The sequence below is a fragment of the Diospyros lotus genome, chromosome 6 (genome assembly GCF_014633365.1).
Source record: "Diospyros lotus cultivar Yz01 chromosome 6, ASM1463336v1, whole genome shotgun sequence".
NCBI lineage: Eukaryota > Viridiplantae > Streptophyta > Magnoliopsida > Ericales > Ebenaceae > Diospyros > Diospyros lotus.
This window is the reverse complement of record NC_068343.1, coordinates 31,836,007-31,965,633: the sequence shown is the minus strand read 5'-3', so window position 1 is coordinate 31,965,633 and position 129,627 is coordinate 31,836,007. Positions and strand designations below refer to the sequence as shown.

At 38.3% G+C, this 129,627-nt stretch overlaps 3 protein-coding genes across 3 annotated transcripts; all 3 read left to right on the top strand.

Moving 5' to 3' along the window:
• Positions 1-22,817: 22,817 nt before the first annotated feature.
• On the top strand, positions 22,818-71,191 carry LOC127804267 (uncharacterized). The gene is made up of 4 exons (XM_052341099.1): positions 22,818-24,801; positions 27,214-27,431; positions 35,966-36,189; positions 70,272-71,191. The coding sequence occupies exons 1-4, from the start codon at positions 22,833-22,835 to the stop codon at positions 71,065-71,067; spliced, it is 3,207 nt and encodes a 1,068-aa protein (XP_052197059.1). The 5' UTR covers positions 22,818-22,832; the 3' UTR covers positions 71,068-71,191.
• Positions 71,192-78,961: 7,770 nt separating this feature from the next.
• On the top strand, positions 78,962-79,462 carry LOC127804471 (uncharacterized). Its single transcript, XM_052341337.1, has one exon. It carries the CDS (start codon positions 78,962-78,964, stop codon positions 79,460-79,462), a length of 501 nt encoding a protein of 166 aa, XP_052197297.1.
• Positions 79,463-80,880: 1,418 nt separating this feature from the next.
• LOC127804470 (uncharacterized mitochondrial protein AtMg00860-like) lies at positions 80,881-81,381 on the top strand. Its single transcript, XM_052341336.1, has one exon. It carries the CDS (start codon positions 80,881-80,883, stop codon positions 81,379-81,381), a length of 501 nt encoding a protein of 166 aa, XP_052197296.1.
• Positions 81,382-129,627: the final 48,246 nt, after the last annotated feature.

The following is a 129,627-nucleotide window of genomic DNA, read 5'->3' as shown; positions in this document are numbered from 1 at the left end:
CTGTAACTTAGTTAATACTTTAAGTGTCTATTCATATTTCTCATAAATAGTATTTATTTTTGATTGATTAACAGATTAATTGATGAGAAGATTTTACAGAAAATATTTATTTTTGATTAATTAATAGCATTGAAAAATTCATGCAAGTTTAATACAAATTTTAGATGTAAAAAATAGTTTGACAGATTTTTTGAGAGAAGAAATTATTGCATACTATTCTACTATATATTATATATTATATATAATATTTATATTATATTATATAAAGATAGAATTTTATATAAATGAATAATTTTCTGTGACTTAATTAATAGTTTAAGTGTCTATTCATATTACTCACAAATAGCATTTATTTTTAATTGATTGACGGATTAATTAAATATTTAATATTCACATAATAATGTATTGGAAAACCTATGATTAGCATTGAAAAACTCGTATATTTAAAATTTATTATTAATTTTACAATAATAGTACGTATTGTTTCAAAACAAGTGAAAGATTTAAATTATTAATGAAAATAAAATGTAAATTATTAATGCAATAAGTACTAAATGCAAATCATTGATACAAGTTTTTGGAGAAAATTTTATTACTACTTATTATTTCCAAGCAATTGAAAGATTTAAATTATTAATGTAAATTATAAAATACAAATTATTAATGCAATAAGTATTAATTGCAAGCAAGTTTTGAGGGAAAATTTCTTTTTTCAAGATTATCCTACTTTTATATATATAAAGATTATATATAATACATAGTATTTATATTATATTATATAAAGATAAAAATTTTATATAAATGAACAATTTTCTTTGAGTTAATTAATAGTTTAAGTGTCTATTCATATTTGTTAAGAACGGGAGATGCTATGGCACACATCAAGAGGGGGGGTGAATTGGTATAATTAAAAAACTTGGTTGAAACTTGAAAACTTTTTGACCCAATTGAGGTTTTAGTGACTTAAAACATAGAACATATGAGATGATAAATGTAAAGCAAGAAGAATAAAGACACAAAGGATTTATAGTGGTTCGGCTTAAACCAAGCCTAATCCACTACCTTAGCTCCCACTAAGATTTTAAACCAATTCACTCAAACCTCCTACTTTCACAAGTAGGTCCTCTAGCTACACAAGCTAGGAAATACAACCTCCCAATTTAATGGGCCCTCTAGCTACTGCTAGGAAAAATACAACCTCCCAATTTAATGGGCCCTCTAGCTACACAAGCTAGGAAAATAGAAACGATACAAATGAAATAGATAAGCTAAGAGTTAACACTCTTAGTTACAAGTTCTCTCACAATGAAAAACAAGGCTTAACAATAAATTTACAATGATAGAACAGCCAAGCCTTGGAGAGAAAATAAAACAATGAAAGCCCAAACACTGTAAGCTCGAATAAAATTATTTGCAATTGCTAGATCATCTCGTTTCTGTCCATTAGCCTTCTCTTGATCATCTATGACATGTATATATAAGTGTCCCACGAAGTTGAAGAGAAATATAACCATTTGGAGCCTTTGGGATTTGAAAAAATAGCCGTTGGAGCTTTCTGCAAAAAGAAATAGTCGACAGAAGAAATATATAGTTGACTATTTTTACAACTAAAGCAAGAAATAGTCGACAGACAAAACGAATAGTCGACTATTTTATAACACAAAATTTCAATAGTCGACAGACACATTCCAATAGTCGACAGATGCTGAGATATGAAGAAATTTTTGAATTTCATGAACAAAAATAGTCGACAGACCAAAAGGCATAGTCGACTATTTTTACTCGATAGTCGACAGATGTTAAAAATAGTCAACAGATGCTTGAATAGTCGACAGAACAATCAAAATAGTCGACTATTTCAAGGCATAGTCAACAGAATGAACCTGATAGTCGACTATTCTTTAGAAAAACTTGAATTTTCAATACATCCTTATTCGATTATTTAAAAACTCATTTTGATTATCTTTAAAACAAGTTGAGATTATCAAAAGTATGATTTGAAACAAATTATTCTTAACAAATCAATCTTTCCCATACTCAATATTTCATATCTTGCTTTAAGATTTTATACTAAAAATGCATTTTCTCATTCATATAATCCATATAGTAGAAATTGATTTTCATATAGACATTCATCAAAACCATTTCATTACTAAGAGATATTAGATATCAAAATACTAGGAGATAGTTTTCTAAAATGAACATACTTTCAAAAACATGTTCTAGTTGGTCTTTTGCCTTAGAATTATTTTGACCAACGATTTCAAGGAGATTCTTTTTAGATCTTAAAACTTGTTTATACTAATCTCCAACTAATATAAAAGATCATAGATCATTTTAACAAAGCACTTTGAAATTGATTTTAGTTTCCAAACCATATGCTTTGATTGAGAGAAAATAAAAAGACATTTGAAATTTTTCATCATCAAAACTAAACACAAGAGTAAAATATCAATATTCCTCGTAAATAGTATTTGTAATACCCCATATTCATATAAAGTTGCCACATATTTTCGATGAATTTAGAACACCAAAAAATTAATTTTATAGCAATTTCAGGTATCGAATCAACTGCAGGGAATGCCTCGGAGTGAAATTGTCTAAAAGAAAATTATATGGTCTCGACGAGCGTTCCGAGATAAGATTTATGATGGCGAAAGAAATCAGATCAGAAACAGTTTTCGGTACAGCTAAAATACAACTGTCATTTAGGCTGAAAAACTGAATCGTTGTAGGAGGTTCCTGAAAAATCAACGGAACCCTAGGGGGCTCCAGTTTTACATAATGAGCAACCCTTCAGTGGTTTCGGGATGAAACAACAACCCAGTGAGGACATTAGGGCAGAATCGTCTTTATCGAGTAAATCTTGGATTATTAATTTTGCCTTTTTAGTACTAAAATGCAATTTAATTCAGTGTTCGAGGGTATAATTGAAATTACGAAGTTGCCCGAGTGATATAAGATGAAAATTGAAATTTAATGGTATAATTTCTTATAAATATTAGTGTAATATATAATTATACATATATATATATATATATATGAAATGTTCATAGCAGCAGGGCGTGAAGCCATCTTCTTGGCCGAAATTTCTCTGCAAATTGGAAAGAGAGTGGCAGCGATATTTAAGGGAGTAGCAGCTAGATTTGAGGAGAAGTTAGCTGAATTTGAGGGATTACAATTAATATGATGTGTAATACATATATATGTGTACGCGCAGGGCAGTAAATGCAACCCATGCCTCTGTAAATGCAACCCCTGCCACACAAATCTCGCGCCTCTGCAAGCTTGGAAGATTTTGCACACCAAGTTGCTAGAGTAAGGCCAAGCTTCATTTGGCTATAAATAGAAGGCTTTGGAGAAGAAAATGGCAGGGAAATGGGAGAAGAAGGAAATGGTAATGAGCCATGGGAGCTTCGACCGAGATGAAGGCAGTGAGGGAGAGAGAGAGAGATAGAAAGCAAATGAGGGTCGAGGGCAATACGAGTTGAAGAGAGAGAAGGGGGCCGAATTAGGCCATGGTAATGAGTTGGAACAGCCATGGTCGTGGCCATGGAAGCATCGCGAAGAACAGATGGGGCATCGGAGCAGCAGTGCGGTGGCGCGGTGATGGCTGCAAATGCACGGAAAATGAAGGCAAGTGAGCAAGGGAGCTCGTGGAGGCCGGCCGGTGAGGCCGAAGGCGGCCAAAATGGACGCAAGCTTGCGGCGGCTGGGCAGCGAACCGGCGGCGGCCGCAGGCACTGGGCGCGGGAAGTTGCAGGTCGCGGGTAGGAAGGAGAAGGGAGGAAGGAGAAGGGAAGAAAGAAAAACAAAAAAAAAAGAAAAAAGAAAAGAAGAAAGAAATAGGAAAAAATTTCAGAAAATTCCCAAAAAATAGGATTTTGATATTTATTAATATCCCAAAGATTTTGGCGACGAAAATGGCTCGGGCACGCATTTCAAGGAGATGACACGCATACCGAGAAAGTCAGAAAGACTAAGTCAAGGTAAGTAAAATTTCTTAGAAAATTTCAGAAATTTAAGAATATTATTTTATGAATTGTCGTAGAAGAATATTTGAGAAAATATTTTAGAAATATTTAGTTTGGATTTATTGAGGAAAATTAGGAAGAAATAGAAAGAAAATTAAAGAAAATGCCAAAAATTATGAAAAAATAGGTTTTGATATTTATTTAAATAATTATGATGATTATGATACTTTGAGGCTGAAGTTGAAGAGACTTGTGCAAATTTTGAAGTTGGCACACAAATCGAGGCAATGCACGAATATCGAAGTAGCCCGATAAGTTTGAGAAGGTAAGTGGTACTCCCCAATTAAAGTTAGTTTTATGGAAAATGGTTGGGTTGTAAGTGATTTATGTTCCTCAAAAATATTTTCATCATATTGACATGCCTTGATATGTATCCATCACGTAGACTGCATACATGACGTGACTATGAAATGCATAAATACACGTTGATATCATTGATCACTCGCATTTGAGGCCGTAGGGAGTACGAACTGGCACCGCTACTTTACCAAGGGTGCACCCATATACCTCGGTTTCGAAAAAGGGGGCCGCAAAAATGGTAGGTAGCATGAGGGGTGCAGTTGACACCTACGAGGTAAGACATTGCATACACACATGATATAGCATTATACCCTTACTTAGATGATTAATCATCTAACTTGGGTTTTGCCCCTAGAATATTCAAACGTTCCAGGTAGAGATTGTAGCAGATTCGAGGATAAACGAGACATGAAATGGCACTTAGCATGGTGCATGAAGAATGAAATGTATGTTATGTAACCTATGTATTTAAGTTCTGTTACTTTAGATTCTGAAAGTTTTGAGAAATGTTAAAGATATAAAAATTTATTTATGATTAATGTTAAGATATCAGGTTTCGATCATTACTTCCGCATTTGATGTGTATAGTGATTCTCTTTCGAGAAAAAATGATTGAAAGTTCTGGGACCGATTCGAGGTATGATGTGGTTTAGCTTTAGTGTTTAAAAGAAAACATTTATTGTCTCAGAATTGTCCTAAATTATAACGCGCCCAGAAAGAGAGGGCGTTATAGTATTTATTTTTGATTGATTTGATGGATTAATTAAATATTTAATATTCACATAATAATGTATTAGGAAATCCATGATTAGCATTGAAAAGGTCGTGTATTTAAAATTTATGATTAATTTTACAATAATTAGTACATATTATTTCAAAACAATTGAAAGATTTAAATTATTAATGCAAATTACAAAATATAAATTATTAATGCAATAAGTACTAAATGCAAATCATTAATGCAAGTTTTGGGGGAAATTTTATTTCTATTTATTATTTCAAAGTAATTGAAAGATTTAAATTATTAATGTAAATTACAAAATGATTAATGCAATAAGTATTAATTGCAAATCATTAATACAAGTTTTAGGGGGAAATTTCTTTTTTCAAGACTATCCTACTTTTATATATATAAAGATTGGTACATATTATTTCAAAACAATTGAAAGATTTAAATTATTAATGCAAATTACAAAATGTAAATTATTAATGCAAAAAATACTAAATGCAAATCATTAATGCAAGTTTTGGGGGGAAATTTTATTTCTATTTATTACTAGTTCTTTACCCGTGCGATGCACGAAAAATAAATTCACAAACGGAGACATAAAAAATATATGAACTTTCAATAAATATTGAAAACACCACAATTCAGTTTTATTAAATTATACATATCATAAGAAATGAAATTTATAATAAGATTAAATATTATAAATTTTTAAAAACTTATTTGAATAGAACGTTTGTAGTTGAGTTTGTTTGTTCTCATTCCTTATCACATATTAGTATCCTTAAACCAGTTGTAATACCCCATGTTTAGATAAGACTGCCATGTAATTTTAATAAGTTTAGAGTATCGAAAAATAGATTTTATAGCAATTTCAAGTACCGAATCAACTACAGGAAATGTCTCGGAGTGAAATTGCCTAAAGAAAATTATATGGTCTCGACGAACGTTCCGAGTTAAGATTTATGGTGGCAAAAGAAATTGGAGTAGGAACAGTTTTCGGTACAGCTAAAATACAGCTGCCATTTAGGCTGAAAAATCGAATCGTTGTAGGAGACTCCCGAAAAATCAACGGAACCCTAGAGGAGCTCCGGTTTTGCATAACAAACAACCCTTCAGTGGTTTTAGGAGGAAACGACAGCCCGGTAAGGACACTGGAGCGAAATCATCATTTTCAGCTAAAAATTGGATTATTAATTGTGGATTTTCAGTATTGTAATGCAAATTAATTTGAGGTTTAAAGACCGTAGTTGCAATTAGGGAATTGCACTAGTGTAATAGGGATACAATTTGGAGTTTAATGTATAAATTTTTAAAGTAATGATGCAATTTTTATATAATTTAAAGCAATATATAATTATATATATACAAGTATGCGCATTCTCTGTAAATCCCACCCGACCTTCCCCCATGCCCTGTAAATCAGCCATCCGCGATTTGTGTAAATTGGAAGAGATTAGCAGCGAGATTTGCGAAAGCAGCAGCTAGATTTGTGGAGATTTTTCTAGCAAGCGTGGTGGGCAAGTATACAGCAGTAATATATATATGTATATATAAATGGGTCTTGCGTGGAGCCACTGCCTATAAATTGGCAGCAATCTTGGCCAATTGAGAAGCATCAAGAAGAAATGAAATGTGTGTTGCAGAAAGTGGGGGTTGAGAGAGAGAGAAAGATGGCGAGAGAGAGAGAGATGGCCTGAAGCAATGGCCATTTTCCAGTAGCCGAAGTCGGCCATAGCAGACGAAACAGGTAGCAGCGACTGCAAGCGATGCAATCAGGGGGGGTCGAGGCAGCAAGGTGCGGTGCGGAGGGGACCGGTGACGGCAATGAGGCCGAGAGGCGACTGGAAGAGGCAAACTCGCGGCCATGGCAGCCATGGCCGCGAGCTCACCAAGCTGGGCCGCGAGCAGGGGCTGGACGCGGGGCTGCAGGTGGCCGCGAGGAAGACCACCGGTGGTGGCCGCGATGTGCGGCGAGGGCAGTCGCGACGGGCGATGGCGAGGGTGACGGCAAACCGGGAGCACGCGGGCAGCGGTGGGCATGGCGGTTCGAGTGTGCAAGGCTGAAACAGAAAAAGGAAGGAGAAGAAGAAGAAGAAGAAGAAGGTAGGAAGAAGGGAAAGAGAAGAAGAAGAAGAAGAAGAAGAAGAGAAGAAAAAAAATAAAATAAAATAAAAAAGAAGAGAAAGAAGGCTGGTTCGCGCGCAGACAGAGGAAGGAGATGATGAATAGTAGAAGAGGAAAAAAAAAAAAAAGAAAAAGAAAAGAAAAGAAGAAAAAAGAAAGAAAAGAAAAGAAAATAGGAAAATGATGGGAAAAATTATAGAAAAATCCTGAAAAATAGGATTTGGTGATTTATTATTATTCTGAAGATTTTGGTAAAGAAAATTGTCTGAGCACGCGTTTCAAGGATAGGGCACGCATATCGAGGAAATCGGAGATGCTGAGTTAAGGTAAGTAAAATTTCCTAGAAAATTTCAAAAATTTCAGAATATTATTTTATGAATTATCGTAGTGAAGTATTTGAGAAAATATTTTTAGAAATATTTAATTTGGAATTATTGAGGAAAATATGAAGAAATAGAGAGAAAATTATAGAAAATGCCAGAAATTATGGAAAAATAGGTTTTAATGTTTATTTAAATAATTATGGTGAATAGGATACTTTGAGGCTTAAGTTGAAGTGACTCGTGCAAATTTTGAGGTTGGCACGCAAATCGAGGCGGGGCGCGGATATCGAGGTAGCTCGATAAGCTTGAGAAGGTAAGTGGTAGTCCCCAATTAAAATTAGTTTTACAGAAAATGCTTGGTTAGTAAGTGGTTTATGTTTCCTCGAAAATGTTTTCTTCATATTGACATGTCTTGATATGAATCCATCACGTAGACTGCATACATGACATGACTATGAAATGCATAAATACACGTTGATATCATTGATCACTCGCATATGAGGTCGTAGAGAGTACGAACTGGCACCGCTGCCTTACCAAGGGTGCACCCATACACCTCGACTTCGAAAGAAGGGGGCTGCTAAAATGGTAGGTAGCATGAGGAGTGCAGTTGACACCTACGATGAAAGACATTACATTCATACACAAAATATGTTTTCTATACCCTTACTTAGATGATTCATCATCTAACTTGGGATTTGCCCCTGGAATATTCAAATGTTCTAGGTGGAGATTGTAGCAAATACGAAGATAAATGAGGCATGAAATGACACTTAGCTAAGTGCATGAGAAATGAAATGTATGTAACGTAGCCCTTGTATTTTAGTTCTGCTACTTTAGATCTTGAACGTTTTGAGGAATGTTGAAAATGTAAGAATTTATTTATGATTAATGTTAAGATATCAGGTTTCGATCTTTGCTTCCGCATTTGATGTGTATAGTGATTCTCTTACGAGAAAAATGATTGGGAATTCTGGGACGGATTCGAGGTATGATGTGGTTTAGCTTTAGCATTTGAAAGAAAAAAAATTTATTGTCCCGGAATTGTCCCAATTTATAACGCGCCTGAGAAAATGGGGCGTTACACCAGTTCGGCTTGTAACTCTTGATACAAGTACATATAACTGACCATGACTGAACACTGGTTTTTTAAATGAATCATGCTAGATGTACATCACTTTTGTACATCTTGGGGTACATAAAGGGGTATTATGACCAAAATATCATTCGCCTCACATGCGCCTCACACGCCTCATGAGAGACTTTTTTGTCATTGGTACACCTTTATGTAGCCCAAGGTGTACACAAAGGTGTACCAATAGCATTTTCCTTTTCAAATAAAATCCTACACGCAATAATGATTGTCCCTGACTTTTGTTGATGGTCATAGCATAGAATACAATAAAAAAAAAATTGTCTTCTCTGAAACTTGAACGACAATCTTGAATTCGATAAAGCCAATGATATCTTTGGAATGAAGACCTTGTGTCCTGATACACACTTTTCAATTTTTAACATCAGATAATAGAGCAATCTATGTGCGAAAATCGAATAATCTAGAATCTGAAAATTGCATAATACGTTTTCAGAGGGATTCAATATATAACACATTTTTAACTAGAAGGAATATTACTTCTTAAAAAAAAAAAAAAACTAAAGGCAATTTTTTGGCGTGTGCAATAATATTGAAAATATAGATTTTGATTTATACTATTGAAATTTAATTTATGCAATTATAACAAAACATTGAAAATAATGAAAACATTAAAAAATATGGACGATTTTTTATGACTTAATTAATACTTTAAGTTTGTTAGAACGGGAGGTGCTATGGCACACACAAAGAGGGGAGTGAATTGGATATTTTAAAAATTTGATAGAATTTAAAAACTTTTTGACCCAATTGAGGTTTTAGTGATTTAAAACATAGAACATATAAAATGAAAAATGTAAAGTAAGAAGAATAAATGAGACAAAGGATTTATAGTGGTTCGGCTTAAATCAAGCCTAATCCACTACCTTAACTCCTATTAAGGATTTTAAACCAATTCACTAAGATCTCCTACTTACACAAGTAGGCCCTCTAGCTACACAAGTTATGAAAAACAAGAATGATACAAATGTAAAGAGAGAAGCTAAGAGTTAACACTCTTAGCTATAAATTCTCTCACAATGAAAACAAGACTTAATAATAAATTTACAATGATAAAACAACGAAGCCTTGGAGAAAAAAATACAACAATGAAAGCGCAAATATTATAAGCTCGAGTAAAAATGATTTGAACTCTTTAGATCAACTCGTTCCCATCCACTAGTCTTCTTTTGATCATCCATGACTTGTATTTATAGGCTTCCCAAAAGATTGAAGAGAAATGTAGCCGTTTGTGACCGTTGGAGTTGAAAAACTAGCCGTTGGAAGCTTTCTGTAAAAGATATAGTCGACAGAAAAAATGCATAGTTGACTATTTTTACAAATAAAATAAGACATAGTTGACAGACAAAAAGGCATAGTCGACTATCTTCTAACACAAAAATCTCATAGTCGACAGATACATATGCACAGTCGACTATTGCAAAAAAGTGAAGAGAATTTTGAATTTTATGAACAAAAATAGTCGACAGATGAAAAGCCATAGTCGACTATCCTTACTTGATAGTCGATAGATGAAAAAATAGTTGACAGAAGTCTTAAATAGTCGACAGATCAAATCAGCATAGTCGACTATCCTTATACATAGTCGACTATTCTAAGGTATAGTCAACAAAATGAAACACATAGTCGACTATCCTTTTGAAAATATAGAAAACTTTAACAAATCCTCATTTTGATCTTTTTGAAAGTAAGTTGAGATTATCAAAAGTGATGATACTGGACCGATCACCGAGGTCTGCCTCGAACCAAGTACCTGCAGGGGAGGGGCTGTAATCCCCCGGGAGAACTCCGACGCTCAAGTCAGTAGAAGAAATATGCCCAAAATGGAAAAATCACACAGTAGTCAGATGATCCATACCTGTAGAAGTCGATATCTATTTAAAGATGGGTAAAGCACACATTGAAGAGATAAGATAAGTCTTGAACCGGACGTTGGAGAGAATCTCGGTTGACTGGGTCAACTTTGATCAAAATCAAATATGAGATGAATGATGAAGATATAGGTGACACGCGGCACTTCTCGGGGCCGGCACGTGGCGGCACCACATTGGAGATCTCCAAGGGTAGTATAGTATTTTTGCCCTTAGTAAAATATTCCCTCATCACTTGCCCCCCCAACTCCTTGAGCTGCGAGGGAGAGGAGCTCGGGCAGCTGAAGGAGTAGTCTTCTCAATTTTCCTGAAAAAAGAGATTTTACAAAAAAGATAAATGAATAAGATTAAAGAGCTCTATTATTGGTTTTGTTGGCTCGCTTCCCAACTAAACATCCCGTCCCCACTCCCCATGGCCCTCCAAGAATTCTATAAAAAGGGGGTGGGGATGGTCCCCTCCTCACAAACACTATTGGAGTGGAAACATACTTGGAGGTGTAGTGAGAAGGTAAGAGATCTTTCATCCTCCTCTTCTTTTTATTTTTTATTTATTTTTATTTTATTTATTTATCTGCTTTTTCATTTCAGTTTTTTTTTTCTTTTAAAAAAAAACTTTCTCATTTGCGTGGCCGAGACCAGAGGTCTCGGCCACGTTTGGAGTAGGTTGCGCGGGTTGAGGCCGCGCGGCTTGCCCGCGGGCGCCGGTTGAGCTCGTGCGCCTCGACCGCGCGGGCGCAACGCGGCCTCGGCCCCCCGCGGGCGCGCGGCTTGCCAGCGCGCGGGCCGAGGCCGCGCGGGCCGAGGCCGCGCTGGCCGAGTTCTCGCGCCTCGGCCGCGCGAGGGACTCCCTGTCCCTTTTTTTTTTTTTTGAGAGGCCCTTGGTCTCGACTTTGAGACCTCTTTTTCTCTTATCCCTTTTTTTTTTTTTTGTGTGCAGGATTCTCACGGGGCTCGAGAGATTCTAAGTGGTGCCTTCAAGTTCATCAAGGGACGGACCGGCTCCCTCTTAAGGGTTCTCTCGTGTGCTTTTCTTCCATCTTTGGAAATCTTCTCGTCAGCCGGTATTCCTTTGCCTCTCTTCTCTTATTTTTTGTGGCTTTTTCTTGTCTCTCTTCCCATGTCACGTTGCTTTGGTAAGTCAATCTCCATGGCTTCTTCTAGCAACTCAGATGGGAATAGTTCGGACTCTTCCAGCTCCTCTAGCTCCTCTTCCTAGTCTGGTAGGCAAATAGGAGACGCTGGGACCTCTCGACCTCGTCCTCATGCCCTATCTTTTGATAATGATACCGACACAGAGTTAGAGCTCCACCATAACGGTCTCCCTGATGACCTAACCCCTGCCTATTCTTCCTTGTCCGAGGATGAGGTCTTCGGACTCGCCCGAAAATATCATCTCCCCATTACAGGCTATTGGTATTCTACTCCCTCCAACCTTAGAGCCCATCAATCCCCTCCGGGGGCTTTAACCATCTATGAAACCTCTCTTGAAGCAGGGTGTCGGTTCCCTTTCGAAAGCACCCTTGCCGAGATCTTTCGACTCGTAGGATTATCTCCTTCTCAACTAGTGCCCAACGGGTGGAGGAACTTAGTATCTTTCGTTATATGTTGTCGAGGGAGAGGTATTGTCCCCAAAGCTAAACTCTTTTTAAAATTATTTCACCTTGTATGTGTTGATAAGTCCGAGTTTCGCTATTCTTTCATGGCATACCCTGGCTGTAAGTTTCTCGTAGACACCCCGTCCTCCTTAAAAGGTTGGAAAAATCGATATTTTTTTATGGGATCCGGCTCCGCTACTATGGGTGTGCCCACTGCCTGGCGTCGGCCTTCCCGTAAGAATTTCCCTCGTGAAATGACCCCTTTAGAGAGGAGGGACGCCGAGCTTTTGATGGGTTTGGAGCACGTCAGTACCGCCAGGTTGATTAACGAACAAACCCTGTTTCTTGGGGGTCTATGTCGATACCCCTACCCAGCAGCCGACACTCCCTTAGGTTGATTTTTTTCGTTCTCTCGCTCCGCTTCTTGTTTCTAATTTCTGCTTGCTTCCTTATTCTGACATTTGATCTTATTTTGCTTTGCAGCCAAGATGATCGATGATGCGGAGCTGTGGGGGACCGACAAACAGGCTGCTGAAGAGGCCAAACGGGCCCGGAAGAATGCCAAGAGGCATACTCGAGACTCCAGGCTCCCACCTCGGCACAAGAAATCAAAAGCATCCGGGTCCTGCTCTTCTCTGCCCCACACCGAGACAGGAGGCTCTCAGGGCACCGAGCCCCTCTCTGACCTGCTTGAAGAAGAGGCGCCTATTCCCGCCAGGGCTCTTCACCGACCCAACTGGAATGTCCATGAAACAGACCACAGCAGCGAGGCTTGGGTGGCGACTCAGCTTATTCAGGGCCTTCCCACTCGGGCAGACATGGAGGGGGCCGCCGACCTGACTTCGGAGACCTTGGAGTCTTGCTACGGCCAGGGCTTGGTTCAGGTTAGCCCTTCGGACTTTTAATATAGAGAACTCTCGTCCCCTATATTCTAACTTTGTGCTATTTGAACAGAGTATTGTCGCTCATAACGAGCTCCAAAGGCGAATGACGAGAAATTCACAAAAGATGTTGGAGATGGATAATGCCCTTGCCGACTGCCATAGAACCATCGAGCAGCGGGACGAGGATCTGAGGGCTCAACATCAACGAAACGAGGAGCTTGAGGGACGCTTTCAGGGGCTCGAGATTAGCCACCATGCCCTGGAGGAAGAGTTAGGACGGACTCGGGAGCACAACCGGGAGATTGAAGAGAAGTATGCCAACCCCACCCAACTCCCTGAGGTGAGAGGATTTATTAGGCATGAGCTGCAAGGGGTATGGAAGAGAGGTTTCACTCGCTGCACGGAAGAGGTGCAAAGAGCCTATCCCGACCTCAGTTTTGCTCCTATCAGGTCCATGGAGGATGTGATCGCCGAGCTCAGCCGAGCATCATCCTCCCAAGCCCCAGCAAACGAATCAGAGGAGTCCGAAGAAAAAGAAACCTAGTTGTTCGTTGCATGTATCTTCTTTCCCCAAGTTTGGGTTATATTGGACTTCTGATCTTTCATTGAAAAAATGCTTCGTAGTTATGCCTTTTTTGTAATAGTTTGAGCCAAGTGATCTCTGTTACCTGATTTCTCGCTCCTCCATTTTGCTTTTATTTTAGGGGTGGCCCCATTGGGGCCATATCTGACCCTTGACTCTTCCTTTTCATTAGGGGTGGTCCTCCCAAGCCATATTTGACCCGTGACTTTTCTTTTTTATTAGGGGTGGTCCCCCGAGGCCATATCTGACCCGTGACTTTTCCTTGTTATTAGGGGTGGTCCCTTGAGGCCATATTTGACCCGTGACTCTTCCTTGTTATTAGGGGTGGTCCCCTGAGGCCATATTTGACCCTTTTTTCTTGCTAACTCCAGTGGGGATGAAAAGACTCAAAAATTTGGAGGCCACTGAGTTCGGGGAAGGGAAAACCTTTCCTTCCTTTTTGCCTCTTGCCCCCTCTTCTTATTATTTTTTATATTCCGTAGGACAGTCTGCACATATAAAAAGAACAATAATGAGGTTTTATTGAGAAACATACATAACTTCAAGAACCTTGGGGGTAACCCATTATTGATAAAATTTCCTCAAGTTTTGAATATTCCACGCATTCTTTATTGGAGTGCCGTCCATAGTTCCAAGCCGGTATGCCCCAGGGCTGAGGGTCTCGGTAACCCGGTAGGGGCCTTCCCAAGTCGGCGACAACTTGTTGGAGTCTCGGGGGTTGCTCACACTCGCTCGTCGAAGGACCAATTCGCCAGGTAGAAAACTCCGAGCTTTCACCCTTCGATTATAGTACCTCTCAATTCTCTGATTATAAACCGCTTGGCGGACCCTTGCCTCATCCCGAAGCTCCTCCACTGTATCTAAATTACTCCTCAAGGCTTGTTCATTGGATTCTGGATCAAAATGCTCCACCCTAAAAGTTGGGATCTCGATCTCTACCGGAATAAGGGCCTCTGAGCCGTAACATAAGTTAAATGGGGTCTCTCCGGTGGACCCCCTCCTCGTGGTCCGGTAGGACCAGAGGATGCTCGGTAACTCGTCCACCCAACTTCCATCTGCCTTGTCCACCCGGGCTTTTAATCCATGGAGCATAGTCCTATTGGCAAGCTCAATCTGTTCGTTAGCCTGTGGATGAGCTACTGAGGTGAAGTGCTGCTTGATCCCCAATTCTTGACACCATTCATTGATCGTCCGATCTGTGAATTGGGTCCCATTATCTGAAACAATCACCCGCGGGATCCCGAACCGACAAACCAGGTTCTTCCATAAAAATTGCTTCACTTTTCGCGCAGTGATGGAGGCCAGGGGCTCGGCCTCTATCCATTTAGAGAAGTAATCTATCGCTGCGATCAAGAATTTTACTTGACCTGCGGCAGGCGGGAACGGACCCAGAATATCAATCCCCCATTGGGCGAAGGGGCACGACTGAACTAGGTGGGTGAGCATGGCGCTAGGAACATGAATTAGGTTGGAGACCCGTTGGCATCTTTCACATTTCTTGACCAGCTGCTCTGCATCAGACACCATAGTCGGCCAGTAGTACCCTTGTCGAAGGGCTTTTTGATAAAGAGTTCGGGCTCCTATGTGACTCCCACATATTCCCTCATGGATCTCTCTTAAAACATAATCAGCCTCACGTGGCTTTACACACTTCAAGAGTGGTTGAGTGAAGGATCTCTTGTACAACTCTTCGTTGATTAGTATAAATTTTTGGGCCCTCCTTTTTAGCTCCCGGGCCTCTAAGTCACTCTCTAATAGCTTTCCATCCTTCAAATAACTAACAAAAGGGTCCATCCAACTTGGCTCTAGATCGAGACATAGCTGCTCCACCATCTCATCAATGCTTCTTTGAGGTAATGTCTCAATAAGAATCTGTCTAGAATTGGTTGGAAAAGAGGCCGATGCGATCCGGGACAAAGTGTCTGCTTCCATATTCTGGGATCGAGGCACATGCTCAATCTTTACAGATTGAAACCGACTCATCAGTTCCTGAACGAAAACCAAATATTTGGACATGTGGTCCTCCCTAGCCTCGTATTCTCCCTTCACCTGCTGAACAACAAGGTTAGAATCAGATTGTATGTTGAGATGCTTCGCCCCAAGCTGTGCTACGAGCCTCAACCCAGCTATGAGGGCCTCGTACTCTGCCTCATTGTTAGACCACCCGAAACTCAAAATGCAGAGCGTATAACCAGGACTGACCCTCAGGGCTCTTTATCATTAGCCCAGCTCCTTCGCCCCCAGAGTTTGAGCTGCCATCCACTGCCAACATCCATGGTCCTAGGCTGTCTTCTGGAGGTCCGCCAAGCCTAAATCCTTCAGCGATGAAATCAGCTAAGGCCTGGGCCTTAATAGCTGACCGAGGTCGATACTCTATGTCGAATGCTGTTAACTCCATTGACCACTTCAACATTCTCCCTGAGAGCTCTGGCTTCCCCAAAATCTGCCTTAGAGGCTGGTCAGTAAGCACGATGATAGAATGCGCCTGGAAGTAGGGTCGTAACTTTCTCGCTGAGACGACCAGGGCAAACGCTAATTTCTCCATGGGGGAATACCGAGCCTCTGCCACCGATAATCGTTTGCTCGTGTAGTATACTGGCCTCTGCCTCTTATTCTCTTCATGCACCAGTACCGAGCTCACTACCTCTTCTGCCACGGCCAAGTAGAGGTATAACGGCTCACCCATCTTTGGCTTAGTAAGGACTGGCGGTGAGGCTAGACATTCTTTGAGCTCGTTGAAAGCCTCCTGGCACCCAACGTCCCAGACAAAATCTTTGGTCTTGATAGGGCTTTGAAAAAAAGGAGGCCCTTTTCTGCCGATCGGGAGAGAAATCTCCCCAGAGCCGCTATCCTTCCGGTGAGTTGCTGGACCTCCTTAATACTTCTCGGGGTCGGCATGTCTAGTATCGCCTTAATCTTCTCGGGATTCACCTCTATCCCACGATGATGCACGATATAGCCAAGGAACTTTCCTGCAGAGACACCAAAAGCTCATTTAGAAGGATTAAGTTTCAATTGGAACCTGCGCAAGGTTTTGAAGCACTCTTCTAAATCTGTCGGATGCTCCTCTGCCAGCAGGCTCTTCACTAGCATATCATCCACGTAGGCTTCCATGTTGCGACCCAATTGGTCCTGAAAGAGCCTATTCACGAGCCGTTGGTATGTAGCCCCTGCATTTTTTAAGCCAAAAGGCATAACAGTATAGCAATAAGTACCCCGATCAGTGACGAATGCTGTCTTCTCCTGATCTTCTTTATGCAACGGGATTTGATGGTATCCCCGAAAAGCATCTAGGAAACTCATGAGGTGGCATCCGGCCGTGCCATCGATTAGGGCATCGATCCGGGGAAGTGGGTAACTATCTTTTGGACAAGCCTTGTTCAGGTCAGTGAAATCAATACACAACCTCTACTTACCTTCCCCCTTAGGAACCAAAACCACATTGGCGAGCCATTCGGGATAATCGACCTCCCGAATATATCGTGCCGCCATTAGTTTTTCCACCTCAGCCTCTATGGCCCTTGCCCTATCTGGGGCGAAATTTCTTTTCTTCTGTATGACAGGTCGGTACCCCCGCTTCACTCCCAAACGGTGCGTCATTACTGCCGAGTCTATGCCTGGAATGTCGTGGACTGACCATGCAAAAATATCTACATATTGGTGAAGAAGGGATACAATCTGGGTCCGAATAGGGTCTTTCAATTGGGCGCTCACCCTTACGCATCTATCGACTCTGTCCGGGTCCAATGGTACCTCTACAAGCTCATCTACTGGCTCAGCAGTCTTTGGGTCTTCTGGTCCTTCTAGTAAAAAACTGACAGTGGCGGGAGGGGAAATCCCGACCTCCCCCACAGTAGGGCTCCGTCTCTGTCTTGAATCCTCTTGCAGCTCTAACTGCTCCTGCACAACACCCTTAGCTGTGCTGATGGATGCCATGTAACATTCCCGGGCAGACCTTAGGTCTCCTCTGACTTCTCCAACCCTCGCCGCAGTGGGGAACTTAAGCACCATGTGATAAGTACTCGGCACAGCCCGCAGAGCATTTAGCCCCAATCTTCCGAGGATCATATTGTAGGCCGAGGGGACATCCGCTACCAAAATGTCTAACATGACCTGGGCAAACCGAGAACCCTTTCCAAGAGTCAACAAGAGCTGGAAGACACCATCCGCATATACCACTTCCCCGTCGAATCCAATCAAGGGGACACGAGCGGGCTTCAACTGTTCCATTTCATATCCCATACCTAAAAAGGCTCGCCGATATAAAACTTTAGAAGAGCTCCCAGGGTCCACGAGAATCCGCCGAAGCTCCCATTTTTCCAATTTTGCTGTGATGACTAGCGGATCATTAGAAACTGGATATCTGGGCAAGTCGTCATTGGTAAAGGAGATAACATCCCCTGGTCGAGCCCTTTTGACTCCCGGACGTCGATGCAGATCAGAACTCTCCCCCGACTCCTTGCCTGGCACCACCCCAGCCGCTAGAGTATGAAAAATCAACTATTGCGGAGGACTCCCACCCCCTGGCGATTCTGTCTCCGGGGCGGGGTTCTGGTTCTGCGTCGTTCCTGAGATCTACCGCGCCTGCGAGGGGGGCTCCTCGATCCCCTTCGTTCACCCCTTGGTGGTTCTGTATCCTTAGCTACAAACCTCCTCAGGAAACCTCGATTGATGAGCTCCTGGATCTCTTCTTTAAGTTGATGGCACTCCTCCGTGTCATGTCCATGATCTCGATGGAATCGACAATACTTGTCTTTACTCTGCTTGTTACCCGGGGCTTTCATGGGTCTCGATTTTTTCAAGTAATCCTTGTTCTCGATTGTGGCCAGGATCTCAGCCCGAGGAGTATTAAGCAGGGTGAACCTGACTGGACTCCATCGAGAGCCCGACCTCTCCCCCCGTCGGCCCGATTTATCTTCAGGCCTTTGCTCTCGATTCTGACTTCTCTTCTCTTTCTTATCTGAGTATTCACTTCTCTTGACCTGCATCACCTCCTCGGCATTAATGTACTTGGTGGCTTGGCTCAGGATCTCTGTGAATGTTTGGGGAGGCCTCTTAGCTAGTGACTGGGTAAAAGGGCTAACCCTCAAGGCATTCTGAAAGGCCACCATAGCGATACTCTGATCAAGATTCTCAATGCTCAATGCCTCCATATTAAACCTGGCCACAAAATCTGTTAACGACTTCCCTTGGTTCTGCTTGAGATTCACGAGGGTCATGGTAGACCTCCGGTGCCTCCTTAGGGGAGCGAAGTGAGCCAAGAACCTATTCCGAAGCTGTCCGAAGTTAGCGATCGACCGATGTGCCAGACTTGAATACCAGGACCGTGCATGTCCTTCCAAAGTGGCTGGGAAGACTCTGCACCACATAGCATCAGGTGCCGCCTGGACCATCATGTGAGAGGCGAAGAGATTTAAGTGATTAGCGGGGTCAGTTGTGCCTCCATATGGCTTAATAGCTGGGATTCGAAGGCGCTCGGATGGGGTAATTGCCATGATCTCCCGACTTAATGGCTGATTAGAAACAATGTCGTGTGGCTCTTCTTCCCTCCGTCTCAACTCTGCAACCTCCCTCTCCAAATGCCGCAAACGTCTTTCTCGCTGAGCCCCTCCAGCTTGGGCATAATCGGGACCAGAGGACTCCTCCTCCTCCTCCAAGCCTAGCTTCCCGTACTCGCTTCGCCTAGAGGGTCCGCTCTGTCTCTCGTCCCGATGGGACTCCTTCCCAGCGTGGGGGGATTCGCCTCCTCGGAATTCTCTATGACTAGAGTGGCGATCCTCCTGATGTCGACTATCATGATTAGAGTGCTCCACCGGTCTCATCTCCGGGGGCTGCTGTTGGGCCAAAAAGGTGTTGAGCAATTCTGTCAGATGTTGGACCTGTCCCTCTAGCTGGGCGACACGATCCTGAGGTGGCGAGGGATTCGGGGGGTGACCTGCTACGGGGCCGCTCTCAGGTGGGTGGTTTTGACTCTGATCTGGGACGGGCTGGGTCCCGGCAGCTCGTGATGGATTTCTTCTTGTCGCCATAACGGGAGGAAACTTGAGCTCGACTGAGGTACTCGACGAATAAGGGCAGATAAAGTAACCGGCCCCACGGTGGGCGCCAAATGATGATACTAGACCGATCACCGAGGTCTGACTCGAACCAAGTACCTGCAGGGGCGGGGCTGTAATCCCCCGGGAGAACTTCGACACTCAAGTCAGTAGAAGAAATATGCCCAAAATGGAAAAATCACACAGTAGTCAAATGATCCGTACCTGTAGAAGTCGATATCTATTTAAAGATGGGTAAAGCACACATTGAAGAGATAAGATAAGTCTTGAACCGGACGTTGGAGAGAATCTCGATTGACTGGGTCAACTTTGTTCAAAATCAAATATGAGATGAATGATGAAGATATAGGTGACACGCAGCACTTCTCGGGGCCGGCACATGGCGGCACCACATTGGAGATCTCCAAGGGTAGTATAGTATTTTTGCCCTTAGTAAAATATTCCCTAATCAAAAAGTATATTTTGAAACAAACCACACTCAACCATACTCAACATATCTCCTATATAAATTTTCATAACTTTGCTTCAAGGAGATTTAAAGATTGTTTTTCACATTCATATAAATTGATTAAAAACAAACTTATCCATAAATATATACTCATAAAGATTTAGAGATTGATTTTCATATAGTTATTATCAAAACCATTTTATAACCAAAAGTAAAATATCAAAATTGTCTATTCATATTTCACATAAATAATATTTATTTTTGATTGATTGAGAGATTAATTGATGAGAATATATGATAGAAAATATTTATTTTTGATTAATTAATTACATTGGAAAATTCATTGGTTATTGCTGATGCACGTTTTTTAATTTTTAATATTAAATAATAGAGTAGTCTATACGCAAAAATCGAATAGTCCATGATCTGAATATTGTATAACACGTTTTAAGAGAGATTCAATAACACATTTTTAACTGGAAGGAATATTATTTCCTAAAAAAAAGAAAAACTAATGGTAACTTTTTGGCAAAAAACTGCATGCAATAAAATTGAAAATATGGATTTTGATTTATACTATTGTAATATAATTTATGCAATAATAACAAATCATTGAAAATATTGAAGACATTAAAAAATATGAATGATTTTTTATGACTTAATTAATAGTTTAAGTTGTCTATTTATATTTTTAAAAAATAATATTTATTTTTGATTGATTGAGGGATTAATTGATAAGAAAATATGATAGAAAATATTTATTTTTGATTAATTAATAACATTGAAAAACCTATTGGTTATTGCTGATACACACTTTTCAATTTTCAATATCAGATAATAGAGCAGTCTATGTGCGGAAATCGAATAGTTCAAAATTTGAATGTTGCATAACATGTTTTCAGAGAGATTCAATAACACATTTTTAACTCAAAAAGAATATTACTTCTTGAAAAAAAAAAACTAAAGATAACTTTTTTTATAGGAAATTGTGTGCAATAATATTGAAAATATGGATTTTGATTTATACTATTGAAATTTAATTTATGCAATAATAATATAACATTAAAAATATTAAAAAATATGGACAATTTTTTATCACTTAATTAATAGTTTAAGTTATCTATTCATATTTTTTAGAAATAATATTTATTTTTAATTAATTGAGGGATTAATTGATGAGAAGATATGATAGAAAATATTTATTTTTAATTAATTAATAACATTGAAAAACTAATGCAAATTTCATTCAAATTTTAGAGATAGTTTTTGGGTGGGAAACTGTTTGCAACAACTCTGTTACTTTAATATATATTAAGATTTCAAAACAATTGAAAGATTTAAATTATTAATGTAAATTACAAAATGTAAATTATTAATGCAGTAAGTATTAATTGCAAATCATTAATGCAAATTTTAGGGAAAAATTTCTTTTTTCAAGACTATCATACTTTTATATATAATAAATATTTTATTTTTTTAATCTATTAAAAATTAATTTTTACCTTTTAAAATAGCACAAATAATACACTGCACACCTTAGGATGATTCTTTGATAATTTACATCTATTCAAGGAGCTAAGTATCAAGTTTCGATTCGTGACTTATTTGTCTTACTTGCCTAGGCTAGGGCGTGATTGACCGTAGATTTTTTGGAGGATGAAATAGTTCTAATAAAAAATTATACGATGATTAGAGATTATTATATTTTTTTATGTTAAAAAAATAATTTTAAAAATCAAAAAATCCAATTTGATAAAAAGCTGAGCTGGCAGCGTGGGCCCATCGCATTCTCTGGGTTGTAGCAATATTTCAAATTAATTATGTGCTGCAAGTTAATAATAAAAATAACTTTATAAATTATATTAAATATTTATAAATTCACTTCACTCTTATACCCACTTCAATTATTTTATGTAATTGATTTGGAGCCTCGCGTACCCACCACGCGCTATTAGCGCGAGTTCGGTTGATTGCCAGCATAGAGAGAGAAATTGTAACGGCAAAACTAAGAGAGAAGAGAGAGAGAGAGAGAGAGGGAGAGAGAAAGAGAGAGGGAGAGAGCGCTCGTGGATTCAAAAATGGCGCAAACTATCCGAAACCCCGACTCAACCGGAAGGGCCAAAACCTCTACCCGGAATCGAACACTCTGGACGTTCGAGGGTCACCGGAAGTTCAAGTTCAAGTTCAAGTTCAAATTCAAGTTCAAGTTCGGACTCGAAAATCAAAATTCGATAAACGACATGGCGATGAGAGAAAAGTTGAGAGAGATTCGTGTAACGCATGTCTTGGATCGCATGGAGACAAATCAAGAGATGTATTTGCACGCTTCGAAGGTCGGATTTCAAAATTATCCTTCATTTATCCACATTCATCACGTATGCATATGGAATCTTTGCAACAATGTGGCTTTCATGTGGTTTCCGTGTATGTTTGCGCGATGGCTAGATGGATTTAGCCAGGTTTTCCGTCACAAAGTTTTTCCTATGGGTGCTCTGCCCGTGGATTCCGCTGAATTTATTCAGTGTCCCGCTTGCTTTCTTTTGGCATTTTGCACTTTCAGTAACTCTTCTTTACTCGTGTACGTAGATCGTTTGTTCTCATCCTCCGAGCACTCGCCTTTGCTATTCTGTCCTTAGTCTGTTCGACTTTCGTGTTCTCCCCCTTAGACGGTGCAGGAGCTTCATGTTCCTGAAATTTGAGGGTTGGGGTTGGGATTGTTATTTCTTCCGATATGGGTTGCTGGTTTTCAGTGATGGTGAAGACAGAGTTAGTAACTCTATGTAAAGAGAGGAAGCAGATGATCAAGGCAGCCAGGGATTGGCATTGTGCCCTAGCTTTGGCTCATATTTCTTGCTTTCAGTCTCTTTTTGATGTAGGCAATTCACTGTATCAGATGGTTGAGGAAGACATGGTCATCAGTGTTGACCCGGCTTCCAATTCTGAGTCTGATCATCAGTTGGCTGCTAGGGAAGGTTGTCAATTGGAATCTGATACAGATATAACTTCATTTACTGATCATGTCCATGGAAGGTCAAAAGGATCATACTCATCTTTTCCTCAAGTTCAGAGCCAACCAAGGGGTACTGTGAATGTGTATCAGGTGAAGAAGTCTTCTGAGGAGGTGCTTTCTGTGATCTATGAGCCGCCACCAGTTGTGAATGCAACTGTTCAGTGGTATGATACATCAAACTTGGTTGCTGAGAATCCTCAATTTACAAATGGGGTTTCCTCTGCTGCTCCTATGAAGTTTCAGCCTAATCATCCAAGGGCTCTTCATTATCAAAATGAAGCAGGTAATATTCATCTTGTTAATCCTCAAGATACAACTGCTCAGTGGTATGACATATCAAACTTGGGGGCACGATATCCTCAACATTCAAATGCGGTTTCCTCTGATGCTCCTATAAATTTTCAGCCTAATGATCCAAGGTCTCTTCAGTATGAAAATCAAGCAGGTGCCAAGATGACTAGATCACTAGTTAATCCTAGGTTTTCTACATATGGAGATGTCCTATCTTTTAGTGGCTCAATGAATTTTGTTGAAAGCAATCAGGTGTCTTCTAGTGGTCCTATGAATTTTCCACCTATTAATCGTATTTTTCCTTTTGGTGGAGATCGAGATTCTTTGGGTAGTTCAATGAACTTGCCACCAAATAATCATTACTTTCCTCAGCATGAAAATTCTACAATTTCTGATGGTCCAATGATTTTTACAGATAATAATCTTCAAGGAACGGAGTCAGATTTGACATATACTGCTTTTAGATTCCCTCATTATGTTGGGGTACCCAATGGTGATTCGATGAATCCTCTTTCTACTGATCCTTATAGCAATTCATGGCAAAGTCCCATTGCTTCACCAAGTCCACCTGACGAGGTCTCTACTTGGGATTATCCCAATCCATTTAGTGAAATTGATGATACTATCTCCAGGTATTACTTTGAGGGAAGATATCGAACCAGTTTCAGTAACATTAATCCTAACTTGCAAGAAGTGAGGGAAAGGGAGGGAATTCCTGATTTAGAAGAAGAAACAGAAGAAGAACTAATGGAAGAAGAGCCTAAGGAAATAAATTCAGAGGTAAAAAATAAGAGGAATGCAGATGAAGGCCCATCCAGGACAGCTCAACTAAAGGAACATTCATTTCAAGGCTCCCCTGAGGTAGCACCATTGAAGGGGAACTCTGGCAAAGGTTCTACTGAGGCAGCACCAGCAGAGAATAGTGAGGATAATCTGTTAACTAAGGACAAAGGTAATGGGAGAAATTCTGATGAATCAAATTGTTCAAGAAAAGAGAAAAGCAATAGTGGTGAGACTATAGGGGTACAAGGAGCACAAAAACAGAATTGTGTATCTTCAGAGAAGATCAGCTCAACAACTAACTATGCCCGGGAAAAGGATCCTGAACCCTTTGAGAAGGGTATTGAGAGAAAATCTGATGAATTAAACTGTTTAAAAGGGAAGGAGGCAAGTAATAAGGGAGGGTCTATTCAGGTACCAGAAGAATTAAAACAGGACGATGTATCTTCAGTACATATTGCCTCAACCACTGCTAATACCCAGGGATCAAGGGATCTTAAGGAAGTACTGAAGGAAATCAGAGATGCATCTGAGACTGCTTTTGATCATGGCAAGGAAGTCTCAGTGGCACTTGAGACAGAAAAGCTTCAGTATCAGTCTACATCTGTCATATTGAAGGGTAGGAGCTCTAGTTTGGCTTTCCTTATTTTCGTCATGGAACCACTCTTGAATTTCTCTATTTAGGTCCATCAACCTGGTTAATATGGTGAAAAGAAACTTCAAATAGTAATCTACTTCAGAAGGATTCTTGACCTTTCAATATATAGTATCATTTCTGTTGCATAAAATTTAACACCTATTAAGGGATACTTGACTCCCCAGGAATCATAAAACTTTTACTGTGAGTTCCATACACGCATCTGACACATTAAGATAGATACGCCTCAAACACTACAATATGTGTTGGTCAGACCAAATCGCTTATTCCTTAATTTTCATCATTATTTCGTTTTTAAACACATCCAGGACAGGTCTGAACATGGGTCAACAGATAAGATACACCCTAGGTCACAATGGGGTTGTTATTAGACTCTTTAGGACATTTTTAAGGGTAAAGTTTACAGATATAAAATGTTCGTGGGTAAGGAATAAAAAACAAAAGAATTATTACAACATATTTTGTCATTATTATGGATTTATTGGTATCTACTTGTAAGATTAGTGGTATTTCCTAATATATTTATACAATATCATTATTATGGACCTACATGTTAGATTAGTGTTTTTGGTTTATTGTGTCTTATTCCTGCTGTATTGGTATCCTTGATAACTTCTTCTTCTTCTTCCCAAAATTGCCATATCCTATGTTCATTGTATCCAATCTATTTCCATGCCATATATATGCATCTTAATTGACTCCTATAGTAAGCTATTAAATAGCTATGCCACTCAATTTTAGTTTGCTTTGGAAGTGAATATTATGTGGGCAAGATAAAGGATGGGTGGAGTTAACTGCGAAACACATCCCTGTTTTACATTGTACATAAATTATCACATAAATAGTCAATGTGCAAGATATGTTAAGAGCAGAAGTATTCTTTTTTTTTCCTTTTTTCCTCCTGCTATGTCAGGCCTTAATATTTTTGGAATTGATTTGCATGATTAGATATATGATAGGGAAAATCACAAGGAAATACATCAGATTCTTTGTTGACTTATTCTATTGCCTCTCCTGATTTTTTTTTCTGGAATTTTCTCTTTTATTTCTTTGTTTATAATCTTGATGTTATGGTGGGTATTCATGTTTCACTCACATCCATTTTCCCACTATTTTAGTTGAATTCTACAAGAGCATCTGTGATCATTCTAGTAATACTGTATCTAGTCATGTGCTTCTCTTTTTTCAATAGATAATCATAACCTAAGTGGTTTGAATTTTCATTCAAGAGAAAAATCTCTAATGTCTGCATTATAAGAAGTGCGCAAAGAAAATGATTCAGCTTGTCATAAAGGAATTTTACCTCAAGGAGTATGCTTTTTTTTATTAAGTCAGGGAGTATGCTTTTGACAATCAGCTTATTCTTAACTATTTTAGAAGTTATTATAAAGTGCACTTGTGAACCTTGGGAAGCCTTATTTTCCACTATAGACCTCAAGTAGCTGTTTTGTTCTTAGAGTGCTTGTAATTCTTGGCTTTCTCTAAACATTTCACACATAGCTCACAGAAATGAGTTGAAATGAGTTCCCTGATGGACCTTGGATATTTCTTCAGATAGAGTTTTGTGCTTTAATATAAAATGGTTTACTTGAGCTTTTTGTTGGGTTGGATCTGGAATGTGATTGGCATAGCATTCTTTCATGTTGGTCAGACACGCTTGCCTACAATCTAACACATTCACACAGGTGACAGAGAAAGGCTTGCAATTATTATATGATTAACATATTTTCATGCAGATGAAGCTTTAATCATAATCTTTTAAATGTTTATAAGTTAATTTCTTGTTTATTTGTCTTGTTTAAGAGTAAAGAGCATGAAGCTGAATTCAATGAGCCGGTCATCTTGACCTTTGATCACTTTCTAACTAAACATTGCTCCATGGAAAACAGAGTTTTCAAGTCTTGACAATTTCACAGAGCAGTAGTCTAACTATAAGTTGTTGGACAGTACCGTAGGGATGTAAGTGGACCCCAATTAACCCCATTTAAAATCCCCCCCCCCCCCCCCCCCCCCCCCAACCAACAATTAAAACAATTATAAAAATTTATTATTGGGGGATATAGGCATATGGTTTTTGAAAGTTTATTAAAACAAGCATGTAAATGGGGTTAATTGGGGAACCCATTTACATCCCTAGATCGTGTGTTAATTTCAACACATTTCTGTATTTATTTGAATATTCTGCAGTTGGATAGAACTGTGGAGAGAAAACTTCATGAGTATTTTTGGATTTAACTATGAAATCTTGCATAGAAGGTTAATTCTTCCTCCTTCACTACCTGCACTATTTTTTTATTCTACTAATTAAATGAAATTCTGAGGGATATAAAGTTGATTCCCTTTTTAAGCTGTTAATTGCCTGTTCTACTGCAGTGTTCTCTTCTTGGATTCTGAGTTTCTTAGGCACTTCCCTGGCAACACCTTCCTCTTCCACATACATGAAGTTGAAACGATCAGCTTTTGGAGCAGGACGAAAGGCCAAATCTAACAGAGGGAGTATTGAACAGGATATCTTCATGAATTCTACAAACCTTTCATCAACCTTAGAGAAGCTTTATTTATGGGAAAAGAAACTTTATAAGGAGGTTAAGGTAATTGGCATATATTGTAAAGGTGGACTTTAGGATTATTGTCTATTTGCTGAAAGAATAGTTGTTGTGATTTTATATGTGAATTGTTAATTACAAGTTTGTAATCATCTTTAGCTGAAGCTTTACCCATTAGTGAGCCATCTTCTTGAAAAAGGTGACGTCAAGCTAATTTGTTATATGACATGCTTTGGAAAGGTTCTTAGAAATGGAATTTCTGTAACCATAAACTAGTTCATATATTTAGTCTGAAATTTTCTTGTAATGAACTTAGACTAAGGCCTTTTCCAAATGAATTTATGATGCTTTTGCGTGTGGACTTGCAATAAACTAAAATCAATTTTGAACTGCACTGTTAGAATCACGTTGAAGTGTTCCACTGTTATATCCATTATTTACTTCATTACTGTTTTCTTTTTTGAATGATCTTTGACTAGAGTGTCTTGCTGCATATTTTAAAATCTTCACATTCATATGGAATTGTTTTGAAAGTTTCACTCTTTCCCATCCTGAACTGCTTACACTTAAATTTTGGATAGCTACTAAAGGAAGATGATATTGGAATCCCATTAGTTTAATTATTAGGACACCATTGTTAATATTTAGCACTTTGTTAAAGGCAATAATGGTATGTGTAAATAGAAAAGGACTCCAATTAGCCAGTGCCCACCCCTTAACATCTTTGGTCTCTTTCTTGACCAATTTTTCAACATTTTTATGCATGGTTCTATTGGACATTTGATGAGGAATTAGGATTATTAAATTTTAATGTTTGAAATTAGGTTTAGGTTTTATTTGATTTCTGGAACTTAGATTTTAGATTTACATATTATATCTTAGCTTTTATTTATTTTGTTGGGATAACTGTAATTTAGGGTAATAATATTTTGGTTGGGATTTCAACCTATAAATATGACATAATTAGAGATTAAGCTTGATATTGGATTTATATTGACTCTCTGTCTCTGTCTCTCTCTCACGCACACACACAGAAACAAATTTCTAGCTATTCCACATCAACTGTTGTCATTGTGATGCTTCAAGAATCTGCACCAATAAATTTGTAACACCTGGACTGCGGCGGGATCCTAGCTTGCTGAGTTGGCTTTATCATTGATGGATTGCTTCAATGAACCTGCTATGGTAATTGCAAAACAAAGTGTCAAGAGTACCCAAGGGCTCACTTGGAAAGGCCCTCTAATTCTTAAGTTAGAGATTGAGAAGCTGAAAAACAATGTATGTGGGATTGAGAACACCCAACTATAAGTGAGGAATTGTTGCAAAGAGATTGGGGTTTTCCAAGGGTTGCGAGTTACTAAGATTGAAGAAGATCACTCTACAACATGCCTCTTCTTGTATTTATATGTGCTTGTGACTTCATCTCTTTTGTGATGTCTTGATCTCATGCTTTCCGCATGTTGCGACACGTGGTGAGAGAGCATATAGCTTTGACGCATACATGGTAACACTAACATGATAGGTCATGGAGGATCATTTCGTTTGTTAAGTGTATAACTTGTTGGTCCCTAGTTGTTGGGGACATCTTCATTAGTGGCCTTGGTTTGTTAGAGATGTCATTATCAATGGGACATGTTGGTTGAAGGTCAGTTAGTTATGAGGGGAACATTCTTGCAACTGGATATAGAGTAATGATTGGGAACCAATTGGGTCTTGAATATTTGTTGCTTGAGGAACTCTCAATGGGGTAAGCATGTTACACCTAGGGTTCAGTGCTTGAGCATCTCCCAATGGGGTTAGCATATTAGGAGTCATAGTGGTCTTGCAACCGTTGACTTTCTATAGTGATGTAACCAGTGTTGTGCCCCTTTATATGTGTGTTAGGTGTGTTAGGCTAACATGGACCTATAACCTCTTTGCATTATTATCAAGATAGGACTCATGCTTATGAAGTAGCAAAGCATCATTTCTTTCTTGTCATAAGTTTCAAATTTTCCATTGCTATGGAGTTAGCCAATAGAGAACTTGATGTCGTTATATCTATAACGTAACTTGACTACTACTCTACAAAAGTTCGTTTCTAGTTCATGCTTCTATTTATGCATATCTAAACTAAAACTATTTACTTGCATCATGAAAGTGAGCACCAACAAATTTTTGATTATTTAGTGTGAATCTAATTTATTTGCTAGTTTTTATATCTTTATTTTTAATTTTTCTATTCAATTTTTGGGTTGATTCTTTGTTTTTTATAAAAAAAATAGAACCTTTTTTGTTGTTATTATGGTTGTCAAAAAATAGAAATTGAACATTGTTCTTGATAGTGTTGCTTTTTTACAAAATTATAAAAAATACAAAGAGAAAATGCCATGTAAAAAATTTGTTTAGTATATCAAGTGATTAAATGAGTGTAAAAAAATATTTGATGTTGACAAATATACAACAATAGCATATCAAGCCTTTATCCCACCACTAGATGTAGTTGGCTAAATGAATTTTACCTCAACAGTCATTTCTATCTATAGCCTTAATTTCTATTAGGCCCTTATAACACATATAATACTTAAGAGTGTCTCATCAAGTTCTTCTTATTCTTTCTCTTCTCTTTTTACTAGATAATCCATTCCATCCACTCTCCTAACATAAGCCTCTATTAGTCTTCTTCTATCTTCAATAGGAGCTAGTAAGACCTTATTACAAATACCCACATTTTTTATTTTATCTTTTCTTGTATGGTCTCACATCCATCATAACATTTTCACATTCGTGCTTTACTACCCAACATTTTGTGTCATACAATAAAATTGGTCTTACAACTTTCTTATAAAATTTTCCTTTTAGCTTTGATGGAATCTTACTATCACATAAAATGTTGTATGCACATTTTCATTTTAGCTATCCTGCCTTATCCTTATTATTCTCCCAAACTTTTAGGATGAGTGATTGAATAATTTGAAGCGACCTTTTCTTGGTATGGCTTGATCTTCTAGTTTTGCCATATTCACAATTTTACCGTTCTAAAAATATACCAACTTTATTCTCCTCCTTGAGTGTAAGCTTTGGTAGCAATGTTAAGGTTGCTCCTTTGCGATTGGAACGTCATGAGTTTACCCTTATGGAGAACCTTTTTCTTAATCTTCCTCCTCCTTTTTCTCCACTATTCGTGATAAAAAAATTATTTATTTTATCAAGTGATTAAATAATTTTTTTATATTAACAAATATACCCTTGCTTAAAAATATCTTGACTTTATTCTTATTCTTCTCCTCGACAACGAGCTTTGGTAGCAATGTTAAGGTTTCTATTTTGTGAGTGGAATGTAACAAGTTCAAGTTGTGGAAATAGCTTTTATGCCAAAAATGAGGGAAAGGCCATGTACAAAAATGATCCTCCCCAACTCTCACATTAAAGCTAGTTTTTCTTGTTCTTCTCCTCCTCCTAGATTTGGCCAACCTCACTCTAGCGAGGGTTTGGAATCCTTGCTAGTAGTGAAGAAGAATGGGATACTAGGTTTACCAATAGAAAAAACAAAAGACAGAAAGAAGAAGAAGAAGAAGAAGAAGAATAACTACAACTCATGACCAAAAAATAGAAGTAGAAACTAAAGAGGAGAACCAGAGATTAATTGCAAAAAAATGAAAATTGGAAACAAAAACACGCACTAAATGATATTTTTTGTTTTTTGGCCAAAATTTTGAAAACAAAAACTAAAAATGGATGTGAAAACAAAATTAAACGAGGACTTAGGCGTCTGGTGATTATAGATGTTCTTTTCTTCTATACTAATACTAAAGGAAAATTTTGAAAAGCCACCTTTTTAGGGTTCTTTCTTTGAATAGAGAAAGTGATATCTTGCTTTATATCAAAATGAGGATTGATTCTTTTAGAAAGAAAACTTTGTTATCTCTTTATATCATTACTACCATTTATTTCTAATTGGCTATTAACTCCAAAACATCACTAAACTTCTATTTTTGGTGGATGCGTTGAACTTAGTGTCACGATCTAGCTTAGTAATTTTTAATTTTTTTTTTAAATTGTATTAGTCTGTGTAATAGGTTAGTTATTGCTTAATTTATAGTTGTGGGCTAGTTTAGGAGCAATTACTCTAGTGGAGGAAGTGGAAACTGCTTTGTTAAGTAGTGGAATAGCCTCTATATAAGGTCGTACCACTCTTGACCATTTTTAGGCTTGATTAATTGAAAAGTTAATTTACTCTCTCTCAAAATATCCCTTTGTCTCTCTTGGATCTCTCTATTTCTCCCTACTCCCAGGCTAAATTCTCATTTCTCTCTCTTAGTTCTTAGTTCTCGCTCTTAATTAATCTGATTTTTTCCCTTTATCTCTCTATTCCTCCCTCTCTTCCAATTCTCTCATTAAAGGAATTACAGTCGGGCTCGAGTTCCTGACAAATTGGTATCAGAGTAGTCCAGTTCTTAGCTGGAGCTAGGCGTTTTCTATCAAGACTTGGAAGGCAAGAAGAACAAGGCGGTTTTTGGAAGCAGTTACTGATTATTAGAAGCAATTACAATTGTTGTTCAGGGTGAATTTGGAAGAAATCGACTTAGAATAAACTTTTAATTTAGAGCCATGAAAAGGTTAATTTGGAGTTCGATGAATATAAATGAGACAAGCTCAAGCCCGAGCCTAGAAAATTTCTAAACAGACAAGTTTGAGCCTCAATCTTGAGTTTGGATCTAAATAACAACAACAACAACATATCCAGCCTTTATCCCACTATGTGGGGTCAGTTACATGAATTCTAGACTTCCATGTATTTCTGTCTTTTGTTATATCTTCATTTAGGTCCATACACTTCATATCAAACTTTAATGTCTCTCCCAAAGTCTTCTTGGGTCTGCCTCTACCTCTTTTTTTGACTAATTGTTCCATTTCATCAACTCTCCTTACATAAGCGTCTCTTGGTCTCCTTCTCACATGACCAAACCATCTTAGTCTAGTCTTTCTCATCTTCTCCTCGATTAGCACTACTCCTACCTTATTACGAATAACTTCATTTATAATTTTATCTTTTCTTGTATGGCCGCACATCCATCTTAACATCCTCATCTCTGCTACGCTCGTCTTTTGCTCATGCTGGTATTTAACTGCCCAACATTCTGAGCCATACAACAAGACTGGTCTTATAGTTGTCCTATAGAATTTTCCTTTTAGTTTTAATGGGATTTTACCATCACATAACACCCCCGATGCATTTTTCCATTTTAGCCAACATTCTGAGTTTGGATCCAAGATAAGTAAAATTCTAAATAAACAAGCTTGAGCCTTTATGGGCTTAGCTCAGCTTGGCTAGGCTCATATGCAGCCCTAGCCCATTACCCCATCCTTTAAATTTTAATCCTTTATAATCCCTATTCTCTTCCTTGGAGGAACCTTCTCTAAGAACTAAAGTTTATATGCAAACAACACTTTAGCTTTCTAGTCAACTTGTCTTATCCCTTGGAGGCAAATAATGTTAATTATTTACCTGATCATCACATCAACACTTCAATTATTGAAGAATGCTAGTTTTGTATGTATCGTTGTTAACGGAATTATAATTAATTAGCAATGGGATGCTCCCAAGCATTATTTTCTTTTGAATTGTTAATAAATTGGGAATTGGGACGCAACTACTCAATTGTGTTCACTTAGAAAACTAACTAGAGATGAATATAAATGTATCTCTAATGGAAGAAAACCTATCGATAAAATTCCTTTATCAAGAATCACAAGAAAATTTGCAATTCTGAAGAAAGTAATAAAATTTCAAGAAGGAAATATAGTTATGCAAGACTTGATCCCATTTAACTTAAATGGAATTTGTTTCTCAAGTTTATAAGTACCTAGGCATCCCTAGTGAAAGAGTCTCTCCACTTTGTGAGGGTCATATTTGCATAGAACCTTCCCCTTGTTGTTTTCCGAAGAGACTGTTTCCATAACTTGAATCCATGCCCTTCCTGATAAAGGAGTAGCCTCATAGTTGGTACAAGTGCACACCCTCGAGCTTATGGAAGTACCTATTTAATTAAAAGATTGTTATTGTTTGAGTGTTGTAAGCATAAACCTTAACAATACCAAGATATCTAGAAGGATAAATCTCCTAGTTGATATCTATAAGGATAAATCTCCTAGCAACCAAATGAAACATATGAAGAGTGGTAGAAACAACCTAAAGATTAACTGCTCAATGTGGTGATTCCATTTGCATTCTATGGTGTCCATTGTGGCATGTACATTGAGTAGTTACTTATGCATTCTATTGTGTCCATTGTGGCATGTGCATTGAGTAGTTAATCTTTAGGTTGTTTCTACCTCTCTTCATATGTTTCATTCAGTTGCTAGGAGATTTATCCTTTTAGATATCAAAATGGTAATATAGATTCCTATATCAAATATTCTATGCAATTTACTTGTTTGTCTTTTTTCTTTTTGCTCAATAGGAAATAATCTAAGAATCCCACTTCACTATAAATGGATGTTTGGATGGTGAATTGATATATTGCCATTCTTGTGTTAAATTACTAGTCAAGGAATTTGAAGAGATCAAGAATAGAAAATATTTTAGTCTTTTAAATAATAGTTTAACTATCAACTGCATTCTTTTGGCGTTTTTAATTAAAAGTTACAAAGTTGTAAATTCCAAAGAAGCTCTATTTCTTTTGATATTATCTTGGAATTGTTATTAATTATTTTGGCTAGATCTACATAAAGTGTTTCATGGACACTTATACCCTCTGTGGACTAAAAGGGCAGCCCGGTGCTACAAAGCTCCCGCTATGTGCGGGGTTCGGGGAAGGGTCGGACCACTTGGGTCTTGCTTTGCAAGAGGCTGTTTCCACGACTTGAACTCGTGACCTCCAAGTCACACGGCGACAACTTTACCGCTGTGCCAAGGATGTAACAAAAAACAAATTTACAATAACATTTAAGAGGTAGTGGTATTGCAATAAGTTGGAGTAGCTCCTTTTGAAGATAAGATGTGTGAGAGATGATTACCATGGTTTATTCATGTGAGAAGAAGACCAATAAAGTCTCCCATGTGAAGAGTGGATGGAATGGAACAGACTTTTGCAAAAGAGGTAGAGGAAGACCAAGAAAAACTTGATGGGAGACTCTTAGGAGTGATATAAGTTGTAAGGGTCTTAAAAAGAATATGGCTATAGATAGAAATGATTGGCGAGCTAGAATTCATGTACTCAATCTCACCTAATAGGATTAAAGCTTGATATATTGTTGGTGCATTTAAGAGGCAGCCATTATCATTACTTTGAATTAAGTTAAATTGAATAACTATTTTTGTTTGTCTTTGAATTTCTTTTGTAAATGTTGAAACCATAGAAGCTAGGGTCATGGTACCCCCTGGTACACTATCAATTCGCAGGTTATAAGTGACCTAGGTATTGAATTGGATTACCAAAAAAGGCGAACCAAATTTTCAAGTTGATTCTCGAAGGGTTTATGATTTGTCATCCAAGGTGATCTTTTTTTGTCAACATGAAAGCATGCTCACATAAATCGGCGAGAGACGAGCCTTTTGGTTGTGGTTGGAAGTTCATCGAAGATGTCACACATGGGCAACATTATGTGCATGACTCTCACATACCATTAAAGAGGTTGTGCATGTGGGCTTGACCTCTGACTACTTACTTTTAGTGATAATGTCACCAGAGGCAAGTGACCCACCTCCGACGACTTTTGTTAATCTTGCAATTTCATTAGTTTTTATTTTGCAATGACTTTTTCTGCAATTAATTGTTGTGTGGGTTGTGTGCATGCAATGTTTTGTTGTTTTCCGATGATTTTTTTTTTATTCTTACTATTTGTATTTTTGTTCTTTAATTATTATTGTTATTACATTGAAGAACTCTACGATCACAACATAACATATCATTTAAAATATTAATAGAAGTACTAATTTTTATTTAAAAATAACAAGATATATAATTTAGTTGGTATAAATTTAATATCGACCCTAGTTAATATTCAAAATGTATGACAATCCCAAATAGCGTACCGATTAAGCCTACCCTCAACGTACCCCTATTATACTAAGTTATGTACCTCGTCCCCGATCCCGTACTATAGTCCTGACAACTATGATTGAAAACCTATCAAGTCTTTGCAAGCCATACAGATTGTAACATAGCATGCGTGCATTCTTTATTGATATTCAAAAATGAGTCTATCATGAAATGAAGTGTATTGTAATTTTTGTTAATTCTTGAGAGTCTAGGGGGCCTCCCCCCTCCCCAGTGCATGAGGCTCCCTGCTTTGTGATGATTGATTATGTGTGCAACCTTTCTTTGCAGAGAGTTTGTTTCTACAACTTGAACTTGTGACTTTCAATCACAAAGGAATTACCTTGGCACTGGTAACAAGGCTTGCTCAATATGACTTGGGCATAATTATCTGCCAATCCACTATCAACTCTAAGGACTTTAACTTGATGTTGGAAATTTAATTGATTTTGGCTTCAAGGGAAATTGCTTACATGTTTATGCATTGTATGTTGAAGTCTTTATACTCTAGTCTAGCTTTTGGTAAACTCCTTGTCTAATTAAATTATGTGGTTCTAGGATGAAGAGAGACTTCGAGTAGTTTATGCCAAGGAGTGGAAAAAGTTAAAGAAATTAGATGACAAGGGTGTTGATTCCCACAAGATTGATGCCACGCAAGATTCTATAAGGAGGTTGCAACCAAAAATGAATGTTGTTGTCTTAACAATTGATGCAATATCAAGGAGGATACACAAGTTGAGAGATGAAGAGTTGCAGCTCCAACTGAATGAATTAGTTCAGAGGTATGCAAAGTGTGAAATTATCTTTTATGTTTGCCTTGTCATTTTGTACTATCCATTGCTAAATTGTCAATATCTAATGTGGTAATTTTTTCCTTCTTTTATGTAGTTTTCAATGGTTTGCAGATAATATTACAGCCTTTAGTTAGTTTGGTTGCCCTCATGACTAATAGATGACACATATATATATAGCAAAAGTACTTACCAATACAAAAAAAAATCAATGAGTAGATAATTGCATTTGTTCATTGAAGGTGTTGATGTGGTTCATATGAGACTTGATAGAGAGCACAAGGTTGATAAGGCAGTTTAAGAAGTCAATGCACTTTCCCTTGGTGGTGCCATTTGAGACCCCTAATAGCTTTTTCCTGTTGGAGCCTCCCAATATTTGATCCAAGCTATGGCAAAGTTATGTCACTGAGTATTTAGTTTTAGCCAGTTCAGATGATTGTAACAGGATAACTTTAAGTTTCACTATTTGAGTAACAACAACAACATATCCAGCCTTTATCCCACTATGTGGGGTCGGCTACATGAATTCTAGACTTTTCATGTATTTTTGTCTTTTGTCATATCCTTATTTAAGCCCATTCACTTCATATCAAACTTTAATATCTTTCCCAAAGCCTTCTTGGGTCTGCCTCTACCTCTTTTTTTGACTAATTGTTCCATTTCATCAACTCTCCTCATAAGAGTGTCTCTTGGTCTCACATGACCAAACCATCTTAGTCTAGTCTCTCTCATCTTCTCCTCGATTGGTACTACTCCTACCTTATTACGAATAACCTTATTTCTAATTTTATCTTTTCTTGTATGGCCGCACATCCATCTTAGCATCCTCATCTCCGCTACGCTCGTCTTTTGCTCATGCTGGTATTTGACCGCCCAACATTCTAAGTCATATAACGAAATTGGTCTTATAGCTGTCCTATAGAAATTTCCTTTTAGTTTTAATGGGAGTTTACCATCACATAACACCCTCGATGCATTTCTCCATTTTAGCCAATTTGCCTTAATTTTATGCATGACATCCTCGTGAATTTCTCCATCTTTTTGAATCACTGATCCCAAATATCGAAAATGGTATTTTCTTTGTATGATTTGGTCTTTCAAGTTTATTATAACATCCTCCACTCTTGCATTCTTACTAAATTTACATTCCATATATTTAAATCCCTTAGATTCTAAATTGTTTCTCCACAACTCAAGCTTAGTGTTTACTCCCTCTTTTGTTTCATCCACCAACACTATGTCATCTGCAAATAGAATACACCATGACACCTTTGTCTGAATGTGTTTAGTGAGTTCATCCATTACTAAAGCAAATAAGTATGGACTTAGTGTAGAACCTTGATACAGTCCCATTGTAATTTTAAATAGTTTAGTATCTCCTCCGCATGTTTTGACCTTTGTCTCTGTACCGTGATACATGTCTTTAAGGGCTTGTATATAGGCTATTTGGACTCCGTTCTTCTCTAAAACCCTCCATAATACTTCTCTAGGGACCATATCATAGGCCTTTTCTAGATCTATAAACACCATATGCAGGTCCTTCTGATGATCTCAATACCTTTCCATTAGGCGCCTTAGTAGGTATATAGCTTCCATTGTTGACCTATCAGGCATGAAACCAAACTGATTTTTCGAGACGTCTGTTTCGTTTCTGAGCCTTTGCTCTATTACTCTCTCCCAGAGTTTCATGGTATGGCTCATTAACTTAATTCCTCTGTAATTTTCACAGTTTCGAACATCTCTTTTGTTCTTGTATATAGGAACCAAAGTACTCTTCCTCCACTCATCTGAGATCTTTCTTGATTTAAGGATCGCGTTAAATAATTTTGTTAGCTAGGAGATGCCCTCTTCTTCCATGCATTTCCATGCTTCTATTGGTATATTATCCGATCCCACTGCCTTATGATTTTTCATCTTTTTGAATACTTGCCTTATTTCTTTTGAACTTATGAGTCGAAAAAAATGTATAGCTCACGTTCCCTTCGGAGTTACTAAGATGGTCCAACCTAACTCTTGTGTCCCCACCATCATTGAATAATTTTGTGAAATACTCCTTCTATCTCTCCTTAATCGCTCCCTCATTCGCTAATACATTTTAGTTTTCATCTTTTATGCATTTCACTTGGCTTAGATCCCTTGTTTTTCTTTCTCTTGCCTTAGCTAATTTATATATATCTCTTTCTCCATCTTTTGTATCAAGTCGTTTATATAGATTCTCATATGCTTTTGGCCTTGCTTCACTAACAGCTCTTTTTGTTGACTTTTTCGCTTCTTTATAATTTTTTAGGTTTTCCTTATTGTTGCACTGATATACAGCCTTATAGCAAGTTTTCTTATTTCTAATTTTCAATTGTACCTCTTCATTTCACCACTAAGATTCCTTAAGGTTTGGGGCTCTACCATTTGTCTCTCCAAGGACTACCTTTGCCGTGCTTCTCAAGGCAGTAGTATTTCCCTCCACATTTGGTTTGCCTATCCTTCTCTATTCCATTCCCTTCTACGCCTTAATTTTTCTTTGAAGATTAATTGTTTCTCCCCTTTTAAATCCCACCACCTAATTCTTGGATTTTGTTTTATGTGATTTTTTCTCTTCCAATTTCTTACTTGGATGTCAAGTACCAAAAGTCTATGTTGAGTAGTCAAGCACTCCCCCAGTATCACCTTACAATCCTTACAACATAACCAATCCTCTTGTCTCATGAGGAAGTAATCTATTTGGGTGTTTGATGTGACATTTTTATATGTGATTAAGTGTTCGTCCCGTTTTTTGAACCTAGTATTGGTTATGATGAGCCCATATGCCATAGCAAAATCTAGAATAGACTTACCTAATTATTAATTTCCCCGAATCCATACCCTCCAAGTTCCTTTCTATAGCCGTTTTCGTCTCTACCCACGTGACCATTTAAGTCACCTCCTATAATCACTTTCTCTTCTTTTGGTTTCATTTGTATGAGTCCCTCTAGGTTCTCCCAGAATTTTGTTTTTATCTCCTCACCTAACCTTGCTTGTGGTGCATATGTACTAAAGATATTTATAGTCATTCTTTCTAGACCAACCTTCACCACAATAATCCTATCCTCTATTCTCTTTACATCCACTACCTCATCTACTAAGATTTTATCTATAATAATCTCCACTTCATTTTTTGCTTGATCATTTCCTGTGTACCATATTTTATATCCAATTTCTAATAAAGTTTTTGCTTTTTTCCCTACCCATCTTGTCTCTTGAAGGCACATAATATTAATCTTTCTCCTAATCATCACATCTACCACTTCCATAGCTTTGCCTGTTAATGTTCCTCTGTTCCATGACCCAATCCTTAATCTATGATTTTGATTTTAGCTTTGACTTTGACTTTGATTTTGTTTTTGTTTTTGTTTTTGATTTTGATTTTGATTTTGAACTAGCTTCTTTACCCGCATCCATCCAAGCAAATGCGACGACCCTTGCTTATTTGTCACTACGTCTGGGCGCTGATGCAGTGGCCCTAGCTCACTTGACACTACACGCGGGCAGTGTTGCGCGTCACTATGAAGGGTTACGCCCCAACGGTTTTTCATAGTTTGTCTAGAGTTCATGTTTTGGATCCGACTAAGTTTTACGTTAGTTGTCGGCTACCTAACACAACCCTCCTCCTTTATCTGGGCTTGGGACCGGCAATGGATAACATCCCCAGACGGAGTTAAGTTCCACTATTTGAGTCATAGGATCTATTAACAATTGGAATTCCTGGGAAGCTATAACAATAGAACAAATAGAACATGTTGCTCATGAAAGTTTTCTAGGTCTTTGCAGCCTTTTCTAGGACTAGACACATGATTGAACACTAGCTATGATGCTTAAAAATCCTAGCAGTGATTTGAAAGCTCTTTTTTCTGACCTTTTCTGTTTCCCTACCTCAAGCTTCCTATCTAAGAAGACCAACCTTTTTACCTTCCTAAATTATTAGATTGTAGCACTTCAATTAGCTTTAAATAAGAGTAATATTAATGGGTAAATCTAGTTGAACCTTTGAAGAATTTAATTTACCACAAAAACTAGAATGTTGGATGCCAATTACTACAATTAGGTTGCATGGGTTTAACTTTTGGTTGTTGGGTCAAGTTTAATGGCTTTAGGGATTAAAGTATTTCCATAGCTTATTTTGTCTAACCCTCAGAGGATTTGGGTTTTAGTGAGTGGTGTAAGATAACTCCATTGGCACAACATTGTTGCAGAAGAGCAAGGAAATTAGATCCACGAGATAGTCTTGGACAAAAATTAGGAGATTTACATTATTGTGAAGCAGACATTTCTAATAAGACTAATGTTTTGCCAGTTTCTTGAGTATTTGAGAAATCTTTCTTATTCCATACTAATGTCTTACCAGTTTCTTGAGTTACATGAGAAATCTTTCTCGGTACACAGAAAACATTAGTGATATAATGAATTTTATGTTTGATTAGAAAAAAGAAAGGAACTAGTTGAATATTTTTTTTTGTGATCGAGAAAGGTAGGCTTTCTTTTTTCTGAGTCTCCTTTTGTCACTGGCTATCTCCTGGACTTAAACATCTCTTTTCTCTTCTTTGAGATAAGAAGTCAAACTATCCAAATTTGTTGGAACCTTTGAGCTTTTTGAAGGTGATATTGGTTCTGTTCTTTGGGTTTAGAGGAGGGTTGGGGATAAGGAAGTCAGTGATTCTTTGCCATCAGGAAAGTGGGTTGGTTTTTCAAAACTTGACAACCTTTCAGTGTTGAAATTAAGTGCTCTAGAGAATTGATTGTGAGGTATATTGGCTTATGGTAGAAGCATTCTTTGAGTTAGGGTTTTGAATGACGTTCATCACGGGGATTATTTAGTTCCAGAACTTCCTAGAAGATGGTGGAAACAAAGTTAATGCTTGATGAGCAGTATCTGTGTTACCTTTTCACTGTCATACCAAAATTTTGGTGAGAATTGTGTGTTTGACCTTGAAAGTAATGATGAGAAGAGAAAGACCTTGGGGAAAGGTATAAAGGTATTTTTTCTAGAATTCAAGATGTGGAGGTTAAATGGAGTTTTAGTTCTTGGTGGTAGGGCATCGTTCGTTCTTTCACTTGCAGCAATGAGGCTCGGGCAGTGGCCATGGAAGGGGTTAAAATCTGTCTGGGTAGGGGTGATTTGACTCAGTTTTGGGAAGATATTTGGGTGGGTATCTCTTCTCTTTTAGCCTTGTTCCCATGGCTTTATGTGGTGTCTTTGGACAAAGGAAAGCGGGTGGCAAAGTTGGGATTCTAGTTGAATAACAGGTGGTTTGGGTGTCTTAACTGGAGGCCGCTTCTTGAAAAGGAAGTCTATTTGGGCTGAGTTGCTGAGAGCTATTTCCCAAGTCCATCTAGTAAGAGAAAGGAGGGGGGATTGGGTTTTTTGGTCATTTGAGGGGGTTGGTTCTTTTTTGACACACTCTTTCCAGGATAAACTTTGTTCATTGATGTTTGGATCCAATGTTCCCTCAATCAATTTTGCGGCTGCTCGTGTTTGGGGCAGTTTGGCTCCTCCAAAGGTGGAGTTGTTTGTGTTTTTGGTCATTTGGGGGAAAATTAACACCAAGGATAATTTGGGTAGGAAAGGGATTCTACAGGGGGATGATTTGCTTTGTGCATTTTGCGGCTCTGATCTGGAGTCTGTGGACCACCTCTTCGTTCACTGTGAGAGAGTCTTGCATTTATGGCGGTAGATTTTTATCGCCATAGATTTTTATGTGGTGGCGATATGTGTGGGTCTATCCGAGCTTAGTTGGGGATCTATTTGATCAGTGGGATTTTTTTGCTTGGGGCAAAGTGCAGAGAAAGATTTGGAAGTCTCTTTTGTATGCGACACTATGGACGGTGTGGCTGGAGCGGAACAAGTTAGTCTTCAAGGATTGGGGATCTGGTGGGATTGATATCTTTAACTTGGTGCTAGTCGGGTTAGTGGCTTGGGTTAAATCAGTGGAGCCATCTTTCCCTTACTCAGCGGACCAGGTCATCATGTCTGCTTCAGCTCTTGGCCAATAAGTTCCTCTCTATCTTCTAGGCTGGTTGGTTATGAAGTCGGATTGGGTTGATCAGGCTTCCCTAATGGCTGGTTGAAAGGGGGGGGCAGGGGGGGGGGGGGAGTTGGTTTTTTATGGGTTTCTGTTTTTTCTGGTTTGTTGGTGGGTGGGGCCAGTGTTTTTCTAAGGATTGCCATATTACTCTTTTGGTTTCATTAATATCATATAGGTCCTCACTTATTTCAAAAAAAAAAAAAAAAAAAAAAAAAAGAATATGGATTTTTACAAAACCCAGAAAAATATCTATGACAAGCACAGGTCTGGTTGCGCTATATTAGTGTCCTTCCAGATAGGTTTTAGATTAAGATTGGAATTCTGTCATTCATCAAGTGTTTTAGTTGCAAACTTTATTACTTATTCAATTTGTAGCTAGTAAATCTAAGCTCAAAATATAGTAGTTAATGTCTTTTGCCATTTCTGTATAACAGATTAACTAGTAGATTTTATGACAGAAGATAGAAAGGTTGAATGTTATTTGAATTAGTAAATTCTAAATTATTAACTAGAAATTAAGAATGTAACTGTTATTAAGCCAGTAATCAATGGGTAGCAAAAACTATGCTTGCAAAATTTATTTGTTACAGCATAATAAATTCTGTCTTCAGTGAATTATAAATAATTATCAGAAAACATACTTCTAAAAACAATAAATGGATAAAAAAGAGCAAACAATTGATTAAGGGCTAGAAAAAGAACATGGTTAGGTTTTCAACCAATCCTAGTGATTAGAAGTCTTATGTTACCCAAAAGTGATACAAAGGTATAACCTTTAGGTATGTATTATTTAACAAATCAAAAGGGAAACCTAAAAGGTAATTTTATTTCATATTCAACCACTTACCTTGACAAATAATTGATGGTTTGTAGATTGAGTGAGTTCAGAACAAAAATCTTGACATTATAGATTAAATTAGACAACTACATTGATAAATGCTTTGATAAATGTAACCTACATGTCCAAAGAATGCGTAAACAAAATCAATGGAACATACCTAGAATGGAAGTCTTTAGATTCTTGATTGAAGGTTGGCACCCAAATCTCTTAGCTTTCCGAGTTGAGAGGGTAGGATCTGGTTTACAAATGCTGTTTTGAAGGTCTTGTATATAGAAATCAAGAAAGGGGCAGGGCCAAGGTTTGTGCTGATGATGGTGAGGATGGGAGAATGGGAAGGGATCGGTGTGTTAAGAGGCAAGGGCCTCACTCACCTAGGCGCTCAAGCTCCATGGAAGCACCTCATCTACCTCTAGGTGAGGTGACTTCAATTAGGCAACACCTAGGTGAGCACATCAAATGAGGCGACAGGCATCAAAGGCCCTAGGTGTAAAAAGAAGGTAAAGAGGAAGTGACCCTATAAATCGAAAGATGAGTACAAAGAGGCACTTACAAGCTGAAAACAAGGAAAATAGAAGCAAGACAAAGGCACTGTAGAGTTGTTTTTGTAAAATCCCAAAGCTGTTAGTTTGAGGATTAATATCCAATTTTTGCAAGACCTCCAAGTTATTTGTTTGAACATTATTAAAAGAATTTGTATTTGGGAGTATTTTCTGAAGTCTTATCTACATTATTATTTTTTATGTTAAATATGTTTGTTAGTTTTTTGACAATTTAGCTCCTTGTTTTGCTCAGGCGAGTGTTTTTTTAGGAGCCTAGCACCTCAGGCAATATAATGTCTTAATGCCTTAAGGGCAGCTTTTGCCTATGACTACCTTGGAAATGATGCAGGGATGACCTGTCTTATAGATCTGAGACTTTAGAAATGGTTATGATAATGTATAGAAATTAATGAAAATCTAGAATCATGTAGCTGACCCAACATAATGGGATAAAGGCTTGATATGCTATTTTTTTTTTCTTTTTGATGATAATGTATTGGTCCATGACAGCTGTATAATAAGTTGTTTTATCCAGTGTTTAGTAGTAGGTTGTTACCACACATTTTGGCTGTATCATTTTTTTAACGGTAGATGCAGTCATTCATCTTGCAGCTTCTAACCTATATAAAACAATTGTATAATCCCTCCATGTTGATTCGTAAGCTATAATTCTAGACTATCGGAATTCCAATTTTTGTGGCCAAAGACTGTCTTGATTTTGCTTGTGTCATGCTTCAGTTATCATTAATTTGCTTTATTTTCTTTTTTTCTTTTGTTGTTTAGATCGTATGTTCTGACCTTTTTATTGTTTATTTTTATATTATATTCTTGATCCATTATCTTGAGTTTTAGCAGTGTAGACTGCTATATTTGGCATGTGTCAAATGTCCCTATACTTTTTGGCATGTCATAGAAGTAGTTCTTGGTAAGGTTACTTGTCAGTAAAGGGCATCCCCAATGCACATGATTCTCCTCTTTTCAAGGGTTGGGGAGGGTTGTTTTTGTTCACAGTTTACCCTTAGCTTGCAAAGAGACTATTTTCATAACCCTAAGGCCTTCTAGTCACAAAGGTGTTACTTACGTTGCTACCCATGCTCTCCCTTAGTAAGGATACTTGTCAGTATTGAAAAATTTTGAAGACTTTATTTTAAAGAATTCTTCCTGGATATAAATGAATGATTAGTATTAGCCTATGTCAAATCAAACCAACAAATTGTTCTCTCAATCAATCAGCACGAATCAAAATGCAGAAATATAAATCAGGACAGAGGCTTTTTATAAGGGAAGCTCAACTGCAAACTGAGCTAAAAACCTCAGGTACTCTATAGGAAACAGCCAAATGCAGTGACAGTTAACAAGTATAGCTTCAAACAAAAGCAAACTGTTTCATCCACAATCTTTGAAAACATGAGTCATCATCAATTGCCTTATTGTTACTTGAACCCATGACTCACTGTTTCTTTATGCGTGTTCACCTCTTATTGAATATATGAGGCAGAATAAGACAATCTCTAAATCCACTAAGATCAATATTGAATCCATGGCACATATTTCTATCTTAAATTTCACCAAGACTTCCCATGCCAAGTTCTCGGTACTCCGCAACCCACTTATAATTGACCAAGACTTCTACCAGTCCTTTTAAATCCACAAAGAATCACTCTCCAATGATTGAAAATTGATCTTTTCTAAGAATGTAATTTATCCCCTAGAGAATGCCAAAAGCATTCCCAAATCTCTAGAGTTCTCAAAGGTTACATTTTATTTGAAAAGGATTGCAAATCTCAAGAAATCAAGCTTTAAAATTCAGTAACTTAATCAAGGCACCATGGCCATGATTATCCCATAGGGTCCTTTGGTTTTCTTAATTGTGGCAATTGTTACAATGATCCCACAGTGTTCTGATGGTGGCTTTTCAAAAATTTCATTGCTGAAGATAATGGTACAAGGTCAAAAGCTTATGAAAATTTTTTACAACCAACTTGAACAAAAGATGGATATATATAAATTGGATGAAAAAAGAGAAAAAAGAAGAAGAGATTTGAGCCAAGTGTATAGATGACAAAGGTCAAAAGGTATTGGTAAATAAGGGGGTGGTTAAGGACAGGCGGAAGGAGTATTTTTTGAAACTATTCAATGAATTTGGAGAAACAATATTACATTTTGGCATCTTAGTAACATTGAAAAAGAAAGAAATTATATGTTTTATAAAATTATTTGTCCAAAATAAGTGAAACAAGCCAAAAGAAGGATGGGGAATGGTAAAACAGTTGGATCAGTAAATATCTATAGAAACATGGAAATGCATAGAAGAAAAAGCCATTTTATGGTCTATCAAAATATTCAATTTGATCCTTAAAGTAAAGAGGATGCCTGAACAATGGAGGAGCTCTCTAGTGCCTATTCATAAACGAAAGAGATATTCTAGTTGTGAAAATTACAGATGGATAAAACTAATAGCTACACCATGAAACTTTGGGAGGAGGTGTTTGAGTTAAGGTTAAGAGGAGAAATCAAGTCATCAGGAAATCAAATTTGGTTTCATACCTGGTAGCTATAAACTTGCTAAGGTGCCTGATAAAAAATGTAGACAAATATATAACTATCCAGTTTTGTATATTTTATTTGAGTGTACAGTTTTTACATTTTTGTCCCTAGGAGATTTCTTTTTTCCACTGCCTTATCCAGCAGTTTCTAAGACATAACTGACTCCTACAGAGCGGTTACACCTGGCTGTATCATATTTATTTCCTTGTCAGATTCAAATGAAGATTATGCTGTTTTTCTGTCAAAATCTACATGGTTTTAGAGCAGTCCTAACTCCAATTTGTTCATCCCAAATCTGCAACTGATAACTTCGACTTGTTCTTCTCAAATCTGTAACTGATTCTGTTTACTGATCCACCAAAATTTGGTCCTGCTTCCTTCGAGTCTTTCATCTGAAATGGCATCACCGTCGAAGTTTCTTCTTCCTTCCAAATTCCCTCAGTTCCAACCCCTATAGGAGGATCCGATTCCTCTGCTCTTCTTATTACTGGACAAAAACTGAATGGCCACAATTATTTGCAGTGGTCTCATTTAGTCATTATGTTCATTTTTGATCAAGGAAAGGATGATTATCTCACTGGTGCAGCCCCTAAACTGAAGACAGATGACCCAAAGTACAAGGGGTGGAAGACAGAACAATATGGTCATGCCATGGCTTATCAAAACTTTATTCTCTACGAGACAGCCCAAGAAATCTGGACAGCCGCCAAGGAGACATACTCCCACACAGAAGATGCAGCAGAAGCCTTTGAAATTGAAAGAATTCTCCATGATTTCCATCAAGGGAATCTCATCGTCACCCAATATTTTAGTCAACTGACAAGATATTGGCAACAGCTTGATATGTATGAGACAACATGGGAATTTCAAACTGATGCTGGAAAGTATAAGAAGATTGTTGAGAAGAAACGAATTTATAAGTTTCTGCTGGGTCTCAACAAGAATTTAGATGAAGTTTGGGGGAAGATATTGGCCATCACCTCTACCAAATCTGTGTGAAGTTGCCTCAGTAGTGCAACGTGAAGAAAGTCGAAAGAAGGTTATGATGGGCACTGCAATTCAGCCACCAACTACAAAAGTTTCCGCCATGCTTTCTTGAGGAATGGATGATCATCGCACCAAGAAAGGAACACCTTGGTGCGATCACTGCAAAAAGGCAGGTCACACTCGAGATACTTGGTAGAATATCCATGGTAAACCCACTGATTGGAAACCAAGAAGTAAGAAAGAAAGTCATGGACACCACATTGCAATCGAGGAGAGTTCTATTGCTGTTCAAAATGGTCAATTCAGCAAAAAACAACTAGAAATTCTTTAGCAATTAACCTCCCAAGCTCAACAGACATCAGTCGCTCTGACCATTGCCCCCTCGGTGACAACCACAGTGGCCTAGAAAGGTAAGTTTTTGATTGCACTGAAAGCTAAAAAAGGTGGACAGTAATGGTAGTTGGATAGTCGATTCTGAAGTCTCAAATCATATGACTGGTGGTATATCTCTCATCCAAGATTTTCAGCCTTGGTCTAAAAATTACACTATGTGTATTGCTGATGGTTCCATATCAAAGTGTTCGGTACAAGTTCTGTTATCCTTTCCAAGAACCTCACACTTGAATCACTTTTATTGGTTCCAAAGTTGGATTGTAATCTATTATCTATTATAGTTAGCTTGCTTGGGAAAAGAATTGGGTTACTAAATTTTTCCCAAGCCATTGTGTTTTTCAGGATTTGAATTTGGGACAAATGATTGGCAGTGTTGAGTTGCATTCTGTTAGGACCCCCATTAAACAAACTTACTAGAGAAGAAGGAAGGAAGGGAAAAGTGGTGGGGACCATAGGGGTAACCAAGTAAAATGATTCAAGGGTAGAAGAGTCTCAAGTTAGTTAGAAGGGAATAATTGGGCATGGGCTGGAGTGAGCAGGGGAGAAGGTATAAAAGGGAGGAGAGAAGGAGAGAGAAGGGCTGGAAAAATCTGTTGGAGAAGTTGTGGGAGAGAGAGGCCCTCTCGAATAGGCCTGTTTTTGTCTTCTTTCATTGTATTGGTTGTCATTCATTGCTGAAGCTATTGAAAGTGAGGAATTCTTACTGTTTTGGGAACAAAAATTCAATCAATTGTTTAGAGGTATTATCACATTCAAGACTCTATACGTTCAAAGTGATCTAGTCCTTTAGAAGATATACTTAGAAGACAGTTAACGAGAAATGTTTTTTTTTTTTTTCAACTCTTAGGTCAAGTAATGATAGTGAAATTATGTTATGCCACCATCGTTTGGGTCATCCTAGTCTTTTGTATCTCAAAGAACTCTTTCCATCCTTATTTAATAAAAAATTAGTTGATATTCAATGTGAAGTTTGTTAATTATCTAAGCATGTTCACAATTCTTATCTACATCAAACTTACGAAGAATCTCATCATTTCTCATTAATTCATAGTGATGTTTGGGGACCTTCTAAATTAAACGGGGGGTAAGATGGTTTGTTTTGTTCATTGAAGACCACACTCATCTCTCTTGGGTATTTCTCATGAAAGAAAAATCCAAGGTTGGTCAATTATTAAAAAATTTCCATAAAATGGTTCAAACTCATTTCAATGCCAAAATTCAAATTCTCCATACTGATAATGCCAAAGATTATTTTAATTTTATTCTTAGGGCATACCTAATTCAAGAAGGTATTGTCCATCAAAGTTCTTGTCCTAATATCCCTTAACAAAATGAGATTGATGAAAGGAAAACTAGGCATTTGTTAGATGTTACTTGAGCTCTTATGATATCCTCTCATGTTCCTAAAATTTTTAGGGGGATGCTGTTCTTACGGCTACATATCTTATTAATCGCATGCCTTCTCAAGTTCTTAAATTTCAAACTCCATGTCAAGTCTTTCTCAAGGCATATCCTACCAATCGTCTCATCTCATCTATTCCTCTTAAAGTGTTTGGTTGTACTTCTTTTGTCCATATTCCTCATCAACACAGAGATAAATTTAACCCTAGAGCCATCAAATGTATCTTCCTCAGTTATACTCCAAATGAGAAGGGATATAAGTGTTATTCTTCTCTCACAAAGAAATTCTATCATTCTATGGATGTTTCTTAGAAAAAAAACCATATTATTTCAAAACCAACATTCATGGGGAGAGTGAGAATTTAGAAGAATTTCGGTTTTGGGACTTTGAACCATCTCTTACTACTATCCTTCCTTCTACTCCTAGTTTGATGTCTCATATCACTGAAAATCAACCAAAGTTATAGCAGTTACAACCTTTGAGTGTTCCTTCAACTGTTAACAACAAAGAGTTAATTGTCTATTCTAGAAGGAAGAAAGATTAAGGATATGTAGAAGAAAAAGGGCAACTCACTACTAAGTACTAACCATGAAGCTGAACCAAATTCAATTCCAAAGGAGACACAACAAGGTAACGCTGTTTCTAATTCTAAAGAGGTGAATCTAGATGATCTTGATCTACCAATTGCCCAAAGAAAAGGTGTAAGGTCTGATAGGTTTGAAATCCTATGGCACACACCCAAGAGGGAGGCGGGTGAATTGGGTAATTTAAAACTTGATAGAAAACTTGAAATCTTTTTCAAAACAAATAAGAATATAATGCAAGTGTCTTGGGTATGAATTGGATAATTTAAAACTTGAAATCTTTTTCAAAACAAATAAGAATATAATGAAAGTGAGGATTAATGAAATGCTTGGAAAGATAAAGATCAAAGAACACAAGCACAAGAGAACACAAAGATTTATAGTGGTTTGACTTAACCAAGCCTAGTCCACTACCTTAGTTCCTCACTAAGGATTTTTCAACCAATTCACTAAAAATCCTCCTATCACTCCAGATAGGCCCTCTAGCAACAAGCTAGGAAATATACAAACCTCCTACTTAGACAAGTAGGCCCTCTAGCTACCAAAGCTAGGAAAATAAGAATGATACAAATGTAAGAGAGAAGCTAAGAGTTAATACTCTTAGTTACAAGTTCTCTCAAAATGAAAACAAGGTTTAAGAATAAATTTACAATGATAGAACAAAGCCTTGGAGAGAAAAATACATCAATGAAAGCACAAACTCTTGTAACCTCGAATAAAATGATTTGTAATCTTTAGATCAACTTGTTCCCATCCATTAGTCTTCTCAAGTTCATCCATGACTTGTATTTATAGGCATCCCAAAAGATTCAAGAGAAATATATCCTTTTGTGACCGTTGAGATTTGAAAAACTAGTTGTTATGGGTTTCTGCGAAAAGAGTTAGTCGATAGAATAAATAGATAGTCAACAAAATCAAGTAACAAACACAAGACATAGTCGATAGATTAAAATACTTAGTCGACAAAATGAATTTATTAATTCTGTTAGTCGATAAAATGGAAAGCTTAGTCGACAGATTGAGGCCAATGAATGAAGCATCATATAAAAGCATACTCACTGTTAGTCGACAAAATAAAAGAGTTAGTTGACAGAGTAAGGGACTTAGTCAACAGATGCAATGACTTTAGTCGACAATTTGAAGGGTTAGTCGACAGATGAATTTGATACATAAATGTCCACATTACAATATATTTACATTTCTTTAGTTTAAGTAAATGTCCTCATTTTCTTTAATTTATATTTTATCCTTCATTTACTTTAATACATAAATGTAAATAGAAAGTACCCCTCATTTGGTTTCAATAAAAATATCTAAAAAATTAAAATCCATAATAATAAGAAAATAAAATTTTGGTTTTAGTACAAACTCGGGATTTAACAATTTTACCACCCCTAAAATACATACCTTCTATTTTTTGAAAAATTCATTAAAAATTATTTTAGCAACAATAAATATTAGCTATCAAAATACCGGGAGATAGTTTTTTAAAATGAAAACATTTTCTTATGTGTCTCCTTATAATGCGTTAATTTTTTAGACTTAGAAAAATAACATTTCTTGGTTCATTTGGATACACAAAATACTATAATACACATATGTTTATCCAATGATTCAAAACCAATTCGTAAAAATCATTTAGGAGATTCTTTTAAATCTTAAAACTTGTTTTTTTTTTTTTTTTTTTATTGTTGCTAATCTCCAACTAATATAAAAAATCATAGATCATTTGGTTTTCATTTTAACAAAGCACCTGAAATTGATTTTTGTTTCCAAATCATATACTTTGATTTAAAGTATAAAACCATTTGATATTTTTCATCATCAAAACTAAACATAAGAGTAAAACATTAAGGTCCTACACAAAAGTATCCCATCTATAACTTCCTATCTTACAAGAGGTTGTCCTTGGAATATCGTGCATTTACCACTAATCTCACATACATTCAGGTACCTAATAATATACAAGAAGCTCTCCAAATACCTAAAAGGAAACAAGTTGTAAATGAAGAAATTAGAGCGCTTGAAAAGCATAGAACTTGGGATGTGGTCAATTTGCCTCCTGGAAAGAATCCAGTTGGATGCAAATGGATTTTTACCATTAAGCGCAAAGAATATGGAAGTGTTGAAAGGTTCAAGGCCCAATTAGTTGCTAAAGGTTTCACACAGGCTTATGGTATTGACTATCAAGAGACCTTTACTCTTGTTGCCAAATTAAACACAATTCGAGTACTTTTATCTCTTGTAGTGAATCATGACTAGGAATTGCATCAATTAGATATCGAAAATGCTTTTCTCAGTGGAGATCTAGAAGATGAGGTGTACGTGGAGATACCTGCAGGTCTTGAGGATCAGAAAAACTTGAACAAAGTCTATAAGTTGAAGAAATCTCTTCACTGTCTCAAACAGTTTCCTAGAGCCTGGTTTAATAGATTTACTAAGGCAGCAAGGAAGTTTGGTTATTCATAATGTCAGTCTGATCATACTTTGTTTGTAAACAATTCTCCTAGTGGAAGAATATCCATTATTATTATGTATGTGGATGATATAATCCTAATAGGAGATCATGAAGAGGAGATTGGCAAACTCAAGAGGTTTCTTGCAAATGAATTTGAAGTTAGAGACTTGGGGAATCTAAAATATTTTATTGGGATGGAAATTGCAAGATCCAAGACAGGTATTGTGATTTCTCAATGCAAGTATGTTCTTGATCTACTTAAAGAAACCGGAATGCTTGGATGCAAACCTTCAGATACTCTAATGGAGATTGTCACGAAAGATAGAGGAGAAGGGAAAAGTGCTCTTGCTGACAAAGGAACATATCAAAGACTGGTTGGAAGACTTATTTATCTATTACATACACGATCTAATATTGGATTTGTAATAAGTGTAGCCTAGTCAATTAATGAACAATCCCACTAAAGAGCATATGAACCGATATCAAATATTGGATTTGCAATAAGTGTAGCTAGTCAATTTATGAACAATCCCACTGAAGAGCATATAAACCTATTGTATCACATTTTGAGATACCTAAAGAAAACTCCTGGGAAAGGTCTATACTTTAAGAAGACTAAGAAGAGGAATATTGAGGTATTCACTGATGCAGATTGGGTTAGTTATATTATTGACCGTAGGTCAACTTTTGGATATTATACTCATGTATGGGGGAACTTGGTTACTTAGCGCAGTAAGAAGCAAACAATTGTGGCCTGAAGTAGTGCTGAAGCTGAATTTCAAGCATTGACTCATGGAATATGCGAAGGAATGTGGTTAAAGTGATTACTTCTTGAGCTCAAAAATGCAGTAGGTGATCCAATTAACATATTGTGTGATAATCAAGCTGCTATAAGCATAGCTAAAAATCCAATTCATCTTGATCGAACTAAACATGTGGAGATAGATAGGCACTTTATAAAAGAAAAGGTTGAAGGTGGAACCACCAATATTTCCTACATACCTGCTGCCTTATAGATTGCAGACATTCTAACCAACGCTCTACCAAAGACCAAATTTGAGGATATGAGATCCAAGTTGGGTTTACTTAATATTTACAATCCAACTTGAGGGGGAGTGTAAAAAAATATGTAATTATTCAGTTTTGTATATTTTATTTGAGTGTACAGTTTGTTACATTTTTGTCCCTAGGAGATTTCTTTTTTCCATTGACTTATCTAGCGGTTTCTAAGACATAACCAACTCTTATGTAGCAGTTACACTTTGCGGTATCATATTTATTTCCTTGTTAGATTCGAATGAAGATTATGTTCCTTTTCTGTCAAAATCTACAAAAAAAAAAAAAAAAAGACATAAACAAAAGGAATACATATATGTGTACAGATTTACAGAAAACTTATGACAAAGTTCTTAGAGAATTCTTATGGAGGGTTTTAGGAAAGACATGAATTTGAATCGCTTATGTGTAAGTTATTAAAGACATTTATAATGAAGAAAAGACGTGTTTGAACTTGTTGAGTAGATCATGAGGCTTTTAGAAGTAAAAGTGGATTATATCAAGGATCTGCATTGAGCCCATGCCTCTTTTCCAGATGATGAATGAACTAACTAAACACATCCAAGAAGAGGTGCCTTAGTTTATGGCATTTTTAGGTGATATTATCTTGGTGGATGAGGCAAAACAATGCATGAATAGTGAGCTTGAGATATGGATAGAGCTTAGTGTCCAAATTCTTCACATTGAGAAGGTAAAAAACGAGTATATGGAATGCAAGTTTGGGTTAAAAATAGGATTGTAAATGAGACCTAAAGATCAAGTCATTCCATGAAAAAATCGGTTCAAATATCTTGGACCAATTGTCCAAAAAATAGTGTGATTACTGAGGACTTTTTTTTTCATAAAATTAGGATAGATGGCTAAAATGGAGAAGTGTGTTTGACTCTTTATGCAATAGAAAAATCCAATAAAGCTAAAAGATGTTGTCCCTAGTGCATGACATCCCCCACTCTGTGATGTTAGGGGAGTTTCTTTTCCCCCCTTTTTCTGTATATAGTCTTACCCTTATTTTTTGCCAAATGGTTGTTTCCATAACTTGAACCAATGAGCCCAGTCCAAAAGGAGCAAGCTGACCATTGATACCAATGCTTACCTTACATCTGCTGGCAAATGACCACATAAACTCAATCAAAACCTGATTTAGGCCAAGACTTCCATGTAGGCTCATTCACAAACCAGGTTGAGCTAGGCTATGTAAACAAGAAAGAAATAATCTGGATAATGGAAAGCTTACTGAAGTAATGAGGAAACTTACGAGTAATTGGGAAGACTTACTTGAGTAATTAGAAGACTTAATTAATTAGGAAAACTTTCTCGAATCATCATTTTATTCAAGTATGGAATATGTATACAAGAAATTATCTACAATATCTCCTAAAATACAGGAACAAATTTGAATTAGGTTTTAGAGGATAAAGTTCATCAGCTGAACTTTAAATTTCTAGAATTATCTTTTGCAACCTGTCTTATCCCTTTAATCTTGGAATCTTATCACCCTATCCTTTTTCTCTTATCTCCTAACAACCTTAGCACCTCATCCCTTTAATTTTGTAAACTCTTAACCACCTTATTTTTTAGTTCTCGGCCATGAGAAAAAGAACTAGGTTTTGAATATAATTTTTCCAACACTACATACAAACCTGATATCCAAGCTAAAGTCTAGCCGGGCAACCTTGTAGGCTTCAGGCCAAGCCTTTAGGATGTTTTCTTGTACAACAAAATGGACATTGTAGAATCCCATCCTTTTGATTTGTTTCCTAATTTGGTTTTCTGATCCTATGGAATTATTGATTCTTTTTTGGAAGTCTCCTAAGCTATATAGTTTCCTAATTTGTATTTAGTAATTTCCTAATCTGTATTAGTAGTTTCCTAAGTTGTGTAGTTTCCTAAGCTGTTTTTGGAAGTTCTTACTTCTATATAATTGCACGTCTCAATCAAAGGAATGCAGAGAAAGTCATTATTCTCCAAATTCTTCATGGTATAAGAGCAGTTTAATCTAAACCATTGATCTTGTTTGAATAAGTCACCATGGTTAGTGGTGGCAAGACCTCGGTCTCTAAAGTCTCATCTGGATCTAGAGGAGCAGCAACACCAATTTTCGGTCTTCCTGAAGGCCTTATTGTTTATATTACTGGACACAAGTTGAATGGCTAAAACTTTATCCAATGGTCGCAATCTGTCATACTGTTCGTCTGTGGGAGAAGCAAGGAGGATTACCTCACTAGACTTGTTGTACAACCTCAAGAAATTGATCTTACCTTCAAGATCTGGAAGGTAGAAAATAGTATGGTCATGTCATGGTTGATAAATTCCATAACAAATGAAACAGGTGAGAATTTTATGTATTACAAAACAACAAAGGAAATATGGGATGCAGTTAAGGAGACTTATTCCAATGTTAACAACACCTCGGAGATCTTTGGAATAAAAAGCATCCATCATGAGTTAACAAAGAGAGTTGTCCTTGACAGACTACTTTAATGCCCTAACTCGACAATGGCAGCAGTTGGATATCCTTGAAGAGAAGGTTTGGAAGTGCCCGGAAGATGGTCAATAATACAAGAAAATTGTTGAAAAAGACCAGGTTTACCAGTTCCTTCTCGGGCTCAACAAGGATTTAGATGATGTGAGAGGAAGAATCCTAAGTATCAAACCCCTTTCCAACGTCCGGGAAGCCTTCTTAGAAGTTCATCGGGAAGAAAGCCGAAAGAAAGTAATACTAGGCACACAATATTCTTTCTCTCCCGCTAAAAACTCTGCACTGGTAGTTCAATGAGCTCAATCTAATTGTGACAAGCAGCAAAGGAATAAACCAGTATGCGAGCACTGTCAGAAAATTGGGCACACACAGGACACATATTGGAAGATACATGGAAAACAAACAAATTGGAAGCCAGCACGAGAAAGAGAGGGTTATGGAAACATAGTTGAGTCTCAAAATACTTTAGAGACTAACCCATTCAACAAATAACAACTTGAAGTCCTCCAAAAGATGCTACAACAAACCCTCCAGAGCACTTTTGCCCCCATGGGAACTGGTTCACTTGTCCTAAAAGGTAACTCCTTGCATGCACTAAGTGTCTAATGAGAAAATCCAAAATCTTGGATAGTTGACTCTGGGGAAACAAACCATATGACAGGATATCTATCTTTGTTTAGCAATTATAACCCTTGTCATGGTAACTATGTTGTTCGTATAGCTGATGGATCTCTCTCTCTCGAGTAAAAGGCATACGTTCTGTTATGATTTCTAGAAAAATTAACCTTGAATCTGTTCTTTATGTCCCTAACCTCAATTGTAACTTGCTTTCAGTGAGCAAATTTACAAAAAGAGAGAAACTGCATCACTAAATTCTCTTCCAACCTGTGTGAATTTCAAGAATCAAGCTCAAAGAAGATGATTGGCTGTCTGTAGGACTCTACCTTTTTCTAGTTGAAGATGTCAGTAAGCCCCAACCATCACAGAGACCATGTATGGCCCTAAACTCTAGCATTAATATTGATAGTCCAGCTATATTGTGGCACTATCGATTAAGACATCCAAGCTTTATGTATCTCAGAAAATTGTTTCCTTCTTTATTCAATGAAAAAGTAGAAACCTTTCAATGTGAGGTTTGTCAACTTTCCAAGCACACTCGTGCCTCATATTCTTACCTTCCTTACAAGTCTTCTCACCCTTTTTCCATGATGCACAGTGATATTTGGGGACCCTCTAGAATTCACAATATCACTGGTCTAAATAGTTTGTCGCATTCATTGATGACCATACAAGACTCTCATGGGTGTTCTTAATGAAAGAAAAATCAGAAGTTCGAAAAATCTTTGAATTCTTCCACAACATGATTATTACTCAATTTCAAGCAAAAATCCAAGTCCTCAAAACAGATAATGGAGGAGAATATTTCCATTCTACCCTTAGTGCCTATTTATCCAAACATGGTATTATCCACCAAACCTCTTGTGTTGACACTCCACATATGTCGAAAGGAAAAACAGACACCTCTTGGAAGTTACTCGATCTTTTATGTTGGTATCCAATGTCCTAAACATTTTTGGGGTGAAGCTGTCTTTACTGCCACTATCTTGTAAACAGAATGCCTTCATGAATTCTAAATTTCAAGACTCCATATCAAACCTTTCATGAAATTTATCCACAAACTAGAATTTTCTCCTCTATTTCCCTGAAAGTTTTCGGTTGTACTGCATTTGTTCACATCAGTCAGCCACACCAAAGCAAGGTTGATCCCAAATCTCTTAAATGTGTTTTCCTTGGCTGCTCACCAAATCAAAAGGGACACCGATACTATTCACCAGCTACCAAGAAATTTTATAGCACCATGGATGTCACTTTTTTCGAAAACCAGCCCTTATACACCAAAAATGATATTCAGGGGTAGAGTAATACTCACGAAGAATATCATTTTTTGGTCCTTCAACCAACTACTACAGTCTCTCAAAATCAACCAACTGATCCTAAGGAGTTACTTGTGTCAGAAAACTCAAAAGGAAGTAGAGGACTGCACACCTCCGAACAATGACCAAGAATCGGATCCAAATCACGAGGAACATGAAATTGATACAGGTAAGACCTCTCTTGAACCTGAAACTTATGAACCTGAACCTGAAGCCAAAATATATGAGCCTCTTTTTGATCTAGACGAATTGCCCTAAGGAAAGGAATAAGGTCCTATACCCGATATCCAATTGCTAAATTTTTCTCCTATGAAAAGTTGTCACCAAACTTTCGTGCATTTGCTACTCAACTTGACAATGTGCAGATTCCAAAAAATATTTACGAAGCCCTCAAGGAACTTAAGTGGAAATTAGAAATGTCAGATGAAATTACAACACTTGAAAAGAATGGAACTTGGGTAATCACTGATCTTCGCAAACGAAAATATCCAGTTGGGTGCAAGTGGATTTTTACAGTAAAATACAACGTAGATGGAAGCTTAAACAGGTTCAAAGCCCGCTTGGTTGAGAAGGATTCTCCCAATCCTATGGCATAGACTATGAGGAGACATTTGCACTTGTAGCCAAACTGAATTCAGTGCGAGTCCTACTGACTTTGGTAGCAAACTTGGGCTGGCCTCTTCACCAACTCGACATCAAGAATGCTTTTTTGAATGGTGACTTGGAAGAGGGCGTTTATATGGAAATCCCTCTAGGATTTGAAAATCAAGGTAGTAGTGGGAAAGTTTGCAAGCTTAAAAAAATCTCTACATGGACTCAAACAATCTCCTAGAGCATGGTTCAATCGTCTCACCAAAGTTCTAAAAAGGTTTGAATTTCTGCAGTGTCAATCTGATCATACCTTATTTGTGAAATTTTCAAAAGAGGGGAAAAGGGCTATCATCATTGTGTATGTGGATGATATCATCATCACAGGAGGTTATAGTGAAGAAATTAGTAATGCAAAGAAGCTCCTAGCCAACAAGTTTGAAGTAAAGGATTTGGGATTCCTCAGGTACTTCCTTGGGATGGAAGTAGCTCGCTCAAGAAAGGGAATTTTTGTTTCTTAATGGAAGTATATTCTGGACTTACTAAAAGAAACAGGAATGATTGGGTGCAAACCGGCAGATACTGCAATGGACTTAGCAAACAAATTTGGTGAAATCGAAGGAGACTCACTCACAGACAAAGGCAGATACCAGTGGCTTGTGGGGAAACTCATCTACCTTTCCCACACCCGATCTGATATCAGATTTGTAGTAAGTATGGTAAGCAGAAATATGAATAATCCTACAAAAATTCACCTTAAAGCTGTCCATCACATCGTCTAGTATCTAAAAAAGAACCCAGGAGAGGGCCTCTACTTTAAGAAAACTACAAATAGAGATGTAGAAGCGTACACTAATGTAGACTGGGTCGGGTCTATAACAGATCGACAATCAACCATAGGGTATTGTTCCTATGTTTGGGGAAATCTTGTTACATGGAGGAGTAAAACAAACAGTGGTCACTAAAAGTAGCGTAGAAGCAGAGTTTTTTGCTATGTCCCATGGAATTTGTGAAGGTATATGGCTTATGGGGTTACTTGGGGAATTGAAGGTTCAATCCAACACCTCTATGAGACTGCTCTGTGACATCAAGGCCACCATAAACATTGCTAAGAATCTGGTTCATCATGACCGAACCAAGCACATAGAATTGGATCGGCACTCAATAAAAGAAAAGGTGGAAGGAGGGATTGTCAAACTGATCTATACTCCAACTATTTTTTAGATTGTTGACATCCTAACAAAGGCTCTCTTGAGAAATAAATTCAAAAATTTGAAGTCCAAGCTGGGTATACAAACATAACCCAGCTTGAGAGCGAGTGTAGAATCCCATCTTTCTGATTTGTTTCCTAATTCAGGAACCCTGATTTTTTTGATCCTATGGAATTAATGATTCTTTTTTGGCAGTCTCCTAATCTGTATTTAGTAGTTTCCTAAGTTGTATTTAATAGTTTCCTAAGCTGTTTTTGGAAGTTCCTACTTCTATATAATTGTATGTCTCAATCAGAGGAATGCAGAGAAATTCATTATTCTCCAAATTCTTCAGACATCCCACACTTCCATCCCTCAATGAGGTTTTTGCTATGGTTAGAAGTGAAGAAAATCGGGGAGCTGCTATGCTTAATGAAACTAGCTCAGAAAGATCAGCCATGGTGTTAAATAAAGGGGAAGGATTAAGGTTTAGGGCTAGAAAAGCAGAGGGTCGGTTTAGAACTGCCAATAGAGAAGGACTATGGTGCACATTCTGTAAGGCACACCCAGGAGACTTGTTTTAAGCTCCATGGAAAGGAGACTGTTCTAAGTCGAATGGGAAGTTTAAGAAATCTGACAACCAAGAACCAAGCCTATTTATGCAGCAAGGGCCAGGAAGAAGAAGCATCAATTGATCTAATAGAACCTCTCTCAAGTTCTGATCTTTCTTAGTTGAACTCTGATGAGATCAATAAATTGAAGTCTTTTCTGAAGACTCTTCAAGATAGGGCCTGCTCTCTTTCTCATCAAGGTAACACAGGTAATTATCTACACTTAGCATCCTTCTCTTCCTCAAAAACTGATAAAAGGGATATATGGATCCTAGATACTAGAGGCATTGATACCTATCAACCTCTTTTAACCTTTAAACAAATCACAATAGCCAATGGAACATCTGTTCCAATCTCTGGCCAGGGTAAGGTCACCCTTAACCCTAATTTTTCTATTAAACAAGTACTTCATGTACCAAATCTATCAGCTAATCTTGTGTCCATTCACTAACTAACCAAAGACTTGAATTGTCATACTATTTTCTCCCCTCATTTGTGTTAGTTTCAGGCCATGGCAATAGGGAAGATGATTGGTGCTACTAGAGAACATAATGGGCTATACTACCTGATGAGGGAGGGGAATTATCCTACAAGAGATCAACTGCAGGTTACTTGCTCGTCTCAGATTACCTCAGATCATAAGGATATCTAGCTACAACATTACAGATTGGGTCATCCTCCTTTCACTCTTTTAAAAAACATGTTCCCTACATTATTTAGTTCTCTAGATCCTAGTTTATTTTACTGAGATGTATGTGTCATGTCTAAACATCATTGTGTGTCTTACCCACTTAGTAATAAAATCTCTTCTAAACCATTTGCTTTGATTCACTCGGATGTGTAGGGCCCTTCTAAAATACCTATCTGTTTTGGGGCTCGCTAGTTTATATCCTTCATTGATGATTGTACTCGAATGACTTGGATTTTTTTTATTAAAAGATAAAGCTGCCATTAGTACTGTCCTACCAAATTTTTGTAAACTGATTACAACTCAATTTGGTTCTCCTATTAAGAAATTAAGGACTGACAAGGCAAGAGACTATTTTAATCACCACTTGCATTAATTCTTTCAACAAGAAGGAATTGTCCATGAATCCTCCTGTGTAGATACTCTACAACAAAATGGAGTAGCTGAAAGGAAGATGAGACATCTCCTTAATGTGGCTAGATCTCTCCTCCATCACCATAGTGATCCTAGTGATCTCTTCTTTCCTCCTATCCACTTTACCTCATCTCCTCAGCCTCCTAACCAATCTTCAAGAGGCAGTCATGAACTGGATCATGATCAAGGTACCCCTGAGCAAGAGCAATCAGTCGCACAAGAGCTGCTATCTCTAGTTAGGTATAAGGGATCTCCTTATGTATTCAAACGTAGGTAGCTCTAGCATGCACCAACATCAGTCCCTAGTCAAGGTATGGGCTTCATTCAACCTTCACCCTTAGTCCAAACTGATACCATTAATGATGATTTAAACCTTCCTATAGCTATTCGAAAGGGGTTTAGAAGCTGCACCCAATATCCCTTTAACTAATTTCTTATCCTACCATCGTCTTTCTCAAAACCATAGGGGTTTCCTAGTATCTTTGGACTCCATTGAGATCCCTAAGTTTGTTGATAAGGCTTAAAAGGATCTAAACTGGAGGCAAGCTATGTTGGAAGAGATGAGAGCTCTAACGAAGAATCATACATGGGAATTAGTGCCTAAACCATGGGGTGTTACACCAGTTGGTTGTAGGTGGAATTTTAATATCAAATACAAGGCTGATGGAACCCTAGAAAGGTATAAAGATAAGTTAGTAGCCAAGGGCTACACTTAATAATATGGTATAGATTACCTTGAGACATTTTCCCCCATGGCAAAGATGTCTACTATGAGAATTCTCCTATCCCTAGCAGCCTATTATGGATGGAGCCTATAGCAGTTGGATGTAAAGAATGCATTTCTACATGGAGACTTGGAGGAAGAAGTCTTTATGGAATTGCCTCCCAAATTTCAAGAAGGACATGCAAGGCAAGTGTGCAGGCTCAAGAAGGCTCTTTATGGGCTCAAGCAGTTCCCAAGGGCTTGGTTTGGCACGTTCTCCAAGGCCATGACAGCTATGGGATATAGCTAAAGCAAGGGTGATCATACCTTCTTCATCAAGCATTCAAGAGGTGAGAAGGTTACTACACTATTGGTATATGTAGATGACATAATAGTCACTGGGAATGATGCAGAAGAATAGAAGACTCTCAAGGACAAGTTAGCCAAGGAGTTTGAGATTAAAGACCTTGGTCCTCTCAAATATTTTATGGGAATTGAAGTTACCTATTCTAAGGCTAGAATATTTCTCTCCCAAAGGAAATATGTGCTGGACTTATTGGTTGAAACGGGAGTATCAAGTGGACTAGGATCGAATGTACCAGTATAGCCTAATAGCAAGTTGTGGATTAATCCTAACAGTCAACCGGTGGACAAGGGCAAGCACCAAAGGCTGGTGGGTCAGCTGATCTATCTCTCCCACACTAGGTCATACATTGCCTTTGGTGTCAACATAGTGAGCCAATTCATGCATAGCCCAACAAAGGAGCAAATGCAGGTAGTGAGGAAAATTTTAAGCTATCTAAAGGCTACTCCAAGTAAGGGAATCTTGTTCAAATCAAGAGGAGAATTGGACTTTAAAGGATTCACAAATGCTGACTATGCCGGATCTCTTATTGACAAAAGATCAACAAGTGGGAGTTGTGTGTTTCTAGGTGGAAACCTTATGTCTTGGAGGAGCAAGAAACAAAGTGTTGTGGCAAGATCAAGTGCAGAGACAGAATTTAGAGCAATGGCTCTCGGCCTATGTGAGGTATTGTGGCTAAGAATCATCCTAGAGGATTTGAATATCAAGGTTCAAGACTCAATTAAGTTGTTTTGTGACAACCAATCAGCCATCAACATTGCCCACAATCTTGTCCAACATGACAGGACAAAACATGTTGAAATAGACCTACATTGTATTAAAGAAAAGTTGGATTCAAGCCTGATTCATATACCTTATGTTCCATCCGAGGAACAAGTGGCAGATGTGTTAACCAAAGGGCTGGCAGTTAAGAGGTTTGAGGATCTAACATGCAAGCTGGGAATGATTGATATACACTTTCCAGCTTGAGGGGGAGTGTTGGATCTCGTGAATATTTGAAAGAAGTAAATGCATGAGAGGTGCTGATCTGTGTGGTTGTATTTAGAAGTTTCCTTCTAGGTGTTTCCAAATCTGTTTAGGATACTTGCCTAAATCAGGCTTAGGAAATTTACCTAAAAGGGAGGAACATATTTCTTTCCTTTCTTGTTTGATAGAGTTTCCAATGTTGTATTTTTCTCTCTCTATAAGAGGGCTGATCGTGTACATATTTTGATACGAATGAAATCATTCTACTCTCAATTTTTTCAATTCTTATTTATACTGATCTCCCCACAATCAAATGGGAGTATTCTCGCCAAAAACATAGCAAAGAAGCCTAACTGATTCACGCCACTTGCATCAAGCATGTGCGTGTTTGGTTACTCCTTTTCCCCCTAATTTCCTCGAATTACAATTCAATTATTAGGCGGTACATGACAGTTAACTTTTTATTTTAGTTTTTTGGTAGTTTCCTAAATCCTAAGCCTCCTATTCTTGTATAGCCTGAGATAGGAAGATCTCTTGTATATATGTATTGTACAACTGATTGCTGGAGGTAAGAAATCAAATAATTTCTTTCAAAATTATATGTTCATGGTATCAAAGCCAAGCTCGACGTTGTTCTGACATTCAACTCATCAGTCCTTTTTTTCGAACTATAATATTAGTTCTTTATGGCAGAAACTAACTTTTCTTTGGCAGCCTCTTCCATTGCTCCTGTCATTTCTACTACTTCAGCTAATCCCATATCAACCCTTGATTTTCATTCTCTTCAAATCACCCTACACAAACTCAATGGAACCAACTTTCGTGAATGGTTCCAATCTGTGTTGCTTGTTATGAAAGGTAAGGGCAAAGTTGGACATCTGACGAGTGTTATTCCTATGCCACCTTCAACTGCTGTTAACTATTCAACTTGGGAAGATGAAAACTTTATAGTCATGGCATGGTTCATCAATTCTATGGAGCCTAAGATAGGATGGACCTACCTCTTCTACAAAACTGCAAAGGAGATTTAGGATGTTGTGTAAGAAATCTACTCAAATCTCAAAAACACAGCCCAGTGTTTTGAAATCCGTTCTGCCCTTTGAACTACTAGACAAGGTAACATGTCAGTCACCGAATACTATAATGTTTTAACTGAACTTTGGCAAGAGATGGATCTTTTCTATGACATTAGTTGGCATTATATTGAGGATAGTACTAAGTACACTAAAATGTTGGAGAAGGAAAGGGTATTCTATTTCCTACATGGCTTTAACAAAGATCTAGATGAAGTTCATGGTTGTCTCCTTTGTTGAGATTAGACGTGAGGAAAGCCGCGAAAGAGTAATGCTCAGCAACTTTTCAAACCAGCCCTCTGATTTGGGATCCCAAAATTCTGCCGTAACAGTCCATCGTAGTACATCTCATTCAAAGGATCAAAAACTTAAAGATAAACTCTGGTGTGATCATTGCAATAAACCTCATCATTCGAGGGACATATGCTGGAAACTTCATGGCAAACCTGCAAATTGGAAGCCAAGAAGCCAAAGAGAATAGAAGAAGTCAGCATATACAACTGACTCAACCATCATCTTTGAAAAATCAGATGCTTCGTTTGCAATGGAGCAGATGAAAATTTTACAAGAGTTATTGAACCAGTCCAAAGTGCCTAAGGAAACTGAACCTGTCCCTCAAACTAGTATAGCCATAGTTGCTCATCAAGGTAACACTCAATCCACTTTATTATCTCAATCACATTCTAGCAACTATTGGACTGTAGACACTGGGGCTTCAGATCATATGATCGGCTTATCAAAATTATTTTCCACTTATGAAGATTGTGTTGAGAATATTAAGGTTGCAATTGCTGATGGGAATGAAACTAGTGTGGCTGGTAGAGGCTCTATTTTTCTACCTGGATTAACATTGTCTGCTCTTCATGTCCCACGTCTTAAATGCAATCTCCTTTCTATTAGTAAATTGACTAAAGATCTCAATTTTATAGTCGCATTCCATCCTACCTATTTTGTATTTCAGGACCTGTCTTTAGGGAGGATGACTGGTAGTGCTGAGGAGAAAAACGACCTATACTACTTCTCAAGCGTGGTTCCTCCATCGACTTATAAGTCATTTAATCCTATTTCATTGTCTTTCATTTCTCATTGTGATGTTTCGTTATGGTATAAACAACTAGGCCACCCGAGTTTCATTTATCTAAGAACTTTGTATCCAAAATTATTCATCAATAAAGATCCTATTTCCTTTCAATGTGAACATCGTGTTTATGCTAAACATCCACGCTCTCATCATCCTACTCATCCCTACAAATCCTCACAACATTTCATATTATTCATAGTGACATTCGGGGGCCAGCTCGTGTCTCAACTTTAACTGATACTAGCTGGTTTTTCATGTTTATTGATGATCACACCCATGTTTGTTGGGTTTACCTCATGAAGGACAAATCTAAGACCTGTTCCATATTTAAACAGTTTAATAAACTTGTTACCAATCTGTTTCAGTCTTCTGTTCATATCCTTCAAAATGATAATGGTGGGGAATGCTTTGCACAAGAACTAAACCAATACCTTATTGATCAGGGTATCTTACACCAAAGTTCATATCCTTCTACTCTCCAACAAAATGGGATAGAAGAAATGAAAAATAGACATCTTGAGGTGGCCCGATCCCTAATGTTTGCTAGCCATGTTCCAAATACTTGTTGGGGTGAAGCTATTCTAACAATCGCCTATCTCATAAATAGGTTACCTTCCAAACCACTTAACTATCGAACCCCATTGAGCTGTTTACTTGTTGTGTTCCCCAAAATTTGCATTCTAAACTCACTATCTCCCAAAGTGTTTGGATGTACTGTTTTTGTTCTTAATCAACACCCTCACCACGACAAACTTGATCCTAAAGTACTCAAATGTATTTTTGTTTGGTACTATCCCACCCAAAAAGGTTACAAGTGCTACTCTCCTTCCACTCACTGATTTTCTGTCTCCTGTGATGCATGTTTCTTTGAACACCAACCTTACTATCCCAATACTTCTCTTCAAGGGGAGACCTCTCATGAAGATAATCAATAGGACCCATCTATTTCACGTCTTATTTCCTTTCCTATTTATCCATCAAATGTTCCCTCACTTGAGCTATCCTCACATCCTTCATTAGACCAACTTGAACTTGTACAAGAAATAAGTCAAGGGGGAAAACCTATGACTGAACCACAACTGATTAAGGTTTACTCAAGAAGGCCAAAAGCTCCTCCACACAAGCATTCATCTGAACTGGAGCCAAGTCCTAGTTTGGAAGAGGCTGCCATAGTTGATGATCTTGATGTTCCAATTGCTATAAGAAAAGGGGGAAGATTTTGTACCAATCATTCTATCTCCAACTATCTGACCTATTCTAAGTTGTCTCTTAATTACATGGTCTTTACCACTATGATTAACAATGTGGAAATCCCTAAAGATATTCAAAATGCCCTTCATGAGCCTAAATGGAAAGAGGTTGTTTTGGAGGAAATGAATGCATTGATTGATAGCAAGACTTGGGATATTGTGGAGTTACCTGAAGGAAAGAGACTTGTCGGATGTAAATGGATATTCACAGTCAAATATGGCCCCGGATGGAAAAATTGAGAGATGCAAGGCAAGGTTAGTTTCCCAAGGATTCACACAAACTTATGGCAATGACTATGAAGAAACATTTGCTTCTGTAGCGAAGTTAAATTTAATAAGGGTTCTTTTGTCTCTTATTGCCAACTTAGATTGGGAACTTCGCCAGATGGACGTGAAGAATGCTTTTTTAATGGGAAGCTGGAAGAGGAAGTTTATATGAGGTTTCCATCTAGTTTTGAATCCACTAAGCCTCAGGTAATGTCTGTAAATTAAAGAAGTCTCTCAATGGTCTCAAGCAAACACCTAGGACATGGTTCACAAGGTTTAGTGTTGCTATGACTCAATTTGGATATCAGCAAGGATAAGCTTACCACACTATCTTCATTAAATAGGCTGAAAATGGAAAAAAGATCAATTTTGATAATGTATGTGGATGATATGGTTATAATAGGCGATGACACTGGAGAGATAAAGGGACTTAAAATCAACCTGTAGGCTGAATTTAAGGTTAAAGATCTCGGTACACTAAAATACTTCCTTGGCATGGAGATAGCAAGGAGTAAACAAGGTATTTTCATAATTCAACTTGATCTCTTGAATGAAATTGGAAAACTTAGTTGTAGACCTGTAGGTACTCCATTGGAACGAAATTGGAAGCAAAAAGTCACAGAAAATGACTCTACTATTGATAAGGAAAGGTATCTCGGTGCCTAGTAGGAAAGTTGATATACCTTTCCCTTACTAGACCTAATATTGCCTATAGTGTGAGTGTTGTGAGTCAATTTATGCACTCACCTGCACATAAACACCTAGAGGTAGTAAACTAGATTCTTCAATACCTAAAAGGGACCCTTGAAAAATGGCTTTTGTTTCAAAAGAATGATCATAGGGGAGTTGAATGTTTTGTAGATGCAGATTGGGCAGGTTCAATTGAGGATAGCAAGTCCACAATTGGCTATTACACTAAAATATGGGGTAACATGGGCACTTGGCAGAGTAAAAACCAGACAATCATGGCAAAGGAGCAATGCTGAGGTTGAGTATAGAGCAATTGCTCAAGGGATTTGTGAGTTGATATGGCTAGGAAGTTTGTTACCGGATCTGAAAGTTACATGGACAAGACCTATGAAGTTGTATAGTGACAGTAAATCAACTATCAAGATATGTCATAATCCAATCCAGCATGACAATATGAAATATGTGAGAATTGATCGAAACTTCATCAAAATGGAGATAGAGAGTGGAGCTATTAACCTATCCTACATCCCAACTAAAGCTGAAGAACAGATGTTCTAACTAAGGCACTGTTGAAACCAAGTTTTAAAGCATTTGTAAGCAAATTGAGAATGATGGACATCTATTCACCAACTTGAGGGGGAGTGTTGGAATCTAGAAATCAATCCCTGATTTAGAGGGAATGATTGAAAAGATTAAATCCCCAAATTAAAGAAGTAATCAAAGGAATTATCTTAGGTCAACTTTTGTTTTAGTTTTTTGGTAGTTTCCTAAATCCTAAGTTTCCTATTCTTGTATTTGGTAGTTTCCTATTCTTGTATAGCCTAAGATAGGAAGATCTCTTGTTTATATGTATTGTACAGCTGATTGCTGGAGGTAAGAAATCAAGTAATTTCTTCCAGAATTACTTGTTCAAGTACTTGTCTACTTCCCATTATTTTTGTTCATTATCTGTGACAATTCCTAAGGTTGTGTTTGAGGTCATGTCTCACTCAAGTTCGAGAGTTGTAGAAAAGAGATGTATGCTCTAGTTGAGACTATAATTGATGGGCTTATATAGTAAAATTAATCTAATATCAAAACTAATAGGTTGAAAGGTCCATTAGTTGTGGAGGGATATAATTACATATATTGTTTAGACTATGTTCAGAAGCCTTCTCACTGGTGGCTAAATTTGCATCTTCCATTAATGAGTCTGTTATTGGATATAAATGGGTCTTATATATATTGAAATCATCCAATGGTACAACTCACAAGCTGAAAGCCCCTTTAGTTGCTGTAAGATATCGAAGGCCTTCTCACTAGTGGTTAGATTTGCATCTCTTCTGTTTTGGAAAAGTAGAAAAGCAAAGTTGGTGGAAGGTCTATTTCTTTGATCCCATACCATCCATTTGTTTATTTGGTGAAGATCAAATTATAACTTGGGTTTCAACACTTCTCACATTTGGATTTAATATATGTGACAAATAACCAGTTGCCATTTTCTTCTCGAAAAGCTTTGACAGCAAATAATAAAGACAATAAAGGTGAAGTCAGTATCAATTTCTAGATTTGTTACTAAGTCTTTGGTTGGTATTGAAGTTCAGTTTGTTTACAGAAAAGCTGAGAATATGCTTTAGATTGAACAGCTGTATTTGTGCATGCTGATTGGAGGAGGCCATCCCAATGGGTTATCTTTTCTTTTATATCTTAGCAGTTCCAACAGAAACTATATACTCACTAATAAACTAAATCCTTTAAAAGGCCACAACATATAACAAAACATAAAAGTATGATGTACGAGAGATCTGAATGTTTATGGTGCATTAATCAAAGACATTCAGAAGAAAATGACGTGGCCTGCAGGGAAAGGTAGAATGATTGTTTCAGGAGCTTCATTCATGGTGCATGGGATCTTAAGCTTAATAACTAGATGATAGACAAACATTTGAATAGTGCAGCAGGGAGCAAGAATACTGTTGGAGAAGATACTTCATACTGGGTGGTTTTGGGTCAGAACCTGAGATTTAAGGCAACTATGCTAAGTCATTATTTGTAACTCTAAAACTGTATATATTATATTAATTGGATATTTCTTGATTCTGAGTCTCACACAAAAAAAGGGGGCCATACAGTCCCTTATTTCTTGAAAAGAAGCCATGCTAGTGCATGGTGCAAAACTGTATTTAAGCAAAATAACTATGGTCAGTTGCTATTTCTAGAGGCAACCGATGGATTAAACTGCAAAATTATGAAACAAATAGTTGCTGCAATCTTTTGAATATCAGAAGTTTGGGCATCATTGTTGTTTCACTGGAACAATAGATAGCACCACAAGAATTAGTTAATCTGCATTTTCAAGGTGCATATATATAGGAGGCAGTTTTTTTTTTTTTCCCGATGTTAGGAGGATTCAGAATCAAGATTTGAGCTACTAATTGTATTTCAATGCAATGAAAAATGAATACTAGATTCTCCTTATTTCTATCTGTTGCTTATTTACTTGTGGTATGATGCCTTCAGCTGTCAGTTTCTGTAGCATCCTTGTGTTGTACCTAAAGGCATCTCCAATTTTTTCAGTGTTTCTTTTGGTATTCTTCTTTGGTTCCCCTGATTATCATTCTAGAAATAGTGTTCTTCGGTAATTATGCACGAAGATGGCTAGCAATATGACTCCAAACCTTTTATGGTCTCACGTTTGGACATCCATGGTTGTATAAAGAGCCACACTGTTGATGTTCCCCATTAGTAAATTTTTTCATTAAAGCAATACATAGTTAATTTTTTCATCTGTTTTGACTGTTTTCACAATGATATTATTTACATCTGACCCACTTTGAACCTTGCAATGCAGGAGCAATACCTGCTGGTTGCCTTAATGTTTTCAGATTTCTTTTCAGTTTCTTTTTGTTTACCTGTCTTTATGAATTTGTATACAGATTGACAGGGATGTGGAAGTTTATGGTTGAGTTCCATCAGAAGCAATTCAGGGTGATGGTGGAATGCAGAACTCATGTGCAAATATCAGAAGAAGGCCTTGAGAGAAATAAAATTGTCAAGGTTATTCAGAAACTAGAAACTGGCATAGTCAAATGGGCTAAAGACTTCATTTATTGGATTTATGCTCAGAAAGCATTTGTGAAATTCTTAAATGGGTGTCTTATGAAGCACCTTCCCCAAAAACCAGAGGACACTACAGATGGAATTGCTACCTACTCTCCTAGAAAGCTTGGGGCGCCTCCTGTATTTATCACATGTAAACATTGGTACAATGCCATTGAGAATATCTCAGAAACTGAAGTATCAAAAGCCATGTACGATTTTGCCTCCATGTTGCACCAGTTAGTGCGTATGTTGAATAAGGAAAGGCGTCACAGGCTCAAAATCAAGTCCCTGGGCAATGATCTTGATAAACAGGTGAAATACTATTACAAGCTAAGTGGGATGAAGTGGGAAGAATATGTATTGTCAGGCGATGCAGCTTGCTTTTGGGTTACTACCGAAAGTGGATTACTAATTCCTGATGCAATATCTGTTGATGTGGAGCCTGTGAGGATCAGACTCAGTGAAGAAAAGACGAGGCATGAGGAATCAATTCGAGAACTAAACGATGCTGCTTCACAAGGCTTACGGGAAGGTTTGATTCGAATTTTCGAGGCTCTGTCTACCTTCAGCATTGACATGTACAAAGCTTATGAGGAAGTCAGCAATCTGGGTAAGGGAGGAAAGGAGTGAGTTTTCAAAGAAGTCTCATGTTTAATTAAGTTGTACTCCTTTGAAACTTTTAGGAACTTCATCTCAACTGTTAACATTAGGTGGTGGGAAATGCCATAACTTTGAATATTTTCAGTGTGGTATTTAGGAATAACAGATACAGTTTAAAATGTTGAGATTGATGTTTATGCCCCACAGGGCCCCTCCTTGAATATTGCTTTGTTAGGCAGGTGAAGGATATTGTGGAGTTCAATTTTTGCTTATTTTGTTGGCTAATATGACCCAAATGATACCTGCCTTGGATCCTCCTCTAGATTAAAGTTTTTCCCCTTAATATGATAATTAACCCCTAGAGCATGTGATCCGAGATTTGATAATTAACCCCTGGAGTATGTGATTGCGAGATTTGAGATAGTTTTCAGTTTTGTCCATAATAAAATGTGTGTTAGGAGAGTCTATAGTTTGTTTTTGTTTTTTTTTTAATTTCTTAAACTTTTTGTATAGAAATTATTTTAAAAAACTAAAACTTGTGGTGTAAAAGGATATATGCATATTATTTGCCAATAAAAAAATTAGCCATATACTGCATGCAATAAAATAAGATTGCTTAGGGAAAAAAAGGTATAAATTATATGTTAAATGTAAAATTATTTCTTAAAAGGAATGAGGAGGAAAAAAAGGTACATTATTAGAGATTATATTTATGTTTTTAGAAACAATTGAATAGAATTAACTTGAAAAAAACAATAGATTAGATTTAGTCAATGCATTATAAAGAAACAATACTATATCAATCTTTCATCCCATTTACATGACCGATCACTTTTATTATTATGATTTTATCTTCAATGCGTAATAAGAAATAGTTTTTTTCTTTTTTAAGTATAAATTTAGAAGGAGAAAATTTAAGAGGATATTTTAGGAAACATAAATAGGATTCATTCACAAATCGCTCCAATCCAAATGAATTCCTATAGGATTATCTAGCAAAAAAAATTCCATAAGATTATTATTGTTATTCATATATAATAATAAATTTATAATTGTAGGAGAGTGTTCGTCTTGAGTTTTTAGTCTCCAAAAGACCTATAAAACAAAAGATAATTAGGGGCGTGGGGTATCTCCTTTACAGGCCTTCCAATGCTTAAGTTAGTTCAACAAAAAAAATATGCAAAAATAATAAAAATGTAATCTGATTAGAGTTCTAGTCATATTTCAATCAAAAAGATCACTTCTTATTTATAAAAATTGAATGTTGACAAATGGAAGAATATCTATATCTTTGGGATTGTCCGTTTTGGATTTCCAAGCGAATACTTCATATGTGAGTTGACACATTTTTCACAACACATAATCCAAAATGTCCCCTAAAAACTATATCTTTGGGATTTGGGAAGGTCTCTCGAGGGTACCTTGGAGAGACCCCACGAGAGTCTCCCAATGACTACTCTATCAAGAAAGTCTCTTGAACTTCCCTCTTTGAATTTATTTCTCTTGGACCTATCTTGGTCTTGGGGGCTCACTTTCTTAGACACATCAATTATAATTATGATTTTGTAGTTTTAATCATTTCGATAGAATTAGAATTCTAATTATTTTATTTAGAAGTGAATTTCAAATCTTATGTTTTGAATTAAGATGGAAATGGAACTAAAAAAAATAGTTTAACTATATTATTTTTAACAACTCAAACAAAGTAAAAAGATAATAGGAGTTGATTTTAATATTTAAATATTATCCTCAAATAAATAATACTTAATTACATATTCTTATATTGGAGAAGAAATTTAACTAAAATATTGAAGTACCAAAAATGAGATGGAGAAGGAAAAGAAGAGAAAATCCTAAGAATATAAATAGATTAGGGAGGATTATTTTTAGAAATAAAATAAATACATTACAAAGTTTGAGGAATATAAATAAAATTTATTTTTTATTTTTTTCTTAATTCAAAAACACAAGAATTCACCAAAACAGTGAATCGAAATTTTAATCCCAAAGTTTTTAAGTTTTTCCAAAGCAACTGAGTGATTTATTCGAATTCCAATAAATAATCGTATAAGCATTATTAATTACTATTATACACTTCAAATAAATTTATTAAATGCATGAAGAAATTTATATTTCAACATACTTTCCTAACCTCAAGATTCAATTATCTATTAATTATGATATTAAATACCGTTTATCAAATTGCATGGAAGCTTTTTAAAATTCAAATTCCTATTAATTCCCCAATTTTTATCATTAATTTTTCTTTGATTATCTTTACTATAGAGATGAGTTGTTATTCAGTCAAATATTAAAAAAGATATTGGTTCTACCAATGATAAAATAATGTTGTATAATAGTTTAATTAAAATTATTATTTTTTTTTTTGCTAGGCATTTGATGAGTTTGTATGTAACGCCCCATTTTTTTGATTTCACTATGATACAATGATACTAAATACAAACTATTATCTTGTATGGGTATTATGAAAATTCTCAATCAACAGAAGCAAGGGATCAAACCTAATAGCTAGCTAAAGCTAGATAATAAGGATTTTCTCTATACAATCTTTAATACAAGTATAATCATAACATACGTCCCTCAAAAAATAACAAAGAAACTCTTATCATCATGGCAGCTTCTTTATACAACATCTACAATGCATAATTTGAGATATATACATACTGATACAAGTATAACCATGGTACTCAACCTCAAAGTAACGAAACCTGTAAAGGTAGCCCTTTTGTTACAACATCTAATTCCTAGAAACAACAAAAAAATCCAACAATTTTCAATAGTTTTTTTTTATACAAAAATATGTAGTACAAGAACAACAGAAAATCGAATTAAGTTTTGGCTGCTTCCTTGCCTTCCCTCTTACTTGTCCTCGAGTACTTGGCATACTTGATATACCTAGAATGTTGAATATTCCAGGAATATGAAACATCTAAGTTAGACAATCACATCTAAGTAGGGTTATTCAAGAAGGGATATATGAGTGCAAATGCAATAAATGCAAAAAAGAAGTCTCCCTCTTTGTGGAAGCCATGCCAGGATGTTGCAATCATCCCCGCACACATCATGTCCAACATCTTAGCCCCATCACATGGGCACGTGACCCCACAAGATCATACATGATGGCCACTAGCTTGCCACAACCACATGAAGCATGATGTATGGAAAATGGAAAGATATGCCTTACACAAGAAAACATGAAGGTGAAAGCCACAACCAAGCACAAATGATTCAACAAATGGTCAATATGAGACAAGGAGGATGCAAGAAATACCTCACCTTTACTGTTTACCTTCGGAGGTTATTGTTCACAGGGTATTGGGATTGAATCTTCTGCAAAACACGAATTTTTATCACACAAATACAAAATATCTTTACATAATGTTGTATAAAATATTTAAATAATTATTTCTAAAAAATTTCAAGGGAAGAGGGTTCCACACGCGCTGTTGGGAAAGTGGCCACGCGCACAATCTCTTATTTCCTCATCTTAACCATGCCTAGTGACACAAGGGGATTTACAATTCATTGTGATTGAGGTGTGTCCTCATGGGAAGGGTAATAGCACACGAATTTTAAACCATTACACCCATGATTTGGAAAAAAATATAGCAGTCATGTCTACCTTATAACTTGACAGCACTACTCTTCTAGAAAAGCATTTGAGGCATTCACAACCATAAAAGCTTGGGGTGTCTGTCCTCTCAGAAGGATCTGTAATATAAGGTAGTGGCAATGGATGGAAATTTTGAGGGATTACATCGGTATAATTTGGTATCGCCCCAGGAGAGCACGTGTGGTGGTTAATGCATTAAGTAGGAACGATCCTATGCTAGTAGCCAATTTAATGGCCCAGGGGTGGGGATTAACAGAGGCTTGGTGCCATATGATAGTAATCCTGAGGAAATGACTATATACGTCGCTAGCCTGACAATTCACTCCTATATGATAAAGTAAACCTAACAAGCTATTCTAGAAGACTCAAGGATGAGGTCATGGGAAAATGACTAGGGACATGGGATACTTGAGTCTTAGGATCAAAATTTTGTGCCCAAGGCCAAAGATTTGAGGCAAACAATACTAGGTGAGGCACAACAAGCCAAATACACTATTTACCCTAGTACTACCAAAAGGTGTAAAAGACTACCCTATTGAAGGTAATGAATAAGGCAAAGAAATGCTCATTATGTAACTCAAACTGTAATGGACATGGGAACATATTATTATGATTTGGGGGTAGGATTACTCTAGGGAATAGTGCAATACACTATTCAAGGATGTGACGCCTCGTTCCCACTTACGGGTGCCACTCGTGAACAATTACCCGAATCGTCCACCTGCCCAGGCCTTTGGTGAAGGGCGGACCACGTTTCAAGACGAAACGTCTTAGGTGGGACTAGGCTCGTCCTTCCCTTCCCTCAACCCCAGGATTCACTAGTAGAATTGGGCTTAACCACACCGCACTTGATTAAAAGAAATCTCATTAAGATGCCCAATCGCCATTTTCTTATTTATTTTTAATTCTTTTTCTTTCCATCCAAGAATTTTACTGAGCTCCATAAATTCACCATTTCAATCCTTACATTGATTGATTGCCAATTTTTGGAGGAAAAACTCAAAAATTCCATTTTTTAAAATTCGGCATTCATCTCAAAAAATGCCCAAAAAATCATTTTATTTTGAAAATTCCTCCGAGGCCCAAAATCAATTAAAAAATGCCCCCAAATCCCCCCAAAAATTCCAACTTTTTGAAAAAAATAGCTGGCGGGGCCTGCTGGCGCGTCCGCGCGTGCGGCTGCCCACGGGGCCCTGCCTACGTGCAGTCGCCCACGCGGCCCTGCCTGCGCGCGTGGCTGCTGCCACCTGCTGCAACTTTTTTTTTTTTTTTTCTCTTGGGACTTTAAACCCATATTTTTCCAAAAAATTGCACACCTCTAAATTGCATCCAAACCTCCACATTTCCAACATAAAGCATATGATTCAACTTCTTGGTGCTTCCCACAACACACCAAAAATGAGACTTTCACCCAACCTAGGTTTCAACATGCCATAAGCCACTATCTCATTTTAATTTAAAATCAACACTTCAAAAGAAAATACACTCATAGTCTTAGGCTTTAACAAGCCATTTCCAATCAAATAAATTTACATCTCTTAGATCAACACAACAACATAGGCTTCTATAAGCCATAAATTTACAACAAAAATAAATAAACACCATGAGCTTCCCACCACAAACTTGCAACTTTTCCTTTTTCTCTTTGGACATAAGAACAACCTACAAGGGGAGGATAAACCTCATGAGCCACAAAGCTCAATAAGGGTGCAATTAACATAAGTATGAACAAAAATATAATATGTGATGCCAAATGCATGTATGCAACATGGTTAGGGCTTTCACATCCTCACAACCACCTTGGTTTAAGGATTTAAACTACCCTACCCCACACAACCTCATGGCCATAGGTCCTTGATCACACACAACATGCCAATGCAGACATCCAAAGTTTAAATACATACTTACAACTTGCAAAGCCACCATCCCATGGGGCAATCCCTTACCTCATTCTTTTCTTTGAAGCTTTTTAAACGCTCTCTAGCTTCCTTCCAACTCTTCTCCTTAAGAGATTTCTTGAAACAAAATTTTAAAGAAGCTAAGCTACCATTAAAAGAAATGGAAGAAACTTACACACTAGCCTAAGGAAGAATACTTCCATTCTTTGCTTCTTCTTTCCTTTCCTTCTTCTCTTCATTATCTCCTTTCTTCTTCATTTCTTTCTCCAAATGGCCAAAGGAAGACAAGACTTCCTGTAACGCCCAAGATTTTTAAACTGAAATATAATGTAATACTCGAGATTTTTAGCTTCTAATACTTGAGGAAATATGTCATTTCAAGGGATTATAGAAGCCTTGAGACAAATGTTCAGTTTTTGAGCCAGTGGCAAAATCGTAAATATTGAAGTTTGGGTAAAAGTGTAATTTACCTAAAATCTTGGGGTATTAGCATAATTTATCCTTTCTTCAGGGGCTAAAATGCAATTAAAAAAAAAGCCTGGGGACTAAGTTGAAAGGGCCAAAGTTCAAATTATCCGAAAAGTTCGGGCTAAGATGTAGTTCTTGAAACCTTAAAATATCTCATCAAAATATCTCAAACTAAGTAGTTAAAGTAACCAAATATAGCTAACTAGTTAAAGGTGTAATGATGGGAAATGTAGAAAAATCAATTAACCATGTGGGAGTAATGATGGGAAATGTAGAAAATCAATTAACCATGTGGCAGTAATGATTGGAAATGTAGAAAAATGAATTAAGGTAAGTACACTATGAACTATTTACGATGTTTAGGCACGCTCATGAATCATGTTTATGTGGTCCCTCATGTTATGTTTCAAGCAAGTTTCATGTTCTCAAGCAAGTTACGAGACAGGGGTTTAGTAGCTCTATGCACGGAGGTTCTTACCCCTGCAAGTTGGTAGAACCTATCGTGTCCCCTTATGTTATATGTTCATGTTGCAAGTTCATGTCATGTTTAAATACGTTTGATAGTTCTCTTGTACTTACTGAGATTTACGTAATCTCACCCTTTATGTTTCCCCCCCCCCCCCAGGTGATTATGAATGAGAAGATCGGGACGTGGACGTGGAGCATGGTGGCTCGATGAAAAAGAATTTTCAAGAATTTAAGTTTTAGTTTCCTTTTGAAACAAAGTTCTTGGGGTTGAACTCAGACCTTTTCCTATATGTTTGCCATAAAGCATGTCTTGGATTTTTATCTAATTTAAAGGAAGTATGAGTTTGGCTCTGAGCTCTGGATATTTTTATTTATGCTATTGCTATAAAGAATCTTCACAAAGTCTTCATTTCTTCTGTTGAAACCATGTTTCCACATTAAACTTTATATTTACACAAAACATGTTTTGAATTTTATTATGTTCGAAACTTTACTTAAGTTTATAAAAGTCTTGTTTCTCAAGTTTTTCTGCGTTAAACCTCAAAGTTCATATGAATATTATTATTATTAAGCATGTAAGTAAATTACGGGTGTCAAATAGTGGTATCAGAGCAAAGTTTACTTTCCTGTAGACTCAAATTGTTTTAAAAGAAAGTTTTGTGCTTTTAGTAAAATTTGTAAGGAAATGCTTTTAAGGAAACATGAAAATCCACCACGTCCCGTTCAAGCTTCTGATCTCCGGGTAAGTTATAAGAATTGCTATACTTATTCTTGATGGATACTATGCTCATTCAAGCCATATTCCCCTTAACTATGCAGTTATTCTCTCAAGCTATATTTATGAGCATATGTTGTTATATGTATGCACACGTATGAAGCTCATGTTGGAATAAGCATGTGAGAGATATGATTCTTATTTGCCATTAATTAGTATGCGTTTTTCGCTAGTGATATTGCTCCAAACTCAAGAATTCATGATTATAGCAGAAATACTTGTTTAGGAAGGGCTTATTAGAATGAAAACAATTAAGAATCAAGTCCATCAAGAAGAGCTTGCATAATGAATTGTAATTAAACACGAATCTATTATTGAGTTTATTGATATGTGTGACCGCGCTAAGGGCTTTGTCACAAAGACCTAAACTATCTAAGGTGAGCTTGGGACTTAAGTGGTCCACGTGACCCCCCTCCTTACCTGGAAGCTCTTTAGTTGCGTGTTATACATATTGGTAGATGAAACGATGGACTAACAAATCATAGTTAACACGTAGTTCCACAATAGTACTCTTTATCCTTATGGACTCTATATTCAGGAATTAATTATTCTTTTTCACATAAGATTATGGAAACCCGTGCAAGAAGTGCCAATAGTAGGGGCAGACAACCACAAAATGAGGCTAATGAAACCAACAATTTTAATGAGCAATTCATGTAGTTCATTGATGCCATTCGCAACATGACGCCACCTGCCATACCACCAGTTACACCTCCCCAAGGAAACTTAGGAAACAATGCTACCCTGGTTGAGCAGTTTTGGAAGCTTCAACCTCCAACTTTTGAGGGTGGGTTGAACCCGCTAGTAGTTGAAGATTGTATAGCAGCAATTGAACGGATCTTTAACCTTATAGATTGTCCAGACCCTAGGAAGGTAACTTCCGCTACGTATATGTTACAACATGGAGCAAGGCATTGGTGGGATTCTACTGCCAGATCCAGGCCCCAAGGACATGTGTGGACCTGGGATCAGTTCAAGGAACTTTTTCTTAAGAAGTATTACCCCGCTAACATCCGTAACCAGAAGGAAGCGGAGTTCCTCATGTTAAAACAATGTAGCATGACCTTGATTGAATATGAAAGGAAGTTTGATGAGCTATCACATTTTTCCCCAGCCTTAGTGGATACAGAACAAAAGCGGGTAAGGCGCTTTGAACAAGGGTTGAGAGATGATTTACGATAGGCAATCGTAACTTTTGAGTTAGGCACGTATCATGAGGTGCTAGCTAAGGCCCAACTGGCAAACTTTAAAGAAAGCTCCAGCAACAATAGCAATCTATCGTAGTCTGGACCACTAGAAAAGCGTAAGTGGGAGGATAAAGGTAAAGGGAAGTAGGATTATTTAAAGAAGAATAAAGGAGGAGGTCCAACATCGGGAAATTATCAACTGAATCTAGTGTGTGGCAAATGTCAGAAGCGTCATACTGGACTGTGTCTCATGGGAACCGACACTTGTTACAATTGTGGTGAAATGGGTCATGTGGCCAAATTCTGTCCCAAGGGTCATCTAAAGAAATAGCAGCAACAACCATATCAACAGAGGCCAGGAAATCCCCCAAAGGGTCAAGCTAGGGTTTATGCTCTCTCAAGGTAAGAGAAGGATCAGGATCATAACGTATTGGAAGGTAACATCCTCATTTCTAGAATACCTGCTTATACTTTGTTTGATTCTGGTTCCACCCATTCTTTTATATCCCCTAAGTTTGCAAGCAAACTCAATGCATATGTGGAACATATAAGTACTCCCTTAGGAGTAGCGATACCCTCAGGAGGTATAATAAGCACGAATCATGTAGTAAGAACAGCTAAGGTGGAGGTCGAGGGAAAGTTTTTAGAAACAACCTTATATGTCTTAGATATGCAAGAATTCGATGTGATTTTGGGAATGAACTGGCTTTCCAAGCACCATGCGACCATTCTATGCTTCGAAAAGGAAATAGTTTGTAAGTATCCTGAAAGGATAGAACTTTGCCTTTCAGTGGCTGAGACAAAATACCTTCCCCGTGTCATTTCAGCATTAAAAGCCAAGAAACTATTACACTCAGAAGGATGTATTGGATTCTTAATGTCAGTGGTGGTTAAGGGAGGAAAAGAATTAACAGTGGATGACGTTAAAGTAGTAAAGGACTTTCCAGAGGTTTTCCCTAATGACTTGACTGAAATGCCACCAGAACGAGAAGTAGAGTTCACTATTGATCTAGTGCCCGGTTCCTGCACCTATTTCTAAAGCTCCTTATAGGATGGCACCAAAGGAGCTACACGAGTTGAAAACCCAGTTAGAGGAACTGTTGGGGAAAGGATTTATTCGACCAAGTGTATCCCCCTGGGGAACACCGGTATTATTCGTCAAGAAGAAAGACGGATCAATGAGGATGTGCATCGATTACCGGGAATTGAATAAGATTACTATTAAGAACAAGTATCCTCTTCCCAGGATCAAGGACTTGTTTGATCAGTTACAAGGTGCACGAGTATTCTTAAAGATTGATCTAAGGTCAGGATATCACCAGTTGAGGATCAAATCTAGTGGCATCTCGAAGACAGCTTTCAGAACTCGATATGTTTATTATGAGTTTTTAGTCATGCCCTTTGGCTTAACTAATGGCTCCTGGAGTTTTTATGGACCTAATGAATCGAGTTTTCTACGAGTACTTGGATAAATTTTTCATTGTCTTTATCGATGATATATTGGTGTATTCTCGAAGTAAAGAAGAGCATGAAAAACATTTGAGGGTTGTTTTAGGGATCTTGAAGGAAAAGAAGCTATTTGCAAAGTTCAAGAAGTGCGAGTTTTGGTTGGAGCGGGTGGTATTCCTTGGGCTTATTGTCATAGCTCAAGGAATAGAAGTGGACCCCAGCAAGGTAGAAGCGGTATTGAATTGGTCAAGACCAACCAATGTAAATGAGGTTCTCAGCTTTTTGGGTTTAGCTGGATATTACAGGAGGTTCATCGAAGGGTTCTCCAAATTGGCAGGGCCTTTAACGCAGCTGACCCGCAAAGGTACTAAGTTTGAATGGACAGAGAAATGTGAAACTAGTTTTGAAGAATTAAAGAAGAGGCTGGTCAACGCGCCGGTATTAACTATTCCTGAAGGGTCATAAGGTTTTTTTATTTATAGTGATGCGTCCAAACAAGGAATTGGATGCGTACTGATGCAAAAAGGTAAGGTAGTTGCGTATGCATCAAGGCAGTTGAAGCCTTATGAGCAAAACTATCCTACACATGACCTAGAACTTGCTGCAGTAGTGCATGCCTTGAAAATTTGGAGACACTATCTATACGAAGGTAAATGAGATATCTATACCGATCATAAGAGCCTTAAGTACATCTTCACACAAAAAGAGTTGAATATGAGGCAAAGGAGATGGCTGGAACTGGTAAAGGATTATGATTGTGAAATCCACTACCACCCCGGCAAAGCAAACGTGGTGGCGGATGCCTTGAGTAGAAAGAAAATGAGCCAAGTAGCAGCTTTAACAGCACAAAAGCCTTTGTGAAAGGAGTTCGAGAGGTTAAGCCTCGAGATTGTTGCTACGCCATCTAATTCTAATGCTCGTATGGTAGCACTCTCTATTCGACTGACTCTCCGTGATCGGATTAAGAGCCATCAGAAGGGAGACCAATTCTTTGAATACATCAAAGCTGAGGTTAACACTAAGAAGTGGAAGGACTTCATAATAGCTAGTGATGACACGCTCTACTACCAAGGGAGATTAGGTGTGCCAAACTTTGAGGAACTAAGGCAAGAAATTCTAGAAGAAGCCCACTCCACTCCTTATTCTGTACATCCTGGAAGTAAAAAGATGTATCGTGACCTAAAGGCAATGTTTTGGTGGAGGAATATGAAAGAAGACATAGCTAAATTTATCAAGAAGTGTTTGATATGTCAGCAGGTGAAAGCTGAGCAGCAACGACCAACAGGGTTACTGCAACCATTGGAGGTTCCAGAGTGGAAATGGGAACATGTGACGATGGACTTTGTTGTAGGATTTCCAAAATCAATAGCGGGACATGAGGCTATTTGGGTGATCATGGATCGACTTACCAAATTAGCTAACTTCTTACCTGTTCGGATGACATTTGCAATGGATTAGCTTGCACGACTATATGTTAAGGAAATAGTAAGACTACATGGTGTTCTAGTTTCCATTGTATCGGATAGGGACCCGAGGTTCACATCTAACTTTTGGAAGAGCTTACACAGAGCCATGGGAACTAAATTGAGTTTTAGTACAGCTTTTCATCCTCAGATAGATGGACAATTTGAAAGGACAATACAAACCTTAGAGGATATGCTTCGTATTTGTACCCTATAATTTGGTGGACATTGGGAGAAACATCTACCATTAATTGAATTCGCATACAACAATAGTCACCATGCATCTATTGGCATGGCACCCTATGAGGCGCTATATGGAAGGAAATGCAGATCACCTGTTCATTGGAATGAAGTTGGCGAGTGGAAGATAAAAGAATAAGGGATTTGGAGTTTTCCATTGGTGATAAGGTATTCTTAAAAGTTACACCCATAAAAGGAGTTTTACGATTTGGGAAGAAAGAAAAGCTTAGACCTCAATTTATAGGCTCGTTTGAGATCTTAAAGCGGGCTGGGAACGTTGCTTATCAGCTAGCCTTACCACCAGATCTCTCAGCAGTACATGACATTTTCCACGTATCAATACTCAGAAAGTATGTCCCCGACCCAACCCATGTAATAAAGCATCAACCATTAGAGATTCAGCAAGACTTGAAATATGAGGAGGCACCAATAAGCATTGTTACTCGGGAGGTGCGAAGGCTTCGCAATAAAGATATACCGTTGGTCAAGGTGTTATGGCAACATCATTCAGTTGAAGAAGCAACATGGGAGCGCGAGGACGAGATGCGATCCAAATATCCCCAGCTGTTTGATGATGAGAAGTAAGGTAAATTTTCGAGGACGAAAATTTTTTTAGGAGGGTAGATTGTAACGCCCAAGATTTTTAAACTGAAAAATAATGTAATACTTGGGATTTTTAGCTTCCAATACTTAAGGAAATACGTCCTTTCAAGGGATTATAGAAGCCTTGAGACAAAGATTCAGTTTTTGAGCCAGTGGCAAAATCATAAATATTGAAGTTCGGGTAAAAGTGTAATTTATCTAAAATATTGGGGTATTAACGTAATTTATCCTTTCTTCAGGGGCTAAAATGCAATTAAAAAAAAGCCTGGGGACTAAGTTGCAAGGGCCTAAGTTCAAATTATCCGAAAAGTTCGAGCTAAGGTGTAGTTCTTGAAACCTTAAAATATCTCATCAAAATATCTCAAACTAAGTAGTTAAAGTAACCAAATATAGCTAACTAGTTAAAAGTGTAATGATGAGAAATGTAGAAAAATCAATTAACCATGTGGGAGTAATGATGGGAAATGTAGAAAATCAATTAACCATGTGGGAGTAATGATTGGAAATGTAGAAAAATGAATTAAACCACGTAAGATGTAATGATGGAAGTGTTGAAAATGTAATTAAGCATGTGAGGCTCAAAATATCAAGGACACATGGCAAGCTTCTATTGGTCATTAGAAAGATAAGATAAGATTACATGATGGCTCATAATGACCCCCCTGAGGTGGCATCGCGTGATTGGCCAAGGAAAAGCTTACTTAGCATCCAAGTTTGCAAAAGTCTCCAAACCTTATCTTTAAGGACATGTGGCAAGCATTTATTAGCCACACATGGAAAGTAATAATGAGGCCTCATGATGATAGGACATGTGGCAAAACATGATTGGCCGAAAATGTCTATAAATAGGCCATAAGATAGTTCACAAGTTTTGTAAGAATTTGGGCGAGGTTGAAAGAATCAGAAGAGAGGATTTTGTGATAGAGAGTGAGGGGAAAATTCTAAAGAAAGAAGGAGCAAATTTGGTGTAGGAACAGGAGCAAAACAACCTTGCCGAAAAATTTAGATCCTTTCCAACCAAATTAAGGTAAGTACACTATGAACTATCTACGATGTTTAGGCACGCTCATGAATCATGTTTATGTGGTCCCTCATGTTATGTTTCAAGCAAGTTTCATGTTCTCAAGCAAGTTACGGGACCGAGGTTTAGTAGCGCTACGCACGGAGGTTCTTACCCCTGCAAGTTGGTAGAACCTATCGTGTCCCCTTATGTTATATGTTCATGTTGCAAGTTCATGTCATGTTTAAATACGTTTGATAGTTCTCTTGTACTTATTAAGATTTACGTAATCTCACCCCTTATGTTTCCCCCCCCCCCCCAGGTGACTATGAATGAGGAGATCAGGATGTGGACGTGGAGCGTGGTGGCTCGATGAAAAAGAATTTTCAAGAATTTAAGTTTTAGTTTCCTTTTGAAACAAAGTTCTTGGGGTTGAACTCAGACCTTTTCCTATATGTATGCCATAAAACATGTCTTGGATTTTTATCTAATTTAAAGAAAGTATGAGTTTGGCTCTGAGCTCTGGATATTTTTATTTATGCTATTGCTATAAAGCATCTTCACGAAGTCTTCATTTCTTCTGTTGAAACCATGTTTCCACATCAAACTTTATATTTACACAAGACATGTTTTGAATTTTATTATGTTCGAAACTTTGCTTAAGTTTATAAAAGTCTTGTTTCTCAAGTTTTTCTGCGTTAAACCTTGAAGTTCATATGAATATTATTATTATTAAGCATGTAAGTAAATTACGGGTGTCACACTTCCTTATTTGCCATTATATACTAGGCCTCCATATTTCAAGAATGAATCTAGGCCATTCACTAAAAGCACAATCCTTGTGCTTAAGGGAGACTTAATCTCAACCATCCATTTCAAATAAACCCATCCATTCTCTTGGAGAAAACACAAGAAAGCACAATCTATGTGCTCCATTCTTTTTAAATCCAAGCCTTTGGATTTTCAAGAACCATCCACCACCCTTGGATCAAGTCCCATAAATAGATTTCTTTTCTATTTATTTAATTTGGACTAATTTTAAGACAAGCCTCGAAAGACATAATCACTTTCTTTTCCATTAAAGAAATTCTCTCCAATTTCACACCATTAATGGATGACTAATTTCTTTTATTTTCATTTTCTTTTTAAGCAACAACATCATGGCTTGCATTTAATACTTGAAAGACCATTAATTCACCAATTTGAATTTCATTTAAATGCTTATTCTTGCTTCACAAGATTATGCCATGTGTCACTAACCACCATCTCCCAATTTCTCATTTATTTTTGGATTTTCTTCACCTTTCAAGAGAAGATCTCAACCTTCAATTGAAAGCACAATCCAAGTGCTTTGCTAGGATTTAATCCTAGTCTTCCATCCTTTTTAACTCATGATCTCCACCATTCAAAAATCAATTTTAAAAAGAGATTCCTTAATTGAGTTTGCAATCCATGCCAACTTGAAGGATTTTATCTCATCCATTAGATTACTTTCATTTTTCAAGAATAATCCTCCACCCTTGGATCATCTTGAATTTCCATTCCCTTTCACATTTAATTAAATCTCATATTTTTCAAGGCATTAATGATGACCATTTACCATTTTCTTTTGGATTTTCTTTAATCCATATAATCATGCCTCTCATTAAATGCTTGAAGACTACTTATCCTTTCTTTTTGCATTTATTTAATTCCCTTATTTAACTTGGACCACATTAAGTCACGTGTCACTCCAAGACACCAACCTTGGCTCCCAAGTTCTAATCTCACCCATCCATGTGGTATTACCACATTTATTCACCAATTTAGGAAAAAATTATTATTTTCTCAAACAATTGAATATCCACCATTTTTCCAATTATTCCACAATTAAATTCCTTCTTGGAATTTATTCCAAAATTACCAAAATTACCCTTTGGGAATTATTAATCCCATATATCTCCACATAAATACAATTTTGGGATTTAATTCACTTACTCACCTAACTCCACATAGGAATCATTTCCAATTTACCAAAATACCCTTTTATTGGACTTCACTATCTAAATTACCAAAATGCCCCTCTCATAGGGCACCAATATTCTCAAGGATCTAACCCTTCTTAAGGGCATTTTTGAAAGTTTCTCACTTCCTTTCTCATTCTCTTAACACCGGTAACATCGGGTGTTACAAAGGATATGAGGCAATTTCGAGAATGAAATTTTATTTTAAGGGGGGTGAATGTAACACCTTAGATTTTTATAAAATTTGTTTATTTTGAAGAAAATATTATGCCTTAAGGATTCAAGGAGAAACGAATGAATTTTGGGCAAAAGTGTAATTTTTTAAAAGTTTAAAAATCATTTAAAAAGATTAATTTGATGGTCAAGAATTTATTGGAAACCTTTTGAAGGATGGGGAAATGAAGCTTTATGGGGAAAATGGGATTCCAAGATGAGAGAGGATCAAAATACAAAATAATTCAAATAATGGGCCAAAATATAATTTTTTAAAAACATTTGGAGATCATTTTGGGACAAAGATTGATGCTCAAGGGTATAAAAATTCTAGGATAATCCTTGGAATATTTTTGGAAATGGAAGAATAGCATTTTAGGAGGGAAAGTGAGGTTTAGAAAGTTAAGAAGGTGGAAGTGAAATTAATAAAAACTTGGGATCGGAACAGTAAAAGGGAGCAAAACCAGCCATCATGAAGGCCAAAAATATTAGCAATTGGATATCCATAAGTGTCCAAGTGTCCCTCAAGGTGTCCATGGTGTTGGAAGAATCCAATTGGCCCAAACAACCTATAAAAATGGATGAAATATGGGGAAGAAATATCAAGCCATAAACCAGTCCACAAACCACTAAAATTGGGCTAAATTGAGGGTGCTGGATGTAAGGAATAAGATCATAGTGGTGAGGGGAAGATTTTGAAACAAATGGGGAAGGAATTGGTGCAAAAATGAAGGAATCGGCTGGAAGATGGCTTCGAACGAGAGGTTTGAACCTATAATCTTGTAGAGGATAAAAAGAGGAGTCTATAGGATTAAATAGGTGATAAAATAAGAAGGCTATGGCACACACCAAGAGGGGGGGTGAATTAGTATATTAAAAATTCTTTTGGTAAATGAATATGTTGTTTGAGAAGACCATAGCTTCGATTAAACCTCAAGACCTTAAAATAGCACAATAAGGGATATAACTATGTGAAACAAGAAAGAAATAAAAGAAATGCTTGAAAAGATAAAATGAAATGACCAAAAGCACACAAGAACACAAGGATTTATAGTGGTTCGGCTTAACTAAGCCTAATCCACTACCTTAGCTCCTCACTAAGGATTTTCAAGCAAAACACTATAATTCTCCTATCACGTCAGATAGGCCCTCTAGCATTAAACTAGGAAGATACAAACCTCTTGCTTAAATAATCAAGCCCTCTAGCAAACCTAGGTAACAAAACTTCATACTTTGACAAGTAGGTCCTCTAGCTATACAAGCTAGGAACATAAGAAATGATACAAGATATTTGTTTGCCCACTTAATTACAATGTAATCTAGAATAAATACAAGGCTACAAATTATGATTTGAAACAAATAAAATACAAGCCTTGAGAGAAAGAAATTTAGGGCACAATTGAAGCACGATTGATGAGCACTTGAGAGCTAGTTGATAGATTGCTTCGATAACTCGAAATCTTTTTCTTGACTTGCATTTATAGAGGTTTGAAAAACAGAACTTGAAATAATCCTGTTGCAAGTGGAGATATCATCATGGAAGAAGGAATTTTGGCCGTTAAAAGCTGTCTGCCATATAGACTGTCGACATCCTATTTACAAGCTGTCGACAAATTAAATCAAATTCAAACAACTGTTGACAGTTAAACAAATATTGTCGACATTTTGACAAAACTATCGACAGTGTTGATGCAGTGACTGTCGACATTTAGAAACCTAGAGCATGCATTTATCATGTCGACAGTTTAATTAAGACTGTCGACAGTTTGGGCTAAAAATTAAAGAACCGGTCGACAGATTATGATATACTGTTGACATTTTCTCCCAAACAATAGATACTATCGACATGTTCTTTCAGAACTGTCGACATTTTCTATCTATCTTTGAAACCAAAATGAGTGTAAATATATTCTGCCAAACAAACCATTCGAATTGATCATCATCAAAACTTAAAGTAAATTATCAATCTCCCCATTTTTGATGATGACAAAAACTATATTAAAATGATTTATTTATTGAAATCCCCCTTCTCCCCCTTTTTTGACAAAAATCAAAAAGATCTAGGAACACACAGAAGTAAGTTACAAAAGACTCCCCCTTAAAATAAGAATGAACTGGAGAATGAAGCAATTTACAAAATACTCCCCCTTAAGAAAGATATTATCAGATATTGAGCATTCAAGTAGAGAGAAACAAATATCCATAAGAGTAGGCAAGGCATCAAGTAATAGAAAGAATATAGATATCTATCCTTGCACCAAAAATTTAAACAAAAAGAAAGTTGCACTACATAGTAAAAGAAATAAGTGTGAACATCATGGAGAAACTGCTAAGGCTCTTGAGGAGGCTGATGCTAAGGTGATGATGGACCAGGTGGAGGCATGCGAGAAAGAAGAGCTTCTAGTAGCTGCGTCATATAACTCCTTTGAATAGCCTCATTATCTTGATTAGCCCTTATCTCTTTCATCTCATCTTCAAGAGAGTCAACTTTAGTTTTGAGATAGGTGATACCATGAACGACAGCATCATCTTGGGAATGAGAAGATTCTCCTATGTGATGAGGTGGAGAAGCAAAAAGAGGAGAAGGGATATCTTCATTTGGAACAAGATCATCTTCACTAGATGGCTTTCGATGCTTCTTGGATTTTACCCATTGACCGGATTTAGTTTTGGTAAAACTGACACGCCTAAGGGAAGATTCGCTAAGAATTTTTGAAGGGAGCACAGATATACGATGAACGTTTCCTAGATTCTCAACTTTTTAGTCAATAATTTCACTAAGGAGCATGCCATATGGAATACATCTTTTCTTAGTTATGAATGCACCTATCATTTCTCCTATGATAAGAGAACATAAGTCAATTCTTTGTCTAGTCATGATGTGAAACATAATCCAACAATCTTCTTTTGTGACTTCAGAAAAGTTGCCACTACGAGGAGAAATAATATGAACAACAATAAGATGGAGAAGACGACCCATCATGGACAATTTTGTGGAAGCGTTAATGAAGCAAGGTAAGGATTCATCCTCAAAAACGGTTTTAGCAGCTAAATCAAAGTTAAAATCACTAGAGTTAAAAACTTCACCACCAGTGGGAATACCAATCTGATTATGAATAAGATTGGTATTGATAACAAATGGAGTTCCACAAACATTTGTTTTGAATTGATTATGAGAGGGAATGCGATCAAATACATTAGATGCATTGCAATAGAGAGCTCTGACAGCATCTTCGTAGACATTTCTATGAAGTGTAAGAAAGTTTGTCCACCCAAAAGTTTTTGAGATTTGATGCATAGGGAAAACTAATATTATTGAGGAAGTCAAAAGTAAGAACCCGTCCAAAAGAACATCACGAGTGGCAAAGGAAGTAGAATACCTTTCTAAGTTTCTAGAAATATGAACTAACTGTTGAACATTGATGGGTTCGGTGGACTGGATGTTGGTTGCGGCTTGAGGTCGCTTGGTTCTAGCCATTGGAACTGAAAGTTGATGAAAAAATAAGGGAATGATGGAGAAATTGAGTGAGTAGGAAGATAGAGAGTGGAGAAAGTCGAAGACGTGAGAGAGAGAGAGAGAGAGGGGGGGGGGGGAATTTCTTTGAATGAGAAGATTGATGGTTGCGGGTTTTTAAAAACCCTCGACAGAAACTGTCGACAGTATTATTTAGAATGTCAACAGTTTTTGAAAATTGGTCGACAGTTTTGAACATATTGTCGACATCTTGTTAGAAATATGTCGACATTATGAGGTAATATGTCGGTAGTTTCTTAAGAAGGCTTTTAAAGAAAATCAATGACTAAAGAAAATAATACACATTTCATATTGAACATCATGCAACAAAAATTATCATTCCTAGTTCACTGCGAAAAATTTCAAATTTATTTTTATCTAAAGGTTTAGTAAAGATGTCAGCTACTTGATGGTTTGTATCAACAAACTCTAACTTTATATCTTTTCTTTGAACATGATCTCTTATAAAGTGATGTTTGACTTCATTGTGCTTAGTTCGAGCATGAAATACAGGATTTTTTGTCAAGGCTATTGCATTTGTGTTGTCACATTTTATTGGTATATTTTTAAGTTTTATGCCATAATCTTCTAATTGATGTTTCATCCATAAGATTTGAGCACAACAACTTCCAATTGCTACATATTCAGCTTCGGTGGAAGAGAGTGCGATGGTATTTTGTTTTCTACTAGACCAAGATACTAATGATTTTCCTAGAAATTGACATGAGCCACTAGTGCTTTTTCTATCAATTTTGCATCCATCATAGTCAGCATCAGTATAGGCTTCAAGTAGAAATTCATTTGATTTGGGATAAAATAGTTCTAGATTAGATGATCCTTTTAAGTATCTAAAAATTCGTTTTACTACTTTTAGGTGAGATTCTTTAGGATCGGATTGAAACCTAGCACATAGGCAAACACTAAACATAACATCCGGCCTACTTGCTGTTAGATATAATAATGATCCAATCATGCTTCTAAATAGTTTATTGTCCACCTTTTGTCCTATCTCATCTTTGTCCAAATATAATGAATTACTCATAGGAGTAGCTATGGGTTTGCTATCTTGAACATTGAATTTCTTAAGAAGATCCTTAATATATTTTTGTTGGGATATATAGATCCCTTCATCTTCTTGTCTTATTTGTAGTCCTAGGAAAAATTTCAATTCACCCATCATACTCATTTCAAATTCCCCTTGCATCATATTTGCAAATTCATCGCATAGGGATTTATTTGTTGATCCAAAAATAATATCATCAGCATATATTTGAACTAATAGAATGTCTTTACCTTGAGATTTTATAAATAATGTTGTATCTATTTTTCCTCTTTTGAACTCTTTTTTTATAAGAAATTTGCTAAGTCTTTCATACCAAGCCCTAGGGGCTTGTTTTAAGCCATATAATGCTTTAGAAAGTTTGAATACATGATCCTCAAATTTTGGATCCTCAAAACTCGAGGGTTGTCCTACATATACTTCCTCATTTATGTAACCATTTAGGAATGCACTTTTTACATCCACTTGAAATAATTTAAAATCTTTGTAGCATGCGAATGATAATAGCATTCTTATGGCTTCAAGTCTAGCTCCAAGAGCATAAGTTTCATCATAATCTATTCCTTCTTCTTGGCTATATCCTTGAGCCACTAATCTAGCTTTATTTCCTGTAACAATACCATTTTCATCCATTTTGTTCCTAAATATCCATTTGGTTCCTATGGTTGGGTGATCTTTAGGTCGTGGAACCAATTCCACACTTCATTTCTTTCAAATTGATTCAATTCTTCTTGCATAGCCATGATCCAATTTTCATCATTCAACGCATCTTTAATGTTTTTAGGTTCTATTTGAGATATAAAGGCAGCATATTGACATTCATTTCTAATAGATGCTCTTGTCCTAATTCCTTTAGAAGGATCACCTATAATATCATTATCTTCTACATATTTTCTTTCTCTTGGGAATGATGGTTCTTTTTCTTCTTGAGGAACTATTTCTTCATTTTGACTTTTGTTGCTAGAGGGTTGATTATTTTGATGTTTTAATGAAAGTTTTCTTAATTCATCTTCATCTTCTTCTCGAGATTGTTGAACAATAGAGTTTGTATCATCAACTTTTACTTGAATAGATTCTTCTTTTGCTAATGTCTTCTTATTGAATTCTCTATATGCCTTACTTAGTACTGAATATCCTAAAAATATACCCTCATCACATTTTGAATCAAATTTACCCGAGGCATCTTTATTATTTAGAATGAAGCACTTACTACCAAAAATGTGAAAGTATGAAATATCAGGTTTTCTTCCTTTATATAGTTCATATGGAGTCTTCTTTAAGATTGGTCTTATGGATACTTTATTTAGAATATAATAGGCCGTATTTACTACTTCAAACCAAAGATTTTTAGGAAGATTTTTGTCACACAACATGATTCTAGCCATTTCTTGTAAAGATCTGTTTTTCCTTTCAACTACTCCATTTTGTTGAGGGGTTCTAGCACAAGAAATATTATGTTCAATACCATTATCTTCACAAAAATATTTAAAGTGTTCATTTTCAAATTCTCCCCCATGATCGCTCCTAATTTTTGAAATACATATTCCTTTGTCTTTTTGAACTCTTTTGCAGAAAATTTCGAATTGTTTTAAAGTTTCATTTTTAGAAGCAAGGAATATTACCCAAGTAAACCTAGAGAAGTCATCTACAATGACAAAAGTATAATGTTTTCCTCCAAGGCTTTGTGTTCTCATAGGTCCAAAAAGATTTAAGTGAAGCAACATTAAAGGTCTAGATGTTGAGACTACATTTGAAGGTTTAAAGGATATACTTATTTGCTTGCCTTTCATGCATGCATCACAAATGTGATCTCTTTCATATTTCAATTTAGGTAACCCTTTAACAAGATCATGTTTAGATAATTTGTTCACAAGATTCATACTAGCATGACCTAGTCTATTATACCATAACCAAGCATTTTGAGATTGTTAGTGTAGGTGCTCTAGACCCAATCAGATTGGGCATGTTGTACATTGACAATTGTAATCATGTTATTATTTGACTAAGAAGTTATTCAAATTCACAAGAAGTCATTCTATTAGTTTCTTGTTATTATTGTAATAACCGAATGAAACTAGATAGAAGTCCATATGATGTATACTGTGAATAATCTACAAAGATGTGAGATGATACATCACATTTTCTAGACATCATTAAACGTCCCAAGTCGTAGCAATGTCAAGAATGGACATTGACAATTGCGGTAAGACTTGTATGTGCTATGTTTTTGCTATGTGATAGCAATGGGGGTCTCACACCCATAGGCATGGGGATGCCTAGACAAGTACATAGGTGACCAATGTTGGAGAACGTGTCACTGGACATGACTCGCCATGAGAATTCATTTTGGTTATATGTTGATGGTATTCTCATACGAGATGGGTGTAACTAATCCTTGGACTTGAGGTTGTCACGGTCATCTCATAAGAAGACCGATATGCTTTGACATCGTTTCGATGGGCCTAGATAAAGGCTGCACGTGGGCGATCGTTGGGCATATCGTGAGGCTTATGGAGATGGGTGTATAACCAAGATGGGACTCGTCTATCCCTTGATAGAGAATGATGTATCTAAGACGCCTCGAGTGGATATTCACTTTAAATCCATGGCCATGGTAAAAGAGATCAATAAAGAGTTATTGATTTACTTTCTATTAAGTAAAGATATCTAGAAGACCGAAGAAAACTCATGTGATCGTTATCAAGCAACACATCGCCATACTTGAGATCACATAAGATACATTGACGAGAGGATCGAATTACACAGTAACCATGCTCGTGAAAGGTTATTTGCGGATTATGAATCCTTCTGAATAATTGGGTAGGCATGATGCCTTGCTAGAGGCCAATCTTGTCTTATGTGTTTGTACCAACACATTGCCAACATATTCGGAAGCCTAATGAGTCATACGCAATAGGCACGGTCCCTGGCTTAAACCAGTAGAGTGGACGTATGGTTAAGTAGGACACTTCGGTAAGAAGTTGTGCCGTCGTAGGTTCTCACGGAAAAGGAACAAATAGACGTAATGACGTTGATATGGCGAGGGGTCGTCATAATGGAAAGAGTTTTCTAAAATGGCAATTGATTAAATTAGGAAGGAATTTCTAATTTAATAATTTTCTATTTGTTGGATTGGCAAATAGGAAATAAAATATTTTTGGGCTTAAGTTAATATTTGGACTAAATTAGATTTGGACCAAATATTAAATTGAATATTATATTTGGACTAAATTAGATTTGGGCCAAATATTAAAATAAATATTATATTTGGACTAAATTAGATTTAGGCCAAATATTAAATATTATATTTGGATCAAATTAGATTTGGGCCAAATATTAAATAAAATATATTTGGGCTTGAATTAGATTTGGGCCATAATATTTTATTTAACCTATAAAAGGATTGAGCCATTTAATTATATTTCTAGTTGGACTAGAATAAGCCCACTTAAGATTCTAATTAAATTAGAATTAAGGGGCTAGCCGAATCCATTAGGGTTTTAGAAACCCTAGGATATTTCCCCATAAATATCCCTTTATGGGTTGCCCAAAATTGCAGTGTTTTTGGTGTCATTTTTCAAGAGTTGAAAAACGTATTGCCGTTCACTCTTCCCAGTTTCTTTTGGCATCGATTTGAAACGTAGGTGTTCTTTTACCGTCCATACACAAGCCGTGCAAAGGAGAAGGAGCTAGCACTCTTATTCCGCTCTCCTTGCCAACAGACGCGCGCCGCGTATCACGAGTTAGAGGCCGACGCTTGGACGGCTCGAATTCGCGAACGACTCGATAATCTAAACGTTAGATTTATTTATTTGTTTGTGAATGATTTAATTTCGACGTTGATCCAATCGCCGGGATCGGGGTAAGTTCAAAATTTTGAACTACTCTGTTTACCCCGTAGCGATCTTGCTTTCCTTTTAGTGGTATTAGAGCCATCGTTGAAATATTTCAATTCCTTACGTGCGGATTCGGTTTTGTTGTTATTTATGAAATAATTAAAAAATTGTTGCGTTTGTATTTTTTTGGATTGCAAAATATTTTTGGGTGAAGGGAAAAAGATTGTGTATGACATGAAAAAGGGCGAAACGGGGTTCGGGGTGCATACAGATGCACCGGGACCTCGAAAGACGCGGTCGAGCGGGGCCCGCGCGCGCTGGGCACGGCCTGGGGCGGCTTGGGCCCGGCCGCGCGCGTTGGGGCTCTGGCAGGCGCGGCAGCGCGCGGGCGTGACCCGCGACCCGCGCGTGGCCCGCGGGTGCGACTCGCGCGCGGCCCGCGGGTGCGACCCGCTACCCGTGCGAAGTCGCGGCGGACCCGCGCGGCCCGCGCGCGCCCGTGGCCGACCCGCGCGGCCCTTGCCGCCCGCACGGGCCAGACGCGGCCCAGCCGCGCCCAGCCCGCGCCAGGCGCGGCCCATGTGGCCCCCAGCCGCGCCCAGCACGGCTCTTGGCCTTTTTAGCCTACCTGGCCCCTCTCACTCCCTCGGGCTTTGGTTTCATCATTCCCTGGGGTCCACATGAAGCACCCGGGTCGACCCTTCGGTGTCCCGGTGCGTTTCGTACCCTCAGGTGGGGCCCGGCCAAATTGTTTGACTATTTTTAATTATTTTTATTCGATCCATAAGTGTATGACACCTATGGGCTATGATTAAAAATGGGCCGAGGCCATTAATTAGATTATTTATTAATTATGGGCTGCTAGTGTATGTTTGACATGCATTGGTTGATCCAAGGCCTTTTGAGCCTTGTTAGTTAGACTAATGGATGGAGCCCAAGCCCAACACAATTAAAACAATTTTGTTTTTCCAAAATTATACAAATTTTCAATTTATTGAAAGCGTTTCATTAAGTTTGAAATAAATGCATCAATTAATTAACATAATTATGAATGAATCAATTAGATTGATTGCATGGGTGTATGGTATGGATCGAGTCGACCATTTATTTTATGTTGGGAATGAATGCTTGTAAATTTGGTTTTTGAAATAGGGCCTACGTGTCCTGCCTCTCTTATAATCTGATGTACATTCTCTTCTCATCTCACTCCTCCCGAATGTAACTCGGGGTTTCTGATTCTATATAATGTATGTAGAATAAAATAGAGTAGTGATAGTTGTAGTTTGTATGAAGAGCTAGAGATGGAGCCAAATTGAAGACAAGATTTGAAGACCAACGAAGGCTTGAAGAATGTGCTTATGAAGCAAGATGTGATTATTCACCTAGGGTTGACCCGCTAGCTTCCCCTCTATGGCTCGAGGGGGCTAGCCATAGTTATCCATACCATACACCGATTTGAGTCATTTATTATGCATTATTAATTTGATTAATTGCATGTGATGAGACCTAAATAAATAAATAATAAATCCCTCATTAATATTAAGCCAACTTGCCTTCCATCATTATGAAGCATTAGGTTTCTAGTTGGCACTTGATTTGTTGAGTCACTCAAGGTCATGTGTCACCTATGATTCCTATGCTTCATGGGCCATGAGATGTCCCTGAATGATGGGTCCAACTTAACTAGAAAGGCGGGGTTTGTTGAGTCACTCAAGGCCTTACTGAGTATAGAGGCAAAGATTGGGAGTCACATAAGATGTGCTTGACAAGGAGTTGTCAATCCAATGAATCTATGAGTTGCATGGAGATGCAATTGGTAGAAAGTACCTACCTAATCGATCCTAGCACAATTTGTTGAGTCACTCTAGGTTGTGTGAGGGGAGATGGGATCCTAGCCCGCTAGGAAATCTTCCAACAGGATTTCCCGAGTTATGTCTTGAGGATGGCAAACTCGTAGAAAATAGTGGGAGCAATCATAAAATGTTACTTCTTGCAATTTATGATTTCGTATTCAATATGATTATAATAATATCTCTATTCAGTTGTTGATCCAGAATGTCTGGAAACATATCGATAAGATCGATACTCGACGGCAATAATACCTTCAATGGACTAATTTCTATGACTGGGAGATCATCTTGAGGATAGTCCTCACGTATGATAAGATTCTTTATGTGATAGAGAGCTACCTTCTTACAAAGCCACCAGTTAAGGAAATAGTAGCACATTAGGCTTGGACGATGCACAAGGGTGATATGATCATCGCTTCGTGTATCGTCTTGGCTACCATGACCCCAAAACATAGGTCGCATCATAAGAGTTATGATGCCTATGAGATCATGGCTAGGCTCAAGGATCATCTATTGAGAAGCATGTCATGGAGATGATACGTTTTATCAATAGGTTTCTATAGCTGAACTTGGGTATGGATGCCGAGACTTACCCTAGATTTGGTGCTACAGTCCCTCCTTAACGGCTATGGAAAAGACTCTTGGAGAGTGGTTATCCATACTTAGGGAGACCAAGCCTAAAATTGATTATAGGCCAAGGGAAGTGTTCTCTTAGTTGAAGGGCCCAAGGCGCACAGGGGCAAGCCCAAGAGTAGGAAAGCCAAAAGGAAGAAAAGTTCTTCCATTGCGCAATCTGAAAGTGTCTAGAAGACTAAAACCCAAATGGCAAAGATGATGCAATCTATCTCCACTGTGATAAATTGAGAAGTGTAGAGTAAGAAGAGTTCTACTCATGACACTTCAGGTATTTATGTTGTTGGAATTAATAGATCTACTTCTGATCAGTCTACATGGGTATTAGATACTAGATCTAGTGCTCATATTTACACTTTCATGTATGGGCTTAGAAGTACGAGGAGATTAATAATAGGAGAAGTGTACCTACACATGATAAATGAATCAAAAGTTGTTTCATTAATTGTAGGGACCTATTTATTAACATTGCCCATAGGGCTTGTATTGGAGTTACATAACTGTTATTACAATCCTAGTTTGACTAGGAATATAATTTATAATTCTTGTTTGACAAGGATAGATATTCATTTTTATTTAAAGACAATAGTTGTTTATTTTATAAAAAAGAGTTGTTTTATGGTAAAACAACAATACGTAATGGTTTGTATGTCCTTGATGTTGATACTCCTATAAATAACATAAATATTAAGCGACTTAAATCAGGTGATTTAAATAGCACTTATTTATGGCATTGTCGCCTTAGCCATATAAATGAGACTCGCACATCCAACTTATATAAAGTTGGATATCTTGGCACATTTGATTATGAATCATATGGTGCTTGCAAATCTTGTTTGCTTGGCAAAATGATTAAATCTCCTTTTAAAGTAAAAGGAGTGAAGGCCACAAAAGTGCTAGGGCTTGTGCACATTAATGTGTGTGGGCCCATATCCACCCAAGCTCGAGGTGGTTATGTCTACTTCATAACCTTTACTGATGAAAGATCATGTTTTGGTTATGTGTATCATATGAGACACAAATCTGAGGCTTTTGAAAAGTTCAAAGAATTCAGATTTGAAGTAGAGGAACAAACTGGGAAAAGTATCAAAGTACTTCGATTAGATCGAGGTGGTGAATACTTGAACAGTGAGTTTCTAGATCATCTGAAGCAGAATGTGATTCTCTCACAATGGACTCCACCTGGAACATCAAAGATGAATGGTGTGTCTAAAGGAGGAATAGGACCTTGTTGGACATGGTCTGGTCCATGATGAGTCGCGCTGAACTTCCTATTTCATTTTGGGGATACGCACTCCTCACTGCGATCTTTGTTTTGAATAGGGTTCCAAGTAAATCAGTTACTCAGACTCCATATAAGATATGGAGAGGAAAGAAGCCAAATTTGTCTTTCCTTAAGATTTGGGGTTGTTAAGCTTATGTCAAGCGTGTTGACAATAAATAAGCTAAAACCCAAATCGACGAGATGTCTGTTTATGGGATATCCAAATGGATATTACTTTTACCACCCATATGAATAAAAGGTGTTTTGTTGCCAAGCATGTGGTATTCCTTGAGAAGGAATTCTTAGATGTTGTGGCTAGTGGGAGGAATGTTAAGCTCTGAATAAGATTCGAGGCAAACCACAAACAAATACTCCCCTCCAAGAACCCAAGAAAGATCAGACACAAGAAGTTGTGTCAACTCCCCAACCTTCTACACAAGAACCTCATAGGTCGATGAGGGTTCGTCGCGAGCAAGAGAGATATGGATTTCTCATCTCGGCACATGGAGATGTGCTTCTAGTTGAGAACGATGAGCCTACTACCTATGATGAGGTAATGTCTGACATTGACTCTGGGTTATGGCAGATGGATGACAAAACAGCTTTCCTTAAAGGAAACCTGGTCGAGGATGTGTATATGACACAACCTGATGGTTTTGTTACTCATAAACATGCAAATAAGATTTGCAATTTGCAAATGTCAATTTATGGACTAAGGCAAGCATCCCGGAGTTAGAATCAATGTTTTGATGAAAAGATCAAAAGGTTTGATTTTTCACAAAAGGGAATTGATCATTGTGTTTACAAGAAGGTTAGTGGGAGCGCGGTTACCATTTTTAGTCCTATATGTGGACAATATATTGCTCATTAGGAATGTTGTTCCTATGTTGCAATCGGTTAAAAGATGGCTTTCAAAATATTTTCTCCATGAAGAATTTGAGAGAAGCAGCCTATATTCTAGGAATAAGGATCTATAGAGATAGATCCAGGAGGTTGCTAGCACTCTCCCATAGCGCGTACATTGACAGGGTGCTAAAGAAGTTTAGCATGAAAGATTCTAGGAGGAGAAGTCTTCCCATGTCACATGGAATACATCTCTCCGAGGCTATGTGTTCGAAGACACAAGATGTAACATCCCGATTGAGCGATAGGAAGGACCGGAACAACTTACCCTGATGGGCCTACACGAACTTCCCAGGGGGGTCACCCATCCTTGGATTACCCCAGGTCAAGCACGCTTAACTTGGGAGTTCTTTGCCAACATTCAGCCCAAAAGGTATCCAGCTGGTGTTGTTTCCTTTCTTACACTATCCTCGATATATACTAACTTCTCTGGGCTCTCGGGGTATTACATTCTCTCCCCCTTAAGCACATGACGTCCCCGTCATGCGACCTTACAACCGGTCCCAGATCTCCCCCCTTGCATGGCCGATGTGGGATTCGCCTAAGGTGCCTACACGCACCCCCCATAGGGGCCTACACTCCTCAACATTAGGTACACATATACGACCACAAAAAACTAGAATACCATCAACTCGAACAGAATACCCCACAGAGGTAACACTTTCAATGTCGGCTAAAACTTTAGCTAGTTTCTCATCTCCCAATTGCCATGCCTTAATTCGATCAAATATTCAAGGGTTTTAATGTTTTAAAATCCTTAAGACTTGTAATTAGAGTTTAATATGGCTTTTCAAGATCAATAAGTGCTAAGCTAATTGCCTTGGTTGAAGAGTAGTAACTAAATTGAGATAAGAGTTAGAGATTCCATATTTTTATAATCATTCCACGGTATCAAGTCTCCAATACATTGAGAATTAAAACACATGCATTGTATAAGATTGTGTTGAGATACGTTATGAGTTATGTGCATTCATGATGTGTGAGCATTAAGCATTTTAAATATTGTGGAGCACTACATATTGTGTGCTAGCATACTATTTGTGCATTTTTGCATTGAGGCGGCTTAGTCCGCGATGGGATCCCTTGAGCTCATTTTGAGACCTTTGATTACCGGTAATTAGGGGCATCGTACGGCCCTAGCGAGATAATTATTTACGCTCCTTATTATGGAGTAGGGGTTTTAAACCCTAGTGAGTATATGTGCTTGTTTCTTTTGGTTGCAGGTTCAGCCACAGGCAGGTATGAGTTTATATTTACGCCTTTGTGCCTTGAGTTGCATTTAAGGTGGATTGAGATTTATGTGGGCCGTCAGGCCAGTATGTGCATACCTGCATGAGATATATTCATTCTGAGCATCATCATATGAGAACCTGTGCAACCATAACAGTTTATTCAAATATATCAAACCTTCATTAATGAGTTCGATTATAAGAAGAGTTAAGATATCCCTCAGTTATGAGGTCAGTTTTCCCTCAGTTTATATCGAGTTACCTGGTGGTATTGAGATGAGTTATTTATGATGAGTTCGAGATTTCTTTGACTCAGCTAATATTTCTTTCATGCTTATTGCTTGCTGAGTCTTGTGACTCACCTTGTATTCTTCACCATTCCAGATAGCGGCGAGAGAGTTCCTGAGGTGGGTTCTAGCAGTGGGATGCGTTAGATTGTGTACGTGGAGGCCACTCAAACCTAAAGGATGTCTGGGTCATTTGGTTTTTTGGTCATTTGACATTTAGTTATTTATTTCCGCAATTGTCTTTTATTTTATGAGGGATATTTATATTTGATGTTGTCCAGTTGGGGACTAGTACGTTGAGTACAGTTTGAGTTTGCGTTTAGCATGTTGAGATTTATATTTTTAGTATCTATGAGAGTATTATTATTTGTTTATCATTCGTTTATTCTTTATTTCATGTAGCACCTCCCTTGGTCTGAAAAGGGGTGTCTACATAAGATGAGAGAGATAGGATGAGTCGAGCACCATATGCCTTGGCTATTAGGTCGATCATGTATACCATGTTATGTACGAGGCCTGATATTGCATATACTTTGAGCATATGTAGTAGATATCAAGCTGATTTAGGTTAGAAACACTGAATTGCTGTGAAAAACATTCTTAAGTACTTGTGAAGCACTAAAGAGATGTTTTTTGCCATATGGAGAATGAGAGCATACCATGAAGGGGTTCATGGATGCCAGTTTCCAATTTAACTATGATGATTTTAAATCATGTACAGTCGAAATTCATATTCTGCTTATATGGCTGGGCCATGAGTTGGAAGAGTTCCAACAAGAGATAATGGCAGATTCAACAACTGAAGTCGAATACATAACAACCTTCGAAACAGCTAAGGAGGTTGTATGGATCCGTAAGTTCATAGATGAACTTAAAGTGGTGTCCAGCATTGTTGATCCAATAACAGTTATTGGGACAACAATGGAGTCATCGCGTAAGCGAAGGAACCACGGTCTCATCAACGGACCAAACTTGTATTGCGGCATCACCATATGATAATGGAGATTATCAGCTGAGGTGACATATGTAGAGAAAGTATCGACGGATGACAATGTCGTAAATCCCTTGATTAAAGCTCTGTCCCAGGAGAAACATGAAAGTCATGTTCGATCATCAGGTATAAGATACATGAATGATTGGCTCTAGTGCAAGTGGGAGATTATTAGTGTAGGTGCTCTAGACCCAATCAGATTGGGCATGTTGTACACTAACAATTGTAATCATGTTATTATTTGAATAAGGAGTTATTCAAATTCACAAGAAGTCATTCTATTAGTTTCTTGTTATTATTGTAGTAACTGAATGAAACTAGATAGAAGTCCATATGATGTATACTGTGAATAATCTATAAAGATGTGAGATGATGCATCACAGTTTCTAGACATCATTAAACGTCCCAAGTCGTAGCAATGTCAAGAATGGACATTGACAATTGCGGTAAGACTTGTATGTGCTATGTTTTTGCTATGTGATAGCAATGGGGGTTTCACACCCATAGGCATGGGGATGCCTAGATAAGTACATAGGTGACTAATGTTGGAGAACGTGTCACTGGACATGACTCGCCATGAGAATTCATTTTGGTTATATGTTGATGGTATTCTCATACGAGATGGGTGTAACTAATCCTTGGACCTGAGGTTGTCACGGTCATCTCATAAGAAGACCGATATGCTTTGACATCATTTCGATGGGCCTAGATAAAGGCTGCACGTGGGCGATCATTGGGCATATCGTGAGGCTTATGGAGATGGGTGTATAACCAAGATGGGACTCGTCTATCCCTTGCTAGAGGATGATGTATCTAAGGCGCCTTCGATGGATATTCACTTTAAATCCATGGCCATGGTAAAAGAGATCAATAAGGAGTTATTGATTTACTTTCTATTAAGTGAACATATCTAGAAGACCGAAGAAAACTCATGTGATCGTTATCAAGCAACACATCGCCATACTTGAGATCACATAAGATACATTGACGAGAGGATCGAATTACACAGTAACCATGCTCGTGAAAGGTTATTTGCGGATTATGAATCCTTTTGAATAATTGGGTAGGCACGATGCCTTGCTAGAGGCCAATCTTGTCTTATGTGTTTGTACCGACACATTGCCAACATATTCAGAGGCCTAATGAGTCATACGCAATAGGCACGGTCCCTGGCTTAAACCAGGAGAGTGGACGTATGGTTAAGTGGGACACTTTGGCAAGAAGTTGTGCCGTCGTAGGTTCTCACGGAAAAAGAACAAATAGACGTAATGATGTCGATATGGCGAGGGGTCGTCATAATGGAAAGAGTTTCCTAAAATGACAATTGATTAAATTAGGAAGGAGTTTCTAATTTAATAATTTTCTATTTGTTGGATTGGCAAATAGGAATAAAATATTTTTGGGCTTAAGTTAATATTTGGACTAAATTAGATTTGGACCAAATATTAAATTGAATATTATATTTGGACTAAATTGGATTTGGGCCAAATATTAAAATAAATATTATATTTGGACTAAATTAGATTTGGGCCAAATATTAAATATTATATTTGGATCAAATTAGATTTGGGCCAAATATTAAATAAAATATATTTGGGCTTGAATTAGATTTGGGCCATAATATTTTATTTAACCTATAAAAGGATTGGACCATTTAATTATATTTCTAGTTGGACTAGAATAAGCCCACTTAAGATTCTAATTAAATTAGAATTAAGGGGCTAGCCCAATCCATTAGGGTTTTAGAAACCCTAGGATATTTCCCTATAAATATCCCTTTATGGGTTGCCCAAAATTGCAGTGTTTTTGGTGTCGTTTTTCAAGAGTTGAAAAACGTATTGCCGTTCACTCTTCCCGGTTTCTTTTGGCATCGATTTGAAACGTGGGTGTTCTTTTACCGTCTATACACAAGCCGCGCAAAGGAGAAGGAGCTAGCACTCCTATTCCGCTCTCCTTGCCAACGGACGCGTGCCGCGTATCACGAGTTAGAGGCCGGACGCTTGGACGGCTCGAATCTGTGAACGACTCGATAATCTAAACGTTAAAGACATATTTAAAATATTAAAAACAATACAAGATGGATATGTATACAATTAAATGTTTGGTGGAAGTCCTTATATGTTTTTAGGTTATGATCCTAGTTGTATTTGTATGGGATTTTCCATAACCACTACAAAAAAATTAATTTTTTGCAGCAGTTTTAAAAACTGTCGCAAAACATGGTATGTAACATCCCGCCTCGCCAGGGCGTGTCACTATAAGGGTATTTCTAGGAATCTTTTTTTTTTTTTAAATAAAATACATCATCACGCGCGGTGCTTCATGAACAACCTTCACATGCACACGCAGGATCCCGAAAACCCCAGTCTTGCCCATTTAACTTAACAAGATCAATAATTTTAACAACTAAACGAGACATATCATAACGCAGAGGATACATTAACATCAAACACTGTGATTCTTACATAGTATTTCCATAACAAAATACGTAATACAGATAACTAAGTGATAACAACATTATCATATAACTATTCATACACAAGTTGAACTACATACTAGAACCTCCAAAAGCTACAACGACTATCAATCTAAACACCATTGACCTTCAGTCGGTCATATCCTTGCCCTTGCAGCAGTCCTTGTCTGGAACATTGAACGTTCCAGGAGTAATAACCCAAGTTAGATGATAAAACATCTAAGTGATGGTATGAAGCAGTTTACAAAATGCATGAAAGACATACGAGCATGACATATATAGACAAAACGACATGCAACATGTCTATCTTGAGAAATCTCCCTGACATACTCAACTTCCCGTGGAAAACACCTTCCACACACCGTTGGGGTTGACCTTGCCGCGACATACTTAATCTCTCACTAGGATTAACCTTGTCCCATTCTCAAGAAGACCCCATCATGTCCCATACAGACCCAATAACGACACAAAAATCAATACCCCAATGATATGAAAATCACACGCCATGCACTGACTCTTTTGCAAGTAAAAATAGTTGATGCAATATACCACATGATCAATATGCAAATGATGCCATATATACACATAAATAAAATGCGTAAGTATAGCATCCCGAGTTCTGGTCTCGAGTGCCCTACCGTGTCACTCATTCACCTGAACTCACTACACTCACACCAAGACATATCCAAAACAAGGGTAAAACTAGAGTCAGACCACTCACCTTATGCGAAAAGTCAATTTTCACCTCGTAATGCGTGTTAAGCCTTAAAATGCGCATCTGAGTCATTTTATGGCTTTGGTATGCTCCCATAGACTCAAATTAATCCTCAGAATTTTTTGGAATTTTTTCGAGAATTTTCTCTAATTTTTCCTATTTTTCTTCCATTTTTCCTCATTTTCCTTTTTCTTTTCTTTTTTTCACTATTCATCTTCCTTCTCTGTTCTTGCACCAGCACCCGTGCACGAACAAGGCACCACAGCTGCCGGCCCTTCTGGCTGTGGTCGCTCTCACCGGCCTTCCCCGGCCTTATCGGTTACTACCGTACTGCCCCTCGTCGTGAGCCTTCGCGTTGGACTCCCGCACGACCAGCTTCCATTGCGGCCAGCCATGGCCGCTGGCTGCTGTTTCAATACGCACAGCAACGTTGTCGGTTGCTGCTGGCCACTCCCCGGCCACCTTCGCCTCGGATGTTGCTTGCTACGACCACTTGGAAGCCCGTCAGTCGCTGCCATGGCCGCAACCAGCCTCCTCGCAGCTGCTCCAGCTCCCAAGCGTGCTGCCATGGCCGTGGCTTGTGGCCATGGATGCTGTTCGCCTGTTGCGAACAGCTTTGGTTACAATTTCAGCTTCTCTCGCGGCTGCCTCCGGCCACAAGTTTCAATGCCCAGCTCCCTCTCGATCACCTAGTTAATAGCTTGTTGCCATAGTCGCCCCTGTTCGCTGCCTTTGCCTTTGCGGTGCTGTAACGACCCGCTCCCACTTACGGGCACCACTGGTAAATAATCGACCAGATTACTCACCCAATGAACCAGAACTGAAGGGTTGGACTATGTTTCAACAGAAAACGCCCTAGGTGGGAACTAGGCTTCGTCCTTTCCCTTCGCTCCACTCAGGAATCGATCCCAACTCAAATAAGAAAAATCCAGCGGACTAAGACCCGAAACCCGAGTGAGCTTCACCTCTCTTCAGCTTGCCCCATAGCAGGCTAGAGGTGACCTAGGCACAAGGCTAGCATACAAACACTTCGCTGAATATTAGGGATTTATGAGAACATACCTTGCTGATCTTTACTCGGTCCTGAAACTGGGCTTCAACAACCCAAGCCACATATACAATGAACAATCTCACAATCATTTATCACACTACGATGATTACAACCATTAGATACATCTACGCTCAATAACACATACACAACGCCCCTTGCCTACATACAAGCAATAATAAAATACACAACTCTGGCAACACAACTAGTTGCCACAACGGCCTCCCGACGCCATCCCTGCTTGCATCCGGACTTACATCATCTACACATGAGGTAAAACCTCATAAGTCATAAGACTCAGTAAGGGTGCAATGCATGTAAATATGAATATAATCATGTTTATGTATGCCAAATGCATGCAAATGAGGCTAGGCTCACACATCCTCACAACCCACCAAGGTTTGAGGCATCAACCTATCAGCTCCTACCACACTAGTCCTTCATATGGCCATAGGTCCACTAGGTCTTGCATCACACAAGATATAACCACTACATGCCAATGCAACATAAAAACATTATCAAGCATATTTACCGACTTGCAAGGCCACCTCCACATGGGGCCGTCCCTTACCTGGCTCGAAGCTTCATCTCTGTCTAGGCACGAATTCCAGCCTGAATCTCAAGTTCTTCTAGGATCACCGTCCCTCCGGTCAAACCTAGATGCAACCACACACAAAATCCCAACTCCATTAACCTCCGGCATTAAACCAATGCCCTCAACTACGTCGCACATCACCAAAATCATCCATTAACTAATTTCAAATAACCCCCACACAGGGTTTAATCCAACTAATACTACATAATTCATTATCTCACATAATGAAAATAATTAAATTAATTTACCTCAATTAATTCAAAAGAAATAATTAATTACCTCATTCAATTGGAAGGAAAAATCGGCCAATCGCCCACGCCGACGTTGCTTCCCGAGCTACCATCACATGCCCGAAATCCATTCTCGAGCTTTTGGTATGCTCTATGAGCCTCAAAATAATTTCCAGACTCTTCCCCCATTTTTCTGGGATTTTCTGGCATTTTTCTCCATTTTTCCCAATTTCTTTTTATTTTATTTTATTTTTTTCTTCTTTATTTTCTCTCCTTTCTTCTTCACTCCTGCGCGCCCCTGTTACTTCATCTTCTTTGCTGCATCTTTTTCTTCACATGCTTCTTCTGCAGTGCCCGATGGCCCCGTGACCCCTCCGCCTGTCGGCATCACCATCGCTAGCCGCCACCACGGCCAGCCCCGCCGTCGCTTGGTCGCCCAGCTCCATCGTGAACCGCCCCTGCGTGCTACTGTCTCAATACAACCGCCATGGCCGTGCACGGGGAGCTTGTTGTTTGGCCATCCCGGGTTGCCTTCGACCTAGCTAGCAGCCGCAACAGCCTCCACTGGCCTCGCCGACCACTACCATGGTCGCCACCAGCCCCTCGCGGCTGCTCCAGCGCCGCCCGCTACTGCCATGGCCGCTGCAACCAGCCGTTCTCACCGACCCAATGGCCTTCTATCGCTGATGGTCACAACCCCGCCGGCTACTTCCGTGCATTCCCGCTCGCCATCGACCCTTGCTATACACCATCGACACTGCCTTCTCAAGCCTCTGTAACCAGCCATGGACGCCGCTGGTCGCTGCTTTCTCCGCCTTAAAAATCAGCCTCGCCTCACTCTCTCGATTTCTCTCATGCGCGAAGCCTCGCCCGACCATGCTCTCTCTCTGCTCGCTCCCTCTATCTCTCACTCTCTTCTCCATTCGGCCATTTCAAAATGGCAGAGACAATACAGAGGAAGCTCTTAAGCTTCCTCTCACGTGGGAAACACATATACATATATATATATATATAATTACATATTAACTCCATTGGTTCTCATTAATTACACTTGAGAACCCCTAATTTCACTTAGGAACTTTTAATAATGCCATTTGGGCCCTCCAAGCCTAATTTAATTATACTTAAGCCACACTAAGACTTGATTTCTTTAAACATTAATAACCGACTTTACTCGACAAAGCCGATTTCATCCCTGCGCCTGCCCAGGACCTTTATTCGATCCAAAAATGCTTAAGGGTTGCTTTATTCTCAAAATCGGACCACCCCTAGGGTCTCCTCAGCTTCTCGGAGGTCCCTTGTGGCCATTCGGTATTAGCACCCACTCAGGCTTATACAGAATTTATTCCAAAATTTATTCCCGATCGGACTGCTTTCAGCGTCATTATCTTCATCCCGAGACGCTCATCAATCACTTGCCCTCTTCCCTGGACATCCAAGTCCCGAGGCACTCCCGGCTGCCAATTTGGCAATTTTTATTAATTAATTTCCCAAAACTGACTCTTGGGCTTCCCGGACCACCCGAGGTCCTTTCAAAATAATAAAAAATTATTTATTTTTCACACCATGTAATACCGGGTATTACAGGTGCTGCCATGCTTCCTTCTTCTTTTTATTTTTCCATTTTGCTCTCAAATGACCCATATTTAGAGTCGAGATCTACTGTCTCAAAATGCTGTCCCAATGGTTGTCCCTCCAATAAGAAATTGCCACGTCACCAAATAATTAAACACAATCAAATTTGCTGTATCTTCAACTTAACGACAGCGATTAACGCCCTGCCTTGCCGGGCGTGTCACTATAAGGGTATTTCTAGGAATCTTTTTTTTTTTTTTAATAAAATACATCATCAAGCACAGTGCTTCATAAACAACCTTCACATGCACACGCAGGATCCCTGAAAACCCCAGTCTTGCCCATTTAACTTAACAAGATCAATAATTTTAACAACTAAACGAGACATATCATAACGCAGCGGATACATTAACATCAAACACTGTGGTTCTTACATAGTATTTCCATAACAAAATACGTAATACAGATAACCAAATGATAACAATGTTATCATACAACTATTCATACACAAGCTGAACTACATACTAGAACCTCCAAAAGCTACAACGACTATCGATTTAAACACCATTGACCTTCAGTCGGTCATGTCCTTGCCCTTGCAGCAGTCCCTGTCTGGAACATTGAACGTTCCAGGAGAAATAACCCAGGTTAGATGATAAAACATCTAAGTGATGGTATGAAGCAGTTTACAAAATGCATGAAAGACATACGAGCATGGCATACACAGACAAAACGACATGCAACACGTCTATCTTGAGAAATCTCCCTGACATACTCAACCTCCCGTAGAAAACACCTTCCACACACCGTTGGGGTTGACCTTGCCGCGACATACTTAATCTCTCGAGTGCCCTACCGTGTCACTCGTTCACCGGGATTAACCTTGTCCCATTCTCAAGAAGACCCCATCCTGTCCCATATAGACCCAATAACGACACGTAAATCAATACCCCGATGATATGAAAATCACACGCCATGCACCGACTCTTTTGCAAGTAAAAACAGTTGATGCAATATACCACATGATCAATATGCAAATGATGCCATATATACACATAAATAAAACGCGTAAGTATAGTATCCTGAGTTTTGGTCTCGAGTGCCCTACCATGTCACTTGTTCACCTGAACTCACTACACCCACACCAAGACATATCCAAAACAAGGGTAAAACTAGAGTTAGACCACTCACCTTATGTGAAAAGTCAATTTTGCCTTGTAATGCGTGCTAAGCCTTAAAATACGCGTCTGAGTCATTTTATGGCTTTGGCATGCTCCCATAGCCTCAAATTAATCCTCAGAATTTTTTCGAGAATTTTCTCTAATTTTTCCTATTTTTCTTCCACTTTTCCTTATTTTCCTTTTTCTTTTCTTTTTTTCACTATTCATCTTCCTTCTCTGTTCTTGCACCAGCACCCACGCACAAACAAGGCACCATGGCTACCGACCTTGCTGCCACCCTTCCTGGCTGTTGTCACTCTCGCCAGCCTTCCCCGATCTTATCGGTCACTGCCGTACCACCCCCATTGCGAGCCTCCACGCTGAGTTGGATCCAGTAATGGGGGGTGCATATGGTTTCTATAACTCTCAGTTCGTTATCATTTCGGATGCATGCAGGAGCTCGAGAATATGCATTTAGGGGAAATCATGCAGGCTCGTGTGCTTGGGCATGAACATACTAGGTTGTTTTTATACCTAGGTTAGCTAGACATAAGCACTGCATCGTATGTGTTTCCTATGTGGGCGAACAGGGCTTGATTCATGGTTTTATGGGGGTTATGCTATCACATTTATGCTCATATTCCACTGCAGTATATTTGTACATTGCATGGATTTTGGCGCTGTGTGGGTGTGTACAGTTACTTTATGGACGATTATGTCATGCCAGGTTTATGGACACAGTTAATGTACCAGGTTTACGAAAGCCTTTAGCATGCCAGGTTCTCTGGTTTCCATAGCGTTGGCTCGAGGTGTAACGACCCATTAGAGGGTTTAGATTTTATTTAGAAATTATTGAATTTCTTAATTAGTTTTGTTTGGAGGATTTTTTGCCAATTAATTGTTAATATGGCAATCTAGAGATTTTAATTGAGAAAATAGCTTTTAAATAGCATTTAATTATTTATTTATTTTTGAAATTAAATGCAAGGACTTGAAGGTCATTTAAGAAGTTGTTATTTATTTAATTTAGTTAATAAGAGTTATTAAGAGATTAGTGATTCCATCAGTGAGAGGATTGGGATTAGAGTCTCCTAGTTATAATAGGAGAATGAGTTATGGCGTTAGGGCTTCTTAGATCAGTGTATATATAGTTTCATAAACCACATGTTCTTCATGCCGCAAGAACAGAGAGCCAAGAAGCAATCAGTGAGTTCAAGGATTTGCATAGAAGGCTCTCGGAAGATCATTGAGTCGATTAAGGAGATCGTAAGGCAAGTTATTCTCCCTGTAAACCTTTCTTACAGGATCATATATTAGCATTCGATCATTAGTTTCAGTAGCTCTTTATTTAAGTTTCAGTAGCTCTTTGTTTAAGTTTCAGATTTATGTTACAGTCAGTGTATATATATATATATATATGCATGAGCAGTGAGTTCAAGCTTTGCATAGAAGGCTCTCGGGAGATTATTGAGTCAATCAAGAAGATCATAAGGCAAGTATCCTTCCCTTGTAATCCTTTCTTACAGGTCTTGATTGAGTTTGATATCAGATTTCCAGAATTGAATTAGTTCCAGTGCATGTATATATATATGTGCGTTACAATGAGTTATATCAGTTCAGTGCATGTTATATATATATATTTACATGCGTACAGTGAGTTCACAGCAGGCATGCATAATTTCTTTCAGGGATTTTCATCAATATTGTTGTTGAATCATTCTCAAGTTTGTTTGGAATCAGTTGGGATTTGTTTTCTCAAGTTTTCTTTCGGAATGGTGTAGTGATGTTAAGTTTGTAAATCAAGATATCATCTCTGTTCGTGAGTTATGTTAGACAAGATCCCAATCATTCGAATGAGTCTTGTGTCATTTGAATGAGTTCCAAAGCATCCGAATAAGTTTCAGTGTTATCGTAAGCTTTTCCCTTATAATATTCCAGTCATTCGAATGAGTTTTTTGGTCATTCGAATGAGTCATGTGTTATTATATCATTCGTATGTGTTTTTGGTTTGTCATTCGAATGAGCTTCCTTGTCATTCGAATGAGTCCTTGAAGATGTGAGTAAGTTGTTGCTTTGTATAGTCTAGCATTCGAATGAGCCTTCTTGTCATTCGAATGATCCATAAATTGATTCGAATAAAGTTACTGTTGCATTCGAATGAGTCGCTTTTTGCCAGTTCAAAAGTTGGAAATTTTCAAAATTCATTCGAATGAATTTGTGAGTCATTCGAATGAGTCCCTGATCAGATCCGAATAGCCTTGTTATATACCATCTATCATTCGAATGAGCCTTCTGTCATTCGAATGAATCTCTGTTATTCGAATGAGTTTTCTGCCATTCGAATGAGCTTGCTGAAATCCATTTTTTTTATTCGAATGGGCTACTTTTTCATTCAAATTGCTTCCTTTTGCTTCCTCAATCATCCAAATAGTATCAAATGGCATTCGAATGGCTTCCAATAAATTCTTGATTCAAGTCTTAAATTTAATATAAATATTCAATTATTCAAATATTGATTTTTTATGCCAAGATATGATAAAATCCAATATACCATGCCTATACTCAGAAATTTCAGAATATTTGAATCTCAATATCGTTGATAAAAATCATATACCATGTTTAGTAGTTAATTATGACATAATCAGTATTATTTTGTGAGATTATGTGCATACATATTTGTATGAGCATTGAGCATGACTTTATGTGGAGCACTACATATCGTGTGCCAGCATTTATATGAGCATTGCATTATGCGTACCAGGCGGCTTGTCCGCGGGGATCCCACTAGTATCAGTTCAATTATATCTCAGTTATGAGTTGCTCGCCTGTTGTCGACCAGGGAGCTAGGGGCATATTGCCCAAAGTATGTGCTTACAGTTTTTATGTTTGCAGGACTCAGATCAGTCAGGTATGTGTTACAGTTATGTGGGCCTATGAGCCAAAGTTGCATACCTGCATTTAGTTTACAGCTTATGTGCATTACATCTTATAAATGCTATCCAGTGATTATTATATCTCTCAGTACAAGTTCAGTAAGTATTTTTATCAGTATCGATATTCTTCGATTCAGCTTCAGTTATTCTTTCCAGTTTATTACTTGCTGAGCTTTGTAGCTCACCTTGTACTCTTCACCATTCCAGGTCCTAGTGGGGGAGTACCAGATGTGGGGCCTAGCAGCAGTGTCCAGTAGTGTGTGCACATAAAGCCGCTCAAGACCAAAGATGTCTGGGAGTTGTTAGTTTATTAGTTAGTGCTTGATCAGTTTAGATTTATTTTATATTCCAGTTTAGGGATTTTTCCTTAGATGTAATTTATGGTTTTCAGTTATTGACTCAGAGTTTTATTTCAGTTGATCGAGATGTTCATTTTGGTATCAGATTTCAGTTTATCAATCAGTTTATTTTATTATCTCTAGTAGCACCTCTTCTCGGGCAGTTCTAGGAGAGGGGGTGTTACACGAGGGATCTTCAGCTCGGGACATTACTTATATTGCCTTTTAAGGCAGTGATAGGTTTGTGACAGGGTCTTGGGTGTTGTTGTGTCTTATGTGAGCCCCAAGGACTGGTACATGCATATTTTATTTTATGGCCATTTTGTATATCTGTTATGTGATTCATAGGCATGTCATGTATGGATGTTGCACGTGGGGTGCAAGGTTATTCTTTAGCTTCCTTACTCATGACATCCTTTCTTTTTGTATATGCATGTTGAGTCTTGTGACTTACTCTTATTTCTCTTCATTTCAGGTAAAGGCAAGGACAAGGTTGGGAGCGAGCCTAATAGTATTTGACCTATTCTAGTAGATAGTGTACAGGGCAACCCTAGTCGATCTTGTTTGTTATATATCTTGAGGTGTTGTACCATGGTTGTTTAGCTTGCGAGTGCTTGGCACGGTTTGTATATGTATATGTATATGTATATGTATATGCTATATGACCTTGTGGGTCAATTATCTTTTGTATGCATGCCTAGGATGTGTGTTTCACTTTCGTTGTTTCTTCTTCTGTATGAGTATAGGTGATCGTAGTTGAGCATGCATGGCAGGTCAACGTGGTTTCTCTTTTGTTTCTCTTTCCTTCTAGGGCTCTTGCTCAGGTTATTCAGCTTGGCTGGGGAATTCGGGTGGGGGTTCCATAGTCTTTCCGCTGCTTATGAGTTTTAGACCTCGAGTTCTCGATGGCCGAAGGTGGCGAAGCCTGGATCCCACCCAGGGCGCCCACATTATTTTATTCCCTTATTGTGAAGGCTTAGTCGACCTTCAGTGAAGACTTTTGGTGTAACCTTGGGTTACGGTGACACTCGAGGGTTGGAGCCAGGGTGTCACAGGGTGGTATCGGAGCTAGGTAAATGACAGAGCTTGGTGAATGGTGGAGCATGGTGAATATCAAAGATTAGTAATTGTTGGAGTTGGTTGAAGCCAAATATTGGTTGTGAATAGAAGAGCTTGGTTGTTACCAGAGACTGGTTGATGATAAAGGTTAAGCTTTGTTGAGGATGCCATAGCTTGGTCCAGGACGAGGTCAGGAGAAGAGTTATAGGTGCCAGAGGTTATGACTATTGCATGGTGTGTTGAGTGGGTTAGGGAATTCAGAGGTTTGGGGGGTGATGAAATTGTGATTGCATACATGGGTCGAGGTAGGTCATAACCATGAGTGGTATGTTTTCTAGTATAGGCATGTGCTATGATATGTGCTTGCTTAGGAAAATGTGTTTCCCAGAATAGCAAGCAATGGGATTTGTGTTTCCCATATTCGGCCTTAGAGGGAAAATTGATCTTGGTTATTGATTTGACCTTTAGTTTGGTATGCAAATTATTATACACCACAGCAATTATGAGTAGTTGGCTCTAAACTGATTTTCCTAAATTTTTCCCTTGTTGATATTGATACTTTGGTACACCTGGTAACATGAGTTGGCTTTTAAAATTATAGGAAGCCAACATGAGGATGAAAATGTTGTTTAACCTAAGTGTTTCGGGAAAATATAGCTTATGCTATATGGGGTCCTCCCAAAAGGTAGGCCCTATTTTGTGAAAGCATGTGAATGAGTCGTTATGATGGAAAACGTCAGTCTTCAGGTCCACAATGGGAATTTTATTTGGATTATGGAACAATAAGCTAAGCTGTGAGAGTTATGCCGAGAGTTATTGATAACTCAACAGGAATTTGAAATTTTCTGGTAAGGCTTCTGTCTAAGGAGATTGTGTGCGGACTAGAGTTGACCAATGGGAAGTGAGTTAGACCTGTATTAGTGTCGAGAAATAACGAAGACCTTATTTGTTGTAAATGATAAGATCATTTCCCATATAAAGGGGAAACTGAAGAGTATCATTTAGCTAAGAGAGCATTTGTAAGGTTAAAGTGGTACCAAATTGGGGTACCGTGGTTGATGCAAGTATACCTGCGTGCACTACCTAGTGGTGTGGTTATGGATTGTTGTCTTTTCGGTTATGTGAATAATGAATTGAAAGGAAATGAGAATTTGTGTGAAATAATTTGAGCATGATCAGTGGATATTTGTTATGTGAAATTTGGAAACGTACTGTCGGTTGCCTAATGTGCCAAAACCATCTACCATTTTCAGGAATCTAACTTGAGTTATCGACCATTGGATGTGCGGGCACTAGCTGTCGACCAGTGTGACAAGGTTGTCGATCGTCTCTGAGCTTTAGGCCCTGGTTGTCGACTGTTGAGGTGCGTCTGTCGATCGATCCTACGTTGTTAAGCCTTATGGAGTCTATTTGAATATTGTTGTTAAGCACGTCTTGAATTACCAGCCACGAGATCTATAATAAGAGTGGCATATGGGGGATGTGAAAAGCATTACTTAATAAAGAAGGCGTTTGTGCTGGACTAAGAAGGATTAGATGGTACTAGGTTAGGGTACCATGAGTGACATATATACTTACTTGTTTTAGCCAATAGTGTGATTGTGAGAGTTGTTGTTATGATAATGTCAATATTAAGGTATGCATGATAAATTGGAATGAAACGAGAGTTTTGTGTTTAAACAACTTGATCATGATTGAGGGATATTTGTTATGTGAATCTGTTATATTCACTTGGAAGAGAAATAAGCAATGTACTAGGATGCCAGGTCCTAGCAAGAGAATTCTCGATAGACTTGAATCCATTGGAGATCAAGAATTTTTGGACATGGATTTATTGTGCTAATATCTAGTACTATTGGACTTTGGAAAAAAGACAATTGGTCTAGTTGGCCTTGGTGTGCAATTTGTGGAATTTAATGGTGCACAACTGGGGCAATTGTTAAAGATTATGTCAGCTATAAGAGCTCAAGAAAAAAAAAGTTGAATATAGGAACTTGTGGATATGCAATACAGGTGCATGTAGTTAGTGAAATGCTGCATAAAAGGTTAAAATAATGAAAGGGATACTTGTGGGTATTTCCAAAAGATTTATTGAGTTTATCTCTTAATAGTGAGACTGAGTTTGTCATCGATCTATTGTTTGAGGCTATTAGTTGCTTACCAATGTGTGGTTTAACTGCAATTAATAAGAGTGTAGATAATTATTATAGTACATTTGTGGTGAACTCAAATTAGAATGTCTCACTAGTGAATCCTGGTGATTTGAAGAATATGTGGAGCTTACAATTAATGTGATTAGATAGATGTGCAAAGTGGATTATTTAATGGCTTGTCAGCTAAGGAAATCGTGTGTATGAATTCTCATCGTGCAAAAGAAGTGTGGGAAAAATATAAAGAAAAATTTTGACTTATGTTCGTGTTGATGGATATCAAAGTGGTTATATGAGACATTTTTAGTGACAAATAAAAGAGATGTATGGTTAATTAAAGGGAAATGATGACATGGAATGTGTTTAGGGTAACAGCAGGGCCTATGAGGTGACATAGAACTATTTGAAATACGTTGTTTGAAAGGGGAAGTAGTTTATGTTGATACTCGATGATACCTGCAAATCATAGATATTCTATATAAATTTTGGAAAACTAAGTATTAAAGTGCCACACCCTAAATTGGATGAAATAGAATGCAAACTTGGTGTTAAATTGCTTAACAGATCTTTGGGGGTGTGGTTGGACAGGGGCACTGGTATTTCGATTTTATTGTGAATGAATTTGTATGGCCCATATGTTGTAAATTATGCTTCCACCACGATATTTAAAAAGGCTACTGTTTAGAGATGGATTTAATGCATTTGAAAATATGTGTACAAGTTATTGTGCTTTGAAAAAGGTGACTATTAAGAGTTAACACTATTTACCCCAATTGATGATTTGTTAACCAGCTATAAGAGGCTGAGACATTTTCTTTCTAAGGCCGATGTGTAGTCGGGGTATTTTCAATTGAGGGTAAGATAAGGGAATGAGATGTTCCTAAAGAGGCATGTTTAAGTCGTGATCTAGAAAATGTGAGTATTTGAAAATGCTTTTAGATTTGACCAATGCGCCAATAGCATTTGTGGATCTTATAAATTATGTAATCGAACCGTGTTTGGATGAGTTTATCATTGTGGATGTTGTATGATGATGTACTCACTAAGAGAGGAAGTATCAAGAACATTTGAGAATTACTCTGTTCACACTAAGAGACCATAAGTTGTATGCAAAATTTAGTAAGTGTGACTTCTGGTTGAAGGAAGTTGCCTTTTAGGGCATATAATTTCAGGGCAAGGCATATCAATGGATCCTGCAAAGCTAAAAGCAATAAAAGAGTGGCCACAACCCACTACTGTTTCTAAAGTAAGAAGTTTCCTTGGATTAACGGGATATTATCGCAAGTTAATTGAGAAATTCTTGAGTATTGTTGCTCCACTAACTCAATTAACTCGAAAAGGGGTCAAATTTGTTTGGAATGAGTATTGTGAAAAGAGCTTTCAGGAAGTTACATTCAGACTAACAAAAACACTGATTTTAGGGATACTAGAAGGTTCTAGAGGATACGAGGTGTAATACCCCAAGTTTTTCTAAGCATTAAATACAACGTTTTCTTGGAAATCGAAGGATACATGTGAAATTCCGAGGTAATCGTCGAGGAACGAATGAAGGGTTTTCCGAAAAATCATGGAAACTACCGCAAGGGGGCATCATCTTAAGGTATTTTGGAGAAGTTTAAGGAGTTATAGGGCTCAAGGGATATAAGTACAAAGAAGTTTTTGGGCTAAAGAGGTATTTGTAAGAAGTTAAAAATATCTTGTGACTAGTTAGTTAAAGGAACCAAATAAGCTAACTTAGTTAAAAGACATAATCATGAGGAATCTTGAAAAAACTAATTAATATGTCGTGGCACATGTTTCAAAGGACACATGTCGCAAGGGGGAGAAGTGGCTTAAATCTCAAGGGACACATGGCGCGATCCTACGAAAAGCAATGATTACAACCTTATCTAAGTAACACCTGGCAAGTGACACATGGCACTCTTGGATTGGCCATAAATGCCTATAAATACCAAGGCCTTGGAATGGAAAATCTCACCATTAATCAAGAGGAAAAGAGGAGGTGAGTTGAGAGGAGAAACTTTGCCCAAAAATAGAGTGGTAAAACACTTCGTCGGAAAAGTTGGACCGCCATCATAAAAGGAGTTAAACAGCATCAAAACAGCAAGATGATTATAATTTCTTTCCGTAGTTTGATAGATAATTGAATAAGGGTCGCGTGGGTTCAAATGGAAGTCAAATCGGAGTCCGAACGAGGGAGAACGAGCCAAAAAACCACAAAAGGTCAAAGCTGGAGGGGCAGCGCGTGCAGCTCACGTGCCACCTGACTGCCGCAAGTGCAGCGCGTGGGGGTCCTTCCCCTAGCGCGTAAGGGGCCCCCTTAGCCCCAAATTTTGTAGTCTTGGCCCTTAAATTTATTCCTAGGACTCCATATAAAATTATTTTAGGTTTGAGTTTCGAAAGTATGTTATTTTTGTAGAAAAGCATTCCCGAACCCTGTGAACAGTAACTTAACACTTTCGAACTAGCAAGGTGAGTGTTTCTTGCATCCTTTTGCTACATCCTGATCATTTTGGCTTCATTGGGTGAGGGTGTTGGCTTGCATATCATGCTTTGGTGGCTTACATGTCATATTTTCCCTTAGCTATGCATATTCCTTCTGCTTTGTCATATATCATGTTTGTGTTGGTGACTGTGGCTAGTTGTTGGGCTATCATGGAAGAACTCGTGCTCTTACGATAAGCCAGGGGTGACTATGATGACCACGGGGGTGATTGCAACACCTTGGCATTGCTACCACAAGGGTGGATTTCATAATGACCTTATTGCATGTGCACGCATGTACTTCATTGTTTGATTCACTCACTTAGATGTAATATCTAACTTGGGTTGATGCCCCTGAAACGTTCAACGTTTCAGGTATGTTGGAAGTGCCAAGTGTTTCAGGTTCTAGTTCGAGCGTGAGCAAGGAGATGATGCTTGGCTAGCTTTGGGGTTATTTTTTTTGAGTTATTACGTACCCATGTAATTGTACCACAATGATGTATTGTAATAGCAGCTAGGGTACTCAAGATTGTAAGAGATGTGCCTATGTGGGTGTCCTACAGCTGTACCTACGGTTTATGTGTTGAGTCATTTTTGGAGTATTTGATGTCGTGAGCTTTTCTTATACTTGTAAAGGAAATCTAGTGGAAACCCTTTTTATTTAGCTTTGGTTAAGCTTTCAGGTTCGATCCAACGCTTCCATTGGTAAGGGTTTTCATAATGCCCATAGGTGATGTCGGTTTATATTCCATGTTGTGTATTTGGAAAAGTGGGGTGTTACACAAGGTATATACAGATGCCTCAGAAGTAGGGTTAGAATGTGTGCTGATGCAACACCAAAAGGTGATTGCGTATGGGTCTCAACAATTATGCCCTCATGAAAAGAATTACCCAGTGCATGACTTGGAATTAGCAGTTGTGGTACATGCCCTGAAACTGTGGCGACATTATCTATACGGAGAAAAATTCGTTATATATGTGGATCATTAGAGTTTAAAGGATATCTTCTCCCAATTGGATTTAAACCTTCATCATCATTGGTGGAAGGAACTCCGAAAGGATTACGACTATACCATCCAGTGCCAACCTAGGCGAGTAAATGTGGTGGCAGATGCACTAAGTTAAAAGAGTTTTATGTTGGAAGCATTTCAGGTTATCCGCTTACAAACTTTGATTGAGGAATTTCTAGGATTGACTCTCAACCCGAAACCGTATGATAAGAAGACAATTGTAGTGTGGATGCGATTGCAAGTAAGTTTGTGGGATGAAATTAAACAAGCTTCAGCTTAGGAAAGGAACTTTGAACAGTGAATAGATGAAAATGGACAGCCCAAGCAACTGATATTTGAATATCGTAATGGGATACTCTGAATAAATGGATGAGTGTATGCGCCGGCCCTTGGCAAGCTACAATAGGAAATTCTAATTGAGGCACATCAGACATCATATACAGTACACCCTGGAGTCACTAAGATGGATCGCGATTTGCAAGAAGTGTACTGGTGACAAGAAATGAAGAAAGACGTGGCGGAGTTCGTAAGAAAATGTGGCACCCGTTAGGGAATAAAAGCTAAGCATCAAGAGCTGTCAGGGAGTTTGCAACCCTTAGAAATTCTTAAATGGAAATGGGAGCAGTAACGTCAGACTTTATCATGGGTTTACCCTGAACTCCAAAAAAGGCTGATGCTATTTGGGTGATTGTGGATTGACTAACAAAGTCAGTGCATTTCTTGCCTATAAAGAGTACGATGGACTCTGAACAACTTGTCGACTCTACGTCTAGGAAATTGTTCGCCTTTATAGGGTTCCTGTGAGTATTGCATCAAATAAAGATAGTCCATTCATGTCAAATTTTTGGAAAGCTGTGCAAGAATAACTAAGAACTCAGTTGAATTTCAACACAGCCTATCACCCCCAAACAGACGGTCAAACTGAACGCATCAATCAAATTCTAGAAGACATGCTTAGGGTTTGTGTGGGGATTTTGGGGGGCAGTTGGGATGAATATTTAAGTTTGGAAAAATTTTCCTATAAGAATAGCTATCAAGTAAGCATAGGAATGGCACCATATGAAGCATTGTATGGACGACGGTGTCAATCATCGATGTGCTAGCTTGAAGTAAGAGAGAAACAGCTTGCTCGAACGGATCTTATGGATAAAGCAACATAGCAAATAGAGGTAGTTCGTAAGAACATAAAGGTAGCCCAAGATCGATAGAAAATGTATGTGGACTATCGGACTCGACCTTTGGAATTTGTAGAGGGAGGTATGGTTTACCTACGGGCTACCCTAATACGTCCAACGTTTAGACATCAATGAAGAGGGAAATTTAGACCTCGGTATTTGGGGCCATATCGAATCAAGGATTGAGTTGGACCATTTGCCTACCGTTTTATATGATCGAGGATCTTTATGGAGATGTTAAATGTACTTGTGGATTTGTGGTAAGATACTTAAAGAATTTTATTGGAGGAAAAGAAATAGTAAAAAGTAATTTTGGGTGATTTATGCGAAATAATCTATTTATGGTTTATTAATAATTGGAGGACTTGAGAAATAATTAATTAATTTTGGGGATTAAGATAATTTATTGAGTATTTGAAGATTTAAGGAATTTAATAGGAATTATTAAGTTTATTATGTTTTATGAGTGAAGTTAATTTGAGGAGTTCTTGAAAATTCTGGGGTGTAAGTAAAATAATGGAAACTGGAGGCAATATCTCCTTAAAAATTAAATTTGTACACTATTAATTGAGGAAGCATGTAGGCAAGTTGATGCGCGTGCGTATGGGGCAGGGGTAGGTCTTGGGATCGAACCCGCAGTCATGTAAGGAAAATGGTTGGGTTTTTAAACCCAGCTAGGTGCAAAAACGACACCATTTCAATTCGCAAGATGGCACCCATGCACTCTGGCACTTGCTCGGCCACACGCGCGCTATGTGCATGGCCAAGCGTGGCCATGCCATGCCATGCAGGGCCCTGCGTGGCCCTTATTGCCCCACACGGCTATTGCCTGTCACTCATCCCTCTTTTTTGGCTGCCATGTGGCAGCACCTAGTAAAGCCTTAGCCCCAAGCTGATTCTCCACATTTTAGCCAATTCTCCCCCCTATTTAAGGCATCTCTTGTTGAAGTTTTCACCATAATAAGAAGTGACTTACGGAAACTGTATCGGATTATACGGGTGGGAAATAACATGTAAGTAAAATAATTTGTTAAAATTATTTTGATGTTAGTATTTATTAAAATTATTCGCGACTTAATTATGTAATTTTATAATTTTAATTAGAGGGAAACTGAGGCACGACATTTGTAATTCTAGCAGATTAAGTGGTAAATGTAAATTCGGTAATGGTTAATATGTTTTGTGTGTAAATTACTTTTGTCATGACTTGCATAAGATATTAAGGGAGTGCCTAAACATGGGACAGTGGATTTTTGACTATGGGAGTCTCAAGATAGGGTCATAGGAGGAACTACTAGGGGCCACCAAGAGCATGAGATAGGTGCGGTGGACGGGCCTGCTTGCACGCTGCACTTCATATTTATCTATGATGTTATGCTTATTAATTTACTGCATTGCTTATTACCTTTACTGAGTCCAAGGACTCACCCCTCTATCTCCACTAACCACACAGATGGTTTGGGGTCCAGTAAGGGAAAGATAATGTGTGTTGATGACCAACCAGTTAATGAGGATGGGTATCCATGTTGGGGTGCAGGTCAAATGGCTTGTAATTATTACGTTTAACAGTTGTGTCGAACACTGTCCGTGTATGTCAGCGTAATCAGTAACTTATGCTTATCGGTTGGGCTTGTTTTTATAATATGAACACTTTGTGTGTGTGAACCAGAAATATATTTAAATTAGACCTTATTAATTTGTCTATAAAACCCAAATAGATGCGAGATTCGAGTGTCCTTCCCTTACTTATAAATCTTAGATCTCGAGTTCTTGATGGTCGGAGGCAGTGAATGTAACGACCAGCTCCCACTTACCGGCGCCACCGGTAAATAATCAACCGGATTACTCACCCAACGAACCACAACTGAAGGGTTGGACTATGTTTCAACAGGAAACGCCCTAGGTGGGAACTAGGTTTCGTCATTCCCTTCGCTCCACTCAGGAATCGGTCTCAACTCAAATAAGAAAAACTCAGCAGACCGAGACCCGAAACCCGAGTGAGCTTCACCTCTCCTCAGCTCACCCTATAGCAAGCCAGAGGTGACCCAGGCACAAAGCTAGCATAACAAACATTTCGCTAAGTATTGGGGATTTATGAGAACATACCTCGCTGGTCTTTACTCGATCCGAACTTGGCTTCAACAACTCAAGCCACGTATAAATCACGCAGACTCACAATCATCTATCCCACTGATGATTACAACAATTAGGTACATCTACGCTCAATAACACTTACATTTACTCATAAGGGTATACATACACAACGCCCCCTGGCTACATACAAGCAATAATAAAATACATAACTCGAGCAACACAGCTAGTTGCCACAACAGCCTCCCGGCGCCATCCCTGCTTGCATCTAGACTTGCAACATCTACACATGAGGTAAAACCTCATGAGTCATAAAGACTCAGTAAGGGTGCAATGCATGTAAATGTGAATATAATCAAGTTTATGTATGCTGATGCATGCAAATGAGGCTAGGTCCACTCATCCTCCCAACCCACTAAGGTTTGAGGCATCAACCTATCAGCCCCCACCACACTAGTCCTCCATATGGCCATTGGTCCACTAGGTCTTGCATCACACAAGATATAACCACTACATGCCAATGCAACATAAAAACATTATTAAACACATTCACCAACTTGCAAGGCCACCTCCACATGGGGTTGTCCCTTACCTGGCTCGAAGCCTCAACTCTGCCTCAGCACGAACTGCAGCCCGAACAGCAAGTTCCTCTAGGATCACTACCTTCCCGGTCGAACCTAGAGGCAAAACACACAAAACCCCAACTCCATTAACATCCGGCATTCAACCAATGCCCTCAACTACGCCGCACATCGCCAAAATCATCCATCAACAAGATTTCAAATAACCCCAACACAGGGTTTAATCTAACTAATACTACATAATTCATTATCTCACATAATGAAAATAATTAAATTAATTTACCTCAATTAATTCTGGAACAGACATCGGGAAAACGCTCACCCGGCATTGCCTCTTGGGCTTCAAATCTCGCGCCCAAATCCCATTCTCGGCCTCCAGCACGCTCCTCGGGCCCCAAATTAATTTCCAGAATTTTCCCCAATCTTTCTGGAATTTTTCGGGATTTTTCCATATTTTCTCATTTTCTATTTTGTTTTTCCTTTTCTTTTCTTTTCTTTTCTTTTCTTTTCTTTCTCCAGCTTCCCGCGCGCACTGTTTCTTCATCTTCTTTGCGCTCGGCAGCTTCCTCCAGCCGCCGCTCATGGCCATGCCGGACGTCGCTGCTTGGCCTGCCATCGGCCACCGTTGCAGCCGCTGCTCACTGCTTCGGACTGCTCCCGACCACCACGCGAACACTGGCTATCGGCCAGCCTTGAACCAGCCTCACCGTAAGCTTCAGCCGCCGCCATTGATGGCTGCTTCGACACTGATAGGTGCCGTGGCCTCTACTGGCCGACTCCGCCTTCGGCCTCCACGAGATCCATAGGCGCGCCTCGCTGCTCCGCCTGCTGCTGCGTTCTTCTTCCATCATCGGGCAGCCATGGCTGCTCCCCCGAGCTTCAACACTGCGCCATGGCTGCGACCTTTAGCCGCAGCTGCTTTCTCTCTCTCGATCTCGCATTGCTTCACTTCTTTCATGCGATGCCTCGACCAAGCTCCTTTCTCTCCCTCCTTGTTTCGGTCGCAAGCTCTATTCCAGCCATGGTCACTGCCACCAACGTTGCTGCAAACAGCCACGGCCGCCATCGCCTTTGCTGTTCTCGGACCGCATCTTCCTCCATCTAGATCTCTCTCATTCTCTCGATCTCTCTCAGCCGATCTCTCGAGCTCCCTCGCTTCAATCCCTCGGCCATTACTCTCCTCTATCATCTCTGCTTTCTCGGCCATTTAAATCCACAGAGACTACAGGTGATGAAGCTTCAAGGAAGCTTCCTCCTCACATACGGCCATACATACATAAATATATGTATATTACATATTGGCCCTCTTTAATCACATAAATTCCACTTAGGAATTTTTAATTACATTTGAGGGTTTTTATAAGTAGCACTTGGACCCTCCAATGCTTTAATTAATTACTCTTAAGCCACTCAAAATCTTAATTTCTCAAAAATTAATTGACGACATTACTCGGGAATATCGATTTCATCCCTGCGCCTGCACGGGACCTTTATTCAACCCGAAAACGCTTCAGGATTGCCTTACACGTAAAATCGAACCACCCTTAGGGTCCCCTCTGCTTCCAAGAGGTCCCCTCCGACTATTCGGTATTGGCACCCACTCGGGTTTATACATAATTTATTCCGAAAATCATTCCCGGTCGGACCGCTTCCAGCGTCATTATCCTCATCTCGAGACGCTCACCAATCCCTTACTCTCTTCCTTGGACATCCAAGTCCCGAGCCACTCCCAACTGCCAATTCGACAATTTTATTAATTAATTTCTCGAAATTTACCCTTGGGCTTCTCGGGCCACCCGGGATCCTTTCAAAATAATCCAAAATTTATTTATTTTCAATACCATGTAATACTGGGTATTACATTCCACCCTCCTTAAAGAATTTCGTCCTCGAAATTCACTTTGCCTTAATCTCTTACCCGAGATAATCACGTTCTCCGGCTACTCTCCGAATCACCTGCTCGAGAATCTCATAGCTGAACCATTTCTCAGCCTTTTACCTTGACTTATTCACCTCAAGGCTTGACTTAAGCATTTGGTCCTTTGTCTCTCGAGGACATTCACAACTGAACACCGCTTTGGCCTCTCGCCAAACCGCACCACTGGTCGCTAGTCATGATTACTGCAACGATATCCATCTTTGAATGGATTTTCTCTGCCTCGAAGCATCGCTTTGCAGATTTTCTTCCCATTTCCCCTTTTTCGCATCAACCAAAACAACTCTCACTAACATTGCATTACTGATCAGTCTACCATGATTTTATGCTGATCACACACGGCAGCGTTTCCAACTGCCAATCACACATGGCCACGATTTTACGCTAGTCCAACCAGCAACGTTTCCAACTGCCAATCACACATGGCCACGATTTTACGCTAGTCCAACCAGCAACGTTTTAGCACTGATCATCAACCGCAATGTTTCCTTTAGTGCCCACAAGACACTCAGACACCCATTTATCATGGTATACCGCCATTAATCACACGCATGCATAGCTTAAGTTGATCCTCATGGCAACCTCTCATTACCGATCAACTTATCACGCTAGCACTACATGGGAAGCACCCATTTGGCCCACCCTGCCAATTTCGACCATTTCATACATGGTCTACTACCTTGACCAGCCGACCCTCATTTATCGATACGATTACGCAAAATCGATATACCTAACACCATGTCAGGTAATTTCACATTTCAACCATACGTGCATTACCCGAGTCCAACTCGAGCTTGGCGATGCACGCACTATTACAGTCTCACCTTGAGCTAAATCATGCTCGGCCACAACCTTCTCCCAACCGAGAGTTCTTCACATTAAGCACACAGAGACACTTAGGCCTTTCTTACTAGCCGATTTCACACGCTAGTAGGGGTCTCATACCCATACTGGGGAACTCTTCACTGAGCAACCCTCTCCTTAATTTTTCACCTAATTTTCGCTTTCACAATCATGCCCCATGCTAGGCCTTATCTTGGCTATTAAACCCTACCATGAGTTAAGGATCCTACCATTGAGCTTAAGGTCGCGAAACCATTAATCGGCACTCATCATCACCCACGGTGCGTGGCACAAGTGATTGGCTTATTACCATCTGCACAATCACTTATTGCATCGCACCTGTAGGATGACTCGTGCCTTTGGTCCGCACCACAACAAGCTAACACGGTAACACCCCCACTCTTGTAGCGGTCTTCTAGCCAAATTTACTCGCCCAGCTTCAATTTCATTGGCACTTTTCAAATCTCACCATTTCTCAACAGAGCCTCTTACTCTTTAAGCACGGAACTTTCCGGCAATCCCAAAATCAGGTTCATTCTCAATTTGCGATAAACACCTGATTTAAACCATGCATAATGGTTTCCTTTGTCCTACTCGGCAAGGGCAACACCATGACAACAATGAATTCTCTGACAACGTCAATGACACCACCACGTCATCTCAAAAGACTCGTTGCGCCTTGAATCTTACTGGTCATCTCAACTAGCACGACCCCACCCTTAGGCCGCCTTCATCATATCACTTTGCTATGCTTATTGCAGCTAGCTAATTCCTTGAGAGACTCTGGCTTCCCCCGGACTTCTTATAACTTTTGCTTCAATCAGCTCACACCTTAGTGAGCGACCACATTAGCCTTAACGCCATCATCATCAGCTAAGACGATCTCTTGCCATCGCTTAGCGCCACATCCAGCAGCAACCACGACTCAGGAGCCACCTATGCCACTGACTGATTACTTTCACGACGCCACACGACCATGGCAGCCGCTACTCGCCGCTGCCGATATCACCGGACGATGCCTTCGGTCGCCACCGGCTACCCCTAGCCGGTCACCAATCGGCTCCACCGACTGATTTCCTTTCACAACCGTTAACCTTTAGCCACGAGGTTAAATCCCATTAATTTCCCACATTCCAAGGCATCCCTCTAGCTGTATCACTCACAGCTATCAGGTGATTTCATCACCTAAACACCATTCTTGGGATCTAATCTCGTCCCACAAGCTCTTCCTTCGAGCTCTCGTCACCCATTGGCGACATCTTAAATTCGCCTTCACCTTCCATCTAATCAACTCGATTAGCTTTAATCGAATCGCCCGGCTCATAACCCACGCAACCTTCCTCCAGGCATTGCTCTCACAATCATCAACTATGACTTCGATTTAAACTCCACCCACTGGAAATCACCACTGTCACTCCTGTGGAACTCACACCTCCACTGGATGCCGTAGGACTCACCCTCTTACTCAGGCATTTGCCATTACGCTAGCTTTCCCCGGGTGATCCCTCCTGTTAGAGTGGTAGTGCCTTAGGAAGTCCATCTAGTATTGTGGCCCCATACCCAACCTTTCTTGGGAGAACATCTCAAGTTCTTTCTAGGCCACCTCTCAGCACTACCATCTTTAACTCCCGCTACGGAGTAACACTCCTTCAAGCACAATTCTACCCTGACCAACCATCTTTTATCACCTTGGATCTCTTTCTTAAAATTCATCTGGTCTAACCACCAGGACTCGCTGAACTTTTATGTACACGGTCAATCAACAAGGCTTTACATCACAGTCCTCGAGCCTCACGCTCCCATTAGTGCCATCAGGTGCTACCACCTGGCAACTAATCCTGTGTCATCAACCAGAAATCCATCCAGTGCTACATGAGGATACTTCCTCACTTTCGCATCGACACATCAGGACTAATATTAGACTGTGCAATTGCAAGCCTTCACGAATTTCAAACCGTGCCTCAGCCACACGTTCAGCATGCCACAACTCCCATCACAGGATTGGAGATCCCCATACTTGAAACTTCTGCACGCTTCAATAATCCCATCTTATGGTTGGCTTCCAACTCGTAAGTCTCGCCCTCCACGGTACTTACGTAACATTCTGGAGCCATTTGTGCACTCCACCAATCAACCCATCTTCTTGCATCACCGCAAGGTCACGCAGGGTCCATTTCAATTTACCCGATCAATTTCGATCAAATTTAATCACAACCACATTAGCATCCTTTAACAAGGAGCATCGCCACACATCTTGTTTTCACACCACAAGATATCACCCATCGATTCACAAATCGTTTTGCTGCCAAGGCAACAAAAGGCACTACCATGATTCTTTAACCCTTTCAAAAATTTAGATCTAGCCCTGACATAACCTACAGCATACCCCATGTTTTCGGCGTCTAGTCGTCTCCACCGCAGACGAGTTACTCCACATAGAGGGCTGCAGTCCCTCCTGTGAACTAACCGTCTATATCCAGTGGTCCTTAGCATTAGAGCCGTCAACCGTAGGCATCAACCGTAGCGTTATTCCCATGCTAGACCCATTTCTTTTCCTCGGGTTTCTTTCTCGAATATCTCAAGATGTTACCACACCTAAACATTCACTAAATCGCCTCAACACTGCTTATTACTAGCAGTTGAGTTATGGGATTAACCACTGCTTTCGTCACCCTTGACGTGCATCTCACAGATCTTCAATCCCTAACCATCTGCATAATCACTGTGTTGCCCTGTGCTTTAGGTGAGCCAAAACTTGGTCACCATCATCGTGTCACTCCCATACACTGGCCCAACACTGGTTCCCCATCGTATTGCCCTGTGCTTCAAAGAGTCAACACCCAATCATTATTACCGTGTTGCTCCCATACACTGGCCCAACAACAGTTTCCAACAGCATGGCTCAGGTCCCACTCTGATCTGTTTCGCACCCCGTTATGTGATTTTCAGCCTTCCAGTCACACCTCTGATATCAAACCCGGCATGATTACCTCGCCACGCTCGCAGCCACTATTCTTACCAGGCGTCCTACTCGACAACAAGTCGATCGGATCATTACCGCGTTCCACAATTCTTCCTCAGGACCACTCTAGATGTCCTATCCTTTACAGGAGATTCTCGGTCTCACCTGACCAAATTTCCTAAGGTGCTGCTCCAAATCTTCAGCATCTGACCGTCATCTGCAGTTCACTAAATTGCTCAGGCCCATGGGCTACTTGCCCTC

Bases quoted from the DNA above. Each gene is read 5' to 3' on its own strand.
- LOC127804471 (XM_052341337.1), top strand. From the start codon at position 78,962: ATGACGCCACCTGCCATACCACCAGTTACACCTCCCCAAGGAAACTTA.
- LOC127804267 (XM_052341099.1), top strand. From the start codon at position 22,833: ATGGGTTGCTGGTTTTCAGTGATGGTGAAGACAGAGTTAGTAACTCTA. The intron at 27,432-35,965 runs GTAATTGGCATA...ATGTGGTTCTAG, and splicing joins AACTTTATAAGGAGGTTAAG to GATGAAGAGAGACTTCGAGT. The intron at 36,190-70,271 runs GTATGCAAAGTG...ATTTGTATACAG, and splicing joins CTGAATGAATTAGTTCAGAG to ATTGACAGGGATGTGGAAGT.
- LOC127804470 (XM_052341336.1), top strand. From the start codon at position 80,881: ATGGCTCCTGGAGTTTTTATGGACCTAATGAATCGAGTTTTCTACGAG.